Source organism: Perna viridis, chromosome 3, assembly GCF_037379345.1.
Source record: "Perna viridis isolate PV_CMFRI_1.1 ecotype Kerala chromosome 3, ASM3737934v1, whole genome shotgun sequence".
Taxonomy (NCBI): domain Eukaryota; kingdom Metazoa; phylum Mollusca; class Bivalvia; order Mytilida; family Mytilidae; genus Perna; species Perna viridis.
In genome coordinates, this window is record NC_142447.1 from 58225856 (window position 1) to 58358984 (window position 133129).

Consider the following 133129-nt stretch of genomic DNA (forward strand, 5'->3'; position numbering starts at 1 on the left):
AATACATTCCTCATATTCTTATTTCAAATAGATAGAAAAATATATGTTGCCATTCTCCATTCTTTTATTTTTAATTTGGTACATTACTCATCAAAACCCATCCAGTGGTTTTAGCAAACATTCTTGGCAAAGTTACCCTATTTTCAACAGAGAAATTTGAGAGAATTTGCTAATAAACAGCCAAATTGCAACGGCAGTGTTTTATATAGATTATTACAAGTTACTTCTTCCACTAATATAGACTCCCTGCTGTATAGTATTACTTGGTAAGGCCAAATAAGAACGTTCTTGTGCGTTGTTTTGCAATTTTGTATTTTGTTATAAGATATTAAGAATGTTACCTTGACCATAGACTGGATCCCGATCCCAATAGTCATTAGCCCAACACCTGGAACGTAGTCCCAGGAACCAGGATTCCTTGACCCTTATTTTACATTGTACTTCCGGTTACGAAATGAAAACAAAGAGCAATGCATTCAGATAGCTATACAAAACTTTCATATGTTTAACTCGGTTTCATTGTTTCTAATGTAGAATTCATTACAAAATGGAAGCATGTCAAGCTGTAGAGAAAGAAGTTAACAAAGTGTTGGAAAAATTTGGAGGCTTACAGCACCATTATGACAAAAACCTTGATGAACTTATCAACTCCATACAAAGCATTCAGCGAGAGTTAAATGAGGGTCCATTTTCGTTTTATTTTCTATTTGCAAAATTTCAACTCTCAGAAATGAGGTGACCTGTTCATGTTTTTAAAAAAATAGTGTTGTGTTCATGGCCATTTTTTATTTGAGATCAGGTCAAGAGCCCGGTTCAAGAGGTGTTTACTAACAAAGTAACATGTAAATCAGGTCAACATTTCATACATTGTGTCAGGGCTTGACAATATTCCAAATTGTCCTAAAGTTTTGCCCTATTATATTCAGTGTTTTTGAACTTTTTGAGATGAATGAGTCATTATGACTCACTGGAGCTGAAATTTTGGGGCTAAAGTCTTTTATTTTTTGGAGGGTCACACTTTATACAAGTATATACAATGTGTATATGATTTTATCCTTTTTTAACCTGTTGATCAATCAGTTTTTCAAACTTTCTGCTCTTCAGTTATGAAGGCTACAGTACCAATCATTACATTAACTGTTGGCTTCATTTTGTCAAACTTTATATGTCATGAACAGATTAAGTAAATACCTTGGACTGTTTTTTACTACTTGCTGCCAGTCTGCGGTCATTACTAGATTGATGTCGTGCTAGGGCAGGTCGTTGAAATTTTTTAGAAACATCAAGTCCAAAAGGGTAATACACTGTTTACTGACAGTGCAAAATTTGCATTTCATCGATTTTGTTGTATCAGCAAATGATAGCCAAAAATATTTGCTTAACTGGCTGTACAATACAATGCAAAAGCTTTATTTAACGGCCATATTTTAAAAACAATACAACATAAGCTCCTGGGAGCTTTTAAAATCGACAAACATGCAATACAATAAATAACATACATGTACATCACAAGTACAGTGCATGGCATCTATCTAGTCCTTTTCACGCAGACATACATAAATCATCAGTCAGCATATAAGGCAAATAGTAGCAAATGTAAAATAGGATTAAAATGAAAGAGCAGCACTATAAATAGTCAACAATGTAAAATCATATATAGCAGAGCTGTTAAGATTAGCAAGCAGAACAATGACATGACCTGCCATTCCACAAGCTTGGAACATTCTTAAATTTAGTAAAAGAGGATTCACTACAAAAGTGGTCTGGCAGGTCATTCCAGGTTTTTGCAGCAAAGTATTTGAAGGAGTTTAACCTTTACCTTGATGTCCTGTTGCTGGGTAGTTTTGCTGTGTTCTGCTATCTGAAATTATATTTATTATCCTTTATTTCAATTATGTCATGTAGATATACTGGGCTCTGTCTATTTATTATTTTGAAAGATTCAGCTGCAATATTTATAATTCTTCGTACTTTCAGTGATGGCATTTTCGATTTTATCAAAAGCTTGTCATATGTGCTAGTATACATGTAGTCGTTCTAGATGAATTTAAAGGCCCTTTCTTGATTTTTTTCCATTTTATTAGTATTAGCCTCACTACAAAAGTGCCAAGAGACAGGACAATAATTAAAATTGGTCAAAATAAATGAATGGTAAATAGTTAACCTTCCCAGTTTATTTAAATGTTTCCCTATCCTTTTTAAAACTTTTAACTGCTTAGAGGCCTTTTTGCAAATGTTGGCTATATGAGTATCAAATTTTAAATGGTAATGTATTGTTACTCCCAAAAGTTTTACTTCATCCTCACATTTTATATTATCACCAAGATCGAAAGAAATGTTTTTATCATAAGTTTTTTGGCCAGTGGCAAGTGCCTGAAATTTATCAGGATTGGCTTTCATCTGATTCACTGCAAACTAATCTATGAATTTTAAGCTAACTCTAATTTTGTTATGACTTCATCAAGATTGTATCCAGCATAAGCAAGAGTATTGTCATCAGCGTAGTTATAGAGAGAAGAATCCTGAATGAAATAGAATATATCATTTTGAAAAATATTGAATAATACCGGACCTAGAATTGACCCTTGTGGCATCCCTCTATAAATTTTCTCCCACTTACTAAATGAGGATCCTAGTTTGACACACTGGTTTCTTTTTGACAGATAATCTTGAAGAAGATTAAGAGCTTCATCTGAAACACCATATGATTTTATTTTATCTAGCAGAAGATTATGTTGAAGGCAATCAAATGCTTTGCATAAATCCATCAAAACTGATGTTGTTCAAGGTCCTTATTAGCAGTATGCCTTTCAAGCTTCTGTTGTTGTTCATGTTGAGACCATTCTTGTTTTCTGGATTTGTCTGTTTATTAAATTTATTGGGTTTCGTAAATGCAAAGTTCAACAAGGCAACCATATTTTATGAATGAACTTGATTTCTAGCATTCGGCTCAACTCACCTGATTACATCTAACTTGTTGTCCAAAGACTACCATAATCGGCCGAGATGTACCCAATGCTAAGTTTCATTAAATTCCTTATGAGAGTGAACATGTGGACCCAGATCACAAAATGTAAATTTTTTATATTTATTCCCGGGTGATATCTTTTTGGGGTAAAAAATATTTATTATGCATAAATTTGTGTTAACAGAAACACTGGTATTATTTAATCCATTCTATCAAAGTTTAATTTGTTCAGAGAAGTTCCAATTTCATTCTGATAAGTCAGTTTTGGTATGTACTTGCCCTATTGGACAAGTTGGAAAAATGTTATTGTTGAGATCTGTGTATTATCCATTTTACAAGTTTGCCATTGTGATTTACTATACACCCTTAAAATATCTTTATAGTCTATGTGTATTATATCTAAACAAAATGAGTCCATGCATTGTTTTTTAATTTTATTGAAGGCTAAACATTTTTACCACCGAAATGGGGTCAAACCAGTATACTTTATCAAATTGGCACCTTGTTAAGTCAGCATCATAAATACATACAGTTATATGGAAAACTTGTTTAAACTGCATCACCTAATAATGTGGAGTAGGCATTGCATAAACTAGCAAGCACAGATAGCTTCACCAAGTTTAATTTTTACCCCTACAGGTAGCTCCAGCAACATCCTTTTTAGTTCTAGCGGATTCCAATTTAAACTTTTCCATGGATGGGGGAATAAATGTATTTTACTCTTAACCTTTTATGTAAACAAATGCAAAACATGCAGACCAAACTGGCAGCATGGAAATTCCAAAAAGATGACAATTTCTTTTCTTATCTTAGAAAAGCTGGCTTTGATTTGGATAATATAATTAGAGCTATATTTTCTGAGTGGGTTAGGTTCTAAAAATCTTGACAACAGCAGTTGGAGCAATGGAACAGCATGGAAAAGTCATACATAATCCAACCTTTCCAAAACTGTTTAAAAGATCTTTATATTTACTTCTTTTAATTAGAAAAAATTTAAAAGACTCAAAACTATCAGAAAAGACAAATTTATTTTTATTAAAATATAAACTTAAAATATGTATATTTTTATTTGTTTGGTATAAGGAAAGGTAAAATTTTCTTTGTAATTACTGTCATTTTTAAGTTGCTAATATTGTTAGCAACTTCTTGCGCTCGTAATTCCAGTACTTTACAATCGCATATGATTTGCATAAATATATATTACTACACCACCTTATGCTGCTGATCGGTGTTATAAAACAGTCATTTCTAGCTTATATAAGTTCAAAATGTACCTCTAATATATCATATTGTACATAAGTGTTCTACAGGTGTTGTTTAAGAATGAAAGATAAAATGATTGGTTAGCATTGAATTTTATGTAATATTACTCAGTCTCCAATTCAGACACAGGGGCTCATTACAATTGACTATATAGGTGATAAGCATTATCAGGGCCCCGATAGTCATTGTCAGTTTATTAATCTTGTTCCTAATTTGGTTCCCTGGTCAATATCATAAGCGACACAAAAATCGCTAAAAATTTGAGAGAAACTTGTGGAGCGGAAACATTACGGGTCATCATGGTTACAAAAGAGTAATCAAGGAAACCAAGATTCTACTGAAAGTCACCCGATTTAAGAGCATATCGCATTCATGCCATTTTGGATGTTGAAAGCAAGCCAAAAACAGTGGCATAGAAGATTTGCCTATTAGGGACTTTGAAGACTTCAATCTTTCATTTTTTTTACTACTGGAACATGGCTTTTATTGGTACATACATTACATTAGGGAAACTTAAGGGAAATTTAGATTACTGTAATAACCATAGAGTTTACACTGCATCCAGGTGCTTGCTATTATAGACTACTGTAGACTGGGTAAATTGTATTTATCTATGCCTCAGTGCACACATTTTCCATTGTTACCTTGATTGGAATCTCAATGACTTATTGGCATTTTTCAGGTCTCTATTTTTGATGGTCAGCTAAACCAATCAGATAACAATAGACTTGTAGTTTTTTACAGTTTTAACATGAAACTGGAAAATCAATCAAATTTATCTTTTAATTTCAATTTTGCTGAAACTAAAGGTAGTTGATTTATATTAATGAACTTTAAGCTTTAAATACTTTAAAATCTGCTTATACATTTATACACACTCCTCAATACAGGTATAAAAAAGATCTTTTATGGACACTCATATTTAATTTTGGTCAGTTAGAGGGAGAAATAAAGGCTTAAAACATTCTCAGCAGAAGATCAGTGATGGGCAGCTGATTTTACCATATTCTGTGTTATATTGAAAATACTGATTGTGTTGAACTTCATAAAGTCAAATATTGTAGGAAAGACTAAGTGTTGTGTACTTGGGTACCCCAGTATCTACATGTATGTGGGCAACAAAAGTCTTTGGAGGAAAAATGATTTGTCTTCAGCACTTGATATTGAGTTGCAAATTTTTCCATGTTTTGCAATTCCTAAAGTCAAATGTTTATAAATACCTTTTTTCACTTTCTTATAATTCAGATTCTTTTTATTCTGTGGAATGATATGTATATATTATATATCATTTGCAATGCAGGTCCAGAAGACCATGAACTAACTGCAACACAATCTCTGATATTAGTCCAGACTTTGAGGAGACTAAAAGAAGCTGTTTCAAGATTTGGACAAGAACACAAAGATCTACACAGCACTGTTTCCAAAGTTGGAAAATCAGTAGACAGAGTAAGATCATCGATAATCTGTCATCTTAATTTGATTTAGTGGGATATTATTTACAAAGTTGTGAGAGATTCATTTTAATAAGTATTTCCTACGAGTTCCTAATGTTTCTCTTTTTAAACGTACAGGAATCATTACGGGATGCAGAATTGCAGAAATAATGCATTAATTCTCCAGATGCTATGCTGTCAATTTTCTGAAATGCCACATTAAATGTCTGCTAAATGTGGCTGCCTCTATTTTATTTGTGTGTGTCTTGTCATTAAATTGTAGATACACTTGACAATTATTGTTTTGATTGAACTGGTTGCTTACTGAATTGCTCTTCCAATGTTTGTAAGAAAGTGCATCTCAGAAACCAGTTCCTATTTCTTAAAGTCCAAATTAATGTCACAGTTACCATGGTTACTGTGTATGGTTCAAATTTTCAAATTCATGACATGATTCCATAAGTTTTTGACTACGATTAATTTCAAATACATCTAGACTCATCATGCACATTATCTTGAATAAAATCTCTGAAACATTTCTGAAATCGTGTACAATTCTACAATTACAGGTGATTGGATGAAATTCTCTGTTTTACAATATCCTGTAAATGAAGTTTCTTTTTCCAAATAGATCACTGATATGTAAATTAAAGCAACAGACAAAGAAAAAAATACCTGTGTTTCTGCTAACATGCTCTAACTAAAAACTAGGGTCGGTAGGTAGGCAGAACTTCTTATATTTTCGAAAGTTTTTGACTGGTTTGTTTTGGACACACATTCAGACTTAACAAGTGGTCAGAAAAACTTATAGATAAACACCAAATTAGGATTGATTAGGGTTAATGGAAACACAGGAATCTTTTTTCAGGCCAAAAGAATTAAAGGCAGTTGAGTTAAATAGCTTTTATTTGCATGATTATATAAACTCCTGTCATAGTGCTAAATTTTCAAATTTTCAATTGCAAAAATTAGTAATTACATGAAAAAAAAACACATAATCTGCACCCAAAATTGACCACAAGGTGTTTTGGTGGCATGTACAACCATTATGTGTTATGAAAATACATGACTTTTATAGCTTTTGATCATATTTTGAAAATTTAACATTCATTAGATGTACAGAGTATTAATTTAGTAGATCATCTGTTTTCAGCTGACAGTGACTGTTACAAAATTACTGTTATTGTTTATGTTTTATTCCATTTCAGAACTTTGTGAATGATTATTCTGCTGTAGTTGTTGACAGAGCATTTGAGGGACAGGAGAAAAGTCTGCTTTTGAATGAGGTGGTTTGTGAACACTTCATGAGACAGGGAATGCTGGATGTTGCAGATGCTATTGTTGAGGTTTGTCCCTAAACATTTGTACCATGGTAAGAACTACTGCAGCTGACTGATGTCTTGGACATAGAAAGAATCAAAAACTTTATTTAAGTTGAAATTTTTTCTCTAGTCCCCAATGTTCTCCATATAAAAGCATGTAGAATGTCTCTGGATGACCTGTTATCACATAATGAATTTATTGCCCATCTTCTATGAAAGCAGTGAATTGTTTTCATTGTATGTATAGTATTGTTCTGTTATTCATGTCGGTTTTAAAAGCTCATTAGAGCTTGTGTTGTAATGTTTAATGGGCTTTTAAAACCGATATAAATAACAGAACAATACTATACATACAATGAAAACAATTTACTGCCTTTCATAGAAGATGGACAATAAATTAATTATGTGATAACTGAAGTTTACTTAGTTATCTACATTGTACATGTGTACTTAGTATTGTTGTATTCACTCTTTACAATCAAACTGAAAACATTGTGAACTTGACTTCAACAATTCTACCACTAAATGTGTTGTATTATGGTTGCTCTGAATAATCAGGAAATGAAAAATATATACACGACTGTTTGCATAGATAAAATAGGTCCTAGTGGAAATCAATTTTATAATGGAGAAAAAGAAGTAAAATCTCCCAGCCCAGTCCTCTTTATTTTATTTTTTGAAAGGATAATTAAAAGCTAGCAGTTAAAATTAGTAAGTCAAACATAAACATCAAAGACTGTGCTTTTGAATTACAAAATTAGTTTAAAATTTCTCATTTCATTTAATCAGGAGGCTGATTTAGCTATAGCTGAGGACAAAAAAGTACCATTCCTGGAACTCCACAGAATACTTGGTGCCTTAAGGATGAATGACTTGGAACCAGCATTAGAGTAAGTAAAACAGTAAATACAGTTTTACTTCAGAGGTAGTGTCAAAATAGTCCAAAACATCTGTTGTTACCAAATGGAAGTTTTTTTTATTATCTTAAACTTCTTTTTAAAGTAATTGAATTGTTCCAGTCAATTTTGTTGCTTGAAAATGGTATTTTTTATGAAATGTCTGAATATGCCATGAATTTGTAATTTTCCTACCAGATTTTGCATAGAATTGGGATCAGACCATTTCCAAGACTTCTCCTGGAATATTGCATACATGTACTAGTATTAAATGAATGCTGCACCATCTCCAGGATTTCCACAGAATATTACAGACATGTACCAGAATTAAATAAATGCTACACCATTTCTAAGACTTCTCCCAGAATATTGCAAACATGTACCAGTACTAAAAAAATGTTGCACCATTTCTAAGAATTCTCCCAGAATATTGCATAGATGTAGTACCCAGTATTAAAAAATTCTGCCCTATTACTTAGACTTCTCCCAGAATATTGCAAACATGTACCAGTATTAAATAAATGCTGTACCATTTCCAGGACTTCCCCCAGAATATTACAAACATGTACCAGTATTAAATAAATGCTGTACCATTTCCAGGACTTCTCCCAGAATATTACATTAAACATGTACCAGTATTAAACAAATGCTGCACCATTTCTAAGACTTCTCCCAGAATATTGCATACATGTAGTACCCAGTATTAAAAAAATGCTGCACCATTTCTAAGACTTCTCCCAGAATATTGCAGATATGTAGTACCCGGTATTTAAAAAAATGCTGCACCATTTCTAAGACATCTCCCCGAATATTGCATACATGTACCAGTATTAAATAAATGCTGTACCATTTCCAAGACTTCTCCCAGAATATTGCCCGTATTGTTTATTTTGACTGTTCTTACTTTTTTTTAGATGGGCTAATGTAAATGCAAACAGACTTAGAGAAATCAACAGTTCTTTAGAGTTTAAGTTACACAGGTTAAAGTTCATAAGTTTAATAAAACAAGGACCTGTAGCACAAACAGCAGCTTTACTCTATTCAAGAAACTTTGAACAGTTTGCAGATCAACATGCTAGAGGTAAAATCTTGGTTATTAGCAGAAACAATAGCTGCAGGTGATACCTTATATAAACAGAATCAATACATTCACTTTCTTTTTATCTAAAGTTATACTATTTATTTTCATTTTGTAAATTATAAGATAAAAGATATCATTGAGTTAAGTTACAGTAACCCTGTCTGTCAACACTTTTAAAATTTTATATATTAAAAAAAACACTTACCAGTACCATAATTCCTTCAAGAAGCCACCTCCAATCACTTACAATAGATATTCTTATCTTTTACACACTTGAGGCAATTTGTCTGACATGTAATGGAAAGTTTTCTACATATGTTTCAGACATACAGATATTGATGGGCAGCCTCCTCTTCCTAAAGCAGGGTATTCAGAATTCTGCCTATAGTCATTTATTATCTTCCATATACTGGGATGAAATATGTGATGTATTCACCAGGGATGCCTGTACACTGATGGGGATGTCAATGGAAAGTCCTCTAAGTATCAGGTTAGAGTTTAACAAATTATCATAGTCAGTTATATACAGAATATAGCTTCTTGCAGTTTAAATGTTGAATAGCAAAATATACCCAGGGGATCAGTTCAGCTGTTTAATTATACATTTTCAGTATCCAAGTTCGAAGTACCGCTATTTATGTTAATTTTCTAATAAAATTTTCACGGTGAAAATCTAAGTATGATAAGGATTTCATAAATTCATTTTGTTTGCAATTTTTTAGTCTATTCATTGAACTGAAAAAAAATATTTCTCAGAATTTTTTTTATTAAAATGAATTGCGAGTAAAATTATTTATTCTAGAATTATTGCCGTTTGACCAACCAAATTGCAGTTTACAGTGTATATAATTTATGATATTCAGGTTTAACACTTTGATGATTTGTACTTTCTTTTCATTCTTATTTCTCTAAGATGACTATCTCTAATAGATATATATGCAGGCTACAAAGTTCCCCAATTTTTCATGTTGCAAAGACAATGCTTGAAAATCTGTACGTATTATGTTGATACTGATGGCTTTTTGATAATATCACTTCCATTCTGAAAAATGTATATTTTGCTAAAATTTCTTGAATGGTTTTATTTAAGAAAAAATTGTTTTAATATTTGATTTGTTGTTTCAGTATAAAGGCAGGTTGTATTGCATTACCCCCTCTACTGAATATTAAACAAGTGATGCAGCAAAGACAAGTGTCAGGTGTCTGGAGTAACAAGGATGAACTGCCAGTATGTAATGTGCTTAAAATTATATAAAATTTGAGTGATTTTTTTTCTGCATTATTTAACCCCAGTCCTGAAATAAGATCGTATATCTGTAGTTATCTTCAGAAGCCTTCATATGTAGTAGAAAATACTAAAAAATAAATTTCTGTATATATGTTAGAAATACATGTGCTGAAAAGTGGTCCATTTTTATTTTGCTTACCAAAATGGACTTTTTGACAGACACATTATAGTACAGTGAAACTTCTCGAAACTGGACCCTCAGAAAACCAGTCTTCCCTTTAGACCGGCCGTTTTTAATAGTCCCGGCCGATACACCTTAAAACCTGTGTGTTTTGTCTTCAATAGACCGGCCACCCCTTAAAATTGTACATCGGTCGGTTTTTCACAATTTTAGTTACATATTTCAAATAAAAACAACTTCTCAATTCCGGCCGCCCAGTTATTGTTCACCTGTAATAAATGTGTCAACAAAACTGTAAATGATTACATAATATTATGTAATTAATGATTCATTTACTGTCCGTGTGCATTTCACCAGTGGACCGATGATAATTGAAGGGGACAGTAGTTTAAACAACAAAATTAATCCAGACATTACATTTTGTCACTGGTTGGCTGTTAATTGGTGTGTACACGTCAGACAAGCGGCGTCATTTAATATTACGATCTTTACGATCTTCTAACTGTCAATTAATGTGACCTGTACCCAAGCGAAAACAACATAGGGGTGAAATTATTAGACTTTGTTGATAGATAATTTACGAAAACAATACAAATAATTAATTACCATCAATAGCCCTTTGATCTTTAATACACATTCTTTCAACACCATGAACATTATTTTGCCGGCAGAACCGTTTGTGAAGTCAAATCATTTACAAATGATGCAAGCTTTGAAATGTAATAAAAGGCCATAAGTTTTGAATTGGCATTAAACATGTCTCGACCAACAAACTGACAAGGTGTAGGGTTATAGAACACATTAATGGAAACAGCTCTTAGAATGCATTGCTGTTTTTCACAAAACCGGCCATTTTTTCTTGTCCCAGCACTAGCCGGTTTGGAGAAGTTTCACTGTATATTGCAGATGTCTATCCACACAAGGTACAATTACTTAAAAATACATTGAAGGATTTCAGTTATTTTATGTTCCTCATCTTATGAAGGAAGCCTCCTTTCATTTTTTTTTTTTCATTGTTTTTTTTTTATTTAAAGCTTCAGAGTTTTGGAACTTGAAACACAATTGGTTAGGGAAGATTAAGTCTCCGTTTGTTTTTGTTTACAGCTGTTATTTATGTTAAATAATATAGGCATAGAAACTCATTTTAAAAATTGAATTCTCCCATTTTGATTTTATTGTAAATAATAATCCTGTATGGGTACAGATTATTTTATTGTAAATAATAATCCTGTATGGTACAGATTATTTTATTGTAAATTATCATCCTGTATGGGTACATATTATTTTAAGCAGAATACAAAATACATTTAGATTTTATTTTGCTACTGTACATCTTTCAGTATCTAGTGATAATGATGTATTTTTTTGTCTACATCTATGAAGACTGACATTTATTTGTGTCATTGTTCTTTATAGGTTGAGATAGATCTTGGAACAGATTTTAGATATCATTCCATATTTGCCTGTCCTATACTGCGTCAGCAGGCCACAGACCATAATCCTCCAATGAGGCTGATATGTGGACATGTGATCTCAAAGGATGCCCTCACTAAACTCTCTAGTGGCTCTAAGTAAGTAGTATACTTTTGTTTTAAATTAAAAAAGGATGTTATTTTAGTGTTGTAGGAATAATAAGAGAATTCAAATTTCCATTAATGTTTTAAAGGTATGACTGGCCAAATTATAACATTGAAAGATGTTTGTTAGGGATTCTATGACAATTTGTGAACATTCTAAAGATAATTTTCTGGATTGATCTTTCAATTTATTCAGTGAGCATTTTTGGTTTTTTTCCTTTCAGGGTGAAATGTCCATATTGTCCAGTAGAGCAGCTACCATCAGATGCTAAACAAGTTCATTTCTAGTCATAATGATGGAAAATGAATAACTATCATTTATTGTATTAGGGGGAACATTCATTATTGATATGATAACCACTAAAGCTATATATTTATCTAAACATAGTGTCAGAGTGGTTATTGAAGAGCTGTAAAATTTTCTCTTGACAATACCTCCTATTCAGTTGTTAACAAAACCTTTTTCAGCAAGTTTTCCAGATTCCAGTAAAAATATTTATGATTATTAGTAGAAGTTCTGAAGCAGGTTTATAGACCAAATTGTCATGTCCCTGTTACTTTATTATAGTTGCTAGAAACTTAGTGGATTAATTTTAAAATTCTATGTGAAAACTGCATGTACATGTATGGACATCGTTAAATTTGATAAATGAGTTATTTCCTATTTTTGTTTTAAAATTTTTACAGTTTTTCTGCAGTCTATCATAGAACAGAGTGAAGGACTGTTTTTCTTTTGTTTTTTTTTATGCCAGAGTAATGAAAAGCAACCCTGTTAGACTCTTGGTGGTTTTCTCTGTGTCAATATAATGTTTTCTTTTTTATGCTAGAGTAATGAAAAGCAACCCTGTTAGACTCTAGGTGGTTTTCTCTGTGTCAATATGTTTTCTTTTTGCATGATATATATAACAATCTGTGCAGTAGGAACAATTTTGGAGTTAATTGATAAGCAATGGAATACCGGTTACAACTGTGTAACTCTGGGAGGCTATGTCTTTAGTATACAAGTGTCTTGTTTTACTCCTTGACTTGATAGTTATTGATTGTAGAGCATTGGTGTTTTATTTTCTCATATTTATTGCTGCTATTTTATAAAGTGGATACAGAATGCTGTAAGTCAAGACAGAAAATATCACAGTCATCTGATAGAGTGAGATGTGATAACCTTAATAACTGACTGTATTAATCATCAATCTAACAGTTAATATAACGTTTCATTGGATATTGTCCATATTTATACTATTACAGCAGCAATAGAAAAGCAATACAATTAACATTATTGCTTTCTTGTTTATAAATGAATTCATAGACATATAGTGATATTTGTTGAGAAAACATTGAAAAATAAGAAGTCATTATTTAAGAGACTGACATTTAATTGTAATGTGATACTTGCAGGTAATCTACAGATTGTCATTTTTATTGAACTACTTCAATTCAGATTTGTTTGATGTACATTTGTTTCATATTTATTAAAAAAGATATCATTTTAAGAAATGCGTGTGCTGTGTTGATGCTTTTAAATCAACAAGAAATTGCCAAGGAATCAATAGTTCTATTACCATGGATTTTATTACTTTTGTTGTCGGGACCTTTCAGAGCTTATTTGAAAGTGTGTTTACACTTTGTGTTTATCTTTATAGAGGTTATATGAACATACTTATAAATTTTAATTTAAAAATCACAATTCACTGGATTTGATTTCTAGATATTTAAGCCTTAATGTTGACAGTTTTTATACCGGACATACGAATGGCAGAGTATCATGTGATACCCTTCCATAAGTTGCATGTCCATTTGTCCGTCTGACTGTCCCTGACGGTTTCCAGATGATAACTTAGAACATATCAATGCTTTTATTTTACAAACTTTGTGAAGTTGTTTAGTACCATGAAATACCGTTTATATTAAATTTTCAGCTAAAACCAAAAAGTAGTGTTCGATTTTTTAACGTTTTGCCACCTCCTTTTTCACCATTTACTAAGTCTTCCATTGATGCCCTATTTTAAAGTCGACTTTTTGCACTCGTTTCTTTTTCAGTGCTGTTCATTCGTATATGATTTGCATAATTATATATTACTACACCACCTTATGCCGTAGAACCGTCAATTCTAGCTTATAAGAGTTCTAAATGAACCTCTTAAATACTATCTATCCTATGTGTTCTACGTGTTTTTTCCCCACTTGTATGAGAGCGGGGAGTATACATTAAAAGATGATCGTTAAGCATTGAACTTTCTGTAATATAGCAGAGCAACGCAGTCTCTGAGTTGTTCTGATTGAGAAACATTCGGGTCATTACGGTTACGAAGTCGCCCGTTTTTAAATAGAGCATATCGCAACTTCGCTTGAAGTAACAAGTTCAAAGTTCAAAAGTAAAGTAGGTACCGGGGCGCCGATTGGGACTTGATCTTTTTATAATCAAAATCAATTTTGTGAGTCAAAAGTCAATTCTGTGTCACAAAATTCAATTTTGTATGCAAACCGAATCCTTTGGATATGCAAATGATTTCAAAATGTGCAGCATCATGTGCACGTGTATTACAAACTTAAGGCACTCACTGCAATACAGTGGATAAGGTATGATTGTGGACGGTTATAAAAAAGCACACAAGTGAAAGAAATGTCGGATATCGTAATCCTACAACCTACTCACTTAATTTTGAGCGTTGGTTTGTAAACAAAAGGGAAACGAAAGTTATACACGTATTCTGTCAGTTTTTCATCTCGCCCGACCTGTTTCACTCAACCGAATTTCTTGTGTCATACATCAATAGAATTGGAATGAAATAAGGAATCTATCTGTATCTGGCAAAAAAATCATGAGGGATAGTGGAACAAAATAATCATGAACCGACTTTAACAAATTTCACCGCACAACATATTTCTAATATGATTTTCTTGGCTAATCTGACGATTCATTTCTTTTTCCAACAAAATTTGGGACAAATACATTAATACAAATTATCTTGTCAAATTTTAACAAATTTGGTTGCAATTAACAGGTCGTGCAAAGCATTTTATAATAAAGTTGAAAGATGTAAGGAAATGATCACGTGATTCACCAGGGAAAATCCCGATAAGTCGAAAGTAGAAAAATCGCGTAATTTAAAACCTGTTTTATAACCGTCCTGCGTGGCTCGTAGTAATCGGAAACCTGTTGCTATATCCACTGAGAAACCTTCTTACAAAATCGTGATGAGAGAATTCATTTGCATATCCAAATGATTCTGTAAACTAATTTGCTTACAAAATAGACTTTTGTGACAAAATTCAATTTTGTGACACAAAATTGACTTTTGTCTCACTAAATTGATTTTTGTGACACAGAATTGACTAAGGTTACAGCGGTAATCAAAAGAATGTAATCCAGGACTAGGGACAAAGACCAGACATGGAAAACAGGCATACACAACAAAGAACATTATGTAACTAAAATCAATCATACAAAGTAACAAAAGCAAATGAGCAACTCGGACTCCACTAAAAACTGGGAGCATGGACCAGGTGCACCGGTAGGGTAAGCGTCCTCTGCTTTTCTAGGAACACCCGTCGAATTGCTCATAAATAGTCAAGTCCGGGGTAGACAAACGAGGAAAAGAAAAACAATGACCCGTTGAATAAATCAGTTTTCATGGTGCAGATACACCATAACGATCCACGAGTTCATGATGACGACCATAAATTTCTGTAGTGATGACTTCAATCTTGTAGCAACATAATCCTGTTCCAGAAGCCTATTTGTTACAGTTCTAGCGCGATACAAAAAGTCTGCGGTAGTTTCGGCAAGCTCTGGCATAACGTATGAGTTGTGATATGAACACTCCATACGCAGATGCTGAAGGGATGTTGCCAAAGTTGACAATTCTGAATGAAAAGTCATCACGTTTGTCGTAAAGTTTGGTCAATAGTTCTCCTTTACCATCGATTTCTAAGTGTAGGTCAAGATATGAGGCTGACTTCACAGTCTCTGTAGTATCCTTTATCTCAAGTTCTTTGGGGCAGATGCGATGTATCAAATCCCCGAAATTAGGATTGTTTAAAGATAATACGTCATCTATATAGCGGAAACTGAGATTAAAGGATCTAGCCAAACGATATTCTTTCTTTCGGATCAGATCAGCCATAAAGTCAGCCTCATAAGAGTGATGGAATAGGGCAGCAAGTAAAGGAGCACAATTTGTTTTCATTGGAATACCGACCGTTTTTGAAAAACACGTCCACTACACTGGACAAATATGTTGTCGATTAAAAATTCCAGCATTTTGTAAACATCTTCCTCTGTATATTTGGAAGTTGATTTGGAATTATTTCTTACAAAGTAAGAGGAATCTCTACCAAGAACTATATATTTGTATCTAGGTGTACCATCTTTTTTGAAAAAAAAACAACGATGTATAATGTTTTTAAGTCGGGATTTTAACTAAGTATGGGGATAGCACAGATTTATGGTTTTCCACAATCTCTTCTTTGGAGAGTGTGGTAGCAGTATAGGCCTTATCACTGCTATTATTTTCTACGTCTACCTCTGATAATAAACACTGGATGTAAAACGTTTTGCAGACAAAAATAATGTTGTTTCGGGCTTTGTCTGCTGGTACGACAACATATCTGTCATGTATAGTAGACCACGTTTTTGCTACATCGGGTCTTTGAAAACTGATGTAGCCTTGGCATTCATTGGCCTACTTAAATCTTTCATTCGTCTCAAAATTAAAGACTTCACGGCCTTTAACCACTTTAACAGAGAATTAATGTCTTCCCATAATTCCAATTTATGGAGCGTGGTTTACGGTACTTGGGACCTTTAGAAAGGATATTACGCAGAGATTCGTTTTCGATGATTGTTAAATCTCCCGTAACGACGTGACCAGAATGACCATATTTAAATGGAGAGTTTTTGCAAGAACAGTCAGGTGGTTTAGCCTTGAAGTCCTCAATCTCGAGGTTCTGCAATATCCATTTGGATGCAATTGGTAAAGTATGGGAATATGAAATAATTGGTATGGATTTGTCTTTGAAATATGAGGGAATTTTGTGATGGAGGATGTTAGCCAAATTAATTGGATCTATATTTTTGTTGACAAACGGTAGTTGAAGAAATGATCGTTTTTCTTCATCATGACTTTTCACACAAACTGGTTTAAAGAGTCTGTGGAAACCAATATCCAAAATGATGGCAATAAGTCTGTATAATGATGAGGTGGGGTCAGAAACAGGAGTATCAAGACTTGTTTCGTAAATGTAGTGTAGTAGAGTGAGAGGTAAAGAATAAAGTTTGATGTAACTTAGTTGAGGTATAGTGGCGATGGCCATGACTCCTTTCCCGTCTTGGATTTTTGTCTTTGACTTGGAAGGTTTCCTATACTTTTGATGTTGGCATTGCATCCGTAAGGTATTGCAGTACCTAGTCTGCGTATCCAGTACTCCTCTCTTTCCCTACGATAGTTTTTACTTAGAACGGGACTGTTGGTAGAATGGTAAATTTTGTCTAAAATAGGAACTTTCATAGAGAGGATTGAATGATCTTGTTGATTAAAATGTTGATAAACTGTCGGGAAGTTGGTGGTGTTAATTCCCGAACGGTGACCGCACATTCTTTTGTTTAATCGTTCTTGTGTTTCTCCGACATATACTAAACCACATAAGTTGCATTCTAATCCATATATTAAGTTTGTTGATTTGGAACTTAAGTCATCGTGACTTCTTGTATGGAAGGTTTTGTTTGTAAGGTGACTGGAGACGTAAGAGTTGGTTATAAGAATGTTTTTGCATGTTTTGCAATTTTTAATACCATATTTTGATATGGTACAATGTGTTTCGTCATCGTTGTAGTCAAATATATCATTTAAAGTGATGGAACATGGTTTGATAATTTTGAAATAGTCAGAATTTTTTAACTGGAATTGATGGTCTGCAGACTGAACGTGTGGTTGGGTAATAATATTCCCATCTGGGGACACCACATTCTTACAAGATAACAGTGTGTCTGATCTGCTGTGAGGTTCGGACCTTTTTATACTTGGGGACGTCCGAGCCATTTTTTCTTTCATTCCTCTTGTTAATTCCTCTTGTTAAAATCATTAATTTTAAAATTGTATTACTGTGCTGATGATACCCTCGGGGATAAAATTCACCAGCAGAGGTATCGACCCAGTGCTGTGAAAGAGTAATCCAAAGCAAGTCAAAATCAGTGGCATAGAATATCTGACGATTAACGACTTTGAAGACTTTGAACACTCTTTGATTTATTGCCAGTATATAAAAATTTTCCTTTTTTTCCCAAACTATCCAAAATCGATCTATAGAATTTCTGTATGATTTGTAAAAATAAATTTTGCATAGTTTACAAAAGAAATAAGGGGTCATAGAACATAACTCTATTACATAGAGCGTAATTACACTTTTATTGGACGTTTTCTCATCATTTATCTCCCCCTTGATAGCGGGTTTTAAGAATAAGTGTTTATATATTGAGCATATATTATTTTATGTCAAAACTTGTTTGAAAATAATGTAACTACACATTTTCACTCCATGTCAAACACTATTTTCTACTGAAAACATAATTCTATAAGAAAGTTGCAAGATGACCGAAAAGACGCTCAATGTAATAGGTATGATCTCCCTTAAACAAATTCTATGCTCTGATTTGATCCGAAAGAAGGAATATCGTTTGGCTAGATTCTTTAATCTCAGTTTCCGCTATATAGATGACGTATTATCTTGAAACAATCCTAATTTCGGGGATTTGATATATCGCATATACCCAAAGAACTTGAGAAAAGGGATACTATAGACACTGTAAGGTCAGACTCATATCTTGACCTACACTTGGAAATCGATGGTAAAAAGGAAAACTATTGACCAAACTTTACGACAAACGTGATGACTTTTCATTCAGAATTGTCAACTTTCCTTTCATCTCTGGCAACATCCCTTCAGCACATGCGTATGGAGTGTTCATATCACAACTCATACGTTATGCCAGAGCTTGCCGAAACCACCGCAGACTTTTTGTATCGCGCTAGAACTGTAACAAATAGGCTTCTGGAACAGGATTATGCTGCTACAAGATTGAAGTCATCACTACAGATGTTTTATGGTCGTCATCATGAACTCGTGGTTCGTTATGGTGTATCCATCTGCACCATGAAAACTGATTTATTCAACGGGTCAAAGTTTTTCTACCCCGGACTTGACTTTTTATGAGCAACTCGGCGGGTGATCCCAGAAAAGCAGAGGACGCTTACCCTACCAGTGCATCTGGTCCATTCTCCCAGTTTTTAGTGGAATCCGAGTTGCTCATTTGCTTTTGTCACTTTGTATGATTGATTCTAGTTACTTAATGTTCTTTGTTGTGTATGTCTGTTTTCCATGTCTGGTATTTGTCCCTCGATTGCATTCTTTTGATTACTGCTGTAACCTTGGTACCCTTGATTACTCTTTCTACCAGCATATTTTTGTCTGTGCTGTATCCTTATATTTAGAAAGATTAAAAAAATCAAAAAACTATAACTACATAAACATAATGACTTCCTCTAGCAGTTTACTATGTTTGTTATGATTCAAGTGTCAATCCAATTAATTGATGATTTTATAATACCTCGGCCTAGTTTAAACGCTCACATTGAAGGGTACCTATAAAATGTGAAACGAAAACGAAACGAAATGAAATGAAATCTATAAATTGCGAAACAATCCTGTAAAATGCGAAACGCAACGGAGAAAATTAATGTACGTGAATTGTAGCCATATATATACAAAGATGTACTTGAAATAAATCTTTAGATCTATACAGCGATAAATATTCGAAAAGTATTAACCAAGATTAACGTATGTATATATAAGGATATTCTACTCTTATTCATGTTCATGGCAGAGTGAATGTCTTCTTCCTCTTCATCCTCTTCTTCTTCTTCTCATTTACAGTGTAAATTCAATGTAGCACCCAGGACACAACTAAAAGCCCCGTATTAACATCTTTAAAACCAAATTATGTACAGGTTAAAAACATGGCCTCTTGCTGTCTGTGGCTGGTGATATGCAGCTATGGTGTTGGTTAGCTGCCTCTTGAATGCCTCGATGGTACTGGCATGTTTGGCACTGTCTGGAAGGCTGTTCCAGTCCCTAATGGTTCTGGAAAGAACAAGAATTTGTAGGTGTCTCGGTTGGTGTGCAATTGTCTACTTGCTGTTTCCCCGAGTTCTGGCATCACCTCACTGTTGTTAAGTAGATGCCGCTGGTATATTTATCATGTCATGGTTGATTTTATACATCATGACTAGCATGGATCTTAGTCGGCGTTCTTCTAAGTTTCCTATTGTAGCTCCTTTACCTTTGATGTAACACAGCCAGGAGTTTTGTCGGAGTAATTGCCATTGACGAATCTTGATGCATTTCGTAGGGAAACAGAAGAACGCCGACTAAGATCCATGCTAGTTATGATGTATCAAATCAACCATGACATGATAGATATATCAGCTGCAATAATAGACAATTGCACACCAACCGAGACACCTATAAATTCTTGTTCTTTCCAGAACCATTAGGGACTGGAACGGCCTTCCAGACAGTGCCAAACATACCAGTACCATCGAGGCGTTCAAGGGACAGCTAACCAACACCACAGCTGCCTGTCACCAGTCATAGACAGCAAGAGCTAGGCCATGATTTTAACCTGTACATAATTTGGTTTTATAGTTGTAAATACGAAGGTTTTAACTGTGTCCAGTGTGCTACATTGAATTTACACTCTAAATGAGAAGAGGAAGAAGAAGAAGAAGAAGAAGACATTCACTCTGCTATGGACATGAATAAGAGTAGAACATCCTTACATACATGCATGTACATACGTTAATCTTGGTTAATCCTTTTTGAATATTTATCGCTGTATAAATCTAAAGATTTATTTCAAGTACATATGTGTATATAGTTACAATTCACGAACATTAATTTTCTTCGTTTCGTTTCGCTATTTATAGATTTCTTTTCGATTCATTCGTTTCGTTTCGATTTCGTTTCGCATTTTATAGGTACCCACATTTAGAGATTTACGAATTTTTCAGACTGATTTCATTTTTTGTCAAATAGGTTTATTTTTTCAATCTGAAAAATAAGTATTCTGGACCACAATTATTAGTCAATGGTTAATGATACATCGATAGTCACGTGGTTTAATGATCTTTCACGGATTGAGTAACATTTATGCCAGTCTAGGTCTGAATGGTATTGTTGGTAGCACTGGTTGTGGCCTTGGCGTTGTTGATGGTTGATTAGCTAATGTGTACGGTTGACTTGGAATTATAGTTGGTTGATTTGGCACAATAGATGGTGGAATTGTACGTGTGGGAGGTTGACTAGGGACATAATGCGATTGGTTTGGAACGCTGTAAAGTCGATTTGGTACGTTGAATGGACCCATTGGATTGATGTAAGGTCGATTTGGTACGTTGAATGGACCCATTGGATTGCGGTTTGGTTGGTTTGCCTCATTGTAAGGTTTATTTGGTATGTTGTTTGGCAGATTTTGAACATTGTAGAAAGGATTTGGTTGACTTGTGACAATGTCTGGTTGATATGGCATGGTATATGGTTGACTTGGTATAATGGGTAACGGACTTGGTGTGGTTGTAAACTGACTTCCTACAGTTGCTGATATAATGTTTACGGTATCCTTTGGTTTGGAATTTCTGTAATGTACAAACATTGGTTTTGGTGGCTTTTCTCTCTTTGGTAACGATATATTCTCACACCATGCCTTTGGGCTTCTGAACGGTGACCCAATATACACAACAGTGAAACTGACTTTTGTTCTTCCATTTAATATTGGATAAATATTTGTTATTTTATAGGACTGTCCATTGTAGAGTCTCCCAAGTGTCAGGAAATTGCTGGACTGAAATAAAAGTGTTGCATCACAATAAAGCTTTACACACAAGTACAATTAGGAAATCACCATCTCATTCTGCTTAGCATTTATTGAAAAAAAAATGATTTAAATAAAAAAAACAAAAAAATAATAAAAATAACAAAAAACCAACACCTGAATCATAACAAAAACCAACTTTATCTATTCAGTGCTTGCAGCATGATGTTCTTGTTAAGTCGATTATGTTTAATCATAAATCATTTAGGGTAATTTGACAATAAAACAAACAGGCTCGGGTCATTCTTGATTCATGTTTTCACATATTATAAACGCCATCTGTTGCGTATAACTAACCATGTTGTATTTTTTTACAGTGCAAGTTCTTTAAAGTAAGTTGTTGACATTCCGTACAATTTGATCACAGTGTACACTTCTGTATTATGAAAATACGACACTTCTTACTTTTAGAGGCTCGTTTTTGAGAAAATAGCAAGAAGATTGAAAATAGAAAGTATTAGAATTAAAAGTCCGTTTTTTATTCAAACATTTCACTTTGAAAACGACATGATCGCCTGACAATGAACTACAATGCATAAATTTTCAGAATTATGAAAATACTAACATACAGATCTATTGTAGGACTGTCTGTCTTGATTACGACTTCCATTTGTCCAGCTTGGTAGCCTTCCGAAGAGTAGAAGGAACATATTCCTGATACAAAATGTAACGGCATCTCTGATTCCAACAAATCACCAAAGAAACCGTGTGCAACATGAATAGAAAGAACAAGACACAACAAGGGCTTCATGTTGTTGCTTTCCTTAGTAAAGGCGCTCTTCCAAACAAGATGCCACTATAAATGAGTTACATTAAAATACGGTTACAAATTTGCATAACTTATTTTTTTTGCAATAAAGATATGGTTTCTTTCTGCAGTTTTGCATTAGATCTTAACTTTATTTTGACAGTAAGTTCTTTTTTTTTTGGTTAATATTATTATTATTTTGGATGAGATTGTATTAAGATTTGGAATATTGATATAAAAAAAACGGCCCCCTCTTCCACTAATAGAACTGTTTGTGCCTAACTGTTCTGTTGTTTTATTTGATATCACAATCAATTTGGTAATTCTGTCTTGTGATCTTGGATGTTATATTATTTTTGGATTATATGCCTTATTCACATTCATTCAATATCTTCATCTTTCTGAGAATTAGATATGTTGGTGCACTCATTTTGTTTGTGTTGTGTTATTTGTGTGTGTGTGTGAATTGTTATGTTCTGTTTGTGTTTGTGTTTTTTTATGTAGATATCTTAGTTTTACGGTTTTGTATCCATAGCGAACATCCTTGTCACAGAAGAAACATAATAATTATTCGATGTTAAAATGTCCTGCACACAGTTGTAGTTGTCCTAATTACAATAAAAAAGAACTAAGATCTATACTGTTAAGAAAATTGTATTTACGTGAGTAAGAACGAAGTCGTTTTATTTTCTTAATAGTTTTTAAAAATTGTTTTTACTAACACCTATTGTATCAAATAAAACAAACTGATCTTACCTGGTGTACTGTTTTAATGAAATAAAAGTCGCAATGTCTTTATTTTACATAATTACGCGGGCAATCATTAATCAATTTTTAATATAATTGCTCCTGGGTGGTATCTTGATACATCGAGCAAAATAGCTCATTTACTTTCATTCATAAAAAGATATTGGCAAGAACTCTTGAACTTCAAACCATACACAAGCGATATATTGCGTACAAGTATTTAAAGTTTTGTCAGTGCGCTAATCGAATTGCGAAACGTCTGATTTTCAATGTGTATTGGTTGTCCGTACTAAATGGAAACACTGCTTATAAAGTTGAGACTCTATCTACATTGTATATCAAACTATAACAGGTTCTAATGAGTCTTTAGTTTAGACAGTCTTCCTACATCACTTGCTAGCAAAGTTTGAATGTTGGAAGAACGAGTAGCATGTAACTGACCCCCAATGATATCTTATTTAGAAGGTGAAGGATGTGGTGGTCGAGTTTGAAGAGAGGTAGTTATAGCAACGGTAGAAGAGGTCGTGTCTCTAGGATAAGTTGGGGTGACAGGGGTATCTGTTGTAGTTGTTGTAGTTGTAGATGGTATCATTGATGTTGTTGATGAGGCCTCAGTTGTTTTCGCTAAAGTTGTTGTAGTGATTCTCTTCGTAGTTGTTGGTTGTGCGGTTGACGTTGTAGATGTTGGCGCTGGTGTTGTCACTACATCAGTTAATCTTCGACACCAAGCTCGTGGTCCATGGAAATGAGATCCGAAGTAGCCAGCTGTAAATTTTACGGCCGAAAGTCCTGGTTTTAGTGCATGCATATTGACAACTTTGTAGGATAAACCGTAGTAATCTCTGTCATAGGATACAAAATTTGCAGACTGAAAAGAAGAAATACTTCTAAGACATTATCCTACAAACTTTTTCAGATTGTTGATTGGGTAATACACGACAGCCTTGCATTATCCCTCGACAATGCACCTGAAGTTGTTTTACCAAAATAAACGATTCTTCATCACACAGTTTAATTATAGCATATTCATTATTTATTTGCTGTTAAAAGCTTTTTTGATAAATGAGACTGCTTCGAGCTTAGAGACACAACATAACTAAGAAATAGTCATAAAATGAAGTATGCAATTAGTAAAACAATATCTCAATGTGAATATCTAAGCTGACACAAAAATGACGTATGCTAGACCTTCATGAGACCTTTTTGTAAAACTCGTATAAATGTTCACGAAGTTTATAGGGTCAATTCGACATCAACATCTGTAATCTGCAGAGAAAATGTGATAGAAAATATCCTCAATGTACCTTAAGTTCAGTTTGGTCATAAATGTTAGAAATTAATTTATAAACATTAAAACTGACCAGATTTATTAATAACATCATATGTTAATTAAAGTTTTTTTGTACAGATAACTGAAGTAGACCTTGAAAAAAAAATACGCTCGGTGACATTCTATTACTTCAGTACACAAATGACAAGTTGTCCTTCCGTATGTCTGTATAGCTGATGATATCTGTTCTTGCGCAATGCAATAACAACCTCAGGCTTACAGACGAAAAATAACTCGTTTATGTCAAAGAACATGAAAGCGATACGGTGAATGAAATTATATCTTGTTTCATACCCTTTTTTATAATTCATATTTAATTTTTCAATATTTTTTTTGTAAATGTTTTATGTGGTATGATAGAGGTCCTGGTTGAATTCAATACTTTATTTTAAAAATTTGGAAGTTGTATTTTGTAGCCGTATTTTTTGTGACCGTTACGTTGATCATTGACAAAATCATTACCGTACTTACGTATAAACCATTGCCGTACTTACGTATAAATCTACAGTAGGTTTGCTGAAGCTTATACTAATCTCAAATTCTGCTTCTTCATAATTCTTTCCTATGAGAAAATAACACGATCCTGAGGTAAATCGTAGAGGCAAATCCTCCATGTAATCAATTATATCTCCGATAAATCCCAAACTTCCAGTAATTAATCCTAAAAACATGAAAAGATACCCGAGGTCCATTTCTAAAAAAGAAAGAGAAAATATTATTATTTGCAAAATTGCTGTTTTGTAAAGACAATCTATAAGATCACGACGATAATAATTTTGATGGTAATGTAGTATGTGCCATAAGAAAAGAAAAGAGTATAACAATTTACTACGTTTTAGCTATTGACGTAGAATTTGTTAAAATAACATCAACTTGTTATCATACTCCTCAAAAGGCAACCCACCTCACACCAGTATAGTAAGCACGCATCATCATTTACTTAACACCTTTATATCATGTGACATTCGACTTATTAATCCATTTGTCATCTGTTCGTCGTTTATTCATCATTCTAGTATGGCCAATTTGACGGATTCAGATACTAAATAACGTAGGTATCCTTGTGATGTGAATGTCTTTTTACATTAGTATATGGAACGATTGTAGTGGTAACTAATATGTCTCGGGAATTGGATATAGGTTGGTTTAAACGGACAATCTTGGCGAAACCCCGACTACTTTTGAAAAAAAAACAGAAGACAAAACAAAGCCAAAATAAAAAAAAAAAAACCAAAACCAAAAACAAACAAAAAAAAACCAAACAAACAAAAAACAAAAATTTGGCACATGAACGACTTTGTCGTATATACATGTACATGTAGATCTAAATGAGAACCTGATAAAATGTACTGTGGCAACTCCATGGGTGTGTCTAGAAAAACAAAGAACGGTTACCATACCGGTGCACTTGTACCGGTTCATGCCCTAGTTGTTATTTACTTTTATTTTTATGTGCTATTTTTTTTTTGGTCATGTTCTTTATTGTGTGTGTCTATTTTATTTACGTAGTTGTTATTCCTGGATTCTGGATTGTGTTCTGTTTGATTTATGTTCCAATCCTGGCTCCGTTGATTTTCCTTGCCCCAGAATCTGAATTGAATTATGTATGCTATGTAAACTTCTAGATTATTATTTTTCTTTTAATTTATCCGTAGATATCAGATATTTTCACTGAACTTTACGTGTTTATTGTCTATATAGTTACAATATTTGCCATTGTATTGTATGTTCTTGTTGTTTTCAGGTCAGTATTTTGATTATTAAAACTCAGATATCTCTAACCTTGATTCAAGAGCTGTTGTTTTATTTCTTTTGTAGTTGATGCTTTGATTGTTGATTGATTGATTGATTGATTGATTGTTGAGGTTTAACGCCCGAGATTGTTTATTGTACACTTGACTCTTCGATTGTTTATTGTACACTTGACTGAGTATTTTGAGTAAAAAATGTAGAATTGCAACCCTTCGCCGTGAACAGGTCAAGTACATGTATTACTTCTTCAGGCAATGGTCATTGTCCAGCGATGATGACTTGAACTGTTTGTACTAATTCTTTTGATGTGTTAACCTTTCAAGGTCAAGTTAATAGGTTTAATTTAACGAAGCGTATATTGAGCCATATTTTTTTGTTACCGCGTGACGACGTATGGGCGTAAGGTATTTCTAGTATTATGCTTAAGTCTGCGGAAATATGACATACTCAACAAAAATAATAAATAAAAACAATATTTAAGCTTTTGATATATTTAGTAGAACTAGAGCAATAACAAATAACAACACGAGACAAGCCATAAAGACATTTCTCCTACTATAACGTACAATATCTAAATTAAAAAAGGAGACCGGAAGACAATCAAGAACAACGAACAACATCGCTAAATATTGTTTGGAAGACATTTTAAAGCACCGGATACTAACTGGTTTGGATTTCATCTAATCTATGTTATAATCATTAATTTACGAAATCTTTGATTGACTGATTGATTGAAGTCCTACGTCCTATGCATTTCTGGACGAGCACGTTTGATCAATCGAACAGACCCCACCTTGTACTAGTCCGAACACTGATCCGGATGTTTATTGCGTTATCTCACAGATGCAACAGCGCGCAGGTAGGTGTGTCACCCCACTTTGACACAACAATCACTTCGAAAAGAGAGGTATACATACTTATATAGTGGTCTAGTTTCCCTTTTTCAGGTTTAAATTTATAGAGCAAATTGATTATATACAATTTAATATCAAGTACAAATTAAAGCAGAACATTACAAGACAACAAGAAAAAACTGTGGGTAATGCTCACTAACTTGATACCCTTCACTCTTCCATTTGATAGCATGCACCTTTTAACCTCTGTTTTGATTCGGATCAAAACCTTAAATAGAAGGTGCAGAATGAGAACAAGTAATAAAAAATCTGTGAAAGTTTCATTAAATTCCATTCAGTTGTATAGGAGGGGTAACGGATAAGAGATGGGTCCCCCATGTCCTCATATTCACAAATGACAAAGTCCATGTGTTGCTTTATGAAACCCTAAAATTGATTTAAATCTAAAACTAAAATAAAAGGTGCACAATGGGAATATATAATAAAGATTCTGTGAAAGTTCAATTCACTTCCATTCAGTGGTACAGGATAAGTAAAGGATAAGAAATGGGTCTCTCCTGTGTAACAGAAGGACGGAAGACGGACGAACGGACAGACACCCCTATCACTATATACCCCACTTTGCAAGTAGGGGGTATAATGAAAACAAGAAAACGAGTCAATGTCAATTAAAACAGTAGTTAGTATGCTGTCATGTATAATATTCTTGCATACGGATAGAATTGTTAATACGCATCTTTGACACCAGGAAGCAAGTTGGTTTACGACTAAACTTCTTGGCTTTGATAGTAAAAGGGACAATATCACCATTTATGTTCCGTTTAAATTCCTCGAACATACGTATTTTCTTGTTGCTAGCAGATGTGGGTCAGAATCAAAGTAAAACCAAATTAAATTGTTCTACACTTGAGAAAAAGTATTGTCACTGTCTTTTTAAAACTTGAAACTACTACGCTGTTGAAGAAAGTATTTGGTCAGTCACTAAGCTTTCTCCTTGATATACCACCACAAAATAAACTCAGCATAAGAGCCGAATTCAGAAAGTGAAATTTCATTGGCTTGAGACGCATAGAATGAAAATGGTCGTACTGCAAAGGCTTAAATAACATTCACTCTGAAGCCAAATATGCATAATTGCAATCCAAATACAAACTCGCTAGAGAATTAAATTTCTCTATGAGAAATTATTCGAAAATTCTAAATATTTCTGAAAATAGAATCATCTTGATGGATCTGGCATAGGTGGTCTTGTAGGTAGTGTAGTTGTTGTTGGTGGCAAGGTAGTCGTAGTCCGTCTTTGTTGTGCTGTTGTACGTTGTGTATTTTGTGTTGTTTGCATTGTTGTTGTAAATATTGCTGAAGTTGCAGTATATGATCTAACTGAAGTTGTGGCAGTCGTTGCCGATACTGTTGGCCAGGTTTGATGTTCTGTTGTCAAGCGTTGTGTTGTTGACTTTGTAGGCGTGATGAGTTTTTCTGTTGTTGTATCGGCTGTTGTTGATGTTTTTGTTGTCGAATGTGAACTGGTGTCAGAAGCTGATGAAGTTGTCCTCGGACGGAGAGTGGTTGTCAACACCGTTGATGGCTTTGTTATCTTTGATGTAGCTGTTGTGGTGAGCAAAGCCTGGTGACATGAATGATGAGGTGTTCTGGTTCCAAAATATGAAAATTCAAATCTTATACACAATCTTTTATTAGTCAGTAATTTGTAATTTATTATGTTGTATGTCATTCCGTTGTTTCTTCCATTGTGCGCTAGAAATCCATCAGTCTGAAAAGTGTTATCAGATTAAATAATTTACTAAGCCAGTCGAAAAGAAAGGATTTTAAAATATGATTGAGGTGTGATAATATTGCTAAATAATGTAAATATTATTTTTAACCTGTTCGAAAGTGAGTCTTTTTAAGATAATAAAGGCAATATTATAATGCAACATTTTGTCTCTGATATTATTTTGAAAGAGAAAAAAAAACCCATCAATTAAAAAAAACAAACGCAAGTTCTACCGGTATTTATTCTGTCTATTTGTAAAAAAAAACAATCAACGTTACTGTCCGATAAAACCAATCTTAACTAAACATTAGAGTATGTAGGAAAGTCAATGGTCATTTCCTTATGACCAAGGGATATATTTTATCTGTTAATGGCTTTTAACCTGGGATGACAACGATATACGAAATGATGTGTGACGACATGAAAGAAAAGAAAAACAACAGATTAAAACACCAAACGGACGTGAAGTAAATAAAAATGACCGTAAAAGTGCATTTATATACATTGTGTGTTGTACAAGTTGGCTGCAGTACAGATAGGAAACTTAAATACTGCTGTTAAAATAGAACGTTCGACAATACTACATAGACACGAAACATTTATCATCAAACAACAAACCACAACCAAAGATGTGACGACAATGCGAAATGTGGTTGTAAGTTTTTTTCAGGCAGCGTAGTAATTAAAGTTTTGTTAACTGCAAACTTTAACAAATCACGTACAAAGAAAATAAAAATAAAATTATACATGAAATTGATATGAAGGGTTCTATGATACCTGTGTAAAGTTTGCTATGAGAGCAGTTATGATCTTACCATGACAGTTAGCCCAGTTGTAGAACTATCGAACTGAATTATAGCCCTGAAATCGCCCAAGAAGTATGTTCGTTCAAGCCGGAAGTAGCATAGCCCTGTAGCATATTTTCTCTGGGGGAAAAAGTAGTCAAAATAGTTGTAATCTCCAAAGAAGCCGGTCTCGTCAGAATCAGAATCGAAAAGGTCATCGAAATCACCAAGAAAGGAGACTGATATTTTTAGAAGACTCAGGATAACTAAAATAATGTATTTAAGATCCATCCTGAAGAAAAAAAAAAGAAAATGTATAAGTTTTACTCCAAATTGATGTTATAGTTTATTTTGTTAAAGAAGTGTTTGCAGTATACAGGTAAAGCTGATTCTTAGTTGAATTGCACTGAATCCAAGTTTCTTTTCATCGCAATTCATACTTCTGTTTTCATTGGAATGAACTACAACTCTACTACAGTACTAGCCAATGCGCTAATGTGAATGCTGCTTAGAGAAAAAAACATTTTTGACCGAACTGTGAAAACTATTCATTGTTACTTAAAAAAAGTTACAAAATTTTTCTCTCACTCTAGCATCATTATTTTTTTTATTTTACTACCTTTCAATTGCTCTTACCTTAACTTCTTACAATTTATTCTCTCTATTCAAACCAGAGTTGTCTAATGCGTTCTTAAAATATTATATATATAGTGAAGTGGTTTCAGGCTTTTATATGATTTATCATGTTATTTTAAAATAGTTATGCACACCTTTTAAACGGATGAACCCGAGTTATAGATCTGAATCAGTCATCATCTTCCCTCAAGGCCTTCCGGATCATCTCCACTTACATGGTCACAGGTCAGATGAACGTCAGTAAAATGATATACATTCTAAAATGACGTATACCTCTTATCATTAAAACTATCCTACTTGGTACTTTGTAATAAAGAATTTAAAGTGTCATCGGAAAGTTGTCATATTACTAAACACCATAATTATTTAGACCATCATATCTCTGATCAGTTGAAAATCCATTTTAATTGAATTAAGTTGAGACAGCTCGGGTGCAAAGATATTTTGTTACCAGAACTTCCGAAGTATTAAATCTGTTAATATGATGTGTATTCCCGACACAAATATGTTAATTGTGGTTTGTAGCGGTCATGCATTAAAAATAGTGTTTGTTTACGTCCATAAATCATCAGCACTTAATTAGCATCACATTCTGTTTACATTAATTTTAGCATGAAATGACAAATTGGCTCTTGCAGACCTGCTCCTGTAATGTCCAGCAAAGTAAAATATGAATTAGATAAGTTAGTACGTAGTGGTATTTTGCTTCTGAGTTGCTATTTTATCAACTGAGAACGCGAAAAAAAAAATAGTCGAAAATGGGCTTATGATTTTTATCATAGATGCACTGTTGTGCTTTACTTTGTTTTGTAGAGAGGGTTTGAATATGCTTAGCCTGCTGCAGTCCTATTTTTTTCTGAATAAAATAGGTTTAAACGAAAATTAAATCAAATCGAAAATAATCTGTATAGGCTTTTGTGTTCATCTACTGATACTACACATTTTCTCACTGTTTTCAACAACTACAAAACTATCCCTTACATTTCTTAAGAAAAATTCATTTATCTACATTGAAAAGGACCGAGAACTTTTTAGCTAAACCTTTAAAAGAAAAATCATTTACTAGAACTTCATAGCATAAAATGTTTATACAAAAAAATAGAACAAACGCATCGTGTATCACACATGCAAATTTACTAACACAATCCCCGCAAGGGGCGGTCGTGCGAGATCTGCAAGGGTAGTCAAAACCGTATAAACCACCAATCGGAATGGTTTATCGCATCTTCTATAGATAGCCATTCAGGGGTGTAGCACACTGTCTCGATCTTCGCTTTAAGATGGTTATGCTGTTTTCTCATGTAACATTCCGAGAGAATGGTTTGGTTAAGATTTCTTCCGACCTTTATCACGAAATTATTGGTAATTCTGGTTTTCTGTCAAGCTACAAATATGGCACGGTAAACAAACATTTAAGCCGTTAAACCAGTCACTACGGGGAGCCGAAAGGGACTTGATCTTTTTGTAATCAAAGTCAATTTTGTGTAAACAAAATTGAATCCCGTCATAACAAAATCATTTTTGTAGTACAAAACTATGTTACACAGACTTGTTTTATGATCACTTCATTATGAAATTACGAAATTCATTTTTTGAGACAAAATTCAATTCTGCGTCACAAAAGTCAATTATGTCTCACAGAATCCAATTCTGTGTCGCGAAATTCAATTTTGTGTCACAAAATTCAATTTTGTATTTTATGAGACAAAATTCAATTTTGTGTCACAAAAATAAATTTTGTGAGACAACAGTCCATTTTGTGTCACAAAAATCAAGGGAATATCATATGGTTGATGCGCTATTCTGCGAAAGTAATACTTTATTATATATTACTTTCTTTTGCAGAATAGCCCATCACCCATATGATATGTCCTTGCTCGAAGTAATCGGAAACCTGCGTCTGCGAGACCCGCGGTCACTATATCCAATGAGAAACCTTCTTACAAAATCATGATGAGAGAATTCATTTGCATATCCAGAGGATTCTGTAAACTAATATGCATACAAAATCGAATTTTGTGAAAAATTGAATTTTGCGACACTGCATTGACTTTTGTGACTCAAAATTGAAAATTTGTTGTATGTTATAAATTTTGTTAATCTCAACTCATTTTTGTTGAACAAAATTCACTTTTGTCTGTACAAAATTGAATTTTGAGTACAAAACCAGAAGAGTCCCATTCGGCGCCCCGTAGTCACTTCCGGTTGCATTGCCAGGTTATTTAGTCTGAATATAGGTAGTTGATATAGACACGTAAAATCTCGAAAAGCGAATACATTAATGAATGTTCGAATATCAAAAGAATATCACGCTACTTAGATTGGTATTGCTGTTTTCTTAGTCAGATTTCAACTGTTAACTGGCCATTTTCACTCAGAAACTAGCGTATAGAGAATCATCTTTCAAATGTTGTTTTTTCCCGACCCCCCCCCCCCCCCACAAAAACAAAAAAAAATACTGGACTTTATATAGAATTTACTAGTCTTAATGTGAATTTCAGTGCTCTCTAAGCAGAATTTACCAGTCTACATTTTAGTTGATCTACCGGAAGTAGGAATTCTGTATAGATACCAATTCATCAATCGGAACTACTCGGCCATTTCCGCTACACTAAAAAATGTGAAACTAGAAAGACTGAGGAGTTCCGATTGTGAAATCCATATTAAGACCGGTAAATTCTGTATAAAGATCAGTATTTTCGCCCCGCAAAAGCGAGATGGTTCTCTGTAAACCGGTCAATTTCTATTGTATTTAAACACATTAGTTAATAACGGTCTTTATTAACTGATGACTTAAAATACAATGTAAATTGCCCCTTTAATACAACAGGAGGTTTTAGCAACCATAATTTATACAGGGCAATTGCCCTGTATTAATTCTGTATTAAAGGTTTGTACAGATAACTCCTGTTATTTTAAGTCATCAGTTAATAAAGGGATCATAAAATAACCATTTAATAACCCTATATTATTTATTGCTTATGTCGTTTTTGACTTATAAACCGTCTTTTCATATCGAAAATAATGGAACTTCCCGGAAAATTCTGGCGGGCAAGTTTACTCACGTAAGTTGTTTAAAACTTAAAATAAGGATGGGAGCATGTACTTACGTGCGTGCGGTGAACAATTTGAAACCATAAAAATCCTGTTTTGCCGTATTTCATAATTTTATATTTAATAAATAAAGAGGAAACAAGAAATTAAATAACAAAACAAGACGCAACAATCAATTAAAATAACAGTTTCAATCAAATACTGGGAATAGACGAATAATACTGCTAAATGTTGTCACATAATTTGAAACTTTGATTATAAACAAAGGTTAATTATAGAATTCGAATAGAGCTCCATGTCATATTTTAAATCTACGAACAAGAGAATACATCTTGATTACCTCACATAACAATTCTCTGACTATTAAACCATGATAGAAAATAGTAAGTATAGATAAAATAACTTTCTGGACTTTTGGACAGACTAAAAACAGAATGGTTTACACCCCCCTCTCTCTCTCTGTCAACTGTTGTTATTTCTTTTTGTTCTTTTACATATACACTGATAAAAATAGATTAAATAATAAAATAATAAAATTATATTATGTGATATGATAATACCACTTGGCAAAAATATTATATCTTTTTTTAATCTTTAAAAGAATTCGAAATAAAGTATTAGTAGTCTTTATACTATGTAGAATACTTTATATCATTGGCAAAACTCATCTAGAATTCTTTGAGAATGTCGAAAATAAGATATAGGACCATGTCATTGTCTTTCTGGTTAAAGTGTTACAAGCGGTGGAGTTCCAGTATGTTTGTATATCGACTCTATTACGAATCATCTCATCGGGATAGGCGGAGGTTCTCTCGTCGGTAAAGTTGACACACGTGCTGTCGTCGCAGTGGTTGTTGAAATTACTTTTGTCGTCGACTCCGTTGTTTCAGTCATGGGATTAATAATAGATGTCAATGACTCCGTTGTTTCAGTCGTAGGATCAGTAGCAGATGTCACCATTTCCGTTGTTTCAGTCGTAGGATCAGTAGCAGATGTCACCATTTCCGTTGTTTCAGTCGTAGTATCAGTAGCAGATGTCACCATTTCCGTTGTTTCAGTCCTAGGATCAGTAGCAGATGTCTTAGGATCAATAGATACCACTGAATCCGTTGTTTCAGAGCCAGCAGTAGTTAAAAAATGATCTGTTTGTGTTGATATAGCTTGTGATGATGCATCTTGAGTTGTTCTATATTTTGTTATTTCCTGAGTTTTATCGACTATTACAGGTGTTGTTGGGTGAGATGTTGAAGATGTCGTCGTTTGATCGGTGGAGGATACAAACTGAGTTGTTGACTGAAGTATATCATTGCTCGTGGTGGATCTTTTTTCGGATGCTGAAGTATCGGTAGATTGTGGTGTTTTATCTTCTGTTGATATAACAGGTTTGATTGTTAATATCTCGGTAGTTAGAGTGTTTACATCCTCTGTTGATATAAATGAGTTGGTTGTTGAAGTATTGGTTGGCCGAGTTGTTACGCGATCTGTTGGCGAAGCTGATTTGGTGGTTAATGCCTCGGTTGACATAGTTTTTACATCCTCTGTATGTGGAATTGATTGTGTGGTTGAGTGAGTTGTTGCAACATCTAATAATGTGTCAGGTTGCTTTGTTGATGTCTCTGTTGGGTCACTCGTTATACTATTTATTATAGTGACGGGTTTGGTTGTGGACGTTTCAGTAGATTGAATTGTTTCATCCACTGTTGACAGGATTGGCTTGGTAGAGGTTTTAGTAGATTGAATGTTGTCAAGTTTTGTTGATGTGATTGGTTCGTTTGTTGACGTCTCAGTTGATTGAATCATTTCCTTCTTTGTTGATGCGATTGGTTGAGTTGTTGGCGTCTCAATAGATTTAGTTGTCTCCCTCTTTGTCGATATGATTGGTGGAGTTATTGGCGTCTCGGTAGATTTTTCTGTTGATGTGATTGATCTGGTTGTTTTTGTATTAGTAGATTCGATTGTTGTTTTTGCTGTGGGGGTCACAGGTCGGTTTGTTATAAAGTTACGTTTGTTGGTAGTCGTTGCTTGCAACTTGTTTGTCACACTTGACGCTTGTGTTGAAGTCGTCAATTCTGTGTATTTTGGAATTATTGCTACTGAATTAGTGGATATATCTGTTGTACTTTTTGATTCTGTAGTAAAAGGTGTTTTTGTAGTAGTACCTATTTCTATTTTTGTAGTACTGAGCAGTGACGCTGTCGTATCTATCACTTGTGAGCTTACACCATTTGTTCCAATTTTCGAATCCTGTCTTCCTGTCGTTACTTCTGTTGATAAATCAGTCGATAGCTGGGTTGTGGTAGTATTCTTTTCTGAAGTTATTGTAGAAGATTGTGTTTGTCTACTTGTGAAGAGCCAATTTGATACTGTGCTCGATCTTTCTGCCGCTGTCGTTGTTGGAAATATTGAATTCCCAGACTTTGTTGATGTTGTTATTAGTAACTCCGTTGGTACCTTTTTATTGGTAGTTGAGAAAAATGGTTCCGTTGTTGTGGATTTTAGTTGCATAGTGGTACTTGACTTTGGTTCAGTTGTTGAAGTATGTGCTGCTGTAGTAAATGTCGATTCTATTTCAGTATCTAACTTGGTCGATGTCGTTTCAAGAATAGTGGTTGGATTTACTACAGTCGTGGGAAGTTCTGATTCGGACCTTGATATGTTATTGGTTGTTGAGGTTTCATGTTGAGTTACTGTTGGTTTTGACTCCGAATCAGTCGCATTGGATGTTGTTTTTAGCTCCGCAGTTGTTATTGTTGTGTTTGAATATACCACAGTGGATTCAGTGTTTTTTTCAGTTAACCGTGGCTTTCCTGTTGTGTATTCTGTACTAACTGTTACTTTTTGTTCGATTGTCGAATATACTGTTGCCTTAGTTGCTTCCGTTCTCGGAGCTAGTTCTGTTATAAATTCCAATTTTGAGGTAGTATTTGAAAATTTAGTGGCTTGTTTTATAGTTGTAGTAGGAGTTAATGTTCTTGTTGTTTTCTCTGTCGATAGAGGCATTGTCATTGTTTCTGTAGAATTCGTTCCTTGTCCTGACGTTGTTGGATGCGTAGTGGATGGCTGGTTCATTGTTGTAATACTATCAGTTTGTTTTGAGATTTGTTCAGTTGTAGATGATATTCCCGGTGAGGTAATCTTTGAGGAATTTGTTGAAGTTCCTGTCATTGGCTGTGATAACGTAATGGGTTTAATTGTGGTTACAGTTCTTGTAATGATCGGTTTAGTTGAGGTCAATGCTATGTTATCCGAATTATCCGTTGATGAAGTACTTGTGTAGTTTAATCCGGGGGTTATAGTCGGCCCGGTTGTTATAGTTACTGTTGTGTTTATTATTGGTTTAAACGTTGTCGGTATAAAGTAAAGAGACGGTTTGCTTCGACAGGTGCTTCGTAAATGGGGCCCTCCAAAGTACCCAATGAAAAACTTTAACTTATTTAGTCCAGGTGGTATAAACTTTTGGTTTAAAGTCCGTTGAATTAGCCCTTCGTATCGTGTACCAACCCGCTGAAAGTTGTTCGCCTGAAAAGAAAAACAAAGTTTCAAATTTGTATTTTTATAAGACGTAAGATGTCAAAAGTAAAACTGATTGTTAGTTTATCTGGTACAGATTAGCTGCAGTAAAATGAAATAAATAAAGGATCGACTTGAGATGGAAATATTATAACTGTATGTAGTTAGCAATGAAAGATCAAATTTATAATTATACGCAAGTACAGTATAACTTTGCAAATAAAAAAAACTAAACTAAACCACACGAATTAAATACAGATACATTGTATGTGTAGAAGAAAATGGTAGATGAAGCATCTTTTAAGAAAAGTATCAGCGTCTCATATGTAGTTTATAACAATTTTATTTGCTCAACTAGAACAAATGGGATGGGACACAAGTCAGTCAAACTTATGAAGTCTTCTTCCATGAATTACATTTCTTACAATATTACACAAAACATACTACAAGGATATAATGACATGCAAAGGAAAAAAACTAATAGCAATTGGGTAAATAAAATAACAAAACAAACTTAATAGAATACTATTTTCTATTTCCACGGGTAACCAATTCAGTTTATGAATAAGGTTTCATATTAGTCAACAGTGTGCCAACTTCTAAATACTAGTACCCAAGATGTCTTGGGGGGGGGTTATAAATGTGTGTATCACTTGTTTTCCAATCCCATTATTGTTTATTTTCATTGTATCTGAATAAATACTGTTTACACGTTGTATTTCCACATGGTAGTTTTTGTGACTTCCTCTTTGCTCAACATTCGACAAGATTGTCTTCTTAGGGGGAAAATGTATTTTATTTAAAACTCGTCCATCTCAAACAAGTGTATTCTGTTCCCGTTGAGATAGATGTTTGCTAATAAAAAATAGAAGCATATCTGCATTCTTTCTATAATTGAATACTTACGGTAAACTCGACTGGCATCTGATTTAGAAATATCGAAACTTCCAGTTCGCCAGGTTTATATGTTTGATTCGTCAAAAAGTAACATGTTCCAGACTTTATTTTGAAAGGTAATTCTTCAACAAATTCGACAAATTCCCCCAAAAAACACAACGTCGATGGAATGAAGAACAGAAGCAAGGTTGATATTCCCTTCATTCTACAATAACATAGTTCAATAAAACTTCGATACAATCGTTGAGACAATATCTGTGCATCTTTAATCTTTTAGAAAGCATTTGAAACTTAACATAATAAGTAAGATGTCCACATGAAGGGTGAAAAGTTCATGTTAACAGAAGCTACTATATACAACCATTACTTCAACGTTTTTGACACAATAATTTTTTACTTTTTGACATTTGTTATAAAAATAAAAGGAAAGCATTATTTCTTTCCCAAGTATATAATAATGTGCATTTAGACGCGAAAAAAAATAAATAGGTATGTTGAAATTGTAATCATATAAAATACTAGAAGGTTTGGCATAGTTGGTGTTCACTCCATGATGATTTTTGCCCGACACCTTGTGTCTTCTCTCCTGGTAATAAATGAGGCGTCAAGAAAAATGTGACTCATTAGGTATTGAACATCTTCAATTGTAAATTGAAAATATATGATGTATACAATTGGGTAATTAAAAACTTATCATAGTGAAATAGAAAATACATTAGATTCACTGATACCACGTGATTTGTGGTAAAACGGGCAAATAATGAAAAATGAACCTACCTTTAAAAGTTTGTCACTTCAGAGTTGATTATGTACTGAGTTGACATTGTCATTTATTTCATGTATACATCTTTCTCTTCTTCTCTTCTTTACACCTTTTACTACTAATCCTGACCCGATTTCTTCATTAATCATAATGTCCCTGATCTGATACATGACAGACAATGGTGTAAATTTGGACACGGCTGTCACCATGAGCCATGCTTCATAGTGTGTATTACAAAATGATGATTTATAGGTGGTCAAGAATCCCTGTATGTATAGTGTATTATCACATATGGTTTTGTAACAGCAAGTATTACTTAAGTACTTTACAACGGCACTCATACTTAGTTTGCCTCAGCACGTGGTTTCGTGGAGTCTTGGAGGTTTCAGTCTTCCTATGGTCATAAACCACAAAACTATTCTTAATTTCGGAGATTTTGCGTATTCAAAATCTATTTTCCAAAATCTGCGATTTTTTTTAGGAAAGCATTAACGTTTTTAACAAAATACATTTCTTTAGTAGTTAATCAATACACAAAATTTCAGTTCAATATGCTACATAACTTTGAGATTTCCAGCTACCTACCCACATTGGTTTGTGTGATTTGTGCCTCTTGTCGCAGTGTGTTTCAAAGTTTTGCCTTTCTTGCCCTTGTCAATTAATATGTTCTTTAGCGTGTTTTTGCCCATATATTTTCCCATTTTATATTCACCCTTTTCATTTGCTCTTTGACATTTTGTCTTTTTTTTTACTTAACTAAATAAATTAACATACAGTTAATGAACAATGTTAAAAATTTCAGTCTAACATTTTTGTACAATAACTCTTAAATCTGAGATTTTTTTTTTATAAAAGATGTAGTTGTGACCAAAACAAATTGCAATAATAATAAGCTTCCCGGAGCGCAGCATAATACAACAGAAGCTTGAATAACCCTGTTCACGTGGGACAAGTGTGGATACAATATTAGTTTTTGACAGACTTAATCGTAGGGACTTACAGTTCATTTTGGGCATAACAACTGGTTTGGGCACAATATAGCACATCAGCAGAACTTTTTTTCACCTTCATTTGAATTTCAAATTTTGTCAAAAAGCAAACACCATTGCAAACGCAATCAACTTATGTTATTAACATTTCTAGGGTCGCTTACTATTAAAAGTGGACAATGCTCTCTTTGTGACCGATTTACAGACAACATATTCGAGTGTTCCATACTTCATTGTGAATCCCTTTTGAATGATAGAAATTCCATCTTTTACGACATTGTACACAAACTTCCAGTACATGATTCAAATAATCTATTTAATCAAGAAGATGATGACATTATTATAACATTCCTTGGTGGCATTACCGACTTTGCTAATGAACTGAACTCTGATATATGGTGTCAGCTAATGCTATGCGTCGCATGACTATTGTATTGCAGTTGTGATTTTTTTTCTTGGTTTGTAAATCTCAACTTTTGGAGGAAATAAAGAAAATTAGTCAATCTCCCTTTTAGCCCCTTATTTTCATTAGGAGAGGAGTGGGGCAAACCCCTAAAGAAACTATAGGGCATTTTACCATGTCCCTACGATTGATTTGTTAAAATTTCAAAAAAGATCTGACAAGTCTTACTCAAGTTGCCGTAAATAAGCGAACGTTAACGGACGCAGACACCGAGGACGACAAGTCTTATAAAATGTGAATTCTCCTTCAGTCTCGAGGGGATTAAAATATTTCTCCATTCTCGATAGTTAAATTTGTTATTTCAACCCACTCGAAGTTCGTGGGTTGAAATCTGAAATTTAACAATCGAAAGTGGAGAAATCTTGTTATCCCAGAGAGCACCGGAGGAGAATCTGTTTCTCCCATGAAATCTGTAGAAAACTCGGAAATGTAAAATGTCGGGAAACTCTCCAGAAATATAATCACCGTCCGGTGGTAAAAACACGGGCACTTGCGGCCAGGATTTTTTTTGGGATTTTATCTTTTTTCTCAAAAAAAAAAAAGAAAAAAAAAGAAAGAAAAGTCATCGTTTTTTACCACTATTAGCAAGACCCTCTCCCGAAATTCATATATATACCATACTAACTTGGTATGTATATGAATTTTGGGAACTCATATTTATACCCAACTAACTATGGCATATATATGATTTTCGGGGGGGGGGGACGAGGGCAGAGGATCGAAATTGCGAAAAATGGCAAAATTTTCGTCAGAACTTGCTAATAATGGTTTAAAACGGATAGAAAATAAATAATATGCACATTCTGAGCATATGCACTTACAAAAAAATTTGACATACAAATGAAATAACTACAGGTTGCCCGCAACCAAACAATCTTGCATAAATTTAATTTTCATCAAAAATGTCAAAATGATGGTTTATGTCAAATTTTGTGGTCACGTTTATTACTACCTAGGTATCAAAATTTAGTAAATGTGTCAAACTTATTGTTTAGTATTTTCACTTTCATTACATAAGACTTTTAATTCAGTTGAAAATTCGGCAATTTTATTACGCGAAACCCATTAACAGAATAGAAAATAGTACATACATTGTATTTATTTTTATCATAGTCAAGGAGTTTTGAGCAAATAGAAATACATAAAATTGCAAGAAGATTCTTTATGCTTCTAAATAAATACAACTTTTTAATTATAATAAATTTGTCTTCCATTAACTAACTTGAAAGACGCGATATAACCAGTACCCAAAACAATTGGCCAATAAAATAACAATATCCACATGTATTTGGTCTTGTAACAGTATAAGGACATTGCTTAAAATTTGCACATATGTACTTCTTCAAGAGGCAGATGAAAAATGGCTACTGCAATTGTCGTAAACATTTTTTCAAAGTTCCCTTTGTCATTCAAAGTTTCACTAAAACAAAGAAAAATCTAGAATTACTGCTAAGAACTAGCTCACGAAGAGAATACCCCGCTTCAAACAGAGTTAAATGTAATTAAACGCTTTATAAGTTTGTCTCTATTTTGATTCCCCATTAATTATGTTCATTTGATCAAAATCTGTGAAGTTTAGGAGGAGTGGTACCATCGAGGTTTTCACATGCAAAATTATCTCCCTTTTGATTTATATTATTTCACAACTACATATGATGTCCAACTTTTCTTAAAACAAACATGGTAATAGAACACACAAATAACTAATATTTGTCATCATAAATTATTTATCAGAAAGTTTTCACTGTGTATGCAGGTAAAGAGAAACTTATAATTAAATATTTATTGCCATTTTGTTTTGTACTGAATTGTTTTGGGTCAGTAGATATCCAGAGCAGTAAATTAGACCTTCATTTATCAAGTCATCTCAACACTAAGACTTATGATAAAAAATGACTTAAGTTTTAATATCATACCTTTTCCTTACATGTGCAATATGCAGCAATATCTCTTTATCACCTGCATATGGTGTTTATATTTCACAATTGATTCACTACGCTAAAGCAAGTACTAGCTACTTGGTCCTCTCTCTAAATAAAGCAAACTTGCAAAAAACCATAGTATGCTATTCAATAAAGAGCTTCCCGAAGTGCATGATACGACTGCAGCTTGTTAAAATCCGTTTACTTGGTGCACGTGTGGACATGATACAAGTTATTGACACACTTAAGCATAAGGACTTACAATTCATTATGAACACAACAACTGGTTTGTACACAATAAAGCACAAAATTTCAGCAATTGAAAAAAATTGCCTAAACCTAACGGTTTTGGAGATATAATGAGCAAAAAACCACTGTCTGACGCCTATATTCTATTTTTTGTAACAGCAGCCATGTTTTTTTTTGTTTTGACGAATAAAAAAATTCCACATCAGTTCTATGCAGGATACCCCAAGGAACATTCATACCAAGTTTGGTGTTCCAATTGGTCAAGTAGTTTAAGAGGAGAAGGTTTTTGAAAGAAATGAAATTAAAAATAGTTAAAAAATGTCGGAAAAGGGCAATAACTCAAACATGGCTTCACAGACTAAAACGAAAATTTGACCACAAATAGATCTCATCATGCTGAACACTTTTACCCATGTCAGACTTTGGCTAAACCTAATGGTTTTGGAGATATAATAAGCAAAACACTACTGTCTGACCCCTATGTTCTTTTTTGTAATGGCGGCCATGTTTTTCGACGGATCAACAATCCCCACAACTGTACTATGCAAGATACCCCAAGGAACATTCATACCAAGTTTGGTTCCAATTGGTCAAGTAGTTAAGACGAGGAGGTTTTTGAAAGAAATAAAATTAAAAATAGTTAAAAAAATGTTGGCAAAAAACATTAACTCCAACATGGCATCACAGATCAAAGGAGAAGAGTTTGAAAAAATGTTGACGACGACGGACGCCAAGTGATGGCAATAGCTCACATGGCCTTTGGCCAGGTGAGCTAAAAAGTATATATTTTTGTGTGGCCCAATTTGCCCCTTATAACATGAAAACCATAAAAGAAATTTAGTTAAAAAATACAAGGATTTTCACAAGGAATCTCATAAAAAATTTCAAAATCGGACAAAAAATAAAAAAAAAAATTTTGGTGTGACCTCTTTTGACCTATTTCAACTTGAAAACCATTAGAGGCTTCTGATATCTGATAAAAAATTTAAAAAAAGCACAGGCAGGAATTCTTATGAAGAATCCAATAAAAAACAACTTTCGAAATCGGACCCCCCCAAAAAAAAAAATTAAATGTTTTGGGCATTGCCCAACTTTGACTTTTCAACTTAAAACGGTCCTAAACACATAAAATTATCTGATACATTTGTTTATCAGAATTTAATAAGGAACAAAATAAAAAAAGAATAACTTAAATAAAAAAAAAATCTTCAAGGGTTTCAACAAAATACCCTTTTTCTAAAACGGTAGGGGTCACAAAGTCCAAATGAAATAGGAATATTCCGTTAGTACTTAGTAAAATCATATTAAAATTTCAGAACATTTGGTCAACCACAACTAAAGTTACCACATGGAAACGAAGTATCCCCAGACGACGCACCCACTGAAGATGACTACACCATAACAACATACGACAGCAAATTTTTTTGCGGTCGTATAAAAACTAAAGCACTTTGTAAACTTTTCGTCAGCACTTAATTCATAAATATCAAATAACCTAAAACCTGTAAACCCTAACATTGTTACATCAGACTGAAATCTATCAACTCCTTACATAGTTAGTGGGGTTGAAAAACTTTTGTTTGTATGAGCTGGTTGAACTAAACATAAGCTGTGACCACAACCAGCAATATAACTCTTCCCCTTGTGGTATCAAATAAACACATTCCCTCCTGGTATCAATATAACCCTTCCCATCTTGGTACATATGTATCAAAATAACCCTATGCCTTGTGGTATCAAATTAAGCATTTCCCTTGTATCAATATAACCCTTCCCCTCGTGATATCAATATAATCCTTCCTTCGTGGTACCAAACTAACCCTCCCCTTGTGGTATCAAATTAATGCTTCCCTTAGTGGTATAAAAAAACTTCTCCTCATGGTATCAATAAAACCCTACCCCTGATGGTATCAAATTAACGCTTCCCATTGTCGGATCAAATTAACCCTTTCCTTTCCCTTGTATAAAATTTTCTAAAGATTTATTAACCATTACTGAGGTTAGAACACAGATATCATATGATAATAGCACCACAACAAAATTACAGGCAATAGGCATTCTGAATTGTCAGTAAAGAAGTCACTGTATATTATAACAATATTTTACTACAATGAATAACATTGATCACAGTAGAATGGACGGAGTAACAATCACTAAACCCTATCATCACTGTTCTACAGCGATATCTACCAAACTGCTCAACACTTCATTTTCCCGAGCCTGAGCTGACTTCAGTTCATCACTTAACCTGAACACATAAACAGTTCCACTCCCATCACCAGTTGCTAATAAGTTTGGTCTGAAAAATAATAACATTTCAATAATATAATACTAGAAACGAGAAAGCTGGTCGATATAAAAATCTAAAGCATAGAAAACTTAATACCTCTGTTCAGACTTACAAATTGCTTTTAAGACATACAAAGCATGAACAATGTTTCCATTTAACTGTAATGATTTGTTGATTTGTTGACATACTTGTTTCTCAAAGAACTTTACAAAAAAATGTAGGTCTCAATTACAACTTCAACTTACTGGTGAAGATTAAATTGACAAGTATAAACAGGCATCTTCTTAGTACTAGCTTCTAATTTTAATACAGGAACTGTCTGGTCCCCTTTTAGATCATACATGAGCAGGTAACCAGATTCTGTAGTAGCTGCAAACAATGTTGGTCTGGTAGGTGACCATTTAGCAGAGAAGACAAATCCTTCACCAGGTTCTACTGTCAGTATAGGTGGTTTCTGTAATGTTATTGATATAAATATTTACAAACACAAAACTTATTGTTAGGAAAGTGACAAAATTATTTACAGAAATGTGGATTATTTTTCTTAACAATATCTCTACAATTCATTTTCTGTTGTAAGTTACAAGTGCCTGGTGGTCAATGTGGGGTTTTGAGTTTAAATTTTACACATACATCTTTGGAGCCCTTCAAAGTTTGACATAGTTCTTCTTGTCTGATTCATTGAAGATTCATATATCAACTGAGTCATATTTAAATAAATCATAGATCAACATCCTGTTCGTAAGTATTTGAGATGGTAGTCTGATAAATAAACAGAACTATAGGGTCCCTGACCTACAAAAAACCTTTTAACTGTATGATTAATTTTCCCATTTCACTGACTATATCTATACCATTTACAAAATTACAGTAAGGAATATGTTAAAAAGTGCATTGTTTGCAAAATATGGATATTCATTATATAGTAATAAATATTTGCTTGTTAATTTCAGTAGAAAATCCAGAGAAAACAACTGTGTGATATATCTTTGTAATTGCATGGAAAATATAATCATGTATGGAAAAGAAATGAAGAGTTCCAAAATTGACAGAAAATATTGCATTTTTGGGATGCAGATTCCAAAAATGCATTTCATTTAATGCTAACAGTGCCAGATGGATATGAAATAGATATAATTTCATACATCTAATATATGCTTGTATAGATAAAATGCTTTCTATTACAAATTTATTTAAAATTGTTTTAATACTGACCAAATCTTTTGTTCATCCAGCCATTCAATCTAAAATAACTGCTAAATAAAAGGGTTATTGCATTTATTTTGTAAATATCATCCCTCACAGAGTATAATAATACACTTGCAAGCTTGTGCAATATGATATCTGCTTGGGACAATAGATGTAATAACCCTATTCCATACAGACACATAACTTTCAACTCTACATAAACAAACACAAAAAATAAGCATGGTACATAAAATTTAGAAAAAGAAATCAAACACATAATGATATTATATAACAAGAGACAACAACCCCATCAGGATAAAAATGTCAGCCTAAGGCCACACATTGGTCTTCAATGAACAAGGAAACCCTCACACCACAGGGTAGGCAGCAGCTGACCCCATAACACCATTAGACAGAGGTAAAGCAAATGAGTTGCCCCTATATACTCAAGTAGCATTTGTTTCTTATGGTTTTTATACATATTATTGTTTACTAATATATTACATGTAATATTGTATATAGTCTACAGGTTTGTCTACTGATGTATTATATGTAACATGGTACAGAGTCTAATGGTTGTCTACTGATGCATTACCTGTAACATGGTATATAGTCTGACAGTTTGTCTACTGATGTATTACCCGTAACATGGTATACAGTCTAATGGTTGTCTACTAATGTTTAGCCTGTAACATGGTATATAGTCTAACGGTTGTCTATGATACATTACCTATAACATAGTGTATAGTCTAAAGGTTGTCTACTGATGTATTACCTGTAACATGGTATAGAGTCTAAAGGTTGTCTACTGATGTATTACCTGTAATTTGGTATATAGTTTGACAGTTGTCTACTGATGTATTACCAGTACCATGTTATAGAGTCCAACAGTTTGTCTACTGATTTATTACCTATAACATGGTATAGAGTCTGACGGTTGTCTACTGATGTATAACCTGTAACATGGTAATATAGTCTGACAGTTGTCTACTGATGTATTACCTGTAACATGGTATACAGTCTGACATTTGTCTACTGATGTATTACCTGTAACATTATTTATAGTCTGACATTTGTCTACAGATGTATTACCTGTAACATGGTATACAGTCTGACATTTGTCTACTGATGTATTACCTGTAACATGGTGTTTAGTCTAATGGTTGTCTACTGATGTATAACCTGTAACATGGTATATAGTCAGGCGAGTGTCTACTGATGTATTACCTGTAATATGGCATATAGTCTTACAGTTGTCTACTGATGTATTACTTGTGACATGGAGTAAAGTATAAAGATCTGTCTACTGATGTATTACCAGTAAAATGTATAGAGGCTAATGGTTATCTACTGATTTATTACCTGTAACATGGTATAGAGTCTAATGGTTTGATCCATTGCTGAACTGAGGAATGCGTTTCTATGGAATGGTGAGAACTCTGTTGTGTAAACTGGACCGTGGTGAGGATTATAGGTAAATGTTACAGGTGACCTCAATGGCACTGATGATATAACATGACCTGGAAACAAAATAATGTATGTGCATTACTCATCAAAGAAGAATGATCCTACTATAAAAAAAAGTTTGCAGAGTGCAGCATGATACTATCACAGCATGTCCAACTCATTATGGACACAACATTTGGTTTGGACATAATAAAGCACAAAATTTGAAATTAATTAATAATTTCTGAAATGGGCCTCCAAAAAGCCTTATAACTCAAAAACCATAAGTTCATTTGTAGACTTATAAAAATTTGTTTTATGATATACATGTAAATAATGATAATTATAAAATTTTTCCAAGTGATGAGAAAATACATTGAAATTTGAAAGAGATCGTAGTTTATTGTTTGAACTACTTATCCTCCAAAAATTAATTTTTCCAGCTTTCCCAGCTGTCACATTTTACAATAATTTGCATACCAAATACTTTTGGTTACTCTTTGATAAAAACAGAAAACTTTAAGAAAGGAGGTTATGAACTTTTTCTTTTTGACAAATCCAAAAACTCAAAAGGTAACCTCAATAGAGTCAATCTAAAAAATAAATGATATGATTAACATTTTAGTGGATATAAATATGTGTATTGAACATATCTGGTACGTACTACATGTACATAAATAATCTTAACATTAAGTTACACATTAGGGTTTTAATCATGTTTTTTGTAACATCCTGGAAATGAGTAACTTTCCTTTGACTTTTAAGGAATGTTAACAAAATTCAAAGTTAATAAGTGAAATAAGGTCAAGTAAACAGTTTTCTGGATGGCCAAGTGACCATAATGTTATATGTTGAATACAAGCAAGCCATTAAATAAAATGTCAACTTTCACCCTAACCGATTACACAGTCTTGGGTGTGGACCCATTAACCAGCCTTGGGTGTAGACCTGTCACGCAGCCTTGGTGAGGACCCGTTACACAATGTTGGGTGTTGACCCTTTATGCAGCCTTGGGTGTAGACCCATTATGTTACTCAGCTATGGGTGTGGATCTGTTAGACAGCCTTGGGTGTGGACCCGTTAGACAGCCTTGGGTGTGGACCCGTTACACAGCCTTGGACATGGACACGTTACGCAGCCTTGGGTGTGGACCCGTGACACAGCCGTGGGTGTGGACACTTTATTATGAAGTAAATTATAGGGTAATGGTACATATCCTTAATCAGTTTACGACTTACTTCCTGCTGGTTCTCCATGGGTATTCATTGAACATTTGAAGATGGCCCCAGGTTCAGATCCAATGATAAAACTTTCTTTATTCTCACAATTAAATGAGATACAAGTTACCCCAACTTCTTTATCTCCTCTCATATTTCTGGTTTTCTTTAATTCCTTTGGTAGACTTTGAGCCATCAGAATAAATCTAATACATACATACACATGTAAAAAAATCACATTATAGGACATGCATTACATATGGGTATGCAATTTTTATACAATTCAAACCAAGAAGAAAGTCTACCAGTACAAGGCAGAATTTCATTGATTATAAATCATCTAAGATATGGTTGTATTGTCCTTTTTTTCTTCTTGCACACACAATATTTGACTATTACTGAAATACAGCTTCATTGATTGATTGCTAAGAACTAAACTTCATTGGCAGATATTTCATTCATTTTAGAACAAAACTGACTAATCAAACAGACCAAGCCAAAAGTGATCAGCAGAGTTCCATAAGGTTGTGGTAGTACATACAACCAACAATAAAATAGATTTGAAATGAAAATATGACCAACAGATCTATACTATTTGGTAAGACATATGAACTGAATTCAAGGTGAGTGTGATACCACTAGACATTGCACACAATTGTTGTATACTTAAAGAAAAACTTATGATCATCATTCAGCCTTCATCCATACCATAAATACCAATCATATAAGAACAATACAATTTACTTACCCATCATTAAGATCTAACTTTTTGGTTTTTCTGTCAAATTTCCACACCAACATCTTACCATCACCACTTATACTCATCAACTTCAATAGAAATGAACCAACAGTGAAAGTTCCATTATAGACATTGTAGGCAAGTTATGACTGTTTTTATGTAATTGTTGGTTTTAAAGTGATACGTCTGATTCATGTTTGAATGTAGTTATACAATTATAAATTTACTTAAAACATATTAATCTAAGGTTATTCCCTTGATAGATGTATATTCACCTAATTTTATACCTATTTTAGGTACACTTATCTAAAAACATTATATTTAAGTGTCTACTTCATCCTAAATTGCATGACATCTGTACTAATATATGGGCTGAGATGACCCTCTGTGCACCCCAACTTATCCAATCAGGTACCTGTATAAAGGTCCTGTATCAATTACAAGCAAGTTTGAACTTTTAGTATTTAACAAAATAACCAAAACAGGTGAAAAAAAAAGTGTATAATTCTGAAAATTTCCCTTTTTACAAATATTAAATAATTGTTACCCACAACAGTAAACTTAAAGCACCTGCATTGAGCAGATGTGATGGTTACATTAATATCTTTATCATAAATGCCAAAAGTATGAGATTTACAGTGTTGGTATGCTCTGAATGAGTATTTTGTTTTATACTGAGACCTGTTTTCTGGGAGTAGGGATAATAACTTTGATTTTTTTAGGAAAACTTCTACAAGAAAATAAGCTTTCCATGGTTTCACTGTGTAGAAATAAAATTATCCATCGAATGATACCAAATTTGAGAAGTTCTTGAATTTATTGGACTTTTTATGACTTTTTAAGGAAAAATTGAAAATCTGATTTCAGCAATTTCTTTTTATACATTGTGACTCCAAAAATTGCCACATAACATAAAAAGAACCCATGAAGTATCAAATGTGATAGTACTAAATAGAAAATACAAAAAAAAACCTTTTTTACTTATGCATAAATACTCTAGGGGTTCTGAAATTGAAAAATATGTCAATTTCAGCGTAGGGGTACATATTTTACTTATAACTTTTACTTATTACCACAATTTTTGTGATACCATTAAAGAGCAGACACAATAGACTACACGATTATACCTTTATATAGTACGTTTATCCCTATTTGATGTCTCAAGATCACTTAGAAGCTGGAACAATGGAGTCAGAAAAAAAACTTGACTTTTTGACCTGTGGGGTACAAAAACAGGCTTATACTGAAAAAGAATCTGAGAATATTTTTTGGTGACTATTAATTCATGAATGGGAAGTTAAAAAAGTACCTGAAAATCACCATGAAGTTGATGAGTTGGAGATGCACAATGGACCCTCCCAGCCAATGGACTATATGAGCAATGCAAAATTACCTTTCTTTTAGATATTGAGTTTAGGCAAAGTGAACCTTACACATTCCAATTTGCCCAATTTGAAAAATTGTTTTACTAGTACTAACGCACTGATTTTTTGCAGAAAAACCAATAGATCTCACTAGTACAAACCAATATATCTTACCAATACAAAGCAATAAAACTAGTACTAACCAATGGATACCACCAGTACAGACCAATGGATACCACCAGTACTGACCAATGGATACCAACAGTACTAACACATAGATACCACCAGTACTGACCAATGGATACCAACAGTACTATCTAATGGATACTAACAGTACTGACTAATGGATACTAACAGTACTATCCAATGGATGCCAAGAGCACTGACCAATGGATACTACCACTACTGACCAATGGATACTAACAGTATTATCCAATGGATACCAAGAGCACTGACCAATGGATACTACCACTACTGACCAATGGATATCAACAGTACTGACCAATGGATACTAACAGTACTATCCAATGGATTCCAAGAGCACTGACCAATGGATACTACCACTACTGACCAATGGATACCAACAGTACTGACCAATGGATACTAACAGTACTGACCAGTGGATACTACCAGTACTGACCAATGGATACTAACAGTACTGACCATTGGATACTGCCAGTACTGACCAATGGATACTAACAGTACTATCCAATGGATACCAACAGTACTGACCAATGGATACTAACAGTACTGACGAAATGGATGCCATCAGTACTGACCAATGGATACTAACAGTACCGAACAATGGATACTAACAGTACTATCCAATGGATACCAAGAGCACTAACCAATGGATACTACCACTACTGACCAACGGATACCAACAGTACTGACCAATGGATACTAACAGTACTGACCATTGGATACTACCAGTACTGACCAATGGATACTAACATTACTATCCAATGGATACCAACAGTACTGACCGATGGATACTAACAGTGCTGACGAAATGGATGCCATCAGTACTGACCAATGGATACTAACAGTACTGAACAATGGATACTAACAGTACTATCCAATGGATACCAAGAGCACTGACCAATGGATACTACCACTACTGACCAATGGATACCAACAGTACTGACCAATGGATACTAACAGTACTGACCAATGGATACCATCAGTACTGAACAATGGATACTAACAGTACTGACCAATGGATACCAACAGTATTGACTAATGAATACCACCAGTACTGAACAATGGATACTAACAGTACTGAATAATGGATACTAACAGTACTGACCAATGGATACTAACAGTATTGACCAATGAATACCACCAGTACTGAGCAATGGATACTAACAGTACTGAATAATGGATACTAACAGTACTATCCAATGGATACCACTAGTACTGACCAATGGATACCAACAGTACTAATTAATGGAAAGCACCGATACTAACCAATTTATCTCACCAGTATTTACAAATAGATTCCATCACAAATAACCAATAGATTTCTTCGGTACTAATCAATAGACTTCTCCACTTATGACCAACAGATTTCTCCAGTACAAACCAATATATTTCTCCAGTACTAACCAATTTATCTCACCAGTATTGATAAATAGATTTCATCATTAATAACCAAATGATCTCACCAGCACTAACCAATTTATCTCATCAGTACTAACCAAAGATCTCACCAACACTAACTAATAAATCTCCCCATTACTAACCAATATACTCACCAGTACTAACCAATACCTCTCAAAAGTACTAACCAATAAATCTACCCATTACTAATCAATAGTTCTCACCAGCACTAACCAAAAGATTTCACCAGCACCAACCAATTAATCTCCTCATTAACCAATAGATCTCACAAGTATTAACTAATAGACCTCACAAGCACTAATCAAAAGATCCTGCCAGTACTAACCAACAAATTTGACCACTACTAACCAATAGATCTGTGACCAGCACTAACCAAAAGATCCTGCCAGTACTAACCAACAAATTTGACCACTACTAACCAATAGATCTGTGACCAGCACTAACCAAAAGATCCTGCCAGTACTAACCAACAAATTTGACCACTACTAATCAATCAATTTCACCAGCACTAACCAATAGAACTCACCACTACTAACCAACAGAACTCACCGCTGTTAAGCAATGTATATCATCAGTACTAACCAATACATCTCACTAGTACTAACCAAGTATTTATTCTTTTTTGATGTAGTAGTATCTGGTACCCATATAACTTTGGAGACTGGTTCATTATGTGAGTCATCTCCCTGACCAGATTCTGTCAGTAACATATCATCTTCTTTACTTAAATCCCATAATAACACAGATCCTGTCAAGACAAAATAAAAAATAGAGGTTTAAGTTCATAACTTGATTTTTGTGACTTTGATAGATTTTGAGTGATACACATGGTTTATAAAGACTCTAGTTTCATCATATAAAATTAAAAGCTTAATGTAGTGTACTGTAAGGAGAATGGATACGGTGAATATGCCAAAGAGGCAACAACCACTTCGATGAACTGTCAGTAAGTATGTCCTGTAATGTTATATTTATATGGTACCCAAATCTTCTAAAAAATAGTGACAAAATTTTTGGTTTTGGGTGTCATTAAAACACCATCAAACTTCCTTTAATCTTAAAACAATTAAGTACACAGCTCACCGTTAAAGGTACCCCCTGCAACTACAGCAGGATTAGTTGGATGGAATGCCACACACATCAGACAGCACGGTAATTCTAATATTGTATCTGGTTTGTTCTCATCAATTTTCCGTCTCTCTAAGTTCCAGGTACACAGTGCTGTCTTGTGTGTACACCAATCTTCATGGTCATATCTACCATATCTTCATTCAGGGTTAAGGGAGATAAATCTACCACTTTATCAATATCCATAGTAATCATTTTCTGATGGCTTTCTTTTTTTTATAAGAAACACAATTCTATTAAAATATATGTACAAAGTTACATGTACTTCATTTCGTACTCAACTTAATGATTAAATGATATGTCAATTAATTTTATCAGGTGAGAGTAATATCTAAACCTTGTAAAAAATATATGGAAGGAAATCCCCCAATTATTTAATAACTATGTAAATAGCTAAAAGATACCCTGCAGCTACAACTGCTCCTGTAGAATTCCATGACAATCCAGTTATTTGTAACTAAAAACAAATACAAAAACAAATACTGAATTTATATCATTAAATTTTTAATGTAATGCTTTTTCATGTTTTTAAGTGAAATTTGTAAATTTGGGATTTATCAGCAATCTTTTTTTAAGTACTGTGGTTTCAAATTTATTTGCTTGGTATTAACCTTTGTGGTTTTCGTGGGTAGTGTTAAACTACAAAATTAAGATACCAACGAAAAATAATTTCCAAGGATGCACCTTTACTCAGATAGTTTAATTTCTGTATCGTTCAAGAAACACAGGGAAGAACCCACACTGTTTCCCTTAATTGTTTGATTAAAGGGAATATCAGATGGTTAATAGCCCCATATAGCCTTGAGACTACCCGAGTTATGTAATCTCAGTGGCACCCAAAAATATATGAGTGACTTCTGGTATTTCAGCTTTTTTAGTTATTCCACTGGATTGTGTTAACTCAGGGTTCTACCACTTCCTGTTTTTCCAAACAACTAGTAATGGTGCTTAAAGTTTTCATTCACAAGGGTTTAAACTTACGGGAACTTTTACTTATAATCCGGAAAATGAAAATGGGAGTCTTGATTCCCTGGTGGATGTATCTTTCATATTAGTACATGTAATTAAAATAACTTAGGCATCAAAACACTAATGCCTTTTAAATGCTACTGTTGTGAAATATGTCTCTATAAAAAATAACTTTTTAAATGCTCACAAAATTTTTGTTTAAAATCTCGAGCAAAAGTACATTTACTTCAGTGATCATTTACTAGATACTCACCCCTGAACCACAATTCCAATTATCTTTATTTCATTGATCATTTACTGGATATTGACCCCTGAACCACAATTCCAAGTATCTTTACTTCATTGATCATTTACTGGATATTGACCCCTGAACCATAATTCCAATTATCCAATGAAATGTCTTTCTTCCTCTAACCACAAGATTGATACCCACAAAAATAAATTTGACCACAGTATGTGATAGATTAAAATTTTATTGCAACGTTTTTTTCTAAATTGATTGTCTTTTTAAAAATTGTGAAAATGGATTGTTGAAAAAACTTTTGTATTACATATATTATATAAACTATGAATCTAATTAAAATTAAACCTATCAATTGTTCCATTCACTGCTTGTAGGATCTAACATTAGCCCATTCTACTTTTGTTCTGATGACCTTTCTGATCAGCCAATATGATTTCATCTTTTATGATTTTAAAAGCATTATTCAAAGGGAAAAGCTTGAGGATTCTGAAAAGGTCATCTAAACAGAAAGTAGAATGGAGAGTTGTTAGATCCTACATGCAGTGATTAATTGGAACAATTGATAGGTCTAATTTTAATTGATCGATTAACTACCTACCTTTCCATCAAAGTCTGCATTTGTAAGTTTGTGGATGCAACTGACTGATGTATTTTCATCATCCCAAGACATATTGTATTCTAAAAATAAATGTTTTCATCAATTGATACTTTCTTACTCTCAGTGACAATAATGAAGCAAACATGTAATAATCACCAAAGTATTGTATAAAAACACAGGGTACAAACTCATAGGATCAGATGTTATGATGAAGATCTATTCTTTCAACAATAAACCTGTTAGATGTAATTTAAAAACCCTTAAAGCTTATCTCAACATATCTGCATTTTATAATTTCTGATTAACTCCTTCCAGTAGAAAACATACCATCAAAAGCATGGCTGCGTACATTTCTTTCTAAAATTTTTGACAAGTATGGTTCAACTTCAGCTAAAAACTGAGCAAGGTTTCCAGAGCGGTCATCAGCCAAGTGGAATCCTTTGTCTTTTTCTTCATCTGTTTGTACCTGTAATAAAAAAAAAAACAGTGCACTTCACAACCAGGAAAAGACTAATATTTTACATTGAATCATAACTAGACTAATAGACTAATCATACCCCCAGCAGCCTGTTGAACTCATGGGAGACTAATGTGGACACACAATTCACATTGGACATGAATTTCTAGGGTGGATAGATTAAGCACTTTTTACATCCAACTTTGCTGCCATTTCTAAAACATCCAACTCCAAAACCACAATCAGTACTATTTTTTTTGTTGTTTACAACACAATGACAGAAAAAGACTGCAAATTTACTTTATACACTAATTCCAGACAATATACACAGTATTCATTCCAGAAATTTGACAGTAAAACAGGGGGTCAGTTTCAGGAAAAGGGGGCCAATATAGCTGTATGACAGAGAGTCATTTTAAGATAACAAGAGAGATTCAACCGACAAAGTCGTTTATATACACATTATAGTTTCATTATTAGGTAAGCAGTAAATACCTCCTTTAATGAATGAAAAAAATATAAATAGATGTTGTTTATTTATCAAGGCATTCTGCTAATTCAAATTGTCCTTCATTTTCATGATACAGCTCCACTTAGAATCTTTCTGTTTTCATATGCCACCCAGACCCACAGACATTCAGTTATCCAGGTTCTCACGCTGTGTCTGTTTATTTTGAGTCAGTCAGCTCACCTGTAATTAGTTTGGTGCCAGGGTCAGGGAAACGATCTTGTCCCTTGCGGCACTGCCTGCAGTTTCTTTAAGTCATTTTGATCCACATGCTGAAAAATGTTTAACTTTTGTTTTTTCCTGTCTACTACCAAATGGTCAAAGCCATTAGTGCTTTATGAATGTACATGTAGAATGCAGAATAAGACAGCATTTAGCCATGCTCATAAAGCATTTATTATTGAATGCATACTATACATGCACTTGAAATAAACATGTACCGGTAAATGTAGCTTAACTAAGCTTTTCAGACTGTCATAAGCATTGTAAAACACAAAGTGAGTACAATTTGCCTGGATATTATTAACAGTCTCCCTGTTATCTTTATTACCCTTGTACCTTCTGTTCTCGATATTTTATTGACTGCACTGCCTTTTCATCAATCTCTAAATCTTTTGTTTGACAACCACTGTTTGCAAGTGATCTGAAAAAAATAATGACAGAACTATTAACCCCTATTGACATGTAAGACCTATGGATTAGTAGAAATGCAAATGGAACTTTGCAGTCTTCAGGGTTAAGCAGTGGCCAAAGCCCAAGGCTTGTCAAAATGCAGGTAGGTCTGTAAAATTAACTACTACAGGCCAACAGTCACTATATAAAAAATTCTGACAAGTGTATTTTGGGCCTGTGAACTGGAAAGTTAGTTGTTAGTTGTGAAATCCTGACATAACCAACATCTGTAGTTGGATAAGAATGATGTAAAGTCCTGCCTTAGCAAGTGCCACACTCCTTTCCTGATTTTATTTTGACTAATATCTTATATTATTCCTCCATTGTCAAAACAAAGCTCAAGTTTCATTAGAGCATACATACATTGTATCATAGCTTTGTGTTGTCAATATGGTATGGTTCCATCACAAATTTTTGCTAATCACCTATTATTTGTGAATTTTGTAACTCTTTATTTATGCAAATTAACATTAAACGAAACTTCCTATCAGGCATGCAGCAGTACTCAGTTGTTTTGACACGTTATAATTCAGTAATGTTTCAAAGCAGTAAGTATTTGTAAATACAGATTTTTATGCAATTTCTATGTTTTCATATTAATGTTATTTTTTTGTGTGTAACTTTGTTAGCCCACATATTCATGCATATATTGCATTGATGAATAAATTTCTGTTGTGACCTCCAACACGGTTCTGCAAATGAATCCATGTGACTCACATGTGGCCATTGTCCATACAAACATAACTACATTGAATTTTAAGGACAATGTTCCTCCTGACATTAAAACCTTCATTGCACAATTATTTGCAATAGATGGACTTCATCAATGTGATTATTCCTGAGGATATTTAACAGAACTAGATTGGATTCTACCAATGCTGAATCTGGTTATAACAATCTAATATACAGAGACATGCTAAAAGTATTTGGTCACTTTTAAAATTTCCCTTTGTTTCTATGCAAAAATCACATTTTAAAAAAAATATTTCAATGTAATTTCTAGATTACTTTTCATCATTTTTCACAAATAATAAGAGAAACATCTGAAATTTTACTATTTACTTCGAAGATTTTCTGACTTAAAATGAACGAATATTGGAACTTTGATTACCAAGAAAATTGGTGATGTTACAAATTTACACTATCTTCAACTGAATTTATGACACTGATTTTTTTTATACACAATACTGTGACGAAATTTACTAGGGATGAAATTGACAGCTGTTTCTCTTCCCTGTCAATATTTACCTCTTTTAATGGCATCAAAGTAGGTGTATTTTCTATGCATAAATAAATTTAGATTAAGTATGAACTAAGACATAATATACACGAAAATCATTAAACATTCACTTGTCAAAGAGAATACACAACCACACAATAGTTATATATATATTCAAGTTAATTGTGCTACTTTCGATTTTGATTAATTTACACATTATTATGGAGTCTCTAATATGTACCAGTAAGTCAAACATGGATAGGATATGACTGCTTAACACGGAAACTGTTTATAGATAATACAAAGTGATAAGTTTTACTTTGGCTTTGTAAAATATGTTGAATGAAACGCACATATGATTATGACTTGATATCGCCCAGAAAATGAGATGGACTCTGCCAAAGGTGGTATAAAAGCAATTGTTACACGTTAGTAAAGTTAGTTGGTTATAGTGAGTTGATTGTAGTTAGCTGGTTCTTATACATGTATCTAGTAAAGATAATTTGTATCTGATTAGGCATACAATACAAAGAGTAGGATGCACTGTTATATCTAGGTATCAAGGCACAGCCTGAATAAGGCTTAGGGTTATAACCAAATATTGAAGGCGTCAAATCTTTACACGTCACTTACTTGGGGATGCATTGTAAGGGTGCATGGCACCTAGGGCGCACTGCTAGAGCCCAAGCCACTTAGAGGCACATTGTATTAAAAGGCGCATGACTAGAGGTGAAATGGACAGGTGCAAGGCATTTAGATCACATTAAGGTGTCAATAGTTACTCATACATTACTTATCAAGATAGCCATACCCTACCCAGGAATTGACCTGGAAGGGAACCAAGGAAACACGTCACAATACTCTCTGAAACTTCTGATAATGAACCTCATCAAACTACAAAAGTTTATACTGAACATTTTTCTTGTTAATGGTAAAATTTCCTCAGAATCAGTTGAGAAGTATTTTGTTGACAACCTTTTTCAAAAAGTATGATTCTACATGTAAAGTAATGGGAAATTTATGACCGAGTACTTTTGGCAGGTCTCTGTAGGTTGCAAAAACAGGTGTCCCAGTACTCAAAATCTTATTTGGTAAAAAAAAAAAAAAAAAAAAAAAAAATCTGTTTCCTGCTCCCCTACCTACAAAAATGTATCCTAGTTTTCAGTTTTTACCCTTAACATTTTATGGCCATTTTGGCTCAAGCACGGTTAAATTCTAGATTGTTTCCCCTTTTACTCAATGTAAAATGTCTTTGAAAAATAAAATAACTTCCATACCTACATGTACCTACCCATTTGTTTTCTTGTGGAAGCAGGAAACAATACTTTTAATTTTTGTAAGTCTTATAGACGTTCTCCCTGGACCTGACCAATTTTTTCTTGAATACATGTACATGTTTAGTACTTCTTTTAAATATCTTGAAAATTGAAGATTGAGACATTGATTGGTAAAAAAGCAAGATTAGAATCTAGATGAAATTAGATTTGTGAAAATAGGTCATGCTAGTAGTTAAGGCCAAACGAAAAAAATATGTGTGTTTCCTGTTTCAAGTCTGAAAAAAATAGGGTGGGTAGGTAGGTAGGTAGGCTTTTCTTTTCTTTTTTTTTCAAATAAAAAATATAGCCACTGTATGTCTAAATAAAAAAAAATACCAGTTTTGTACATTGTAAATTTCGATTTGCTGTACATGTGTTTAAAGGAGTAACCGCTCATCAGCAGCATTTAAATCAAATATGTAGGAAGATCATAATCAAAATAATGATTGAATACAAGAAATACTCAATATTTTTAAATTTGGAAAACTTCAAGGTTTCATAAATAGGGTAGATGAAATATGATATAATTCGTGATGTATTCGATACATAGTGTAAACCAGCAGTTTCCATCTATAACCATGATTTCTTTTCTAGTATCCATGTGGTTAAATTTATGGAATTTTAATGCCAATAGATTGGATGCGGCCTGTAACATGTACCCCGCCATGTTGGACGATGTTATAGGGGGTGCTCTGGCATCCAAAATTCTATCCCCAGAAAATTTGCCAGCTGCTAATTTTCAAAAATTAGAGCCAAAATGGGTGCCAAAATAATTTATTGTATTTTTTAAGATATGACACTTAGTCCACTGATCTTTGTCAATTCAACAAAATAACCCCTTCATTCATGTCATACATGTACCTAAGATTCACTCTTGATGCATGTATAAAGCAGGTTTTTAGCTCTAGTCTTAGTCAGGATCTAAAGCCATTAGTCACTTTATATATGCAAAATAATAAAGTACTACTCAAGAAACAGGTGGTTTATTTCTACCAAGGACTTTATATTACTATGCACATATAGGCATGTATCCTTATCCTTAGTGTCCTAATTAAATTTATCTAAAATTATGATTTGATTTTTTATCTATAAATTTTCAACAAACTGGATTCTTTTTTCAAGTGATAAAATTTCTAGCAAACTACTATGGACCATTGATTATGTTTCTTTTAAATTATCCCTTGTACTCCTACTAGATTTTAGAATCATTATAACTTAATGCATCAGTGCTTCTTAAACTACATTTCTGGAATCCCGATTCTATTTGTTTACTGATTTTCCCGCCAAAAAGTGTAAACAAATGTCATTCATTTTCTTCAATTCTTGCGTTTTGAAGTGTTTTAGACACTTACTGATGGAATAATCATTGTTAACTGGATTATATTTATTCTGTTATAAGGTAAATCTGATTCTGATTGTATCATATGGTTTATAAGGGCTGTTAAGCCTGTATGTAGCTACGTGCACATGGTCATTATTGTGTTTACCTTTGACCAGATTATGAGTTTTGATTGGCTCAATAATATAATTACATCTGATTGACATCTCCCATGATGATATTGTGAGTCACGATCACCTGGTCTAATTACATTTGATTGGTTTCAGTTGTAAATTGGTTATGGTCATTCAACTCTGACCAGGTGTCAATACAATTGTTTAATTAGAGAGAATATCCATTGCTGTCAAACTTTCTGTTGGTTTTATTTTTAATATACAAAACCTAGGCAGAGGAAATCACCAACAGGTTATTTTTGATGCCAGATCTAATAAAAATTGCAAATTGGGACATTGGCATAACCCTTCTCCGTATCCGTTTCAATGCCATCAGAGTAATCGCAGGGAACGTAATATAACAACTCGATTATTCAGGTAAATATTGGCGAAGTCCAGCGCGATCCATGTATAAAAATGCCAGAACGAGACCAGAGTAAATCCAGAATTTCCGATTTTTGCCGAAAAAAATGCTAGGGTCGGCAATTTGCCTTTAATAAAATAAGGTTGGTCAGGAAACCAGAAACACTTATTTTTTTTATTTGGCCTAAGTTAAAACAAAGAGAGCACTACTTTTTCTGTATGGAAAGCTCAAACATATCTGTTGATTGTTTTGATTTCTTCTGAAATTCAATCAACAATGTGACCGCAAATTTTCACATGTGGCAGCAGACTTGGGATTGAGAACCTAATCCCTTTTGAGAAACAAGGAATTAACTTTATTTGTTCTTCTGTCATAACCTGGAAATCAGAAAATATGTAAATTCATGTACATATACTGGTCAGAGAGTAGACCTCACCATTTTCAAGAGAGAAGCAATTCTTGTTAATCTGCCGACCAAAATTTTATTCCTCAAAGAAAATTGTTGAATGATAGCTCATTTTTGATCAGCAATATGTTGGACGTTTTGTCCTACATTTTGGGCTAGTCCTATAACATAAGACTTCATAGTTGTGCAAGGCTAATTTTGGGCATGAACTTGTTTCACAGAAAAGGGCGAAAAATCAGTAGGAGATAATAACTTGCGGATGAAATCTACTCCTTGACCAGTAGTGGGCAGTACATACGTCATAAGTTTCACAGGAGAGTACGAAAAATCGGTTGCCGAGAACTACTGCTTGACCAAGATATTTGTAAACATTTTTTGTAGCTTCGGACACTAAATCCCAAAAGTTATTATATAATGACGAAACCCTTAACGGCTTAAGGATACTCATTAACTTTTTTTAAGTCAATCAAGAAAAGAAGGTTTTAAAATTATAAACCTTCGGTGTGCAGACTATAGGAACCACCCTAAATCGTATATATTACCGTTCTTTTTTCCAAGATGAATGGAATGACACACACTCAAATGACGTATCTGAAAACATAATTTTCAAAAAAACAATAAATTTTTGGTTTCTATAAACTGGACACACAGACAGAACAAAATTCAATGACAATCGGATATAATCTGCTATTTCCCTTATGTACACTAAAAATAATCTTTGTGTAAGGAGAAAGTCTGAGTAATTCCGATTGAATCCGATTTATTTGAAAACCGTAAGGTAACTTTGATAAAACAGAACCCAAACGTACCTATAAAGGTCTCATTATCGTAGTAATTTTCCCATAGACTTATAAATAGATTTATTTCGATTAAATATCAACATACAATACATGTACATATACAATACAATAAACAACAATACACCACTAGTGAATGCATGACACTTAAAAGTACAATGACACATACTGTGTTAAAAATCAAATTTTCACCCATAGTTGATATTTAACCGAGGATATCCAGTGAAAGCCCCTAGGCTTTTTTCCAACGGGGTCCCCGAATGAAAAAAATAACTTATATGTTAAAAAATAATAATGAACAAACAACCGGCTCAAGACTTAGGCAGTGCCAATATATTCACTTATATATAGTGAAGTGCATATTTTTAGGATTAAAAAAAATATATGTAAATTGATTCAATAAAACTTTCACTTATCTACCATTTCTACTTATGTAGCATTTCCAAGGACATGTGAAAACATAATTTCCCGCAAAGAAAATAGGGATATGCAATGCGATACTGGTACCTAAAGTCAGCAGTATTCTGTCATTTCCGCTGCTTTCATTTTTGCAACAAAATATGCTGAGTTGAATCGATTGATCGGAACAGTTAATCTACATAACTGTTTTTAAATTACATATATTTTGTTTCATGAACCTTCCAAAAAGTGATTTCGTTGTCTAATAGAATACCTAATATTTAACCAGTGGAAAAGTTTTGTATCCCTCATATTTTCTTCGATAAAAAAATATATGCTGCCATTATCCAGTCTTTTGTGTCAAATTTAAAACTTTATTCTTTGAAATCCAACCATCATTTTAAAGTGGGTTGAGATCACCCCCTCCCCGTGCACCCCAATCATCAACTATTTATATGATTTTGATTTTTCAAGTATACCCCTATACAAAATGCTGGCATTTTTAATCGACAATATATTTGTCCAGTGTGGTGGACGCGTTTTTCAACAAACGGTCGTCGGCATTCCAATGGGAACAAATTGTGCTCCTCTACTTGCTGACCTATTCCTTCACTCTTATGAGGCTGACTCTATAGCTGATCTTATCCGAAAGAAAGAATATCGTTTAGCTAGATCCTTTAATCTCAGTTTCCGCAATATAGATGGCGATAGGATACTACAGACACTGTGAAGTCAGTCTCATATCTTGACCTACACTTAGAAATCGATGGTAAAGGAAAACTATTGACCAAACTTTACGACAAACGTGATGACTTTTCACTCAAATTTGTCAACTTTCCTTTTATCTGTGGCAACATCCCTTCAGCACCTGCGTATGGAGTGTTCATATCACAACTAATACGTTATGCCAGAACTTGCCAAGACTACGCAGACTTTTTGTATCGCGCTAGAATTCTAACAAATAGGCTTCTGGAGCAGGGTTATGTTGCTACAACATTGAAGTCATCACTACAAAAGTTTTATGGTTGTCATCATGAACTCGTGGATCGTTACGGTGTATCCATCTGCGCCACGAAAACTGATTTGTTCAATGTGTCATAGTTTTCCTTTCCTCTTTCGTCTACCCCTGGCTTGACTTTTTGTGAACAACTCGGCGGGTGTTTCTAGAAAAGCAGAGGACGCTTACCCTACCGGTGCACCTGGTCCATGCTTCTAGTTTTTAGTGGAGTCCGAGTTGCTCATTTGCTTTTGTTACTTTGTATGTATGATTTTAGTTACTTCATGTTTTTTGTTGTGTACGTCTGTTTTCCATGTCTGGTCTTTGTCCCTGGATTACATTCTTTTGATTACCGCTAAAACCTTGGTTCCCTTGATTACTCTTATACATCCCAGTGCCAGCCAATTTGAATACAAATGAAGACGGAAGGCACAATTTATATATAGCATCATTTTAACAACCTCCAGTGCACTGACTGTCTAGCATGTCTCGCCACAACTTTATCAAAATATCCCAAGAAGCAGTCGGGTTAGAAGGAGTCTTTAACAAGTCAAAATCAAAAGCTTAATTTAAAGTCGAAACATATAAAACCTATACAAGCAAGCATAAGCTCTGTTGAGCTTTTGAAATCGACAATTAAATAAACATAAAATAACAGTACAGACATACAATGGCATAAAGCATTATCATAGAGACTATTTGAAAACATATGTGTTTAAAAAACATTACATCTGAAGTAATGATATAAAATATCGATAATTTACACATTACTGACAGGCAGTACATCTGCATTTGTTGCCATCCCATGTATTAATAAGTTATATGTACGGGGAGCCGAATGGGACTCTTGTGATTTTGTATTCAAAATTAAATTTTGTACAGACAAAAGTGAATTTTGTTCAACAAAAATGAATTTTGATTAACAAAATTTATAACATACTACAAATTTTCAATTTTGTGTCACAAAATTCATTTTTTCTTAAAAGACAATTTTGTGAGACAAAATGGAATTTTGTAACAAAAGTCACTTTTGTATGCAAATTAGTTTACAGAATCATTTGGATATGCAAATGAATTCTCTCATCGTGAGAGATCATCATCAAGGTTTCCGATTACTTCGAGCAACGCAGGACGTTTAAGGCCGTTTTAAGTGAAAAAAAACATCTTTTAAGTTGCATTCTGCAGTAAAATTGTTTTGAAATGACTAAAATTGCTATTATACGTTTTCAATGAAATTTGTTTGATAAAACAGGTTTTAAAATACGCGATTTTTCTACTTTCAATTTATTGAGATTCTCTCTGGTAAATCACTTGAACATTTCCTCAACTATAAAATGCTTTTTGCCCGACCTGTTAATCGCAACCAAATTTGTAAAAAATTGACAAGATAGTTTGTATTAATGTATTTGTCCCAAATTTTGCTGGAAAAAGAAATGAATCGTCAGATTAGCCAAGAAAATCATATTAGAAATATGTTGTTCGGTGAAATTTGTTAATCTGTCAGTCGGTGAAGGATTATTTTGTTCCACTATGTCTCACGATTTTTTGCCAGATACATATAGATTCCATATTTCATTCTGAGTCTATTGATGTATGACACAAGAAATTCGGTTGTGTGGAACAGGTCGGGCGAGATGAAAAACCGACATAGTACGTGTCTAACTTTCGTTTCCCTTTTGTTTAAAAACCAAAGCTCAAAATTAAGTGAGCAGGTTGTACGATTACGATATCCGATATATTTTTCACCTATGTGCTTTATTATAACCGTGCACATTCGTACCTTTATCCACTGTATTGCAGTGAATGCTTTAAGTTTGTAATACACGTGTAAATGATGCTGCACATTTCATTTGCATATCCAAAGCATTCTGTAAACTACTTTGCATACAAAATTGACTGTTGTGACACAAAATTGAATGACGACCCAATTCAACATAAACTATAACACTTGGAGTTGGAAGACTTTAAACGTAGCAAAATTTTGCAAAATTTCAGATGAACCTTTTCTAGTATGTCCGAAGCCCCAAACTTCTGAACCATATAGTAAAATAGGTTTTACAACCTTAACAGATCTAGTTGACAAGAAATCGATAGGCTATGGCGTCTACCTCTCTTGAGTATCTCATACATAGCCTTCAGTTCCTTTTCTGTCTGTGATTGTATTGCTTCCGCAAATTTTCCACTCTTTGAAAGGAGAACACCTAAGTAATTGCAATATTTGACAATATCAATATTTTGGTGGTAGTTATTAGTAGGACACGTTGGTATAATGTATAGCAGATTTCTACCTAGAGAGCTTTTTAACTACTCACTATCATAGCTAGATTTGTACTGAAATTGGAACTGGTCTATTTCAAGTAGCTGTAATCCAAAACATTCAATAAGTTTTATGAAAGTAGTTTGACACCCAAAACCTTTTCTAAATGCTGACAACAATGGATTGAAATGAAGTTCGAAAAATTCTGAAAGTTAACTTGATAAAAATAGCTTTTTCAAATAGTTTCAAAATAGTAAGAAGAACTAGGTGACATCAGCTTGCAGGATGAAAGTATCAAAGAACACGCCATAAGAGCAAGCCTATCACAACTTCTAAATAAAAGACGGTCGTAACCCAACCAACAAAATTCACTGAAACCCGTCAAAGCCTACTCGACCTATTTTTTTTTACAAACCACACATTGATCAATATAGTCCAAGTCAGACCACGACACATTAATCAACATAGTCCAAGTCAGACCACGACACATTAATCAACATAGTCCAAGTCAGACCACGACACATTAATCAACATAGTCCAAGCCAGACCACGAATATTCTGCAACTTGTTTATATTTAGTCTGTTTTTCTCAGGTGCACCGGGAGCGCCGAGTAACGGTCATGGCCGACTGTTTAACGTATGATGCGGATTTCGATCCCATTAACGAATCAATTTGTCGCAAGAAATACACCGAGTCATTTTTGTATTTTGGCCCCTTTTTATACATCGTTGAGGCAAAAATCTAAAACTTCTATTCTTTTATGCTTCAAACTTCCTGCAGAAAAAATAAATTCACACATATAGTATCATTAGACGGCCCGATGTCTCAGATTTCTAATGGTACCACGAAAGTTTCGGTTACACTTACGATTTTTGAACTATATACAATATATGTAACCCTAGTCCCAACCCAACCGTAGTCACCTCAATTGACATAATTTTCCATGTCAAAACCTGTTCAGCAAACAAGAGGCTCCCAGGAGCCTGAATCGCTCACCTGGTTAATTTTTGGCCTTTTAAGGGCAATAACTCTAACAAGGAGTTGTCAGACAATTTTGACTTCATTTGATTCATTGGACACATTTGTAAGCCTTTATAATAAGGATCATTTCAGCAATTGATAGCCATTGGCTAAACCTAGCAGATTTGGAGATGTATTCAAAAATCTGCTGTCTGACCCCATTCTCTATTTTTAGAAACGGCAGCCATGTTTTTTCAACGATCAAAAATCTGTCATTTCGTTAAGGATATCCTATAAAACAAAAATGTCAACTTTCATTGAATTCTGTAAAGTAGTTTCTGAGGAGATGATTTTTTTAAAAAATAATAACATTAAAAACAAAAAAAACGTCCAAAAAGGGCAATAACTCCAACATGGATCAACAGATTTTCACAAAATTTTGACCACAGATAGATCTCATCATGCTGAACACTTTTATCCTGTCAGAATTTAACTAAAACTAACTATTATGGAAATAAATGCGAAAAAACTTCTGTCTGACCCCTATGTCTTATTTTTAGTAACGGCGGCCATGTTTTTCAGGGTTACAGAACACCAATTCAACCAATGCGCATTTGGAACGTACACAAAAATAGTCCTACGCAGAAATTACCCGTTCCTCATAGTGCTGTGAAAAAAGTTCTAATCTTATTTAAAAAATTTAAATAGTTTCTGAAAGGAAAAACATTTCTGTACATTTTGCTTCTTGTGATGTGAAGCCTAATCTCCATAATGATTTCTAAATATATCCCTATCTTGTAAAACACTGGGATTTCCCATGCTATTTATAGACACTTCACTTCCGGTGAACAGTACTGCACTGCAAGTCTGCTAACCCCACATGCCATTCTGAGGATTGTGAGCTGACATATGTAGAATCATGCTGATATATAGTCCTCTGCAAGTTAAAGTTAAGGTAAAGTTCAGAGAAGCCATTGAATATTGTGAAATTTGCATAGAAGCCTATGGGAAGTGGAATTAGTGGTTTCTAGCCTCAACGGATCAAAAATCCTCATATCAGTTCTATGCACGATACCCCAAGAAACACTCATAGCAAGTTTGGTTCCAATTGGTCAGGTGGTGTCTGAGGAGATTTTTGAAAGAAATAACATTCAGAATAGCAAAAAACGTCAAAAAAGGGCAATAACTCTAACATGGCTTAACATATCAAAATGAAAATTTGACCATAGATAGATCTCATGCTGAACACTTTTACCCATGTCATTATTTGGCTAAACCTAACGGTTTTGGAGATATATGCGAAAAACTAGTGTCTGATCCCTATGTTCTATTTTTAGCAACGGCAGCCATGTTTTTCGACAGATCAAAAATCCCCACATCAGTTCTATGCAGGATACCCCAAGGAACATTTGTACCAAGTTTGGTTCAAATTGGTCAAGTAGTTTCATAGAAGAGTTGAAAAATTGTTAACGACGATGACGGACCCCAAATGATGGCAATAGCTCACATGGCCTTCAGCAATACGTACTTGTGCATGATATATCACAGTGTTGGTGTACGGGAGAGGGAGTTCTAAGTTACAATACGTACTTGTGCATGATATATCACAGTGTTGATGTATGGGATGGGAGTTCCATGTTACAGTACCTGTGCATGATCGATGTTATTTAGCTATTACATAGGAAGGCCATGAAATTGTATAACTGCCACCCAAGAATACTAAATTTTCTGAGAACAACTATGTACTAATACGAGAAAAGGCCTTTTTATCATGGTCCATCAGGTTTCGTGCTATTTCTATATTACTTCTATCTTTATTAATGCAAACATAAGATAAGGCAAAAAATCACAGAACAATAGAACAATTAATGGGGAAATTATTTTGTTTTTATATACTTTGTTCCATTTCTGTCCATTTTGCTGTTTTCTCTCTCTTTTGGCACTTTTTCCAGGAAATAATACCTGTATAGTGTGCAGATTCAAGTAATATCTAATATTTTTATGCCCTACAAGTTCTTTTATTTACCAGTACATGAAATTATGTGACATTTCTAGACAACCAAAACTTCTGGAAATCAAATATGATTATGTACACATGATTGACCTTCTTTAATACTCAGTCTACTAGATTTATTACCATGTTAGTGTTATTTTTTATTAGCTCTTATTGCACATAAGTGTATCTGAGACAGAAATGTTCCCATGTATTCTCTTATTGTACACAAGTGTATCTGGGACAGAAACGTTCCCATCTGTTCTTTCCTTAAACAAAACAGTTCCAAGATTCTTCAAGGTCAAATATAATTAATAGAAGTGAAATACATGCCCCTCTGTCTGTGTGCATTCACAGGGTCACCATCAATTGAATTTTATCAATACTTGCCACCATGAATCAAATTTAATTTTATTTTTTGTGCATTCCCATCTTCTATTCCATAAACTTTGAATTAAACCAAAATATTTCAGAGATTAGTTGATGATTGGTAACAAAAATAATCCTCATTTCACAAATCATTTTATTGCTACTAATGCAAAATTTCTGGGTGATAAAGCAGGGTCAAAAACTGGAATAAGGCTACTGGAAATACCTAAAAAGAAAAATATTCAGTTTACCAAATTTAAAAGTGAGCTATCACATATAGAATTCTTTTAATATTTTGTTTACATAATACCACTAGATGATTTATTTGTGTTTTATTAGTTACAAGGTAACAATATAAAATTTTCTTTTTTTGTACAAAATGTACCCCAATATTAACACCCTGACATTCCCTTGATACATTTTTATAATAACTAAGACTCTTGTTCAATAACTTATGCTTACCTTGTTCATGAAGATCTAACATTCTGTCCAGTAAAATAAGTTTCCACCACAGAGGCAAGATACAGCCTAATGCTTACCTTGCTCATGAAGATATAACATTCTGCCAAGTAAAATAACAGTTTCCACCACAAGGACAAGATACAGCCTAATGCATACCTTGCTCATGAAGATATAACATTCTGTCCAGTAAAATAACAGTTTCCACTACAGGGGCAACAGACAGCCTAATAGTATAGAATCCTACTACATCCTTCCAAGCAGATAACTTATCTTCTACAGTTTTCAGATAATCGTCATCAATATTGCAATCTAATTCGAGCTTTGCAAGAGCTTTTTCCATATACCTGCAATCATAGGTGTTCTATATTAATTATAGGGATATCTTTGGTGTGGTCTTAACATGTCTATGATAAACACAATGCCAATCATTATACTATAGTAAGGTACTCTGAAGTTCATTTGCATCCAGCTGATGCACAACTTTCCATAATCATCTTCACAGTGTATTGTAAATGTTGTGGCAACACAATGAGGGAATGTTACGTAGAACGTTTTGTAACTGGAACATGTAATACAACAACTGCATGAAGACATAAATGATTAAAATTGTTTATAATCAACTAACCTTCTAAAGTCCATCTGCTCAGCTTTTTTAATTGTTAATTTTCTAGATCCAACTTGAAATTCTGGCTGGATGTGTAGAATTATTTCTTGTAACATTGCTCTGTAGCAATGTAGCTTCAAGTTTGGTGGATTATCTGAAGAATCAAAACACCTCATTAGATAATTACATTTTGTACACTGATTAAACTTTTTGAACAGGTCAAGCATTTAAGAACAACCAATGAAGCAGGTTACTTGTAATATGAGCAACCAAATAAAATACTGTACATGTACTTCATTTACTGAAATTAAAAGTATTATGCTAATAAAAGAAACAGATAAAAAAATTTCATGAAATGAAGGTAAAAAGTTACAATAATGACCTATTAGTCTTTGTCTATATACATCAGCTGAGTGACAGGCCATTTCTCTTGCTTCATAACTTAATTCACTATTGCATAAACTGGAGACATAATCACTCATAGGATAGCCTACATCTCTTCTACTCACATTGCTAAAAGAAAATAAAATATCTTTCAGTTTATATCTAAGAATACATCATCAAGCATATATTTTATTCTGTGTATCTTAAGAAGGTTATAGATATATTGAAACAAAACAAAAATTTCCTAATCAGAAATGTAGCATTCAAAAAGGAATTCATTAATACGAATAGAATGTGCATGAAAATGATTTCATTGCCACAGAAACATGTTACATTTTATTGTTGGTAGCTAAAAAGATGTATTTAGCTTGTATTTATGTGTTATTGTACTTATGTATTTAGCTTAGATTTTACTATTGTTAAAATATTACCTATCCTGAGTTGTCATTATAATATTACCTATCCTGAGTTGTCATTATAATATTATCTATCCTAAGTTGTCATTATAATATTACCTATCCTGAGTTGTCATTATAATTTTACATATCCCGCATTGTCATTATAATATTACCTATCCTAAAATGTCATTACACTATTACCTATCCTGAGTTGTCATTTTCATGTAACAGCATCCAACAGAAACAACACTATGAATTTCAGGACACCTTGCAAATACTCGTAATATTGTTGGTGATAGATCACCACAAGCATGCAATCCAGTCAAAACAAGTCCATATGTTTTAGAGATATCTGACTTATCCGTAATGCTTCCATTAGTCTGAGTAGTCCTGTTGATGACTTGCAAGAACTCTTCAGGTGAGGTATCAGGCTGTATCATACAAGTCACATGACTAGGTAGTGGTGTTTCATTTTCTTTACTTACTGCACTCTCTATTACAGAACCCGTCTTCTGATTCTCATTCAACTTCCTCTAAATGTATATATGACATTAGTGGTACACAGTGACATTATTTATCTGCAGAACTCTGCAATCAAATGCAACTGTTTATGAAAATTATATATTGAATACAAATTTGATTTTGTTAGTACTAAGCAAACTAGTACAAAATGTACATTAAAATACAACAGCCAAGGGATAAAAAGAAGTATCAATTATTTCAGAATTTCTTCTTTGGTCAGTAGCTAAAATGTCCGAGACCCTAATGGAAGGAAACCGACAAACTTAGTGAACTACCAGTCCACATTGGGTAGGTAACTGATAAACTTAGTGATATATACCAGTCCCTAATGGAAGGAAACCGACAAACTTAGTGAACTACCAGTCCACATTGGGTAGGTAACTGATACACTTAGTGATACATACCAATCCCTAACGGAAGGAAACTGACTTAACTTAGTGAACTACCAGTCCACATTGGATAGGTAACTATATTAAACACTGCATTCTACCAGAAAGTTTTCTGTTCTATACATACGTATCAAAAACACAGTCATAAAGATGTACTCTTACCTTTAGATGAGATCTAATTGTGTATGACATGTCCCTGAAACAAGAGGAAATAATCGAATTGTGACACGTTTAACTATCTCTTGTTGTGTTGAGAGAAGACCTGTAGTTCATCTCTGGGGAGGTTGAAGATGAATTACATTTTTTGCTAAAATGTGAAAAATACTCCAAAGTTAGAAGTCAATTTATGTCCAAATTATCAAATATCCTCAAAAAAGATATTAATTCAATTAATTACTATACACTGAAACAATGTATATTCAGTGATTCATATACTATACTATAGATTATTACTAATTTTTAGATATTATTTTTTCTATCAGAAAAAATTTTATTTCATAACAGATATCTCTTCTCATAACATTTGATTAATACTCTATTTACATGTATATGGCTACTATATATGTTACTCTTTTATATATCAATTATATGGGCCTTTGCCAATTATTGTAATTGTGTTTGTGCCAATAAAGAATATTATTATATATCATTATTATTTATGGACTTTTAATGTTGTTATTATTGTGATCTTTAATATGACTTTTATCTGTGAGTGTGTATAATATTCTTTTATATACAGGTAATCAGACTTGTTTTCAGAATTTTAACCTATGAGAACAGCTCACTTGTTGATACCCACACTCCCCTCACTAAGGAACCATATTAGAAACCCCAGAGGTCATTCAGATGGAAAACACAGTGGCATCATGTGATAAAGACAGTGTAAAAATTTCATCAATTTTAATTCAGTGGTTTAAGAGGAGCTGGGTATTAGAAGATGGTACCCTTTGGTTGATAAATAACAGTCCAGGTTTTGCATCAGGAAATCCCAACATTCATTCTGATGGAAAAACAAAATAAGATGTGCACAATGGCATCATGTGATAAGGATGTGTGAAAGTTTCATCAAATTCCATCTAGCGGTATGAGATGACTTGCAGATTAGAAGTAGGAATTGACTAACATACATACAGACAGACAGGATGATCACTAGGTACCTCAAACTTTTATACCCACTTTGGAAAAGTGTTATTAAATCAGATGTTTGCTTTTGATATTCACACAGACTTCCTTACTTGATCAAAATGGATTTTTTAAAATGTATCTTTTGATGAATGCTGTTTGTTGGTTTTTCCTTTTATATAACAATCTTTGTAAGCAGTACTTCCAGTTTCTGATAAATGTACTGGTAAGATTGATTGATTGATTGTTGGGGTTTAACGCCCGAGCAGCAATATTTCACCTATATTCAGGCGATGAACATGAAATAATGATATGAAAAAAGGAATGGGACACAAGGGTAACAGGGTCGACAAATTTTCATTGCCACTAGAAAAAAAGAGGGATCGGTAGGGTCGGGCAATTTGGCCTCCTGTCGCAGAGCGCAAATGTTCTTACTCCTATCGAATACCACAGCAGGGTTCTTTAACATGCGAGGAACGTGGCATCTATCCCGACACGGTGCACCACTATGGTAACAAAAAGATTGTAGTATTAACCATGTGTGGCACAATTAAGGCTCCTGTTTTTTTTTAACATGGCTTAACTAGAAGTTATTTGGTATTAACTGCAAACAATTTCACACCATTAGTGAAATCCAAATGACATAGAATTATCTTTTCGTTCATGTGACAACCAAACTGAAGGGTTATCAATTGCATGAATATTTACTTACATGTCAAATTTCTGGGCCTTCGGGGCATGACATCCAGAGGCTTCTACTGTTGTTACCTTGAGGTTATGTCCAAAAGACAGTAACCTAGATAAATGTCCTTGACCTGCACCAACATCAACAACATGCTTTCCTTCACATGTCTGGCAAACAGTGTTTATTAACTAGAATAAATCAAAGTGCTGTTAGCACTGAATGTTTTTGAATCTAGTGAAAATTGTGGCATGAACAAACTTTCAAAGATTACATGGATTAAAATAAAACTATAATCATACATCCATATTATTTAGAACTGGTTTTTTTTCCTAATATGTAGAAACTGAACGTCAAACTCTGCTATTGATTTCTGAAGTATAAACTGTGCTCAATAGTTAACATTATCTAATTTCACACACATTGACAAAATTTGTTCCATTTCGCCTTTTCCCTAAATTTTTAAACCTGTTAAACACTTAATTTGCATTTACATTCAAAAGCTTTTTTTTAAGTGAAAATTTATCCTCAAATAAAATCAAATGCAGCTTAAGAAAATAATTTCCTTAAAGACTATAAGAAATTCCAAAACTAGACACATTTTATCGATTTAAAGTTTCCTTGGTTAAAATCACTACTCTTCACTTCCTGTTTATTAATCATAAATTATTAATGATAGGATGAAGATTTTGACTGATAAGTTTGTTAAATGGAACATGCTTAACACATTTAATGTGTCTTGACACATGACTGCAAGAACTAAATTCTCTAAATAAATTTTAAATTCAAATCATTAAAAAATGCAATCAACAGATTTTTCCCAAATTTGCTCCAATTATAGATCTTTACATACTTTGACATATATATTTCTTTAAATTTACATTAATCATCATCTACTATTGTTTTGTTAACAACAGGCAAAAACAGGGAAAATGGTCAAAATGACACCTCCTGGGGCCATAATTCCAAAAAGGGTCAGCAGATTTTTTGCATCAAAAATATAAATATAGAAATACTGAACATTTTATCAACTTACAATTATCATCAATCTACTTTCATTTTCTAAATAATTGGCAAAAACTGATAAAAATGTCAAAAATGACCCTTTCAAGGGCCATAACTCTGTACAGTGGTTCCAGAGGAGAAGATTTTTAAAGAAAAGTTAATGACAGACAACAGACCACGACTTTGATGACAATTGGACACCAAGTGATGACACTGTGTTCATGCCCTTTTAGGCCAGGTAAGCTAAAAAAAAGTCTTACTTTTCCCAATTGCAAAATTTCATGCTGTTTCTTAGGTTTGACATGTTTTCGATAGCACGAGTTTAGTGGCCGATACTGTCCATCACAGATATTGTCTTTGGATCTTTCTGGATCAGAACTTTCTAATTCTACAGGCAATGAAGAACACTTCAATACTTGGCCATCAAGAGAGGGACTGCTTCTTTTATCTAATGGTAATGTTTCATTGTATGCAGTCTTTCCATGAGCCTTACTGAGTTTTTTAAAATTGATATTATCAGTTTTGACTGGTGTTCTTGATAAGGAATATATCTGTGTACAAGCCCTAAAGCTCAGCAAACTTAAAGGAAGAACTTGCCTAAAAGAATAAAAAAGTAATCTACAGCTGTACAATATACAATGTAAATCGTATGTATTATAATCTACAATTGTACAAGATACAATGTAAATTGTATGTATTATATCTACAGTTGTACAAGATACAATGTAAATCAGCATTATCCATTATTGCTTACTACAAAATGTATAAACCTGTGTCACATTGACTCAAGCAATGCAATTTCCATGACTTATTACGTAAAATATTGGGATTGAAGTTCAACTAAACATATTTCAATGTTCAGTTTAAAAAGTTTGAAGTGAACATTGACTAAATTCAGGCTCAGGCATGAACATTAACTGATTGCTTCAAACTGTGATTCAGTACATTTATTGAATGTTTCAAATTTCATGTTTTAAATGTTTTAAACTATCAAGTTAAGAATGAAAATTATCTACTTTTTTCATAAGACTTGATAGTTGTCTACCTAATATCATCTACCTTAGAAAGTCTGAAACATGAACATATGTTTATAGTCAAGGAAGAGTAAATTGAATCAGAACTGGTGGCTAGAAAAAATGAATTTACTAGAACTTGTAATGTGGAAAATTTTTTATATACAGCCATAGTCAAACGTTCTAAAATGAAGCAAAATAAAAAAAATGTTCTGAATGCCAACCTATCAAATGGGATCAAAAAAAATCATCTTTGTAGACCAAGAATATTTCTAGACCCTTGATTCAGATTCATATTTAGGACGAGACAAAAATTCTTGCAAATTAAAAACAAACAAACAAAAAATAAACAGACAAAACAAACTCCTAAAAAAAACCCTCTCAAACAAACAAGCACAGGAAAGTGATGTAGCTTCAATGTGACAATAATGAATCCCACAATAAATCATACAAAATGCACCCACATAAAGCTTCTGTCAAAATATCAGGTGGCTGTGAGAAAACTGTAATGAAAAAGTTGTGGATGGATGAACAGATGGATACCATGATAACTATATACTTCCAGCAAATAAGAATGGGGAACAACAGGGAAGTGGAATTGGGCAAAATTGGAGGAAAATAATCAGCAAAAAAACAAAAAACAAAACTGAAACAGTAAAAAATGAATGTTAACACATAAAAATCAAAGCCCTGCACAAAGCAGAGAGTATGAAAAACATATATCACATGTACCTCTGGTGTTGTAGAGAATTGGTCAGAAGGTCTGAAATTCCTTCAGTATCCATAGCTGAAATAGCTTTTCTCCATTGTGGGTTCAATGATTTCCAATGATCCTTTGTAAAAAAATTCTGAAAAATGGTTAATAAAAATATTTTGAAAGAGTGTTTCAGAGAAACTTTAGTAATATGAAGATACAACTAAAATAAATATAGTCAAAGTCCTGATAAAGGTTATCTATACAAGTTTACCCTATGACATAAATTCACTGATAGTCTAATTTCAGTCTGACATAAAGTGATATGCTGGGCAAATACTAATCAAACTATGTAGCCTTTATAGTTTCACAAAAGTGTAGCGACAATAACCAAGTACCGGTACATGTAATTCCTATGCAGCTTTTATAGTTTCACAAAAATGTAACGAAAATATGCAAGTACCAGTACATGTAGTTCCCAAATGCTAAAGCCTGAGGGTGGTACATGTAGTTCCCAAATGCTAAAGCCTGAAGGTGGTACATGTAGTTCCCAAATGCTAAAGCCTGAGGGTGGTACATGTAGTTCCCAAATGCTAAAGCCTGAGGGTGGTACAAATGCTGGTAGGCATATTAAACTTGACTTACAGGCCAGTAACTTAAATAAAAGATTCTGCACAAAGATTACAGTCAATACTGCTTTTGTGCAATAATATTGGATAACTCAGCCTGGAGTCATCCTAGGTCCTAGTACAATGTATAACATTCAATTTAAGATAAGAAACTGACGAACGTGTACAAAAAATGTATCTATGGAAAGTCCTATCTACTGTAGATTACAATTATGTCCTCTTACAGGCTACACCTGCCTCATTTGTGTATATATGGCTTGATGTGTCACCTCTACTGTCAATAGTACCTTCACATACAAGTATACTGCAAAAATTTATCCATTATATTTGTTCAAAGAAATATGCATTTTGTTTCTTTTGAAGTCTTCCAGTAAATTTCTTGCACTGTGTTGGTTTTTTATTGCACAATTTATTGCTTTGTGATATCAAGTTCAAGATCAAATTCAAAATTTCCAACAAATTATATATAAATGAAGCATGTTTTATGCTGGATTTTTGTTGCATTGATCTAATTTTTGTTGATTTTGGATGTTTGTCCACTTTTTCCAGGTTGTCTGCTGTGCATGCAGCATGATACTTGATTGGAAATGAATGATTTTGGCCTAACATCAATAGTGTTTGATAATGTTTGTCAATGTACTTGAAGGTGTGTTTACACATATTGAAGACCTTCTGGTCATCTCTGTAAGTATATACTATTTATTATAGTTTATATGATGGTTAATCTTATACATTGTAGAGGACTTTAAGAAAAAGACAAATCATAAACATTTAATCAGTGTAATCCACATCCTATATTCCTGTATCAGATCACTTCACCCTAGTAATATGTTCCCCACCCTCCAAGTATGTTGGCCCTGGGTCCATTCTCCCTTAGAGTCAGTTCGCCCTATACATGTATATTTTAAAAAAAAAATTTTTATTTGGTAAAATTGAAGAAAAGAAAATGAAGACAACATTGAAAATGGTTACACAATTTCGAAGGACATCTGGTGCCAATGAATTATAAATTCTTCATAAATTTTAAATCATTATAAATATATGTTATTAGCTTAAGATAAATTACAATTTTTGCAAAAAATTAAACAAATCATGAAGTTATTTTATATTCAATTATTCATTCTCTTGACACGCAACATGAATTTACGCATACAGAAGAACTGACATGTCTTGGAGATATATTTTACACTGTGTTCATATAAACAACCTATTAAAATGACAGTCATCTACTATGATCGGTAATTAACCAGTAGTTCTTGAAAACAGTCACATGTGTAGGTTTGGTATTTTCTTAGAATTTATTTATACTGTATACACAATAGACTATCAATTTTTTAAGATAAAACTATTTCATCATAGTGTCACATAAATGTATATGATTGAAAGTCTAAGTCATTAGGGCCTCACCATAAAGTGTTGCAGTTGCCCTTTAGGGTTCACTGTCTGTCCTCTGTCCATTACAAACTGGTATATGGACTGTGACTTTTTTGTCTTTTGATGTAGGCTTTTGATATTTATCATGATGGCAGATCATCTAATGATGATGTGTTGCTTACCATGGATAGTAACCGATGACCTTGAACTTTGACCTTAAGGTATATATGGCATAAAAGCCATAGCGGGGCCCACACAGATGGATTCCATCTCAATGATATCTAGTTACGTTAAATAATATGTGCTCACTTACAGTATTCAGCTGATTTTCGTGATTACCATAGCTTAAGCAAAAAAAAAAAAAAAGAGAATATATATACATTTCCTGCTACCATACCTGCCCTAGTTTTTGTGCCTACCCTAAACATTTTATGGTCATATTGGCTCAAGCACTGTTAAAGTTTTAATAGCTTCCCCATTAACTCAATGTAGAAAGTTTTTGAAAAATGAAATAAATTTCCCTTCCTACCTACATACCCTTGTTTTTTCCCTGCTGATAGGTGGAAACAGGACTGTTATTCTGTTTTCTTAATAGATACATTGTAACTGCACAATATTACTTCAAATAAAACAACAAAAATATACATATATCTCTTTCTTGCTGCCACGGTCATGAACAGACAACATATTCTTACTTAAATCATATACTTTATATGGCATACACTATATGTGATATGGTTCATAGGAGTAACAGATTAGGGGCAAAAAAGTAATATGCTATGGTTGTATTATCAACTTGTTTCTGTATACTTATGGCAAGAAAAAGCATCAATATCCAGTTTGTACAAACATTTTCAGGAGCTGAAAAACAGCACAATGGCAGCTTCATTTGCGTATACTTATATATATGTGATTGTGAACCAAACCAGTCTCGGAAAATATTTGCTAGTTTTGATAAATAAATACAAATCGAATCATAGCTTTTCCAAGATAGGTTTGGTCATAAAAATCTGCAGTATGGCGCCCAGACGTTTACGAATATTATGTTATCAATATTACCCATAATTCTCGGATCATAAAAAATTGCGAAACAAAAACAAAACGAAAATAATAAATAAAAGAAAGAATCGAAATGAAACAATTTAATAAAAGGAATCAAATCGTAATAAAAACATAATTAAACGATACAAATCGAAACAGAATGAAGCGAAACTTAATTGAATAAAAGAAATCCTTTAAGACGTATCACAAATTCTAAGAACCATAATGTTTACCAGTGCCGGACAATTCAACCCACAGACATTTTGGACCATGACAACCGATAATTCCTTATGAATGCTGGTCATTACGGACAATAGACATATCAAACCATGGACATATATCATTACTGACCATATTTGAAGGTTATAATATATTAAATCATGGCTGACAAAAATAATCAAAGCTGTTTTTAATTAATGTTTCTTCAGGAGCATTAAAAGGTTTCACCTTCATCACATTAGGGCAAACAGACCTGGAATCCTATTATTCCTAACCTTCAACTACAAAATGGGACATAGTTTACCTTACTTGGCATTTTTTAAAGCCATTTTCAGAAAAATAGGGAAACTTTCCAAGAAATTATTCAAGCATCTGGTAAATTCCAACGCCTAATAGAAGTATTGACAAAGGCAATCATTCAGAGGACTCGAAATTAGTGATACAATTTGTTTAAAAATCCTGATCTCAATGCTAATGTAGTCATAAAAGTACTGTAAGAAAATTACATTCGGCTGTTACAAGTACCCTGAGTGGATTACAGCACCTAGTGATAATTTGTGCCATAGGCCAGAAATGGAGGATTGAGGGAAACATCCTTTTTTCGGAAGTTATTTTATATTTAAGTCAAAACAATATCTTACTTGGCTACGTTTGTGTTTGCTACTTTGTACACAGCATGTAGCAGTTTGATAACTGGGGCGTGTGTACAGTGATTATTCAAGATCGCCAGACACACCCCTCTCTCTCCATTTTCAAGGAGGAGAGACAAGCCCCAGTGGTCTGATGTAATTTGTAAAAGAAAAAAAACCAAACTTACAGACACATACGCATCAACGATGTCTCTGTAGAAATTTAGGAAATTGACTGCATTTTGTATGAATTTTTGCAATTGCTCGACATCACCAGATGTTGAAGTACATGAAAATTCCATTTTAACAGATAATAAGTGGTGATCGAGACTTCTATAAATGTAATCGAGTTGAGGAAATAGACGAGTTGTTCCGATAGATGCCTAATTACACTTCCGGTTTTCGGGACTCCTCAGATAGGGCTTTACAAAAAGCAACAAGAGGCGCCCGGACAGGTCAAAGCGTTTGAGTCATGGGAATATAAAACTTGAAATGTTTACTGTTATTAAAATAAAAAAAAAGTGGTTAATTTTGAGGTTAGTACTTGTGACCTAGTACATGTAAAAACAAGGATCGTTTTTATAGAGGATGAAAAATCCTTAAACAGTTAACTGGTAATTAATACGAATTAGAAGCACTGAAAGCTTAACCTGAGCATATAACCCAATAACCTCAATTGTCATTCGCCTCGTCGATGACATATATAATAGTAAAGTCTATTTTCGTTTTAGTAAAGAGCTTGTATGTAAAGTGTTCATTTTTTTAAAATGCGAAGTTCAGAAGCTGTTGGTGTAGATAAATGCATTGTGCAGTAACTCAGAGAGCGCAATTCAAGTTTTTTAAATTACAAAATGAAAGGACTTGAATATTTTTCAACATCTCCTTATGTACATAGTCTGAAACTCACACTTAAATTGTTAATTTTTGAGTTCACTGGCAAATTTTGTAAATAGTTGGCACAGAGAAAAGTGACAGTATCTTCACATGTTGAAGTTAGTCAGAAGATTGTAAAGGTAGAAGTATTTGTTTCTTTCATCCTGCGATGACACACATCATAACTTATAATAAATCGTTTAAATATTTGAAATATTAATAGATACTGTAGCATTTTTTGTTTGTGTGTATATTTCACAGAGTTTCTCCATACGTAATCTTTTTGAATTATAGCAGTAGTAAACCTATACTACTATCACACTGTCCAAAGAGATAGTTGAAAACCATAAATCCGTTCTGTCTTCTTTTGGTCTCTACTAAATACGATGATTGTAATCTTCCTTTGATGTACTGGAATCCAAAACTCACCAAGAATCCATACAACCAATGCTTCATAGATGGAACTGCAAAATGTACTACCAAGCCTCTTTCGAAACTATTTACTTCTATACTTAACAGCTGTCAAAGATGGTCTTCAGTCTTACCACAGCACTTGTTACTCCCTTAGTGGTATCAATTCAATGTCGATCTTGAACAATCGAAAAGTATCTCATATCTTTTATTAGATATCTCATAAAACATATGATACATTATAAAATATATAAAATATCTTAAAAACTTTATGAGTTACATGTATCTAATATAAGATATCTTGTATAATTTTGTTAATAAGTTATCCCATTAACGTTTTTGATCTTATTTATTTTTTAGAGATATCTTATTAAAAAAGTTCATATCTCATAATTTTGATGAGACATTATGCAATATATTTCATTAAATTGTTTTTAATGCGATAGCTTATGAAATATATATAATATATCTCATAAAATATATAAGGTATCTTATATCATTTTTTAGATATCTTCTATTTTCATAAGATATATATTATATAATGTACAGTTTATAAGATGTGTTATTAAATATATGAGATATCTCATATTTTTTTTTTACTAAGATATCCAATAAAGTACATAATATATCTTATAGAATTTTGTTTATAAGTTATCTTACAAAGTTAATGAAATATACTATATACTTTATGAGATATATTTTATATTTTATAATATATCTCATTAAATACAATTTAATAAAGTATATTAAACTATCACATAAACTTTATATGATATTTTATAAAAAGATATCTTATAAAGTATACCAGTTATTTTATAAACTTGTTTTAATAATATATCTGATATATTTTATAAAATATCTTAAAAAGTTTATGTGATAGCTAAATATACTTTATGAGATATATTTTATTAAATTATTTTTAATGAGATATATTATAAAATATAAAATATATCTAATAGAGTATATGATATATCGCATTAACTTTATAAGATAACTTATAAACAAAATTCTAGACGATACATTATGTACTTTATGAGATATCGTATAAACTTTATTGGATATCTTAGTATACTTATGAAAAAAAATATGTACGCCATGACGCACAGTCACAGTCACATTATATTACATTGATTAGTTAGATGATAGACGATTTTTTTTTATCCCATTAAAAAGCATGTTACGTCTGAAATAAAATTATAACCCTTTATTATAAAAAAACACGTTTACCTAAGAAATATTATATGAGTATATTACCACCTTAAAACATCATATGTATGTGATATGTACACGAACAATTCGCTCAATTCTTTTACTTGCCAAATTGCTAGTCATTTTACTTAAGCATTTAAACGGAATCTTTTTCGTTCGTTGCTTGTGATAAGGATTTAAGGTGACATTGAGTGATTGCATTTATTCATCCTCTCTTATCCACCGTCAGCCCTATTTCACACTAATTTTTATTGAAGAAGTAGGCAAAATGTGATACGAGTATCATATGAAGAATCAATGAAAAAATAATAAATCACAAAATTACCGTACACTAATCCGATTAAAATAGATACACCACCGGGGCAGCTGGTACCGCAATGGTCAATTTCAAACTAAATGATGGGTTAAATCTAGGTTTTACAGCGCGCTAATCCCCCTCTATCATTGCGGCGTGAATATACAAGTGGTGATTAAATAGCATTTATATTGCCTCATAATCGGTAAATCAGCGGCCACACCAGCACAATGAAAAATACTGAGTATTTTTCAACCAAGGTCTGATATCTAAAAAAAAAGAATTTGGTAAGACCTTTTGAGACTCATTTCCTCATATCCCTGAAATATATTGTGAAGTTTTTTTATGGCATGATGCATAAAAATACCAGCCTTAATTTCTCCAGTCTGGAATCAAGGATTATATATGGTACTAACATTTAGTAAAGTCCCTGTTGAAACGAGTTGATACAAAAACTGATGTATAATTTACTAAAATATACTTAACTTATAACTTAAAACTGGATGTCTATAAAGAATGCACCAATCGGTCTTCATTACAAAAAAAAAGGTTTTTTTTGTTTACACAGATTTCTGTTCTCCAGGATATCGACATAGTCCTGTCTAATTTTTCTCCTGTCTGAACAGAGATGTAAATACGCCATGAATATTAAATAATCAAGTTTTATTAAATCAAATTAAAATTATTATCCGGAGCAGACTTTTATTGATAGATGGCCTGTAATGAAACAATAACACACTGATTATAACACAAAATAAAAGTACTTCTGGTCATAGTGTGTAACAAGTACTAGCATGCACGTGCAAACAAATGGACGAATATGTAACATTTGTTCAACTATCAAATATGGTGTATTCCCCTAGGCTGATAACACCACAAAATCAATTATACTTAGTATTGTAACGAGACCATTGTGGTTTCTTTTAATATAATACGCACACGTCTAAAAACTGGAAGGCCTACTTGTCAAAATAAAACATTAAGATTAAAAAATTACACGTCGTTAAACGACAAGTTTGCGTCATGTAATTTGTCAATCAAGATTATTTTGTCCAAGACAACGTCAGGTGACTATATTAGCAGTCTAAAAAACATATTATGACGATATGTTAGCTGTATATTAAGATAGTACTCTGTGAATATACATTTATTGATGATATGGATAAAGATAATTTTGAGGTTTGTTCCAATGGAAGCGCAAAATTAAACAATATTCAATATTCAGATGATGAACATGTTAACGCCGAACACAAAAAAGCAGAAGAAGCAATGGATAATAAAACTACCACGAACATTGAATTACGACCAATGGAACAACAACACACACCAAATTCAGTACCTGAAGTGTTTGATACAGAGCCAACCATAGAGGAAGTTTCTGGAATAGATCCGGAGAGTCCAGGTCGCAATAAAGACCTAGGCTCATTTACTAACAATAAGGAAGAGACCAAAAAAGAAGGAATGAAACGTTCTGAGAGAAAAGTTTCTCTGGATCCTAGACTTATGTATGGGAACAGGGGAATAGGTCGAATACTATACGAAGAGGAACCAACAAGGAAAATATCAATGGATTCTTTCTATCTACACAATTACGGCCGACCTCACAGCCGCAAGACGTCCCTTGATCCTTTCTTCAGTGCTAGTAGGAAAACTTCGCAAGATCCTTTTAACAATGCCGGACATACTGGACACCCCTTCCATAAAATATCCGTTGTTTCCACTTTAACACAAGACAGTGGTAGTCATCTTGACTACACGGAGAACACATGCGAGACTCTTCCTCATGCTGACCATTACACAGAAGTTAATACCATAATACCCGACATCAAACAAAGAGCAACATTGGACGAACTCCGGTTTGACGATGTGAGTACAGATTAACAGTTTATATCAATTTTAACTTATTTTAGCGAAGAAGCGTCTTTTGCACAACATGGTCCACGTGTAGAATATCAATTGTTTTGTTAACACGTTGGTATGCTGTAAATATAACGATAATGGATATGGTGAATATGTCATAGACCCACCGGGATGAAAAATGTCAGCTCAAGGCCTCCCATAGGTCTTCAAACCCACACACCACAGGGCATGCTGCACCTTGTCCCAAAACATTATACACAGGTACAGCGAAATAGTTGCACCCATACACTATACCATGTTTTGTTGTTATGTTTTTCTTTTGAAATACTGAAATATTGTTCGTTGAAAAGATCTCACAACCACAGACTCCCGGGAAGGTTACAGAAGGAATATTTGATGCCGAGTTGGTTGATATAGAACAAGCAGACACAGAACCAGTGAAGAAAACTACCACTGTCAAGTTTGGCTGGATACAAGGTGTTTTGGTGAGTTGGTGGTTACATTGTGCAAAGGAATGTTTAGTTTGTTAGAAATACCTTGTAACTTTTATTAAATACATATACATGATAATACAATTTAAGCACTTCTCCGTCTAAGAATCGGGCAAAATGTATATATTAGGTGTGGCACATGAAAAAAACGCAAAGATTTCATTGCATTAACCAATTAATTATACCTGATAACCACCAGAAATAAACATCAAAGTGTTTGTAAAATTTGCCTTTTTAAGATATTGATAGGTCGAATTAGAAATGTTCCACAGAAAAATGGTGGGAAAATTTTCCTGCACTCTTTCCCTGTATAAGCAGTCAAAAATATCTACATCACAGGTCATTCAGGATAAACTTAAATAGCTTGTTTGGTTGTTTTCTACATGTACCGAATATACTTTAGGCAAAAATGACCAAATTGGGAAAAATTATGTGCCACCCACTGCCTGATTCTTACACAGAATGGTACTTAAACAAGTGTTCAGAATACATTTCTAACATATTATGTAATAAACTTGTCACATGTAATACCAACATCTACTTAATCTTATAAATTTTCACTATTCTTATAATTATTTTTGTTGTTTTAATTACAACATTACCAGTAACATTGACTAGAATACCTTAATGTATAGGATAATACTTTTAGGTCAAATCTTTCGGTCAACCATGTTTAAAGCAGTATTCACATTAAAACACAAACATTTATTATAATTATATCTAGTTGATCCTAAGAGTAACTTGAATGTAGATTTTAGTTACTGTACCAAGGCATGATCAGTTCGCTCATTTTTTTCAATGTTGCGACTTTCGACACAAGTATTCTTTTACATGCTATTTTAATGTGGGCTGGGTTTAATGGCATTTTAATTCTTCCAAGTTTGCACCTGAAAGTTCTTAATAACTGGACAATATGATTGGTAGGTACGATGTCTGTTAAACATATTTGGTGTGATGTTATTTCTCCGTCTGACATGGATCACAGGCCAGGCTGGCATCATTCTTTCCACTGTCATCATTATACTCTCTATGACTGTCACCATTATCACCACAACTTCAATGTCAGCTATCTGTACAAACGGAGAGGTAAAAGGAGGTATGTTAAAAGTCACTGCGAAATCAACGTTAAGTAACAATAAACTAGTAGTTCGATCTAAGTGATGAACGTTAGATATACATGTAGTTACATAGCTCAAATTTTAAAATAAGAATTAGGCGGATTAAATGCTGAAATCACATAAGTTCCATATTAAACTGGCATGGCTTTTAATTTTTTTTTGAAAATTAAAACGACCATTGTTCATTACATTGACAGTGTAACCATACCAACAAAACTGTCTTGTCTTAGACGCGACAATTAAGTAGACGTCAAAACAGCGATGTAAGAAAGTTCACCGAAATACTCATTAAAGTATGATTTAGCCTAGAACATATACTGACAAAACTGTCTCTAAACTTACTCTCGTCTTTTTTCATTTGAACGAAGGAGGAGCATATTATATGATATCAAGAAGTCTAGGACCAGAGTTTGGTGGTTCCATTGGCCTGGTGTTCTCTCTTGCCAATGCCATAGCTGCTGCAATGTATATAGTTGGCTTTGCCGAAACTGTCAGAGATATAATGTGGGTATGTATGTTAGCAAGTGTAATCATTATGACAGGACACATTGCAAATCCACTTTTCATTATGTTATTGTAAAACTGAACCAAAATTGTATAAACGATTCAAAAATCAGATGAAAAGATGCAGATAGCACTAGTTAACTCAAATAAGACGTGGGTAAAATGATAATAACAAAATGCATCACATTTGAAATAGTCTTAAATGGTAGATGGTGTAAATTGTCTTCGTTTAAATTTAGTTTAAACTCACAGACGTGTTTTTAGGAGAATGGGGCATTGATAACCGGAGACAGAGGCCACGAGGTTAGGATTATAGGATGTATAACAGCTTTATTGTTAGTCGGCATTGTAGTCATTGGTATGGAATGGGAAGCAAAGGTATTTTAAAGATATACACGCTCAACTTCAAGTTTTCTTCCGACTTCCGTGCTTTTGGATTATAGAGAAATAATATTTTGACACCAGTAATGAATAACCGTTATGAGAAGTTAAGTGTAGACATTGAACGGAAATCAACCTTCCCAGGTTGTGAAAAAAGGGGTACCACATTGATAAGATAATATAGGTTGCAAATTTTAACAGTATGTTATTTATGTGACGCCGAGTATAGATAATATTCAACCTTTACTCTGGGTCATCTGCAACCGGCGACATCAAATTTTGAAATTTCTCAAAAATGACTGACCTTACGCAAATAAATTCCATAATCCCGAACTCAGGGCGTTTTGCCAAGATTGGCAACCTCAATTACACGACCGTAGATCGGCGATTAAAAAATATACAGCGTTGGTTATGTTGCTATGCCGTGTTTACATTACAATATGACGGTCATTTTTTCCCGGAAGTCACAGGCGGAAAGCCTAACTTACGTCACAATGGCACTCTAGACGGTGTTTTCCGTGCAAAGGGAGGCTAATCCTGCAAACAGATTCTGATCAGCTGATATTGACAGCGAATATTATTTTTCGAAACTACGTTATTTTGTAGTTGTATATAGGCTACGACAGCAGAGGTAAAATACGTAAACATCAAGAACTGAAGAACAAGCATTTCTGGTCTTCCTTATAAGCCGATTCCACATCAATAAGTTATTAATGCAATGTTATGTCTTATGTCATGAGTAAATTTTTTGGATAAAAAGACAGAACAGCTTGTTCATAGAATCCACCCCATCACATCCCATTCATGACATTACCCAAAACTGGTTCTGTAGATTAAGGGGCGATCATTTGACTCGGGCGAGGAGGCCGACAAAGTTTGTGGGTCTGACTATTTTTAATTGTTGAAATTCTGGGGGTCAGAAAATATATTTTCAACCCCACTGGGACAAGATTACTTGTGTTTACTTCCATTTCACCGTCTAAAGTATCTTAGTGACTGAGGTCAGAATATTTAATTATTTTCTACGATGTATAGGCCATAATATTTATTTCCAAAATCTGCCAGCTAGCCACCCCTTCCTTTCAGCATAAAATTGATCTTCCCCCAAAACTTTTGAGGGTTTTCGAACAATTATAAACTTAAAAGAAAAGATTTTGTACAAGACACTCTTTTCCTTTTAAACCAGAAAAGGGGGAGGGAATTTTAAATAAAGAAAATTGTCAGGCTGATTAAATTCCTTACTTTGCGTTTTTTTGTCACCCTTCTGTTCACCATTGTGACCGTTTCTAACAGAGTTTTACACTTTCCTCTTCACATATTTAATATTTGTTAAGAAATTAATGATATTTATGAGGGGAGTTCTTTTGTATAGATATTTCCTGTATTTTTGTACATGTAACTCACGAGTTTTAACAGGAATATACAACCTATAAAAACTCATTTGTTGTTGATCACCATCCTTTATTACCTTCAAATAATAATACAGTTACATGTATCATTCAAATTTAACATTAACACAACATTATCACTAGTACTTATTAGAAGTTACATAATATAAATGCTTCTTTGTACCCAGTCATTTACTAAGATACACTTCTATGTTGAAATCATATCATATAATCTGAATAATATTTCACAAGTCACAGCTTTTAACATGCAATCATGGGTTCAAATAATTACTAATCCAAGCTCTAATAGTACCATCAATTTCATTTTAGATCTATGACCTGCAAGTTTCATAATTGTAATAACTATACATTTTTGTTCTTAATTTTCATCAATACTTATTTGAGTGGCGACAGGATGATACGGACCAAAAAGAAAATGGACCACAACAAAATTGGACCATAAATATAAAAAAATGTACATGTGAAAGTTCTAATGACATTTTATACTACAATTAGAAATCCAGCAATAACAATGTAAATTAAACATTACAGAGTGAAATTCAGTATTAACAGGGTAGTATTCCTGGGGTAACACTTGTTCAACTACATATTATGTATGTGTCTGAAATAATTGACGATTGAGGAAACAGGGAGTGTATATTGCCGGAGTCCCTGATCAGAGAGTATTAATATTAAAAAGGGCTAATTAAAAATTTTTAAAAGTCAAGGATGTTAATTTGAATACCCTTCATTCAGTTAGTTTTAAATAAAACATAATATGCTACTAGAAAACAGGGACTTTTTATCACAAATATATACACTCCCAGTAGAAAATCACTCACATAAATCTATTTTCATTTTATAATTTCAAACCAAAAAATCCTTTTCTAATCATGTATCCTTATATAATGAGTAAGCATAAAAATTAAATATATTGGTCAGATTCCACCTTGGACTGATTTTGTTGTGGTCTGATTCATCATGCATTCTGTATCATTGACTTGAATTTTTGAAAACTCTGGGACTGAGTTTTTTTTAAAAGTCATTTGAACCTTTGTCAACTTTGTGAAATTCCACACAGTTACTTAGACCTAATATTCAACAGAAACTGGGTTTCAACAAATGCACTCTGTAAGGCTTCAAGTGGGCTGCACCTACATGCAAATCAATATTATACAACGTCTCAGAATGTGACGACTCTATTCGCTACACTGCTCCATCGGATCCAATTGATACAGGGAAGATAAGGTAAACTTACAGAAGGGTCTGTTGTGACATGCATCATTAATTTGATCCTCTATCCTACATAATAACACCTAGATGAACTGCCCCGTACTACCATACATCCTGTACTAAGTTACAGCCCTAGATAATCCTACGAGGAGGAATGACCCGGCCAGCGAAAGCTATATTTTATATAGCCTAGCTGGCCGAGTGGTCTTGGGCGCTGGACTTAGTGCAGGCGGTGTTGCCATAGATGTCACAGCGGTACGAGTTCGAGTCCCGCGGAGGGAACGACAAAAAAAATTGCAAATTTGACAGTTCTAACATCGTTGGGAATTTTTCAGACCATTCTATATATATATAATTAGACCCTTATATATATATATAATTAGTGCTATTAATTAATTAAATATATTCGATAAAGTGGGCGTTTTGCTGGTAACAGCGATAACGGAAGTTCCTCCGTGCATTACTGAGGGAACAATTAGCCCGATCTCACATAAGTTGAGCTAGGAAGCCAGTGACCAATTATGTGTTAGGCCACATATAAATAAGCCACATTCAACTGGTAACAGAGAACGATAAAAATTCCGACTGGTACCAGTCGTGAACCGGTCGCTCTGGTAACAGATAAAGCCTTATCGAAACCTACTTTCCCGTGGTACCACAGAAAGGTATAACACAATATGGTCCAACGCAGAATTATAGGATCCTGATCCCCTTTCATCTTGCCAAACGTGTCCATCCCCATAAGTACGGGAAATGATTGCGAGATACACCCCTTGCGAAGGAAAAATTAACCCCTTTTTAACACATTTTTAACCTCCAGATACTTTTTTCTCCTCGATAAAACTTGGGTGTACTCCGAACACTGTACTCTATTATTAAACAGTAATAGTAATTAAGAAATAAATCACGAGAACTCCATTTTATCATTGCTATACAAAGGGCTGTTCATTTATGTCGTTACTTAGCCTCTTCGTTTTCCCACGGGCTGGCCATTTATGTCGCATTGTTTTAACACGGGCTGGCCATTTGTGTCGCATTGTTTTCCCACGGGCTGGCCATTTACGTCGCATTGTTTTCCCACGGGCTGGCCATTTATGTCGCATTGTTTTCCCACGGGCTGGCCATTTATGTCGCATTGTTTTAACACGGGCTGGCCATTTATGTCGCATTGTTTTCCCACGGGCTGGCCATTTGTGTCGCATTGTTTTCCCACGGGCTGGCCATTTATGTCATATTGTTTTAACACGGGCTGGCCATTTATGTCGCATTGTTTTCCCACGGGCTGGCCATTTGTGTCGCATTGTTTTCCCACGGGCTGGCCATTTATGTCGCATTGTTTTAACACGGGCTGGCCATTTATGTCGCATTGTTTTCCCACGGGCTGGCCATTTATGTCGCATTGTTTTAACACGGGCTGGCCATTTATGTCGCATTGTTTTCCCACGGGCTGGCCATTTATGTCGCATTGTTTTAACACGGGCTGGCCATTTGTGTCGCATTGTTTTACCCCGAGCGAAAGGAGGGGATAAAAATGACGTATTTTACGATTTTGTATATTTTTTTTTTATATTTGAACGAAATGGCCGTTCTATTTCAATGAGCAACGTCATTTTTAATATCTGTATTTTGCTCCTTGCGTGGCGCACTCGAAGTAACATTTTAGAAAAAAAACAGAAATAGACTTAACATAATTGTTTTATGTATAATGTGTGCACTTTATTGCTTACTTGTTACGACTGTGGCTACACCGAGTGGCCACATACACTTAACATGTAATTAACTGAGAACGTATCTACGGGGCGCTGAATGGGACTTGCTCTTTTTGTGATCAAAATCAATTTTGTGTACACAAAATTGAATTCCGTCATAACAAAATCATTTTTGTCGTACAAAATTATGTTATACAGACTTGTTTTATGATCACTTCAATTTTGTGAGACAAAATTCAATTTTGTGTCACAAAAGTCAATTTTGTATGCAAATTAGTTTACAGAATCCTTTGGATATGCAAATGAATTCTCTCTCATTATGATTTTTATAAGACGGCCTCTCATTGGATGTAGTAACCGCGGGTCTCGCAGGTTTCCGATTACTTCGAGCTAGGAAATACCATATGATGCGCTATTCAGCAAAAGTGCTATTTCATTAGGTTTACTTACTTTTTGCAGAATAGCTCATCACCCATATGATATGTCCTTGCCCGAAGTAATCGGAAACAAGCGTCTGCGAGACCAGTGGTTACTATATCCAATGAGAAACCTTATTACAAAATCATGATGAGAGAATTCATTTGCATATCCAAAGGATTATGCAAATTAATTTGCATACAGAATTGTCTTTTGTGACACGAAATTGAATTTCGTGACACAAAATTGACTTTTGCGTTAATTTGCACGCAAAAGGGATTTTGTTATTACAGAATTCAATTTTGTAAACACAAAGTTGAGGTTTGTGACAAAATTTAATTTTGTCGTAATATTTCTCAGTTTTTATGCAAATTAGTTTACGGAATCCAAACTAAAGTAATTCCGTACAAAATTGACTGTTGTTACCCAATATTCAAATTAGGTTACAAAAGTAAAGTTTGTATGACAAAATTTAAATTTGTAGTATTTCATAGATTTTGTTAATCTGAACTCATTTCTTTGAACAAAATTCACTTTTGTCTGGACAAAATTGATTTTTGAGTACAAAACCACATGAGTCCAATTCAGCGCCCCGTAGTATTTTATGTTTTTTCAAATCCTTTCACTAAGTCGAACTTGCACACTGGTAACAAAAGTGTGGCTAATAATTCAGGAATATTCTTACTATGATTTTTCATTTTGGTATTTGCATTAAAAAGACCAAGTTTAATGGCTTTTTAGTTACCCTTTTCGTTATATAATGAAATGTTATGAAATTTATATACAAGAAGTACAGTTGATTTTTTATCTCTACAGGCGCAATTAGGTCTTCTGGTCATATTGTCGGCCGCAATCTTAACTTACTTTGTCGTTAATATCCAAAGGAGCTGTTGGCTATAAAGGTAACTAATATTTATCCTTTAAAAATGTTTCATGTTTGTAATCTGTTGTTGCAGTAACTTGACTATTTGTGCTTTCTTCTGCTATTATCCGACATTTGGTACATCGTAATGAAACTTTTCCTATTCAGGTTAACACCAGATTTTAGCTGCTAACTGTAAGGTTAGGTAAACATTGTAAAATATTAATATTTAATTTTACAGTTGAGGTATTAGAAGACAACCTTAGTCCAGATTTTAGAGGAGGAGAGAGTTTCTTTTCTGTTTTTGCTATTTTCTTTCCTGCCGCAACAGGGATCTTGGCAGGTGCTAACATTTCTGGTGATCTCAAGGTATCTACATTTGTCTGACATTCTACATGTAACCAAAATAAGAAATGCCTACTACTAGACTTTTGTCCTACGATTTTATTGAAGTGTCTCAGGGTTACAAAAAGTCTGACTAGGTATTCATTGAATACTTTGCATTGAGTTGTTTTGTGCTAATATGTCAGCAATATATATATATATATATTTGCATCGCACATTTGACATCGTTGGGAATTGTTCAGACCTTAGACCTTTCCATATGTTAACTTTATCTTCCCTGTATATATATCTCAGAATGTGACGACTGTATTCGCAACACTGCTCCATCAGATCAAATTGATACAGAGAAGATATATAACCGTATAGAAAGGTCTGAAAAATTCCCAACGATATTAGAACTGTCAAATTTGCGATGCAAATTTTTGGTCGTTCCCTCCGCGGGACTAAAACTCGTACCTCTGTGACATCTATGGCAACACCGCCTGCACAAAGTCCAGCGCCCTAGACCACTCGGCCAGCTAGGCTATGAAATATAGCTTTCGCTGGCCGAGTCATTTCTCCTCGTAGGATTAATCTAAGGCTGTAACTTAGTACACGATGTATGGTAGTACGGGACATTCATTTAGATGTTATTATGTAGGATAGAGGATCAAATTAATAGTGCATGTCACAACAAAATAATATTATACAAACGTCTCAGAATGTGACGACTCTATTAGCTCTATTCGCCTGGATTTTGTGCAGGCGGTGTTGCCATAGATGTCACAGCGGTACGAGTTCGAGTCCCGTCCCGCGGAGAGAACGACCAAAAATTTGCATTCCAAATTTGACAGTTCTAACACCATTAGGAATTTTTCAGACCTTTATATATATATATATATATATATATGTTTGTGCTGTATCGTCATGACTTGAAGATCCGGTACCTATTAAATTTACTGGTTGGTAGCTTCCTTTAGACTTTATATATACATATATCTAAAGTTGGGTGTAGCTTAGACTTGATTATATATATATACATGCATCCTTGTATTAACATTCTGTGTTTATCCTCGCCGTGTATGCTATGTATCTACATGTACATAGTATACACTAGCAAGTAAGATGGTAAGAGTTGCAACATCCCATTAGACATCTTGTATGTATTATATACTTCGTGTGGCTGTATTTGTATAATGTTGCAGATCCTATACTGTCTTACCCGTTACCATCAGTGCTTGTCCTATTCAGTTACATCATATGCTAATGTTTGCGCCCTAGATTTACTTACGAGGAAGTATCACTCGGTTAAAAGTCTATATTATATATGGCCGAGTGGTCTAGAGCATTGGACTTAGTGCAGGCAGTGTTGCCATAGATTTCAGAGAAGAGAAGGGTTCGAATCTCGCTGCGGGAACGATCAAATTTGCATCGAATTTAGAGTTGGGGTGTAGCTGCTTATATCTATATCCACGAAAAGCCCATTATGAACGAACTCTTTTATACCGTTATTTTTGTAGGATGCACAAAAAGCTATTCCTAAAGGTACGTTGTTGGCGATACTGATTACTGGATTTGTATACTTACTAATGGTATGGACGACAGGCGGCTGTATGATACGTGATGCTATTGGTCCTGTGGCTGTCATGGATCTGGTATCTGGTAATGCCAGTTTAGACAATCTACTGATGAATGTGTCTTTGGTTTCCGACTGTACTCTGGTTAATGGAACTTGTCAATATGGATTGATGAATGACAAAGGAGTAAGAAATTATTCAAATGAATTGTGTTGTGTATTTTCTTCAGTAATAGGATTTTTTTAAGTTCATGAAAAAGGATTGTCTTTAAAACACCAACCTTTCGAGTTGCATGCATGTAATTCCATATTCCAAAAATAGATGGTTTGAAAATCTGAATTGTCTACATATGAATTCTCTGGATTCAATTGAATATAAGCTTGCTGTTGAATGCTTTAAGAGGCTGTCCATGCAAATATCATTCAAAACCTATGATGTGGATGACATATGGTAAATTGTATCTCTCAGAATGATTTATTCCAATGTAATGTATATATCATTTGTATTGCAAGTTTGTTCTAAATCAACAATGAATGGCTCAAATTTCCAATCAATGCAACAAAATTTTGCTCAAATTAAAGAGTTTCCTCCATTTTTCATTGACTTTCAATGCTTTCCATGTAAATAATTCACTTAAATTGTTGTAGTTAATCAAAATCCAACATTCAGATTTAAGAAAGGATTGTGATATTAAATGGGTGAAAATTTGTTGAAAACAAAAAATGTGTCATGTGCCACCCACTGCCTGTTGTTTTGCATGGACACCCTCTTAATTGTTTTTTTCACGTTTTTTAGGCAGTGGGTGTTGCGTCTGCATATCGACCTATCATTTTAGCTGGCATATTTTCAGCAACTTTGTCGTCTGCCTTAGCCTGCATGGTTGGAGCTCCAAAAGTTTTTCAGGTAAGCTATCACTGGTTTTATAAATACTAAATAATGAAATTAGCGCTGACTAGGGAAGCAAGTCATATCCAGACATAGTGCTTTTATTTAACTATACAAAGAGACCTTGTAAAAGCAAATAAAGCCATAAGAATTTACATAAATGTCTATACCATCTCAAACGAAAACTATCGTAGGTTTTTCATTCCTTTATATATATAATTGATAAAGATTTTTTCCACGATCTTGTGATATTGTTGTGTTAACTGTTGTGTTGATGGAATACATAGACCTATATAATAAATAGGTCAACGTTCTGTTGCGTCGTCTTTAATGATCAGAGTGAATTCGAGATGTTAACTGACACCTATATTATATATTTTCCTCTTTCCAGGCACTTGCAAAAGACAAACTATTCCCATACATCCACGTATTTGCTGTGGGTAAGGGTAAAAACAATGAACCAGTCCGGGGATATGTTTTGACGTTTTTTATCTGTATTGCTATTACATGCATTGGTACGTTGTTTTCGACAAGCTTAGACTGGAGATAAATCGTGACATTATATAAATATATACATATGGAGATTTTCTGCTAGCTTATTAAACCTAAATCTGTTTATTTTGTAGTAATATTGTTATTTAGCAACGTCTGTTCATTGGTTGATAGAGAAATGAATGAAACTATTGTTAAAACCCCGGTACATCTCGACAGGTTGACAATGGCGATATCTGGCTTGTTGAAGTCACTATGTTTACTTTTCGAAAATTTGAAAGTTGTTTTTGAATACGTTTTTTTATTATATCTTATACTACTTGTGAAGTTTTCATTAAATTCGATGCTTTTTTTTCAGGTGACCTCGACGTTATTGCTCCAATTATTTCTAACTTTTTCTTGATGTCTTACACATTGATAAACTATTCCTGTTTCAACGCCTCATTCGCAAACACACCAGGTATTTGTACAAACTAATCCTTTTTCAATGCCTCATTCACTAACAACGCATCATTGGCAAACACACCATGTACATGTACAAACTATTCCTGTTTCAATGCCTCATTCGCTAACAATGCTTCATTCGCAAACGCACCAGGTACTTACATAAACTTTTCCTGTTTCAAGGCCCCAATCCCAAACATGCAAGGTACAGGCATAAACTATTCCTGTTTCAACGCCTCATTCGCAAACATACCAGGTACATGTATAAACTATTCCTATTCCAACGCCTCATTTTTACTTGTATAAAAATGTTCAGATATTTTTATTATAACGGAAATAGATATCAATTCTAAATACATGTACCAGATCTGTAACCCTATGGTTCATTACATATTCTATTTGTAGATTTCTCTTGGACTTCGTCACATTAGAACCAAACTTTATTCTATACCTCCCACTCTACTACACTCCCATTACAAAACAAGTCTTGACACTCCTGTTTCTGATCCTAACTCACCATTATACAAACTTATTGCCATCATTTTGGATATTGGTTTCCACAGACTCTTTAAACCAGTTTATGTGAAAAGTCAAGATGAGGAAAAACGATCATTTCTTCCACTACCGTTTGTCAACAAAAATATAGATCCAATTAATTTGGCTAATATCCTCCATCACAAGAACGTTACCAACAAAATTTCCCGAAATTTCAAAGACAAGTCCATACCAAATATTTCATATTCCTATACTTGGCCCATTGTATCCTAACTTTTCAATTATAAAAGGCTATTGCAGAACCTCGAGATTGAGGACTTCAAGGCTAAATCACCTAACTGTTCTTGCAAAAGCTCTCCATTCAAATATGGTCCTTCTGGTCGCGTCGTTACAGGAGATTTAACCATCATCGAAAACAAATCTCTGCATAAATTTGAATTATAACTTTAAAATTCTTATGGATGCCGCCGAGGACTATGCAAGAAAATGGATAAAACGAGATATACGTTATGCCAGAGCTTGCCGAAACTACGCAGACTTTTTGTATCGCGCTAGAACTCTAACAAATAGGCTTCTGGAACAGGGTTGTGTTGCTACAAGATTGAAGTCATCACTACAGAAGTTTTATGGTCGTCATCATGAACTCGTGGATCGTTATGGTGTATCCATCTGCATCATGAAAACTGATTTATTCAACCGGTCATAGTTTTTCTTTCCTCGTTTGGCTACCCCGGACTTGACTTTTTATGAGCAACTCGGCGGGTGTTTCTAGAAAAACAGAAGACACTTACCCTACCGGTACACCTGGTCCATGCTCCCAGTTTTTAGTGGAGTCCGAGTTGCTTATTTGCTTTTGTGACTCTGTATGTATGATTTTAGTTACTTTATGTTCTTTGTTGTGTATGTCTGTTTTCCATGTCTGGTCTTTGTCCTTGGATTACATTCTTTTGATTACCGCTATAACCGTGGTTCCCTTGATTACTCTTTCTAGAACATACTTTTTTTGTTTCCCATATAAATTACAAAATTCTGTCTTGTGTCCTAGGAACTGAGTAATGTTTACATGTTAGTACGTTGGGTACACTTGACTAACATAATTAGTCCAAACAATTTTGTTCCAACTCAACCACAAGTAATAAACATTATACAATTAGTATTATATTGCAGGGTTTCGTCCAGGATTTCGATATTACAATAAGTGGGTTAGTCTACTTGGAGGTCTTCTTTGTTTTGGTATCATGTTTTTGATCAACTGGTGGGCAGCTTTAGTCACCTTCGTTATTGTAGCCGGTCTCTATGTTTACGTTCACAAGAAAAAACCAGGTAAATTAACCATTGTTTTAAACCTCTATATTCCACATGAAGGGGGTACCTAACATCTTCTGTAAAATTTATTTGGCTCGTATAGATTTCTTGAAATTTAATTCAACTTTGATAAAAGAGAAAATATATGAATTTCAAAAGAAAAAAAAATTAATTACATGTTTATAATTTCAATGAATATATAGTAGCTTCATCATAAAATGCTTAAATGAGTTTGACATCAGAATGTCACAAAATAAAACGTTTTGCTGATTTTTACAGAGTAATTTCCCTTAGGTATAACTAAAAACTAAAAACATTTCACCTTAAATCAAGTCTTTGTGTATATCTGAAATAAAGTGTGGTAGATTAACGTAAGAAGTAGACGCAAAAACTGAAAAAGGAAATAAATCTCTTTGTTTAATTTATTAAAGTTTTAATAATGTACACAGCGAATGACAATTCTAGATAAATAATGTCATTATCATTAAATAAGGAAAGTATTATTACTTTATAAGAATGCCATACATACTCTATCTACTTTATAAGAATGCCATACATACTCTATCTACCTTATAAGAATGCCATACATACTCTATCTACTACACTTCGTAGTTTGATTAAGTTATAAACACGTACAAAAAAACCTTTATGGGTTTGGAAACAACTCCGATTCTTATTATCATATTACTGGCACCGGTATCATCTAAAGTGTTGGTAAAAACTGTTTTGACTCTTTCAGCTGTTAACTGGGGTTCATCTACACAAGCACAAGCGTATAATAACGCCCTGAAATCAACACTACAGTTACTGAAGGTCGAAGAACATGTTAAAAACTTCCGGTCAGTTTCACTTTTTCAGTATTTTTTGTAAAATCTTTACTAGGTACACTCTTTAAAAAAAAAATCATATAATCGATTTGTTATATCACTTGTGATTGCGGCCGAGCCAGTGGCATCCAGAGGGACGGAGAGTACATTCAGCCCAACAGTTGGAAAATGTATATTTTTGTCCAGAACCTCGATTTTCCACAAAATTTCGTACTACTTTACATTTTCGCTTCGCCTAATCTGAAATCTTTCGAACGCCCTTGGAGTATATGGATTAATAACAAATCGGCCACACCACGGATCATATAAAACGTTTATTATCCCCCGCCGTGATAGGACATGGAAATGCCGTTCGTCCGTCTGTCCGTCCGTCCGCGTTTTCCGCACTTTTTTGTAATGTTTTTACCAACAAAGTTTGTTTTTGGAATGTAGCCTTATTATGAAGAGTCACAGATTAAGTTCGACTTTGGTTACGGTTGAATGATTTTTACGGAAGTTACGGCCTTGGACTTAGAAAATTTGAGTGAATTTGAAGTTTTCCGCATTTTTTATAATGCTTTCACCAACTGATTTTATATTTTGTATGTAGTCTTACTATAAGAAGTTACTGATTAAGTTCGACTTTAGTTATGGTTGATTGATTTTTATGGAAGTTATGGCCCTTGGACTTCAGTGAATTTTGTTTTCCGCACTTTTTTCGCGGGGAACATTGGAACGCTGTTCTTTTATTCTTTTTATTTATGATTGTCATTTAATGAGGATATTGATGTTTAAAATTGGAGAACTGCAGCAGTTACATGTACTCGATAAGAAATAAAACAGCAAGGAGTGTTTTTTTTAAACTGAATTGACATACAATGTCAGTAATTAACATACAATGTCAGTAATTGACATACAATGTCAGTAACCCAAATTACGATATATATTACTTTTGAACATTTTTTCAACAAGTTGTCTTCATCATTGTAGACCACAAATTTTAGTCATGTCTGGATTTCCAAGAAACAGACCAGCTCTTATTGATTTTGTTTCGTCTATAACAAAGAAACAGAGTTTATTAGTGTGTGGACATGTATTTACGGTAAATTATCCTATAATTATAGCACGCCTGATTATATAACCCAGACTTCCATATTTCTACCGGTTATAACATACTTAACTTCCTATATTTACAAACCAGACTCTGTTTCATAACAGCAAAAGCAATAACGCTTAGTAAAAATGCAGAAAAACAGAGAGTGCATGGCGCATGTTAGTTCGTCGGTGTATCACAATACATACACTTTTTTTTAAATATATTGTGCTCTTTATAAACAACTCACGCGTAAAACATGTTTCAATCACTTTTTTATATACCAAATTTTCTTTTCTACAATATGTTTAAGTTTCAAGGGCTTTTGCCTATAGTCAAATTTCATGCTTTGGTATTTTTGCCGATATATACTGAACATACACCGGCCTGCGGAGTGATATAGGTCGAGGGTTGATACCACACGTAATACAGATGTTCATTATATCATATATTTTAACTAAACTTCAAGTATGGTCCGTGATGGGATGCTATACATAGGTCTAGAGGTGTGATATATGGTAGGCGATATAGGGTATACGATATAGAATTTAAATAGATACTTATAATGATTATATAAAAAAGTTATATTTTAATATAAATATATGATATATTTGAATATATTTACTTCATTATATTACTTGCAGTCTATAGATATTTTGAATAGAAGCGGTGGTTTGAGGTCTGGATTTTGTCGACATTTACAAACACAGTCTATTCCTCGTCTATTCAACAAAAAGAAAATGCAAAAGAATGATTTATAATCAATCAAGGTTGATACGGCCTGTTCCAATCCAAAACAAACCTTGTCTGTCATTTAATGTATTTAATAATAGGGTGAAATGTCAGACCATGTACAGAAACTACGTTCAAATGCAGCCTACAGATGGTTTGAAAACAAAAGTATTCGTGCATTCTACAACAGTGTTGTTGCCCCAAATCTAAGAATTGGAGCTCAAGTCTTGATGCAGGTAGATACATTTAAAAAGCTTAGCAATGTTAAGCTATAACAAACTATAACAAAAGTTTTGACAGGAAAGAAATGTTCACATGTCTCTATACTATCGCCCATGTCTTTTCCATTGGAATGTTTGAAACTGAGAGGGGCTAGAGTTAACTGGAGGTTACAATTGCGAATTTAAAAGATTAATATCCTTAACAATCGTACACCAACTTTATTGAAATAACTAATTATTTGGTGTTTCAACGTTTCAAGTATTCATTATGCCTTCAGATAAATGTTTTGCCGATTTCAACTTAAAAAAAAAAACAAAAAAAGAAAAAAAATCAGATAAATAAGAATAGAAAAATAATGAGAAAATAAATAAATTTGCTGACTAATCTGATCATTTATATGTTTTCTATTTCGAACACAATAGTTGATTACATAGAAGTTTTATTTCTTTAGGCATTAGGAGTAGGTAAACTTAGACCGAACACATTCATGCTGGGTTATAAATCTGACTGGCAGAACAGTGAACCATCAGAACTAGAGGAATACGTCAACATCATCGAGTAAGTTAAACCACTACAGCTTTGTACACATTACAAACATCTTCATCTTCACTACGAACTAAGCTTACTGTGTCGTAGACATATAAAAAGCTACGCTCACAATAATTGTATTCGTCTTTAGAAGTTTCATTGACGAATAACTGGAAAATACATCTCAACGTTAAATTATCTTGACACTACTTGTTTTAACAGAGATGCTTTAGATTTGAAGTATGGAGTGGGTATGTTACGTATCAGAGATGGTTTTGATGTTATGCGAGTACCCGAGGATAGTTATACATTGGATTACTCCGATTCAGAAGATGGCGAGGACATCACAGATGACGGTAATAAACACCTAAAAAGTTCGTCATTTATAGCTTACAAAAACCAGGTGTTTCTAATAGAATGTACATGGTACAATCGTTGTATAAAATATTTCCGAAAAAAAGTATTTCAATCTTTTGTTAATTTGTAATTTGAATGAAGGATATATTACATTCAATCACCATACAATTTCGAATCAGCGTATTGAACTAAAGTTAAAACTACTTTTTTTCAAATATAGACGCACTTACATCATATTCTACTACTAAATTGATCGAGTAGTACAAAAAGTCTTATCTTTTCAAATACACTTTAACCAAATATTAAAATCACCAAGGTCCCTATTTTCATTTTCATAAAAAAAAGCGGAACACCATTGAATATCCATATCAGACTAGGCTTAATGGTCACTATGGAAACACAAGCTGTAGACGTCAACAATAAGCAATAGTTTTATATATACTTTCCTTCTTTTGGCTATTACTTAGTGGTTGCCTATCAGTTCCATGATTTTGTTACTACCCCCCTTTATTTTAAACTACGGGACAAATATGTTTTTTATCTTTGTAATACCTTTACCATTTAAATTCATACAAAAATTGTGGAACAATGTCAGAGTATATTGCATGTTAATTTACAGTCGTCACAATCAAATTTTATATTATACCGAGTGAACAAATATATCTAAAACACAATTTACTATTAACTGTTTGAAAATACAATTTCTCTTATTTTTTACTTTAGTAAAATACTAATAAACTGCATACTGTCAAAATTTGGAAAAGTAGTATGTTGTAAGTTTATCTTTGCTACTGTTCCCATGCCGTGTTTACTGAAGCTATGACATCGACAGATTTAAATGACCTTGGCTTTGTATGTCATGAAGAGATATTATAACTTCATTGGAAATACGTCAACGCTAATCAGTATGCAGTATGTCTTCACTTTAATTACCGATTTTGAAATTACAACCATTGAAGCATTTGTTATAATGGCTGTTAAAACTTTTTCAGATGACGAAACTTTCCCAGAGAACAAAAACGGATTTGGAATGCAGAAAATTAACAACCATTCCAATATAATTGACAGTAGTAAAAACAAACACAAAGACATTAAATCAACTGCGGAGACAGGGATTGACAATAAAGCATACGACGAAGATAAAGAGAGACCAAAGAAACCTACATTATCTTATGCAATATCCAAAGAATCTGTGGGAACTTTTAGAAATAAATTGTATGGTACTATAGATGTATGGTGGTTGTATGACGACGGAGGTAACTATCATTCTAGTGAGGATAGTCATGCTTTACTTAAGTTAAATATGTTATCTCTGAAATATAAAGAAACGAGCTAATTATATTTAAAATCATGCCTTTAATTTAATGTGACTGTTGAATGAGACAACTGTTCCCATTGAAACTTGAATACCATTCTATGTAAATATGCACCATTTGAATTTAAGGTGGGGTGGTGGCTAAAAGGCAGAACCTATATATTATCTCAAAATGAAAAGGCAAGAAAGAAAATTTCATCCTACTCCCCCCTCCCCCCATAAAAATCTAACGATTGCCTCTAACCTGAACTACATTAAACATTTTATTTGCTTGATGTTAGGCCAGTCTGTTTCTGAATATTTCTAGTAATATTGAAATGTCAAAATTGTACTCGGGACTAAATACTACTATGTGAGTTATGTTTAGTCTCAATATCAGGCTGTACTGGTGGGTCTTTATTGTCTCAACATATATGAATATTACTGATGATTATCGAGTAAGTAATATTGTACTTTACTTTTCACACGAAAACTTTCCTGCATATTGTTGAACACAAAAACGCAACCACCTATTGTTGATGAATGATGTACATGGAATAAATCATGGCGCTAAACATTTGCGATTAGTCGTGTATTTTGACCACATCCCACGATAAGATATTAACCTTGCGTTCTATATTCACTATGTTGGAATGGTTTGGTCTGATTGGTAGCTGTTATCTGTGTTACCTTAATAAGTCTTTTAATGCATTTTACAGGATTGACTTTATTGATACCTTACATACTATCAAAACGAAAAATATGGAAGAATTGTAAGCTTAGAGTATTTTGTGCAGCGAGTAAGAAAGGAGAGGTACAAGAGGATGAAGCTCGGTAAACTTAGTTAATAGATTCTTTTTAAGAGTTTCATCGATTGTCGCAAACCTTGTGATTTATGACATGATATGTTTACTGGATGTTTTTACCACATGTTATTTAGCTGTAGATTTGACCAAGTCATATCCTCAAATTAGACTCGAAATTTTGTATTTAAACTGAACGCATTTAAAAATTTCAAACAAATCTTATTGTTTTCTTTTTAATATAAAACTCGTATTGGTATTCTTGCTTGACATTTTTTATAACTTTTTTTAGAAAATTTAATATTTGTTTTAGAATGGCTTCATTACTAAGGAAATTCAGAATAGACTACGTTCAATTGACAGTTGTCAAAGACCTTACAAAGAAACCAACACTAAGCATGTATGTATTTAATTTAGAATAAAATAACTCAGATTTCAGAGGTTTTAACGTGAACATTTTAAAGGTTTCTTTAAATTCTAATTTAGAAACAAGAAGATAAAGCTGATTGTCTATTTCAAAATAAATCTGTAGTCTTCATATACACCGCTGACGGATAACGTGGCTTACATAAGGCCTTATAAAATGATTAGTTCATCAAACTTTCATTCCACATTGTATTTGTTAGATTAGACACTTACCTTTTTAAAAACCATTTCAATGACCTATTTCAAACAGCTAAATTGATGCAGTGTTTCATGCACGTCATTTTCGGACAATTCAAAGGACATGCAGAACGTGATCTTCCAATATTCAACATACCTACGACAAATAATGACCTTGTAATCAAGTCAAAGAGTACTTATACGTTTAAAAATGAATCTGTTTTACAATGGTTTGAATTTTGTCAGGTTTTTATTTAAATTCTTCATTTTCACAACAATGCAGGACATGTATTTTGGAAAGAAAAAAAGATTTAAATATTATGTGATATAATCTACGTAATATATAGCAATTCATATAGTTCCAACTAATGTGAGCACAATGGTTTGCTCTGTTACTATCTATATTTTTTCAGGCTCCAATTTTATTGAACTCGAATTTAGATGTTTTTTTCCTTTTCCTCATACATGATAGATTTTATTTCTTATCAGGTATAGAAATTTTGAAAATGTCATTAGAAATTGGAGATTGAAAACAGGCGAATATCCATCAGAATTTCCATGGAAGATCAATGACGGTGACCTGATAGAAAACAAATTAAAGGTGACTCTTCTGTTTAAGTACCCTTTTCATATGATTGTTATGATTCCAAAATTAAGTTATTGATTATCGATTTCTGATTTATAAATCTTTATGAGAACGTTTTCACAATGAAAAGTGACATGATATCTATTTGGCGATTAAAACATTATCTCTTTCATATTTTTCTCCCAGAGTGCATGTTACACGATGTAGTTACTCGAATGCACTTGTTGCTGGTTTTTTAAAGCCGTTGTTATATAACAGTTGAGGAAAACAAACTATAATGGTCTCATTTACAATAGCTATACCATTTCTGCAATGAAAAGGCGGCAAAAACGCATAACAAAAAAAAAAAACAAAATAAAAAAAAAAAAAAAAAAAAAAGACAAGAACCAGTAAAGGACGTGAATACTGAAATTAATTTTTATTCATTGTAGACTTACCGGTACATTAGACTTCGTGAACAATTACTCGTCCATTCTCAGGAGGCGTCACTCATTGTAATGTACGTATAATAGTTAAATCTGACCTTTTGAAAGAACTATTACTGGAGGTATATGTATATAAAACAAAATAATATTACTGTTTTAAAAAATTACTTCGGTAGTATCTATTACTGTTTTACCATAAAAACTGATTTGTTCATGGTGTCATAGTTTTCCTTTCCTCTTTCGTCTACCCAGGACTTGACTTTTTATGAGCAACTCGGCAGGTGTTTCTAGAAAAGTAGAGGACGATTACCATACCGGTGCACCGGGTCCATGCTCCCAGTTTTTAGTGGAGTCCCAGTCGCTCATTTGCTTTTATTACTTTGTATGTATTATTTTAATTACTTAATGTTCTTCGTTGTGTATGTCTTTTTTCCATGTTTGGTCTGTGTCCCTGGATTAATTGCTTTTGATTTCCGCTAGAGCCTTGGTTCCCTTGATTACTCCTATAATAAAACAAGGCTGATAATTTCGACTTAAACTCCATTGTTTAACTTGTAATTGCCACTGTAATGGTTGAGCTTGATATTTTAAAAGATATTCGATGAAAGTGCGTTACCTCTTCATTTAAAACTAACCGTTTATTAATTATTTTGTAGAACGTTACCGATTCCAAGAAAAACCTCATGCCCAGGAGCATTGTATATGAGTTGGTTAGAAACATTAACTGAAGGTTTACCACCGACACTACTTCTCCGTGGAAACCAACAAAATGTTTTAACTTACTATTCCTGAGGATGACAACTGGTAACATAGTTTCGTCATCGAATATAAGACATCTTACGATACATGGTGGTGATATGGAATATCACAGAAAATTTGAATACATGTGAAATCGAAAACAGCTGTAAAATCATAGGCAAAGTGGCCAGGCACTCAAATGAAAAATTAATATGAACTGTCTCTCAAACGTTTTACATTGTGGTAGCTGATTCGTTACCACACATATTTTCTTGTTTCTTATTGGACGAGTATTTTCATTGATATTCATACTGTGTCCAGGTACGTGATCGTTGCGTGTCGCGTGCATGTGCATTTGTATTTAATTGAATGTACTGATTTGTCAGACTTTATCCTTTGTAACGCAGTAGAATTATTTGCAACTTTATACATATGATGACGTATTTTATCAATATACCTTGTCTTACCGAAATTCTTTGAAATCATGGACAGCAATACAAGAAGACCGAGTGAATTTCCATTGAATTGGAATACCGTCTGTTTCTGGGGGTTATTCGACATCATTGTCGTTAGATAACGCTTACTATACCACAGCTTGCTTGACAAGGGTAGAGTTGAACGTGACTCATCATTCTGTATATGACAACAGGATTAAAGATATAGACCATTTAGATAAACATATAATGCATGGAAGCATTTAGTAGCACGTTAAATAACAATTTTGCTTCAATTGGATGTCACATTCTACGCTTTTAAATAAATTACTACGCTTGTATGTGGTTTGATTTTTGTCAGTTCAATATGTAAAACAACGTCGGTTATGTTCTGATCTACTATTTCGTGGAAATCATTTAAACATACTTTCAAAATCATGGATTATTTCCGTTTTAAGATAGGAGGATATTATTTTATCATGAAACATGTTAAAATCATTTTAATAATAATGGCTTTCATAACAAACCTACGAAGTGTTGCGTGTACATTTGTATTTGATTAAAAGTACCGATCCTTTGTGGCGTCAGTAGAATTATTTGCCACTTAATACAGGTGATGGCGTATTTTATCAACCAAGTTCACAAGTTTTTGTTGTCATTTAACTAACTTTCCCGCCTACATTGATGGTTTGTCTAATTCAAACATTGGAAAGTTTTCGTCACTGACTAATTTAACTGTACCAGAAACATTACCATAATATTTATGTAGAATTTATAAAGTGGCCCCAACATGTATATTAATTCCCCCAGTTTGGCGAGAAGTCATACTTTTTGTCCTGTTTGTCCGTCATACAAATTTGCATTGCAACTTCATTAAACTTGGTCATCAGAATCTTATGAAATTTGGTGAGTAATAAGGACACCAAATATTTCGTATATTCAAGGAAATGTTTATCCCCTGCATTTTGTTGAAGTTATGTTCTTTGAACATAAAAAAATATAACGATACTAAAGCATTGCACAAGTACAGAATTTAGTGAAACTCGGTAATTAGTCAGGAGATTATATGTAGTGGATACATTTATGTATTCTTGAATAAGAATTGTTTTTCCTCTATTATCCCTTCAAATATGTTCCGTTCAAATTATTGTCCTGTAATACCGACATAGTAATTAAATGCACTAAATTATGGCTATTGGATATATTAATAATTTTATCAATAATTGCAGAATAGGTTACTAGTGATGAGAGTTCTTGAAGGTATTATTTTACAATTTAATAATTCAAGCTCCGATTTAAACAAAAAGCAGTAAAACAATAAAAATACGAGTAAGAATACTCGATATACAATACAAGTTAGTTACGTATGGAAAATATATGTAGTAATAATATAACAGATAAATTAAAATAAATGAATTATAAAAAAAGTCAATAAGTTTATCAATTGTAGATTTTCTTTTCAAATTTATCATCATTATAAAATAATTGAAATATTGAATAATCTAGCATAATTTATGTGCAATCAAATATATTGTACAAACAGGAGACAAACGCAATGAATCAGACACTGGATCTGTTCAGTGAATGAATATAAATTGCAATATATTACCCAGGGGATATATGTCTCTGTTGCAGTTGACGTACATACAGGTGAAAATATACCTTTCTTTAAACGACTCTAATTGATAAGACCGTAGAAGGTCATTAGACACCCAGACTGTCATTTCTACACATCTTACGTCTTATTGTAAACATATCAAAATGGTATCATGTAAACTGAAAAGCAAACTTGGTCGCGAAATTCTGGCAGAATTTATAGGAACTTTCATCTTAGTCGTAAGTAATTCTTTTCTAGATTTGTTTGTTCGTTCGTTTACGAAGTAGGGGTAACTTACTCTTTTTATGGTACTCCCTTATTTGTTATTTACGACACAAATTTAAAAAACAATTAATTGATAATTTATCTGGGAAAAGGTTTACGCTATATTTTATTGTTATACGGGAAAATGTTTCATTAGCATTTACTTTATTATTCGGTGTAGTAAATCTCAAATATATCCTTTTTTAAAAAAAAATATTTTTGAAAGTGAATTCTATTTAAGTGGTAAAGTTACAAAAAGCAAGAAAAATTTGTGAAAATTTACTTGCAATACATGAAATCATTTTTTATTACATTGCATTCACAGCATTGTCAGTACTCTCAAGAATAAATTGTAAGATTGCAAAAAGAATTATCCATATGTTTCATACAAGACTAATAAAACAAACAAATTTTCTATTTGCTTATAACTAATTCAAATGAAACCCATAAATACAAATTATTGTATTTAAGTATTTTAAAGTTTCAACAATGTATCAAACACAATTTTCTAACATTTAATGTGCGTTAGAGGTATATTATACACAATATAATTAGTTTCATTTTATGTAGGGTATTTGTAAAGTACATTTTGTACAATATCGAAACATGATAAATATCGGCAAATAAATACCGAAGCGTTAACAGTGGGATGGTTCAAATATTTCAAAATTAAAAAAAATACGGCCAATGTGAACACATGAAACAGAGACAATCTACATACACAATGTACCGAACCGGATAAAATACTTAACACATAAAAACTGAAGATAAGGGAAACAAGACGTCACACAAAAAACTGAAGATAAGGAAAACAAGACGTCACACAAAATACTGAAGATAAGGGAAACAAGACGCCACACACAAAACTAAAGCATTAGCACTATGAACTCCCACAAATCATTTTTTTCTTTTCTATATGAAGGGGCCAACTTTAGGTCGTAATTTACGTTCTCCTTCAAAACCTTTAATACAAGAATATAAATTCAAGACAGCTAATAGACTTAAAGACTAGTGTATAAATAATTCCAGTGATCACTTTAATTTATGGTGTCGTAATAGATATCATCATATATTAGCCGTTAGATAACAGAATGTATAACCTCTTGTAACTTTCTTTTGGTTGTGGTTACCGAAAAATTTAGGCCAGTAGTATCACTCTACTTTATATGAAATAACATCGAAAAAATAGCCTTGTCCTATTTATATTCTAATTCTTAATCTTAAACTTTATCAAAAGTGCATACATTGGCTGTCAATAGTATCATATCATGTTTGGAAAAAAAAAACAAACAAACAAACAAACAAACAAACAAACAAAACAAAGCAAAACAAAACAAAGCAAACAAAACAAATTTCCTGTTAATCCATTGCTTACCTTTATCAAGTATTATCCTTAAAGTATACTGATATTGAAATAGTGTAACAAAAAGATTTGCTTCCTTTAATCTCTTGTTGTGGACTTTACATACTGGTTGTTTAATACATTTGTTTTACAATTCGACATATATTTGTTTTGTTTCTAGAAGAATTATATTTGTCTTCACTGTAAATGATTATTAACTTTATAGCTCGAATATAAGCAGAATCAAGGATTTAAGTCGAGTTTAAGATTTTATGAGAAATGAAAAGTGTTGCAATTCTATCAAACGTGTATTTATTCAAATTAAATGTTCCACATTTTGAAACAAATCGTTTCAGACTTTTGCCATTGGATCAGGAGCTCAACTGACTCTCAGTAATGGACTAATGGGTAATTTTCTATCTGTAAACATTGCTGGTGGACTAGGATTAACTTTTGGTATTTACTTCAGTGGTGGTGTCTCAGGTATTACATATATCATCCGAATAGTAGGCCAATCTTGAAGTAAAGTAATAAAATCATAAAGAAAAGACTTGACAAGGGTTTTAGTTTTTATGAATATCTATATTTGGAAGCGTGAAAAAAACTTTTCATTGCGATATTAAAGTTAACGTTTTCTTGAACAATCTGATGTGAACATTATTCAAGAAAAGTACATTTAATTAACAACTATAAATGTCAAAATAAAACTAAGATATAGGACAATGAAGTACATCCTCCAAACAACGTACGGGATGTATGTGTACAGTAGAATTGAAATTTCAATCATATCCTTCCATTTTCACAGAGATGACCAACACACGAATCTAGACAGGAATAAGTAACAATAACGGATTAAATAATAATATGTATGTATATAACTGGCTCCGCACGAATTATATTGACTGACAAGTGCGGAACACTGAACAGCGTGTAATTTTAAAAATCCATTAACTTTTTTTGTAATACATATTTATATTTTGTGGAAACAATCCTTCAGCACCTCGTGTATCCATCTGCACCATGAAAACTGATATATTCAACGGGTTATAGTTTCCCTTTCCTCGTTTGTCTACCCCGGAGTAACTCGGCGGGTGTTTGTAGAAAAGCAGAGGACGCTTACCCTACCGGTGCACCTGGTCCATGCTTCCAGGTTTTAGTTGTGTCCGAGTTGCTCATTTGCTTTTGTTACTTTGTATGTATGATTTTAGTTACTTTATGTTCTTTGTTGTGTATGTCTGTTTTCCATGTCTGGTCTTTGTCCTTGGATTACATTCTTTTGATTACCGCTAAAACCTTGGTTCCCTTGATTACTCTTAGAGGGAGTGAGTTGGGAAACTATCATTAAAACATTGTTCATTGGTAAAAATAATAATTCAACAATGTTTATCCGTCGATGATTTTTTTCAGTCAGCATGATAAACTTATTTTTAACGTTATATTTCTTTTCACAGGAGGACATTTTAATCCAGCAGTGACTCTAGGCTTCTGTATTATAGGAGGAACACCATGGTGGAAATATCCATTTTATGTCTTGTCTCAGATAACAGGGGCTTTTGTCGCAGCAGCTGTCCAATTTGGCATTTACCACGGTAATTGCCTGTTTTATTTCTATAGAATTATCAGGGACGAGTAATGATTGAATTTTGTTAGAAGCTGCTGTTTGACAGACAGAACATCTGCTTTTTGTTGGTACAATTAAGTATATAATACCATGCCTCTTCAGATATTCAACAGCAGAAGAAAGGGGAAACATAATATTTACATATATTATAGTTCCTATATCAAATGCAACGTAACTATTCCCCCACAGGTATAACAAAAATACACCTGGTAATTTTTTCTGATATTACAGTGTTTTCTCCTTAAGTCAGTATTTATTACTCTAAACTTCCGTTTATATTTACTTAGATGCAATAACCCATTTCGACGGAGGCGTGAGATCAACATATGGTAACAAATCTACTGCTGGAATATTTTCCACCTTCCCACAGGAGTTTGTTTCTACAACAAATGCCTTTTTCGATCAAGTAAGTGGAGAAAAAACGAGAACCAACAGGATTTTCTTGCTGCGGCTGTCATTGAAAAAAAGACCCCCTTACTATTTCCCAAGAACTTCATAAGTTGCTGTTTACTCATTCCAAAACTATTTCAATATCGGTTTTTTTTTTATCACCTTTTCATTTTCATACGGAACTAAATCATCTTTAAATCTATTTGAAATGATCAAACCAATAGTGATTGTAAGTAGCATTAGCAATGTTTCTATTTTTAGGTATTTGGGACGTTCTTGTTAGTAGGTTGTATTCTTGCTATAGCTGATAAAAGGAATATGCACCCAGATAAAGGTCTTTTACCCTTTGCAATGGGTCTTATAGTTACAGCAATAGGTACTGCATTTGCCTTCAACTGTGGCTATGCCATTAATTGTGCCAGAGATTTCGGACCACGTTTGTTCACAGTTATAGCTGGCTGGGGATTAGAACCTTTAAGGTATATTAAAAAAATGTACCAAAATGAAATGTAAATATACTTTGTCCACAGCGTAACAAACTGCAAAGACACGATATATGACCATGTGCAAATATGTTCATAACTGAACAGCGACTTAAATTATATGCATTGTTTATTTAGCTTTGTACAGTACACGACTCAATTAGTGGCTCAAGGACATTCTCATCTAACTGATGCATATAATCCATTAGCTATTAAAATTTGTTTTCCCAGTAAAAGTGTAATCTAAATCGCTTGTATACTTTCTCAAATTAGATTTTTCTAGTTATAGTTTTTTAGTGGATAATTTATCAAACAATATCTTTCTTATACTTGTAGCTACAGAAACTACAATTGGTTCTGGGTACCTATAGTGGGACCACTAGTAGGATCTGTACTAGCCAGTGTAGTATACATTATAATGATTAAGCATCACTGGCCCGAAGAAGAAAGAGACGAGAAAGAACAATTAAAGGCATTTTATATAAATGGTATAGATAATGCATCGTTCAAGCAAGATTCACAAACAAAAATGTGATCAATCGAGGTTCACTCTCTATTGAAAGATTGCTTTGCACCTGTGAATTGTACATTATGATAGTACCAACAGTTATCAAAAATATATTTAGCTTTCCTAAATTATAAAATGATTGCAGACAAAATAATCAAGAAATGGAAGCTGAATAGGGTTTATTTACAAATATCTTTATAATTTTTGAAATATATTGTCATCGTGTTAAAAGCCTCTTCTATAACAAAAATGTATTGTTCACATAAAATTGTATAAAGTTGCTTTACAACTATCCCTATCGCAAACCAAGAGACGTTTTTCAGTTTTGTCATAGTAAATTGCAGAAGGCAGCATGATTCCATTTTTATAGTCCAATAATTTCTTTATGTCTCTACCATCAGCTGATATCGACAGTATCTGATTTGTATGCGGCGCTGCAACAAAAATATTTCCCTGGACGTCAGCCGTTAGCGCCTGACACTCATGCAAGGCAGGAGATTTGAAATTCCAGATCAAAACACCATTCACGTCAATACAAAATATCGCATCGTTACCAAGGTCTAAACAATAAAGGAAGTCCTTGCACGATGTTATTGAGAAAGTCTTTTTGGCGTTTAATGGAATTTCATTCAAAACGGAAAGTGTAAAAAGATTGACGATTTTGATTCCATGACCAAAGACAAGAACGTACAACCTGTCAGCTATGTGTGTCAGGCCGGAACAAAAACCTTTTAATTTTAGTGTTTTATCCACAACACTTGTTTCTATGTCTAAAATTTCAATATATTTTGCAATGCCGTATGAAACTGCTACTTTATTAGATCCAATGTGTTCAACGTCAAATGGTTTGTTTGAAAGTAGTAAATCATAAGGATATGTCTTGTCTTGACTCCAGACAACGATCCTACTGTTGTTCTCATCTACGACTATAATGCTTCCATTTGGTAATATTGTACAACTCCGAACATAACTACATCTGTTACCCTTATTCATATTCAGGCTTTTAGTTTTCCACAACTTCATATGATATATAGGCCGGTAGTCAGTTGGCTGTGAACACATCTGTAAGATTTGTACAAATGAGGTACAGCTGTATTGATTTCCATTATTATGGTTAGGTATTAAAAAATGGAGTACAACTACTTAGTTAATATAAGCAAATCTAAATCTTTGTGCATTAAAAGTGACTTGTTGTAGAACTGAAGATGCAATTGTCTACCTCTACCAATTAATATAATGCTATCATATTTACTGAGTTTGACAGGTGGCATTTTTATGCTGCCCATTTGTGTTGAAATATACAGGAAATAATTAACTGTAATGGAAGTGGGAGATTTAGCGTGCTATAAAACCTGGTATGACCTATTTCTCATTTTGAAATGTCTGTACCTAGTCAGGACCATTGCAATGGTTTCCAACTTTCTGGTTTTTACCAAGATATTGCCATTTGTTATACGGACTTTGCTTTTTAATATTCCTTTTGCTCACTGCTTGGAAATTTATTAGTTATTTTTAGTAATTTTGTTATTTTCTTTCATCACACTCTAAAATGTGCAACAATTTCTGTTTTTGTCTTATCGCTTTTGCATTGTTACATGTGCATAATGCCAATGACGTCTCCAAAATTCTGTCGACGAAACCACCAGTTTCGAAAATAAAAATAAGGATAAAAAAAATGATGGTACGAATTTACACCTGCCGTGTGGAACTTCCGCATTACACCAAATATTAGAAACCCACTTATTATTGCATTACATTGAAAACATTAATTTGTATCAATACAACGTTATTGACGGTCTATAATCACGCTTTTACCCGGTTTCAATTGCAGAGAAAACCTTGATATTAAAAAACAGAAATCATGTCTCATTATCGATACTTTGTGTTTAATTCTATTTGCAATATAAAAAGGTCATTTTTTATGATATCTTTTGATTGTTTACTTGTCTAGAATTAACAAATTCAACAACTAAATCTTAACAATATATGAAATTTGAGGCCTTTACAAAAAATGAATCCGATGTTAATATTCGAATGGCAGGTGCAACGGCTTCGGAATAATCATATAACTTATATTTAGCAGTCGAAACATTTTTATGAATTACTAAAATATTTTTCGACAGTTACTTACTTTTCGCAGTCCTGACTTATGTTAATGCCTGGGTATGTGATCCGGATAATTGCACTCGAAAAGGAAATATGAAATAAATATCTCTTTCGTCTACTCATATGTTCAATATGTTGATTTAAACGTTATAGTTCACAGCCCAAGGTTTTATTATTGTTTAATCTGTCTGATTATATATATATATATATATATATATATATAGGTCTGAAAAATTCCCAACGATATTAGAACTTGTCGTTCCCTCCGCGGGACTAAAACTCGTACCGCTGTGACATCTATGGCAACACCGGCTTGCACAAAGTCCAGCGCCCTTGACCATTCGGCCAACTAGGCTATATAATAATATAGCTTTCGCTGGCCGGGTCATTCCTCCTCGTAGGAATTGTCTAGGGCTTTAACTTAGTACAGGATGTATGGTAGTACGGGACAGTTCATTTAGATGTTATTATGTAGGATAGAGGATCAAATTAATGATGCATGTCACAACAAATCAATATTATACAAACGTCTCTGAATGTGACGACTCTATTCGCTACACTGCTCCATCGGATCAAATTGATGCAGGGAAGATATATAAACGTATAGAAAGGTCTGAAAAATTCCCAACGATGTTAGAACTGTCAAATTTGCGAGGCAAATGTTTTGTCGTTCCCTCCGCGGGACTCGTTTAAAAAGATCAATTTACTTGTACCTGGTACTTCAAGAAAATGCTTGTTTCTGGCCTTTTTTGTTAGCTCACCATTCCTTAGAGGTTCAAAACCAGTCTAACCTAAGTAGTATAGAAAATTGTAGAGCAGTATCAGAGACATTCATTTGCCTTTATTTGAGTTACATGTATATAAATGATTCTATGAAATGCTTGCCTTTGGCTCTAATGGTTGAGGTCATATCTCCCAAAATCTACACCAACCTTCCGTTTGGGGTTGAAAACTTGAGCACTCAACTAATACTTATATAACATTTAATTATCACACGAAACTAAGTGTCTATGAACATGCATTGACAACAGAGAAAAGTTTACAATCATTATGTGATAGCAAATTTTGCTAGGTCGAATTAAACACAATTAATCAAATTTTATTAAAATTGGTAGAAGAGTTTTCAAGTAATTGTGTGTAGTGTGAACTAAGACAGGATTCTTCGACTTTTATCTTGAAAACCATGCATAATACTTGTAGTACATGCTGTAGCTACAGGTATAGATAAAATGTTCAGAGCTCTTTTTGTAGATACATGTACAATAATACTCTTCAAATGCTGGTATGAATTAAGACGTGCGAATCTGGGCCACTCAACTGCTTCTAATATTTTGTACACATGTAGCACCAATATGTAAAGAATATTTGGCATTTTATGAATGCTTGTTAAAAAATGCCTGCTTGTTAGTGCATGTGTATATTAGATAGAATTTAATCCTGGTAATAACAATACTAACCCCTTGCTCTGTACAGCCATATACATTGAAAGACCTAAAACTTCAATTTCTAGTGAAACTAAACACATTTTGAATAATAAAATAACTTGCATAATTTTTCTGCCACATCTTCTTCTTCTCAGGCAATGGTGACACTAATTTTCCGTGCAATATTGGGATAGTCTGACATATAGGTGATCAATGACTTACAATGATTAACAATCTAAACTGCAATTAAACTGTTCGTTGAAGTATTTTTTTTTATTAATTTAATCTTTAAAGTATTCTTTTTTGATGAAATAAAAATAAATGAAACACACAAAACTATCGATTAGATTGTAAGAAATGATAAATTGTTTTAGACTCATTCTATGTTGATGCGGAGAAAATAAACTCAACAACTGAACGCGTAAAATTGGAATATTCTAATAAGCAGGTGTCTGAGGGTACACGAAATATTAGATGATATAGTACTAAAATATATGTAATATATAAAGGTCTGAAAAATTCCCAACGATGTTAGAACTATCATATTTGCGATGCAAATTTTTGGTCGTATTGACACGCAATCATAAAAATATAGAAGTCTTTTTTTAAACCCCTTTAACTTACATAAGCATTATTCAGACTAACGCTTTTCAACACGAAGTGAGGGTACTGCGTTGGTCCATACATTTCATCCATATTTTAACCTGCTACTGTGCATGATCACTATATAAGGTTTCACTTACTTTTAAAACTAAGTACAGGCATCATTTTCATGAAAAAACTCTCGACTAAGATATTGAAACGACAAAACTTCGCCATTAAAATAACCTCTTTACCGAACACTACTTTACGAGAGAGAGGGTACTGCGGGAGTGGGAGGGGGTACATTTCATCTACATTTAAATAAAATTTGGCACTGTGATAATTATATAAAAGTGTATCACTTACTTTAGTACATAAATAATTTTCATGAACAAATAATAGCTAAGGACATTACGAAATCCCTTTGTCGTCATGATCATTTATTACAAATACCATATATGTGTGCAAAATATTGAGTATATTTTCTTAGACGAAAACGGCAATTACACCAGGTATAGGAAAATTCAGCTGATCGTCGGCGTCACCCATATCGTGAGTTTAATTGGTTAACACTGTGTTGCGAAAGATTTTGGGGGTTTTCTGTGGTTTATATCCGGAAAGAAAATCAAATTATATCCTCATATCTTGACCTACACTTAGGCATCGATGGTAAAGAAAAATATTGACTAAACTTTAAGATAAACGTGATGACTTTTCATTCAGAATTGTCAAGTTTCCTTTCATCTGTGGCAACATCCCTACAGCACCTGCGTGTGGAGTGTTCCTATAAAAACTCGTACGTTATACCAGAGCTTGCTGAAACTACGCAGACTTTTTGTATCGCGCTAGAATTCTAACAAATAGGCTTCTGGAACAGAGTTATGTTGCTACAAGATTGAAGTCATCACTACAGAAGATCTCTGGTCGTCATCATCGTAGATCGTTACGGTGTATCTATCTTCGCCATGAAAACTGAAATATTCAACGGGTTATAGTTTCCCTTTCCTCGTTCGTCTACCCCGGACTTGACTTTTTATGAGCAATTCGGCGGGTGTTTCCAGAAAAGCAGAGGGCGCTTATACTACCGGTGCACCTGGTCCAAGCTCCGAGTATTTAGTTGAGTCCGAGTTGCTCATTTGTTTTTGTTAATTGTATGTATGATTTTAGTTACTTCATGTCCTTTGTTTAGTTTGTCTGTTTTCCATGTCTGGTCTTTGTCCCTGGATTACAGTCTTTTGATAACCGCTATAACCTTGGTCCCCTTGATTATTCTTTAAGCAGTTCAGGCCTATTATTTAGTAAAAGTGTGATATGACCAACTGAAAAAACGTATTCCCAATAATTTCTTACACAACTTGGAGGTTTGTAGGTAGCTTGGGAACATCTGTTTACGATTTGGGTTTTGTTTTAAAGAACTCCTATGTTTTCCGATTGAGTTTTCAAATGTATTAATCATGACTTTCTGGCCATTCTTTTTTTACTGTTCCATCGTTCACGCTTAGGGTGTTTTGCCGATATTGATGACCACTTAAACGAATAAAAAATGAACTGAACACAATGATGAACGTACTTACGATGCACAACAAAACCGTGTCTTTGATTCATATTAGGTGTGTACAATTTGATTCTGATCTGTACCTTAATTAGACAACAATTCTCTTTGGACACGAAATAATCGGAACTGAATTCTCCGTCAGTAAAATAAGAACCGACGAAATAATAACACAATTAAACTGAAACATGTTTTTCGCAATGAATTACATAAGTCTTTTTACAAAGTCAGATACTCCTTGATACTTGCTATAAAGGTCAATTTACTTTTGACAATTAGCTGCTATTGCCTTCTAATTTTTCCAAGATTTAACATCCTACGTAAAATTGGTTCTTGTAAGAAATTGTCTCTATTGGACTTTTTTTACTCGTAGTGCTGATTTGCAGTTATTTAGGTAGAAGAATCGATGGCATACTAATTGATTGAATTATTCTCTATCAGCAATAACTTAAAACCTTACTCTTTTCGGGGAAAGAGCTATATCAATGCAGTTTTTTGCTGAAGAAGGATATCGTTATCCGAAATATTCAATGTAAATTTTACCATCTTTTGGTGATGTTAAACATATTTAAACGTTTATTTAATTTATTGATTTGTTTCGCATCATTTTTAACGATCCATTACTCCGTAAGAGTGTTTGTTGACTTTTATTTAGACGATTATATATATAGTGGCCCAGGGGGCTGGACTTTGTTCAGGCGGTGTTGCCATAGATGTCACAGCGGTACGAGTTCGAATCCCGTGGAGGGAACGACCAAAAATTTTCATCGCAAATTTGACAGTTCTAACATAAAAGGATAAAGGAAACTACAGACACTATGTTTCCATCCTACTTTCTTTAATATTCTTTGAGATTGATGGAAAAGAAAAACTTATGATCGGCAAATGCAATTTCTTAACAATGTCATAGTTTTCCTTTCATCTATCGTGTACCCGACATTATATTTTATGAGCTGGATTGCTTTTCCTTTCCTCTATCGTGTACCGGACATGATATTTTATAAGCTGGATTGCTTTTACTTTCCTCTATCGTGTACCCGACATGATATTTTATAAGCTGGGTTGGTTTTCCTTTCCTCTATCGTGTACCCGAAATTTTATGAGCTGGATTGGTTTTCCTTTCCTCTATCGTGTACCCGACATTATATTTTATGAGCTGGGTTGCTTTTCCTTTCCTCTATCGTGTACCTGACATGATATTTTATGAGCTGAATTGCTTTTACTTTCCTCTATCGTGTACCCGACATGATATTTTATAAGCTGTGTTGGTTTTCCTTTCCTCTATCCTGTACCCGAAATTTTTTGAGCTGGGTTGGTTTTCCTTTCCTCTATCGTGTACCCGACATTATATTTTATGAGCTGGGTTGGTTTTCCTTTCCTGGTTTTAATTTTGCGTGTTTTTTTGGTCTATTGTTTACACCTTGGAATATATTCTTTTGATTACCAATCAAATCTTGGTTCTATTGCTTACTCTTCCAGACAAATTTGTTCAAAGGTAGCTCTTTAAAAAGTGTTCAAAATACGTATTACAAATAAAACCGCTCATGATTCATTCTGTTTACATGTAATTCATGACGAAATGATATTCCTCCTAGATACATTGTTATTACTTTATAAAGAATTATGTTTAGTGTACTACATTTTTAATTTGGTTTCATTTCAATTACACACAAGCTTTAAGCCTTTGTGTTCATATCTGAAAAATGATCTGCCTTGAGTTAACAAAAACCTCGAATGAATGTTCTTAATTGAAAGTAGTAAGCCGAAGCACCTGATTTTTTTTTCTTATTACCTGATATTGTTCGGACAAAACAGTTAAGTATGTGTCGTAAGTTTTTCTATTCGTTCAGAATTTCATCACGATAACCGATTTACTGTTAAAATGTCGATCTACTTATTAGATAAACCGTGATACCTCAGCAGTAAGAATAAATATAGTGGATTAGTTTACTTATACTCTTAAAATGTCTAATCGACTGAGGGTTTTGTCTCATAAAATAATTTGTAGTCACATAACATATTAGCGAGCCACTTTATTTTTTTTTTAACTTATTGGATCAATTATCTGTATTGCATAGTACTTTTCTGTCCGGCAACCATCAACGGGGTACATTAAAACATTGAATTATATACGTCTTCATTCATGTTGATCTAGAGTTCACGTGCACACCTTACATATAGAAAATTCTCAAATACCCTTTTTATATTATATTTAGTGGTAGATTTTCTTTATTTGAAAACTTTTGCTCTCATCAGCCTATATAACCCGTTCTACTCCCAGAATCAATATATATAAATTTAAAAGTACTTTAAGGCAGCTGTATTGTTTTAAATGATATGTTAGATTTATTTTAGACTTTTTAATTTTATACTAAACAATGAGGCTTGCAAACAGATAAAGGCACAGCTTATTCCGATTGAAAAAATCATTATGTCTTTATTTCAATTTGCGTTTTTTTTAAACAAATTACCGGAAAAGAATGTTTTAGTTTTTAAAATATCATACTCAAATATTTTTTTCCATATCAAGTTCACAATAAGTAAGAATTAAGTTGAACTTAAATGTTCACCTAAAACAGACAAAGTTAGAATAATATATTTGACCATAAATAGACATTTATAGAAAACAAACAAAAAACTCAAAATTATGATTTTAGAAAAAATGTCTACTGACAAACGTTTTCATTCACAATGAAATAAAGTTCAGAAGAGAAATAAGAGTCTATCGGTTGGCATCTGTTGAGACTGGCAGATTTAACTTTAACTGAGCGTCTGCGAATGTTCAAATGAAAGTTACCAGTGAATTACTCCAAATTCAGAACAAAAAGACATTCAGCAAATTGATGGTCGTTTGAAAGTGTAATCTACGGAATCAAAAACCAAGAATCTAGCGGATATCAAAAGAATGTAATCCAGGGACAAAGACCAGACACGGAAAACAGACACTCACTACAAAGAGCATAAAATAGCCAAAAATAATCCAAAGTAACAAAAGGAAATGACCAACTCAGACTCCACTAAAATTGGGAACATGGACCAGGTGCACCGTTAGGATAAGCGTCATCTGCTTCCAAGAATCAAAAGAATAAAGGAAACCATGACACTTTGAAAAAAATCAGTTCTCATGGTGCAGTTGGACACACCGTAACGGCCCATGAGTTCATGACTTTGTAGTGATGACCTCAGTCTTGTAGCAACATAACCCTCCTCGAAAAACCCAACCACAAGCAGCCTGTGAATAAATAACCATAGTGTTTACCGAATAAATAACCATAGTGTTTCCCGAATAAATAACCATAGTGTTTACCGAATAAATAACCATAATGTTTCCCGAATGAATAACCATACTGTTTCCCGAATAAATAACCATACTGTTTCCCGAATGAATAACCATACCTTTGCCCGAATAAATAACCATAGTATTTCCCGAATAAAAATTAAATATTAGACGAACATTTTTGTGGCTACGATAAATAAATTCGCAGTTTTATGTACCCAGTATTAAATAGCTACCCAAACCTTCTTGTTTATACTATAAAAATTGATCGTACAAATATCGTTTATATTTGTAAAAGATTTCAGAGAAACCAACATTTATTTCATTGTTTAATTAATACATGTTTAAAAAATGAGATCAACCTTCTTATCGTTAACGTTTAAAAGTTTGTAATTTTATGATTCGTAGATTATTTTGTTCCTAAGTTTTGCTTTAACATAAACCCATACAAAGGACACCGTATGTATATCAAACCTGAATCAAATTTTGAAAAAAATATCAAGATTCCAAAGGAAGCAAGTAAAAGATGATCGGTTTGACCAAATTTTCTAGAAGTAGACAATGTGTATAACGTGTCTTGTTTGGTTGTTCATTGTCAGTAGTGTTATTGTCTAATGAACCCGGCATGTCTTACTTTCAGCGAAACTCACCAAATTTATCGCCAATTAAATTGGGGTAGCTAATTGTTTGAACTGATGAATTAATTATTAGCGATTTCTTTGAAAAAGCGTAACAATTGTCTTATGAAGTTCTTCGATTGAGTATAGCTTCTTATAAAATGAAGTATGTGATGATATGTCAAGTGTTAGTAATAAGGTTTGCACGAGTTTTCCTTTTGGCCAATCAAATTAGTCAGTTAATTTATGAGCTTCTTGTAATACCAGTAGATGCAATAGAACTGAGCTGTTGAATAATCAATACAAAGATGTATTGTTTCTAGCCGAAAGTAAAATTAAAGACTTAACGAATTGCCGTATATTTTTAAGTCTCTACATAATTTGATCTCACAGGAGTGTAGTAAGAAATTAGTTGAAGTAGCACGGTTTGTTCCGTTTTGCTTACTGTCAAACACATAGTCTTTAATACACATTGATTGCAATTGAACTAATGCGTCCGTCGACTTTTGATATTTTAAACAATCATTATGATCTTTACGAATAATTTGGAAGTATTTTTTATTGATTTCTGATGGAATATACATGAAGTTATACCTTAAGATTGAACAACCTAAAACCCTTATTTTTCAGATTAGAATTGATAAATCTTAACAAAGTTTTTAAAGAATCTAAATCCAAGTTGTATTATTGAGAATTTTACTCAGTTACATTATTATAATGAAGTTTTGTTGGAGAGTTGCCAACCCAGCTGCCCAGCTATATAACTTTGGTTGTATAGTTATTGGTTGAGATCTCATTGCTAGTTCATTTGATGGAAACATATGATTTTTGATATGGTCTAATTATTTCCTGCAGCCCTTTGAAACAATGGTCAAATGTCATTAAATTGGTACCGTTCCTTGATGTTTCTAGACAGTTACCAGGATAAATAATTAGATACAACATGTTAGCTTTATTACTTTCATATCAATCATTTCTGCTTTGTTGTGGAATACATAAACTGATGATGAGTTTACAGTGTGATTCACCGTTGGTCTGTCATCATTCTAATTGGAGTTTGATGTTCTAGTGGACACCATCTTTCTACTCAATACAAGAAAAACGGGATGTAAGTACATTCCATCGTCAATCACAAATGAGAATATGGTGTTGTCAATAATAGAAATGATCAACCATTAATGTCTATATTTCAGATGATATCATGGTTTTCATTGTTCTATGTGGATACTTTAAACAAATCGACAATCACTTAAAATCATTGATTGGACCTAGTAAGAAATGCTTGTTTAGTTCTTTTCAATCTAGCTCGCGGAAAGAATCCCCTTTTGTTTAATTTGGCCTCCATATCTTTTGATGTATATTCATGTTAATCTTCGAAGAAATTTGGTGTATCTTTTTGAAAGAGATATATGGTCCGTCGTCAATCTGAGCTGATTATATTTTTATCTAGAACTTAACAAGCCTTTTATCAAAACTTGTCTCTCTAAAAGCTTCCGACAACAGATTTCTATTTTGACACTATTCCAACATTGAAATCATTGAAAGTATTTTAGAAAATAAAAAAAATTAAGAAAATTGACCATTTTTAATCAATCTAGAAAAGCAGAGGACGCTTACCCTACCGGTGCACCTGCTCCATGCTCCCAGTTGTTAGTGGAGTCCGAGTTGCTCATTTGCTTTTGTTACTTTGTATGTATAATTTTAGTTACTTCATGTTCTTTGGAGTGTATGTCTGTTTTCCATGTCTGATCTTTGTCCTTGGATTACATTCTTTTGATTACCGCTATAACCATGGTTTCCTTGATTGCTCTCTCTATTACACGTTAGACCGATATTTAGTCAAAATGGTATTCTACTTTCTTACCAGTAACATGATCATTGATAAAGATACATAAAAATGTTGGCTATTGATGGTAGTCATTCTTAACATCAATTTGTAGGTTCTGATAAAAGTTTGATTTTTTTTTGGAAGAAAATAATAATCCATCTTAAATAATACAGAGTCAGATTTTTGCATTTGATATTCAATAAATATAATTAAGACAGAAATGACTACAGAAACACTTAGGAACTTCATCCGGTAGATTTATTTTTAAGTTGAGTTATTATAAGAACATTTTGAATAAAATAGATAACAATTCATATTCATACTTGCAGTTTTGACTCGAAAATAATTCGATAGAATAATACACAAACTCTAGAATGTATACCATCGAGCTTCAAATAAATGCTTGACTGGAAAGTAAACTAAATAAGACATTTCTTCAAAATTAAATCACTTTTGAGATTGATGTGATAATGAATTCAGTTTTTATACAAGTGAAGTAGTGAAACTTATATTCAAATTATGAATCGCATGACATCAATTGATTCCAGGCTAGGAAAACTCGACGATATGGACAAAAAACTAGATAAACTTGACGGCCTATGCGAGTCTGTTGACCAGTTGTTCTCCCGTGTTGAAATATCAGAATTAAGAGTTGGGAAACTTGATAATCAAGTTTCTGATATTCAAAACATGTGTGATGAGCTATCTACAAAAGTCGATGAGTTAAAGGCGGAAAAGGATAGTTAGTGGATAACCGTGTCATCTCGGGGGAACGTGAGTCCAGGGAAGGGGTCGAAGTTAAAGAAAGAGCTTGAGAATGTGCATAAACAAAATATCGAGTTAAAATCGGTCGTGTCGGAATTGCAATACGAGTCGACTAAAAACAATTTGATATTTTATGGTATTGTAGACCGACCGAACGAGAAGGTTAATCAACTCCTGAAAGGTTTCGTGCGCGATGAAATGAAAGTAATGGAAGATGTTAGATTCAAAAGTGTACGTCGTATGAACAGCAAGTCCGATTGTTGCGTCATTTGAAAATTTCAAACAGCGTGAACTGGTCAAGCATTCCGCTTATAAACTGAAAGGATCGCTGTTCGGTCTTAGCGAACAGTATCCTCAAGATGTTCTTGCTACACGCAAACAATTACTTCCGATTCAAAAAGAGGCCCGCAGTAAAGGAGCGAAGGCGGTGATGGTACGGGATAAACTTTATATCAACAATGAGTTAGTAGATCCACTTAACTATCAGCAGCTCATGGCGAATATTAAACCGAAGGAACCCCCGAAAAAGAACCAAAATGGTGAGGAACGAAGTGGCGGTGCAAATATTTTTAAAAAACTCCGAAACTGAGCAGACCAACGTAAAACAGATTGACAATGGTGACTTTTAGGAAAGCGGGGAGGGTGATGTGTTTGTTTATAGAAGTTCTAATGATCTAAAACTTTTAGCTTGGAATGTGAATGGCGGTTTGTCAAATAAACTAGATAACAAGTCTTTTTTAAATCTTATTTGTACTTATGACATTGAATTTTTGACTGAATGTTGGATAGATAGAGAGCTGTCTATAGATATTCCTGGTTATAAATGTTTTTTGTATCCTAGACTAAAGTCTAAATCTGTTCAAGGACGTGGTATAGTAATTTTGATTAAAGAGTGTTTTGTAAATTTTGTAACCTCAGAAAATTGTATTTTTGATACCATAGTATGGTTAAAGATTAAGAAAGGTGTAATTAGAAAAGACAAAGACGTGTATATTGCCTGTGTGTATATCCCACCAGCTAGGTCGAATTATTATAAACAGAATAATTGTGATGTGTTTGATGAATTAGAAAATAGTATTGAATTTTATACACCGCTTGGTGAAGTGATGATTGTTGGTGATACGAATAGTCGAACTGGGGTATTAGATGACTTCGTTCGTAATGATAATGTTCATCATACAGTAAGAAACCGACTGAGTGACATATTCAATTACGTACAAGACACAGAACTTGTTGGAAGAAGAAACCCTGATTTAAATACGAACTGTTATGGTCCAAAACTTTTGTCACTGTGTAAAGCTACAAACTTGCGAATCCTGAATGGTAGACATATAAATGGGTATGCGAATGACTTTACATATTGTGGCGCAAACGGAATGAGTGTAATAGACTACCTAATCTTACCTACGTCATTATTAACGACGGTCCGTCAATTCATTGTTTCTAACTTAACAACTTTTTCTGACCAAGCATTCCTACATATCCAGATTCAAACATTTCATAATATGGACAATAATAGTGATAATGACATGCAAGATCGTGAGGGTGTCGAGCACGAACAACAAGATAAATTCAAACGGAATGACAATTACAAACAACAATGTGCCGAGTGTTTGCGATTGAATTCGGACAGGATACAGTTATATCATGAAGTATTAATTTTGACAGTCAGGTATGACAGCTTGACAACTCGTTGGCCGACTTTACCAGTGTGTTAAATGACATTATGTCGCCGTTTTTCAAAAAGAGCACTAGAACTCGAAAGCCGAATCGACAAACTAACGGACGTGAATTTGATAAACCTTGGTTTACGGACCGTTGTAAAGAGCTGTATCATCCTTATATTAACTCTTTGAACATTTTTAATAGAGCTAAAACAGAGGTTAATCATCGAAAGTTAATTAACGCTAAAAAGGAAAATAAAACTTTAGAAATGCGTCTGAAATGGGAATATATGCGAAACGAAGGGAACATGTTAGACATGATGCGATTAAGTATTCCCAAGCTGTCTTACAGTAAATTTAGGAGGAAATCATTACATAAACAATCATTGCCATTACATACTTTTTATCACCATTTCAAAAACTTGTGTTCGACCGATGGAAATGCTACAGGTGATGACAGTTATACTACAAATACAGACAATGAATGTATTTATGAAGAACTTGATAGGGATATAACTGAAAGCGACATTATAAAGGCGATACGAAATCTGAAACGCGATAAAAGTCACGGTCCTGACTGTATACTCAACGAGTACTTCATTGAATACAAGGAAGTTTTTATGCCATTATTAATCACCGTTTTTAACGGAATTCTACGTTCAGGACTTTTCCCAAACGACTGGGCAAAAGCTATCCTCATACCAGTCTTTAAGAAGGGGGACATAAGCGATCCAAATAATTATCGTGGGATTAGTTTATTCAGCAATTTCGAGAATTTCAAGAAACTGTTTACATCTGTTCTGAATCAGCGGTTGATAGAGTGGTCAGAAACGTTCGATATAATAACGGACGCCCAGTTCGGCTTTCGTCCAGGTCTTGGAACAATTTATGCTATTTTCGCCTTGACCTCATTAGTTTTTAAATCTTTGTCAGCTAAAAAACGTTTATACTGTTGTTTTGTAGACTATACTAAGGCGTTTGACACGGTTCAACGCTATATGCTGTGGTACAAGTTATCTAACACTGGTATTCAAGGTAAACTTCTTTCTGTGATTAAATCAATGTATTCAAACGTTAGTACTTGTGTCAGTGTTGATGGTTTTAATTCTGAGTACTTCAAAAATGAAATTGGATTAATGCAAGGGGAAGTATTATCACCTATACTTTTTACGATTGTGAGATGGCTTTTATAAACAGTGACTCTATTCCAATTGAGGTTAAAGAACTTAATTTATTTTTGCTCATGTATGCAGATGATATGGTAATTTTTTCAGACACCATATCGGGTCTTCAAAAGCTACTTGATACATTACATTGGTACACCTCCAAATGGTCATTAAGTGTAAATATAGCAAAAAACCAAGATTGTAGTGTTTAGAACTGGTGGCGTTATTTATGAAAATGAGAAATGGTATTTTGATAACCAGGAATTAGAAATTGTAGACAGGTATAGTTATTTAGGAGTACTGTTATATTACACTGGTAAATACAATTTGTTACAGCAGAAACTTTCAGAGCAGAGCAGAAAGTCCGTTTTCGCCTTACGACGAAACACTAAGGATATGTTTCTGAACTATGTAACTCGGTTATCACTTTTTGACACCTATGTTAACAGTACTATCCTATGGTTGTGAAATATGGGGTGCACATAAGGCACCTGCTATAAAGCGAATTCATTTAAAATATTGTAAAAATGTTTTGAAAGTGAAAGGTTCTACGAATAATGTAATGGTATGCTATGGGTTGGGGAGATTGCCTTTATTATACACAAGAAAATGTAGAATTTTCAAGTACTGGTTTAAGCTATTGTGTACCACAAACTGCATTTTGAAGAGTTGTTACACATTTCTATATGATGAGCTATTGAAACGTCCAAGCAATAAGCTAAACTGGTTGCATTTTGTTAAAAATGAACTCTACAGTATTGGTCTTGGTGATATCTGGTGTAACCAAAATTTTTTCACAGATAACAAAATCTGTAATGACTTTCTATTTTTAATCAAACAAAGACTATATGATTGTCAAAAGCAGTATTTTGACAGTTTGTTAAGTACTTCAAGTAAATGTTCTAATTATCAATATATTGTTCACAATTTTGTCTGCAATTTTATCTTTCTAAACCATTACCAGATGTATATAAGAAATGTATTACACAATTAAGGCTTAGTAGCCATAATCTGGCTGTTGAGAGTGGTCGGTTTTCTGCAGTGCCTAGACAAAACAGATTATGTAAATTTTGTAAGGATGACATCGAGGATGAGATGCACTTTGTATTGAAATGTCCAGTATATCAGGGTTTCAGATCGTATTTTATTAAACCATATTATTGGAAAAAAACATCAATGTTTAAGTTTATACAGTTAATTAGTTCTTGTAATATCAAAGAGTTATTGCATTTGGGTAAATTTATATTTCGTGCTATGAAGTTACGTTCTGACATGTTATAATTTTACACAGTACCTTCTGCTTACTAGTATCAGCTAAAAATTATTAGCACTTATGTATTATAGTGTAACCTATAGTTGTATATGACTTTGGTTAATAAAGATTATTATTATTATATTTGTTTTCTACCTTTTCACTTTCCAACAGTAAGCTATGATATTTAACACGCATGTTTTGGCAGTCTGTCAAGACAAACTCTGCTGCCTATAGTTTAATTGGGTTGCAAAATGCTTCTTAGGTTATAGGAGGCATTAATCAATATCAATGCGGGACCGTTGGTTTTAAATCACCGCTCATATCAATGAAAATAAAAAAAATATTAAAATAAAGCAAACTGCAAAACATTGAAAAGAAAACCTGATACAGTTTTGAAAAACTCTAAAAACATCGAAGTTGTTTCATGCAATGTCTGTTCGCACAGAACAATGCTATAAAAGTTCGAAATCCAACACGCGTGAGCCCCTATTTAAACATTTCAACATGCTAGCTTCATGGAGCATTTTTCATTATCTCAATTCATTTATAGTTAGCAGAAAACGTTTTAAAAAGGACTTGTTTGAAAGCGAATAGTTTTCTCCACTGAAATTCGTAGGAGACTAAAAATTATAAAATGACGTGATACCCCTTGCAGAAATGATTACTGAAAATACTATTTTTAGCGCACATTAGTGAAAGAATAGTTTATTTAAATTCATTTTAGCATACCGATAAGCCTCAACTTAAGTGCGCAACAAAGATAGAATTACTGTGCATTATATTTTGTACTTAAAATTCCAATATTGATCAAAGCAAATTCTTCAAAGAAAAATATTTGAAATTTTGGATTCATAAATATCAAAAAGAGTATCGTGAAATTTGATAAAAAAAACTTTGAATCGACTAGTTAAATTTCTGGATACAATATACATGTACTTAATTTTATAATCTGGAATAAATTGTTTTTGATAAACACATGCATTTATCGCGCTGATTAATAGACAAAAAATAAAATATTTATAACTATTTTTCATTAACTTTACAAACTGACTTCATGAGTTTTAGTAGTAGTTATGAATGTTTGCTTTTTTCTGAAATGAGGCTCTTCAAAAACCGCGAGCCGAGACGCGTGTTCCTCAAACTGATCTTTTTTACATTTTTGTATTGTGTGATCTGTTCTATGCTCGCTGTGTATTAAGTGGGCGCTGGCCTTCTTCATTGGTTGCACTTTATATATATTTGAAAAAAAAACAAAAAAACTACTTATTTATTTTACCTTTAAGTCCGATGATCATCCCTGAATGCGTTTGAAACAAGAATATGATTAATTTTCGAAGAAGATATTTAATTAATTATCAATATAGTTTATTACCCAAACTAAGATCAACAAAAATAATTATACACAGAAAGGTTCCTTTGCATTCCTTTTAATTAAAATTTTATGGCACAATCGCAGACCTCGCAATTTAATAAGATCTCTTTTGTTATAGAGTTTTTATAAGTTAGCGTTCTTTACTGCTATAAAAATGCCTCGTTTAAATCAAGATAATAAATTCATTGATTCGTTAATGTAAATAGGTAACCTCCTTCTACGCGTTAACACAATAACGTTGTCGACTTTAGTGATGTATAAATACGCTCTATCTCACTTGCTTACAGCTTGAATTGAGCTTTTAGAATACATCTTGTAATTGAACTCAATTAAATCTTTTGCCATATACTGCATTTGCACCTAAAAAGAAGAGAAAACGAAAACAAAATCACAAAATAATTGAACTGGAAATAAAGATAGTGGTTCGCCCATTTTGAAATAACAGTTACAATGGTTTGGTTCTGATCTGTACATTAACAACAAACAGTAAATCATAGACAGAAATAATCGTTGTTGAACCAATCAGGTAAACCAAGATGGCAGTTTGTATGATGAAATACTAGACCCTACTGGAATGAGAATGTGAACGGTGCCCACGATCTTGAGCGAACTTTGCGTAAGATTTGAATTGGTGAAGGCAGACCAAGAGGCAGGCACTTTGACTTTTACAAAAATTACAAGAGAGCAAAATATGTCCCCAAATGTTCTATTTCAGATACCCTTTTTACATTTGCACTACTGTAAAAAAACTTTGCCGTTATTGAACTCTGACGCACAGTTGTTTCTTTAAATGATATTTAGTATAGTATAACACATACTACCTGCAGTTGACGTATACTAGATCATCACAATCAGAACAAAAATATCGGCATCCTCTTAAATGTATCTATAAAGTATGTATATAATAATTATATGTGGTGAAGGTACAAAATTAATTGACCTTGTTTTACTGTCATATTCATTTCTTATTATTTATCTTCTATATTGTTCTTTTTGTGAAAAAAATCATTTATATACAAGAATTTACTGTTCTTTACTACTTGCAATTTTGCAATGTTAACTTAATCTATGTTGAAGTGCAAGATCCTTGATGTCATTAACATTTTTGTAAATTTCGTGCTAATGTGAAAGTCCGAGTTTCGAGCGTATCTAAATATATTTTACATAATAGACGGTATTAAACTTAACTTGATTTAAACGTTAAGTTCTTTAAAAACAATCATAATAAAGCATTGTAAACTTACATTTTTTGTGTATTTTCTCTGACTAATTAAAATTACTTGCACCATACTGAACGAAAAATGTATATATATATGTAACTGAAGTTATCGCACGCAAATCTAACCGAGCTCATAAAGATTAATGCACAGCATTCTTTTATTCAGCAAACTAGATAAATCTGCTGTGTAAGGTTTGTTTCTGTATTAGTTTACATATATTATATATTGTTTCCGCTGTCTTTACTTTGATGGGTTGATTGTTTATTATTTGCCGAGAACAGTCAACAAACATCTATAAACATAGACATCGGTGTTCTTTGTATATCATTTTGGTTATTCAATAACGTAGGAATCTAATGTCTTAAACAATTAAAACGATCTCGAGTGATGTTTACAACTATTTCTTATAATTATTTTGGGTTTTTGTTGATTTTTGGTTGCTTAATTTGTTGTTCTTAAATGCCGTTTTCGATTGCCGTTTGTAGAAAACGTATATGGAATTGCTACGTTGTATTATACTACTAAATGCGACAAAAGAAATCTGTCCTCAAAACACAGAAAATAATTAGAATACTGTGTCTATTGTGTTCAAGTACAAGAAACTAATAGCAAAACAATGTCTGTTTGCTTAATTTACCAGGCAAATAATTGTTCTTGTTATAGCAAGATGGCCTAAG

At 33.4% G+C, this 133129-nt stretch overlaps 7 protein-coding genes, 2 long non-coding RNA genes and 1 pseudogene across 17 annotated transcripts; 3 read left to right on the forward strand and 7 right to left on the reverse strand.

Moving 5' to 3' along the window:
- The first annotated feature begins 417 nt into the window (after positions 1-417).
- Positions 418-13443, forward strand: LOC148623087 (E3 ubiquitin-protein ligase RMND5A-like). The gene is made up of 9 exons (XM_088573611.1): positions 418-683; positions 5532-5677; positions 6873-7010; positions 7776-7876; positions 8797-8963; positions 9288-9453; positions 10089-10191; positions 11789-11943; positions 12174-13443. Exons 1-9 carry the CDS (start codon positions 548-550, stop codon positions 12235-12237), a joined length of 1176 nt encoding a protein of 391 aa, XP_088429737.1. The 5' UTR covers positions 418-547; the 3' UTR covers positions 12238-13443.
- A 7454-nt stretch (positions 13444-20897) lies between these two features.
- On the reverse strand, positions 20898-22954 carry LOC148623088 (uncharacterized). The gene is made up of 2 exons (XM_088574174.1): positions 22440-22954; positions 20898-21844 (listed from the first exon to the last, which is right to left on the reverse strand). The coding sequence occupies exons 1-2, from the start codon at positions 22623-22625 to the stop codon at positions 21152-21154; spliced, it is 879 nt and encodes a 292-aa protein (XP_088430300.1). The 5' UTR covers positions 22626-22954; the 3' UTR covers positions 20898-21151.
- Positions 22955-23374: 420 nt separating this feature from the next.
- On the reverse strand, positions 23375-25458 carry LOC148623089 (uncharacterized). The gene is made up of 2 exons (XM_088574175.1): positions 25194-25458; positions 23375-24237 (listed from the first exon to the last, which is right to left on the reverse strand). Exons 1-2 carry the CDS (start codon positions 25389-25391, stop codon positions 23824-23826), a joined length of 612 nt encoding a protein of 203 aa, XP_088430301.1. The 5' UTR covers positions 25392-25458; the 3' UTR covers positions 23375-23823.
- Positions 25459-26926: 1468 nt separating this feature from the next.
- LOC148623090 (uncharacterized) lies at positions 26927-38863 on the reverse strand. Its single transcript, XM_088574160.1, has 6 exons — positions 38739-38863; positions 37971-38166; positions 34419-37073; positions 33895-33914; positions 29895-30156; positions 26927-29076 (listed from the first exon to the last, which is right to left on the reverse strand). The coding sequence occupies exons 2-6, from the start codon at positions 38163-38165 to the stop codon at positions 28525-28527; spliced, it is 3684 nt and encodes a 1227-aa protein (XP_088430286.1). The 5' UTR covers position 38166; positions 38739-38863; the 3' UTR covers positions 26927-28524.
- Positions 38864-44434: 5571 nt separating this feature from the next.
- LOC148623091 (cytoplasmic dynein 2 intermediate chain 2-like) lies at positions 44435-62272 on the reverse strand. Of its 2 annotated transcripts, none has more exons than XM_088573617.1 (12): positions 62129-62272; positions 56677-56761; positions 55481-55619; positions 55154-55233; positions 53747-53799; positions 53298-53479; positions 52820-52962; positions 49237-49316; positions 48510-48694; positions 47188-47345; positions 44883-45091; positions 44435-44646 (listed from the first exon to the last, which is right to left on the reverse strand). In XM_088573617.1, the coding sequence occupies exons 1-12, from the start codon at positions 62185-62187 to the stop codon at positions 44514-44516; spliced, it is 1506 nt and encodes a 501-aa protein (XP_088429743.1). In that variant the 5' UTR covers positions 62188-62272; the 3' UTR covers positions 44435-44513. The 2 variants fall into 2 exon arrangements, with proteins under 2 accessions (XP_088429743.1, XP_088429744.1); XM_088573618.1 differs by lacking the exon at positions 62129-62272 and adding an exon at positions 56302-56390 and having other exon boundaries at positions 56677-56767.
- A 6709-nt stretch (positions 62273-68981) lies between these two features.
- On the reverse strand, positions 68982-80925 carry LOC148623092 (methyltransferase-like protein 25B). 7 transcript variants are annotated; one of them, XR_015920766.1, is made up of 11 exons: positions 80725-80922; positions 78951-78981; positions 76673-76788; positions 75188-75524; positions 73953-74113; positions 72281-72314; positions 71409-71740; positions 70808-70938; positions 70447-70579; positions 69899-70165; positions 68982-69585 (listed from the first exon to the last, which is right to left on the reverse strand). XR_015920766.1 is itself a non-coding variant. In XM_088573614.1 (11 exons), exons 2-11 carry the CDS (start codon positions 78782-78784, stop codon positions 69509-69511), a joined length of 1623 nt encoding a protein of 540 aa, XP_088429740.1. In that variant the 5' UTR covers positions 78785-78981; positions 80715-80925; the 3' UTR covers positions 68982-69508. The 7 variants fall into 7 exon arrangements, 5 of the variants coding, with proteins under 5 accessions (XP_088429740.1, XP_088429738.1, XP_088429741.1 ...); XR_015920765.1 differs by having other exon boundaries at positions 69822-70165; XM_088573614.1 differs by having other exon boundaries at positions 69978-70165; positions 78671-78981; positions 80715-80925.
- Positions 80926-84472: 3547 nt separating this feature from the next.
- On the forward strand, positions 84473-107761 carry LOC148623093 (solute carrier family 12 member 3-like; annotated as a pseudogene). Its single transcript, XR_015920764.1, has 23 exons — positions 84473-85180; positions 85525-85659; positions 86590-86761; positions 87152-87291; positions 87552-87665; positions 93232-93317; positions 93519-93646; positions 95122-95364; positions 95974-96081; positions 96455-96578; positions 96914-97015; positions 98662-98817; positions 99539-99638; positions 100596-100707; positions 101532-101666; positions 102104-102210; positions 102403-102536; positions 103530-103793; positions 104551-104665; positions 104948-105034; positions 105727-105838; positions 106255-106322; positions 106905-107761. The product of XR_015920764.1 is annotated as a solute carrier family 12 member 3-like (transcript).
- Positions 86589-88126, reverse strand: LOC148623094 (uncharacterized). Its single transcript, XR_015920768.1, has 3 exons — positions 87973-88126; positions 87126-87271; positions 86589-86735 (listed from the first exon to the last, which is right to left on the reverse strand). It is a non-coding gene; the product is annotated as an uncharacterized LOC148623094 (long non-coding RNA).
- Positions 107762-109132: 1371 nt separating the features above from the next.
- LOC148623095 (aquaporin-10-like) lies at positions 109133-113651 on the forward strand. Its single transcript, XM_088573619.1, has 6 exons — positions 109133-109256; positions 110980-111106; positions 112075-112212; positions 112532-112650; positions 112896-113113; positions 113453-113651. Exons 1-6 carry the CDS (start codon positions 109182-109184, stop codon positions 113649-113651), a joined length of 876 nt encoding a protein of 291 aa, XP_088429745.1. The 5' UTR covers positions 109133-109181.
- On the reverse strand, positions 113578-116515 carry LOC148623096 (uncharacterized). Its single transcript, XR_015920769.1, has 2 exons — positions 115756-116515; positions 113578-114686 (listed from the first exon to the last, which is right to left on the reverse strand). It is a non-coding gene; the product is annotated as an uncharacterized LOC148623096 (long non-coding RNA).
- Positions 116516-133129: the final 16614 nt, after the last annotated feature.

Coding starts and splice junctions, on each gene's coding strand:
- LOC148623089 (XM_088574175.1), bottom strand. CDS start 25,391: ATGGACCTCGGGTATCTTTTCATGTTTTTAGGATTAATTACTGGAAGT. Junction 24,238..25,193: donor AACCTACTGTAGATTTATAC/GTAAGTACGGCA, acceptor TCTTCTTTTCAG/TCTGCAAATTTTGTATCCTA.
- LOC148623092 (XM_088573612.1), bottom strand. CDS start 80,828: ATGGAATTTTCATGTACTTCAACATCTGGTGATGTCGAGCAATTGCAA. Junction 71,741..72,280: donor CAATTAGATCTCATCTAAAG/GTAAGAGTACAT, acceptor ATATACATTTAG/AGGAAGTTGAATGAGAATCA. Junction 70,580..70,807: donor ATATAGACAAAGACTAATAG/GTCATTATTGTA, acceptor TTGATTCTTCAG/ATAATCCACCAAACTTGAAG.
- LOC148623087 (XM_088573611.1), top strand. CDS start 548: ATGGAAGCATGTCAAGCTGTAGAGAAAGAAGTTAACAAAGTGTTGGAA. Junction 5,678..6,872: donor TTGGAAAATCAGTAGACAGA/GTAAGATCATCG, acceptor ATTCCATTTCAG/AACTTTGTGAATGATTATTC. Junction 10,192..11,788: donor GTAACAAGGATGAACTGCCA/GTATGTAATGTG, acceptor TGTTCTTTATAG/GTTGAGATAGATCTTGGAAC.
- LOC148623088 (XM_088574174.1), bottom strand. CDS start 22,625: ATGAAGCCCTTGTTGTGTCTTGTTCTTTCTATTCATGTTGCACACGGT. Junction 21,845..22,439: donor GTCCTACAATAGATCTGTAT/GTTAGTATTTTC, acceptor CTTTTATTTCAG/TCCAGCAATTTCCTGACACT.
- LOC148623091 (XM_088573617.1), bottom strand. CDS start 62,187: ATGTTTTCAGATACGTCATTTGAGTGTGTGTCATTCCATTCATCTTGG. Junction 53,480..53,746: donor GGAGCAGTTGTAGCTGCAGG/GTATCTTTTAGC, acceptor CCCTGAATGAAG/ATATGGTAGATATGACCATG. Junction 52,963..53,297: donor TGCAGGGGGTACCTTTAACG/GTGAGCTGTGTA, acceptor TTGTCTTGACAG/GATCTGTGTTATTATGGGAT.
- LOC148623095 (XM_088573619.1), top strand. CDS start 109,182: ATGGTATCATGTAAACTGAAAAGCAAACTTGGTCGCGAAATTCTGGCA. Junction 112,213..112,531: donor CCAATTTGGCATTTACCACG/GTAATTGCCTGT, acceptor ATATTTACTTAG/ATGCAATAACCCATTTCGAC. Junction 112,651..112,895: donor CAAATGCCTTTTTCGATCAA/GTAAGTGGAGAA, acceptor TTCTATTTTTAG/GTATTTGGGACGTTCTTGTT.
- LOC148623090 (XM_088574160.1), bottom strand. CDS start 38,165: ATGAAGGGAATATCAACCTTGCTTCTGTTCTTCATTCCATCGACGTTG. Junction 33,915..34,418: donor CAACGGAGTCGACGACAAAA/GTAATTTCAACA, acceptor ATGGTTTAATAG/TCAGAGAATTGTTATGTGAG. Junction 29,077..29,894: donor CAACTGGGCTAACTGTCATG/GTAAGATCATAA, acceptor AACACTTTTCAG/ACTGATGGATTTCTAGCGCA.